Raw genomic sequence first — 119,779 nt, forward strand, 5'->3', positions numbered from 1 at the left:
TTCCCCACCACTGCACATTCCCCACCGCTGTGCATTCCTGCCCCTGTGCTATTCCCCACCGCTGCACTATTCCCCGCCCCTGTGCTATTCCCCAACACTGCACATTCCCCACCGCTGTGCTATTCCCCACCGCTGCACATTCCCCACCCCTGTGCTATTCCCCGCCCCTGTGCTATTCCCCGCCCCTGTGCCATTCTCCACCGCTGTGCATTTCCCGCCGCTATTCCCCACCGCTGCACTATTCCCCGCCCCTGTGCTATTCCCCACCGCTGCACATTCCCCACCACTTTGTATTCCCCGCCCCTGTGCATTCCCACAGCTGCGCATTCCCCACCCCTGTGCTATTCCCCACCACTGCATATTCTCCGCCCCTGTGCTATTCCCCACCACTTTGTATTCCCCGCTTCCTGTTCTATTCCCCATGCCCTGCGTCGACCCCTCAGTGAAACACTGCAAGCCCCCAGTGTAGCATAACAGACACTGTCAGATCAGCGCATCCCATCTAGAATAACTCCAAGGGTTAATTTCCTCAAAACATTTTATTTCAAATGACTGTATGTACATGGTGGCCGAGGAGAGACGTTCCTGCTACATATACATGTATATATATCCTCCAGTGTTAGAACTCATTCCCCTGCAGTCACACCCCACTGCAATAAATAGCACAGAATAAAAAGAGCGAACACTCTGGGTGTCTGAATAAATGGTCCACAGTATCAAATGTAAACAATGTACCAATGCCCATCTGGTGGCACCTCCTGTCTCATTATACACTGCAGGAGGGTCCACATAGGTGGCTGCTGCCCTCTGCAGGATTACAACAAAATCACAAGTGTTTATGGTCTATCTCAGTGGTTCCCAGGGCACCCTAGAATATCAGTATTTGTCCAAGGTCAAGAAGTTTTGTCTGGATAAATAATAAAATAAAGTAAATTGTGCTTAATTGTCACCCTGAGGTTCAGTTATGTGGTGGGAACATCGCTGTGGTTCTAACGGTCCCTACAATGTATGACTGGCAGCCACCATAATTTTGGTCGTGGATCCCCAACCGGAGGCACCCCTGCAAACATCCGGAGGCACCCCAGGGTGCCTAGGCACACAGGGGTAGATTTATTATAGAAACAGTTCCTGCTTTGCCTCATTAGCAAAGCAGCAGGGGAGACCGACAAGATGTATTAACATCTTGTCTGCCGAAGGCGGGGGAGCGCTAACTCCCCCCTCCGGCGATGTCCCCTCCTGGAGATAGCGCATCAGTTAATACTGATGCGCCGTCTCCTTCCCCCCCGGCCGGCTCACTGGGCATGTGCGGGATCTCACTACTCTCGCGAGATCCCCTGCGCAGCTCAGAGCCAGCAGCAGGGACAGCGCTGTCCCTGCTGTGGGCATAGGGCATCGCCGCCTGCAGCCGTCGAAGTCGACAGCTGCAGGGGGGCGGAACGGTCAGAGATGCTGACCATTCATAAATTAGGCAGGTGCGCAGTATGAAATATCGTAGCTGCGCTATGCCTCCTGCCCCACACCGCCGCACGCTAGACACCCGCTCAGCGGGTGTCATAGATCCCCTGCCATAATGCACAGGGATAGCGCATATTCCCCTGATCGCCCAGTAATAAATCTACCCCACAGTTTGAGAACCACTGGTCTATCTGTTACTGCTGCCCCCTGCAGGATGACAACAACATCACACGTGTTCATGGTCTATCTGTTACTGCTGCCCCCTGCAGGATGACAACAACATCACACGTGTTCATGGTCTATCTGTTACTGCTGCCCCCTGCAGGATGACAACAACATCACGTGTTCATGGTCCCACTACCATATGAGTGAAAGCTTACTGTAGGTAATCTGCGCATTGACTGGAAGAATTGCAAAGTCTGTATAATATTTGGTAAAAAGCTGAAGTTCTCCAGCAACATTTGTTCTAGAAAACAAGGAATGGACATTATTTCTGATTGATTCCCTGATAAAGTTCCCAACGTGGATCAACCACCACCCAACTGGTTCCTCGGCCCACGGCACCTAGACACGGACATAGGGAGATGCTGGTGTTCTCTGCCCCTAGGAAGGAGAACCGGGTGCAGGGACACAGATTAGATATACACATAGAACGCACAGTATCGGAGATCTGATGCCACGCCGGCTCTGCCATGGGTAGCGGCGATGAGCGCCCATCCTTAGCACGGTGGACCGGACGAGGGTGTACCGGTGTTGGGATCTGTCCTAGATCTGCTTGTCTTCCTGTGGGGAGCAGACTTGAAGCTCTTTATTCCCAAAGTCCCACCAGGCCGTCATGTGGAAGCCCATATTGGAGAAGACCACCAGGTACTCCAGCAACGCGAACATGGTGTAGACTGTGGAAGAGAAGCAGAAGATGGGCAATAGGTGGATGACATAAGCAGAGTGAGGTCATAGGGACTGTGCGGTGACTGGGAAGCACAGGACGCAGGGAGGGTGGAAAGGACAAGTGAAGAGAAGTCTACGGGGGTAACAGGTGCACAGGAAAAAGCTGTGGGCACAACCTAGAAAATGATCCTATGCACCTACAACCCACAAACTTCCCTTCAACCTGTAATCAATCATTGGGTCATTTATGTAGGATCCTACCTCCAGGTTCGCAGAACATATTATGGCGAATGTAGAACATCATGGAAACCGCGAAGGTGAGAAGGTAGAAGGCGAATAATCGCTTTTTCCAGTTATACGATCTCCGCTCCTAGATCACAACAGATGAGGAACGTCACAGCTGGCATTGCGGAATCATTTATAGTTTACCAATAACGCGCTCCAGTGGCTAACGGCAATAGATAATAGGGTCGATATATCGTTCTGATCGGCATCGGAATTATATATCGCGCTATGTATCATCTAATATATACCCAGGCTATTCCCCCACACCACTTAACGGCCCAGGTCTACACCCCCAGCACATATAAGAGGAAGCGTCATAACCCCGGATCCTCACCTCTGCACTGACGTACTTCTTACACTTACTCCATATTAGGATGGTCATCAACATGTACATGAGGGAAAAGAACATGAAGAGTGCGAACGCCAGCTGGTGGATCCCTGCAGAGACAGGAGAAGGTCGCATCAATCCTGTGATATAGTAACAGCAGCTACAGTATCGGTACTGCAAGACAGAGAGGAGTACCGGGACTGCAAGACAGAGAGGAGTACCGGGACTGTAAGACAGAGAGGAGTACCGGGACTGCAAGACAGAGAGGAGTACCGGGACTGCAAGACAGAGAGGAGTACCGGGACTGCAAGACAGAGAGGAGTACCGGGTCTACAACACAGAGAGGAGTACCGGGACTGCAAGACAGAGAGGAGTACCGGGACTGCAAGACAGAGAGGAGTACCGGGACTGCAAGACAGAGAGGAGTACCGGGACTGTAAGACAGAGAGGAGTACCGGGACTGTAAGACAGAGAGGAGTACCGGGACTGTAACACAGAGAGGAGTACCGGGACTGTAACACAGAGAGGAGTACCGGGACTGTAACACAGAGAAGAGTAACGGGACTGTAACACAGAGAAGAGTAACGGGACTGTAACACAGAGAAGAGTAACGGGACTATAACACAGAGAGGAACACCGGGACTATTACAGGATAGGAGTACCGGGACTACACCACAGAGAGGAGTAGCGGGACTACAACATAGAAGGATGAACCACCGAGAGGAATACCGGGTCTATAAGAGTGAGAGGAGTACCAGAACTAGAACCTGATAGGGGTACCACCGAGAGGAGTACCAGGACTATAACAAAGAGAGGAGTACTGTAGAACACCGAGAATAAAGGAGTAGAGAGGAGTACCTGGAATACAACACTGAGAATGGAGAAGTAGAGAGGAGTACAGGAATACAACATTGAGAATGGAGGAGTACCGGGAAAATAACACTGAGGGGGAAATGAACTAAGAATATGAATACGAAAATTTGTATTCTTAATACGAATGCATACGACTGGCATCGCCGTCGTATGGCATTTACGAATTCGGATTCCAGGGGAAAATTTACTAATCAGTCGTATTTGACTGATTGGTATTTTCCGATGGTGTATGGATTCGTATTTTTGCCAATACGAATTCGTATTTTTAAATGGAATGGAGGAGTACCGGGAATATAACACTGAAAATGGAGAAATGCCAGGAATATAACACTGAGAATGGAGAAGTAGAGAGGAGTACCGGAATATAACACTGAGAATGGAGAAATACCGGGAATATAACACTGAGAATGGAGGAGTACCGGGAATATAACACTGAGAATGGAGAAATACCGGGAATATAACACTGAGAATGGAGAAGAAGAGAGGAGTACTGAAATAGAACACTGAGCATGGAGGAGTACCGGGAATATAACACTGAGAATAGAGAAGTAGAGAGGAGTACCAGGGATATAACACTGAAAATGGAGAAATGCCAGGAATATAACACTGAGAATGGAGAAGTAGAGAGGAGTACCGGAATATAACACTGAGAATGTAGAAATACCGGGAATATAACACTGAGAATGGAGGAGTACCGGGAATATAACACTGAGAATGGAGAAATACCGGGAATATAACACTGAGAATAAAGAAGAAGAAGAGAGGAGTACTGAAATAGAACACTGAGCATGGAGGAGTACCGGGAATATAACACTGAGAATAGAGAAGTAGAGAGGAGTACCAGGGATATAACACTGAGAATGGAGAAGTAGAGAGGAGTACAGGGAATATAACACTGAGAATGGAGGTGTACCGGTAATATAACACTGAGAATGGAGAAGTAGAGAGGAGTACTGGAATATAACACTGAGAATGGAGGAGTACCGGGAATATAACACTGAGAATGGAGGAGTATCGGAATATAACACTGAGAATGGAGGTGTACCGGTAATATAACACTGAGAATGGAGAAGTAGAGAGGAGTACTGGAATATAACACTGAGAATGGAGGAGTACCGGGAATATAACACTGAGAATGGAGGAGTATCGGAATATAACACTGAGAATGGAGGAGTACCGGGAATATAACACTGAGAATGGAGAAGAAGAGAGGAGTAACGGAAATATAACACTGAGAATGGAGAAATACCGGGAATATAACACTGAGAATGGAGAAGTAGAGAGGAGTACCGGGAATATAACAATGAGAATGGAGGAGTACCGGGAATATAACACTGAGAATGGAGGAGTACCAGGAATATAACACTGAGAATGGAGGAGTACCGGGAATATAACACTGAAAATGGAGAATTAGAGAGGAGTACTGGAATATAACACTGAGAATGGAGGAGTACAGGGAATATAACACTGAGAATGGAAGTGTACCGGTAATATAACACTGAGAATGGAGAAGTAGAGAGGAGTACTGGAATATAACACTGAGAATGGAGGAGTAACGGGAATATAACACTGAGAATGGAGGAGTACCGGGAATATAACACTGAAAATGGAGAATTAGAGAGGAGTACTGGAATATAACACTGAGAATGGAGGAGTACAGGGAATATAACACTGAGAATGGAAGTGTACCGGTAATATAACACTGAGAATGGAGAAGTAGAGAGGAGTACTGGAATATAACACTGAGAATGGAGGAGTACTGAAATAGAACACTGAGCATGGAGGAGTACCGGGAATATAACACTGAGAATGGAGAAGTAGAGAGGAGTACCAGGGATATAACACTGAAAATGGAGAAATGCCAGGAATATAACACTGAGAATGGAGAAGTAGAGAGGAGTACTGGAATATAACAATGAGAATGGAGGAGTACCGGGAATATAACACTGAGAATGGAGGAGTAGAGAGGAGTACCAGGAATATAACACTGAGAATGGAGGTGTACCAGGAATATAACACTGAAAATGGAGAATTAGAGAGGAGTACTGGAATATAACACTGAGAATGGAAGTGTACCGGTAATATAACACTGAGAATGGAGAAGTAGAGAGGAGTACTGGAATATAACAATGAGAATGGAGGAGTACCGGGAATATAACACTGAGAATGGAGGAGTATCTCCATTCTCATGGTTACACTGAGAATGGAGGAGTACCGGGAATATAACACTGAGAATGGAGAAGTAGAGAGGAGTAACGGGAATATAACACTGAGAATGGAGGAGTAACGGGAATATAACACTGAGAATGGAGGAGTATCGGAATATAACACTGAGAATGGAGGAGCACCGGGAATATAACACTGAGAATGGAGAAGTAGAGAGGAGTACCGGGAATATAGCACGGAGAATGGAGGAGTACCGGGAATATAACACGGAGAATGGAGGAGTACCGGGAATATAACACGGAGAATGGAGGAGTACCGGGAATATAACACTGAGAATGGAGGAGTACCGGGAATATAACACTGAGAATGGAGGAGTACCGGGAATATAACACTGAGAATGGAGGAGTACCGGGAATATAACACTGAGAATGGAGGAGTACCGGGAATATAACACTGAGAATGGAGAAGTAGAGAGGAGTAAGTGGAATATAACACAGAGAATGTAGGAGTACTGGGAATATAACACTGAGAATGGAGAAGTAGAGAGGAGTAGTGGGAATATAACACTGAGAAAGGAGAACCGTAATATAACACTGAGAATGGAGGCGTACCGGGAATATAACACTGAGAATGGGGAAGTAGAGAGGAGTACTAGGAATATAACACTGAGAATGGAGGTGTACCAGGAATATAACACTGAAAATGGAGAATTAGAGAGGAGTACTGGAATATAACACTGAGAAAGGAGATGTAGAGAGGAGAACCGGAAACTATAACACTGAGAATGGAGAATGGAGGAGTAACGGATTATAACACTGAGAATGGAGGAGTACCGGGAATATAACACTGAGAATGGAGGAGTACCGGGAATATAACACTGAGAATGGCGGAGTAGAGAGGAGTACCGGTAATATAACACTGAGAATGGAGAATGGAGGAGTAACGGATTATAACACTGAGAATGGAGGCGTACCGGGAATATAACACTGAGAATGGGGAAGTAGAGAGGAGTACTAGGAATATAACACTGAGAAAGGAGATGTAGAGAGGAGAACCGTAATATAACACTGAGAATGGAGAATGGAGGAGTACCGGGAATATAACACTGAGAATGGAGGAGTGCCGGGAATATAACACTGAGAATGGGGAAGTAGAGAGGAGTACTAGGAATATAACACTGAGAAAGGAGATGTAGAGAGGAGTACCGGGAATATAACACCGAGAATGGAGGAGTACCGGGAATATAACACCGAGAATGGAGGAGGAGTATAGTATGAGTAAGGTGTAGCAGAGCGGGAAGCAGGGGATACAAACAGTGAAGGAGAAATGCACAGGACTCAGGACCTCTCTGGAATCAGTCATGGTTACAGATGATGTGACCTATTACTCAGAATGACAGAGATCTGGTCTTACCTTGGTTCTCATTGGAGGAGATGTAGGTCAGCAGAAGGAGGCTGACTATCTCCAGCACATTGAACATGAAGTTGCTGTGACATAGGGAGAAGGAGCTGCCGATTCCTTGGTAGAAGTTGAGGTAAGCCACTGCTACCAGCAGACGGGGGGCAGAGTGCAGGCCGATACATAACCGCCAGATGTATCTCTGTGGGGTCACGCCACCAATTGCAGCACTGATTGATGGCAGGTAATTAGGAACCTTTAAAAAGTAATTCACAGAGGTTAAACTTCTGCACCCACTCGATAGTCCACTGGTCAAGTGGTGTCATGTCATCTATTAATGCTGGTGCCACAGCAAGTAATCTGTCACCACTAATGACCAGTTCTGCTAGTGTAACAATAAATGGTATTAGCACGGCGCCCGTTATGCAGTTAGCGTAGCGGCACTGTAAGAATCAGCGTAGTGTTCGCGCGCCCAGTGCAAGCAGCGTAGTGTAGTGTTCACGCCTAGCCGGAACTACTTAGTTAGCGTAGTCAGTCAGGCGTCCCTGTCAGTATCAGCGTCGTGTTCGCGCCCGTTCGCGGCCAGCCGGAGCTTACGCAGTTAGCGTAGTCAGTCAGCGTTATGCAGTTAGCATAGTCAGTCAGCGCTTATTACATTGTGTGGGCACCATTGACCATTTAAACCTGGCTGACATGACAGGTGTCAATGTGTTCCTGAAACACCCCCACTATCCACGCCAGCGTTATGTGTCCTCCTGACCTTTTCATACCCCCACTATCCACGTTGGCGTGGAGTTGATTTTATAAAGTGTGGCGAGCATAGCGAGACAGCGAGCCCGAAGCGTGGTGAGAGCACGGATTACTTTACATGTGTTCCGTGTCCGATCAGGATGCTTGGGGCACCTGCGTCTCAGACAGCTGGAGCGCCTCTCCACCGGCGCCCGCTTGATCCCCTCTCTGCCGGCGTCCGCCAGAGCAGGGGATCTGGCGGTTACCGGCGATGTGTGAGAGGCGCTCACTAGGCTTGCCATGGACGACAGGGACAGAGCCATGGATGCCGGGGACAGAACCGGGCTGCCGCGGAGTCCCTACGCCAACTACCCTAGGCAGCCGTTGGCCTACGCTGACAACGTAGCGTAACCGGGCACCGCACTAATACACAAGTACCCAATAAACCTCTGGTCACCAGCCGCGAATGTGTCATCACCATGCTGGGCACCCTACAGTATGCCCGTATAGCACACTGGCACCATGCCAAGTGTATGATATCAGCGTTATGCTCTATCACCAGCTGTGTGTTCTGTGGCATTAACACTCTGCACTGCATCTCAGGTGCTCCCTCTCCCCCCACCGCACACATCTGCCACCCACCAGCAGACTACCCCGCACCATATACCCACTGCCTGCACTATACCCCTGGTACCAACACTTACCCCGCAGTGTGTGGCAGTCGTCTCACCAAAGTCAAACAGCAGGGACAGGAGAATGCAGGAGATGAATCCAAAGAGAGGAAGGCAGACAGTGGCGACAGCGAAGGTGGTGAATCGCAGGCTGAAGAGGGAACCACCCCCGCGCTCCGGGGGCATTACCAGCGGGAGCTGAGGCATCCTGGACCTACAACACAAACAGCCTAGTGTATGAGAATGATAGCAGAGAGTCAGGTGCAGGGGGGGCGCCTGGAGTCTCCTGCAGGCTACAATCACTTCTCATCCTCTGCAGACAGCAGATCTATAGTACTTCTCTATACACCTATATCCTCGGTTCCCACACTCACCCCATTCCCCGAAGCCTGCCTTCCCCTAAGAATGTTCAGTCTTCCCTGCAGTTGTGGTGCGTGGTTCCAAGCTTCCACACCGTGCGCCCTGAGGTGAAGGCACATAAATGACACAATTGTATTAATATATATATATATATATATATATATATACACCATTCCTACAGCCTGTATTAATTGTATCCTGATGAAGGGGTAAACCCCGAAAGCTTGATGCCTTAAATACAATTATTTTTTTCACTTTCTTCAAAATGCTTCTGGAGTGCCATTTATTGTGCTGGAATTGGTATATTGTCCCACAGAAAGAAGGCACTCAGGAGACTTTTAGATGAAGGTGAAAAAACGTGAAAAACTTCCACTCACATTTAATTCAAAGGTCAGTCAACGTTTCTCAGCACTGAGGAAGTGGATGCGGTCCACGAAACGTTGACTGACCTTTGAATTAAATGTAGATGTAGTGATGTGGGGTGGTAGAAGGGGCAGTTGGAGGGATGTAGTGATGTGGGGTGGTAGAAGGGGCAGTTGGAGAAGGGATGCAGTGATGTGGGGTGGTAGAAGGGGCAGTTGGAGGGATGTAGTGATGTGGGGTGGTAGAAGGGGCAGTTGGAGGAGGGATGCAGTGATGTGGGGTGGTAGAAGGGGCAGTTGGAGGGATGTAGTGATGTGGGGTGGTAGAAGGGGCAGTTGGAGGAGGGATGCAGTGATGTGGGGTGGTAGAAGGGGCAGTTGGAGAAGGGATGCAGTGATGTGGGGTGGTAGAAGGGGCAGTTGGAGGGATGTAGTGATGTGGGGTGGTAGAAGGGGCAGTTGGAGGAGGGATGCAGTGATGTGGGGTGGTAGAAGGGGCAGGTGGAGGAGGGATGCAGTGATGTGGGGTGGTAGAAGGGGCAGTTGGAGGAGGGATGCAGTGATGTGGGGTGGTAGAAGGGGCAGTTGGAGGAGGGATGCAGTGATGTGGGGTGGTAGAAGGGGCAGTTGGAGGGATGTAGTGATGTGGGGTGGTAGAAGGGGCAGTTGGAGGAGGGATGCAGTGATGTGGGGTGGTAGAAGGGGCAGTTGGAGGGATGTAGTGATGTGGGGTGGTAGAAGGGGCAGTTGGAGGAGGGATGCAGTGATGTGGGGTGGTAGAAGGGGCAGTTGGAGAAGGGATGCAGTGATGTGGGGTGGTAGAAGGGGCAGTTGGAGGGATGTAGTGATGTGGGGTGGTAGAAGGGGCAGTTGGAGGAGGGATGCAGTGATGTGGGGTGGTAGAAGGGGCAGGTGGAGGAGGGATGCAGTAATGTGGGGTGGTAGAAGGGGCAGTTGGAGGAGGGATGCAGTGATGTGGGGTGGTAGAAGGGGCAGTTGGAGGAGGGATGCAGTGATGTGGGGTGGTAGAAGGGGCAGTTGGAGGAGGGATGCAGTGATGTGGGGTGGTAGAAGGGGCAGTTGGAGGAGGGATGCAGTGATGTGGGGTGGTAGAAGGGGCAGTTGGAGGAGGGATGCAGTGATGTGGGGTGGTAGAAGGGGCAGTTGGAGAAGAGATGTAGTCACCTGTGACTGTTACCTGGAGACAGAAGTTTAGTAGGGTTCCTGGGTTACAGCAACAGGTGGCATCCAGGCCTGGGGGCCATATTGCTACACCCCCTGCCCCTCCGCCATCTGCATGACCCCGCAATACCTGCCCGTCACCATGTAAGGAGCTGAGTATTCCGGGAGATTACGGCTCGGGAATACGGGACGTAAATAGTCAGGCCTTAGCGGTCTGGTGATGGCATTTCCGGGTGTAACAATATGGCGGCGGTCACATGACTCAGCGTGTCCAATCACCAGTGTGCAGCAATGGTAAAAAGAGTTCTAACACTATAAGAGAATAGTCCCAGGCTCCAGGTCTCCATAAACATGGCCGCCGCCCTACCACAGAGCTGGATAGTGTGCCCTGTCCCCTTGTCACCTCACCACTGACAGTCTGACACCATCATTAGAGTCAGCACCCTGGAGTGGACTGTGTGTTATCTGCTCTGGGTTCTGCAGGAGGAGTGGGCTGTGTGTTACCTGCCCTGCAGGAGAGGTGGGCTGTGTGTGTTACCTGCCCTGCAGGAGGGGTGGGCTTTGTGTGTTACCTGCCCTGCAGGAGGGGTGGGCTGTGTGTGTGGTACCTGCCCTGCAGGAGGAGTGGGCTGTGTGTTACCTGCCCTGCAGGAGGGGTGGGCTGTGTGTGTTACCTTACCTGTCCTGCAGGAGGGGTGGGCTGTGTGTGTTACCTGCCCTGCAGGAGGGGTGGGCTGTGTGTTACCTGCCCTGCAGGAGAGGGGGGTTGTGTGTTACCTGCCCTGCAGGAGAGGGGGGCTGTGTGTTACCTGCCCTGCAGGAGGGGTGGGCTGTGTGTGTTACCTGCCCTGCAGGAGGGGTGGGCTGTGTGTGTTACCTGCCCTGCAGGAGGGGTGGGCTGTGTGTGTTACCTGCCCTGCAGGAGGGGTGGGCTGTGTGTGTGTGGTACCTGCCCTGCAGGAGGAGTGGGCTGTGTGTTACCTGCCCTGCAGGAGGGGTGGGCTGTGTGTGTTACCTGCCCTGCAGGAGAGGGGGGCTGTGTGTTACCTGCCCTGCAGGAGAGGGGGGCTGTGTGTTACCTGCCCTGCAGGAGGGGTGGGCTGTGTGTGTGTGTGGTACCTGCCCTGCAGGAGGGGTGGGCTGTGTGTTACCTGCCCTGCAGGAGGGGTGGGCTGTGTGTTACCTGCCCTGCAGGAGAGGGGGGTTGTGTGTTACCTGCCCTGCAGGAGGGGTGGGCTGTGTGTTACCTGCCCTGCAGGAGGGGTGGGCTGTGTGTTACCTGCCCTGCAGGAGGGGTGGGCTGTGTGTTACCTGCCCTGCAGGAGAGGGGGGCTGTGTGTTACCTGCTCTGCAGGAGAGGAGGGCTGTGTGTGTGGTACCTGCCCTGCAGGAGGGGTGGGCTGTGTGTGTTACCTGCCCTGCAGGAGGGGTGGGCTGTGTGTGTTACCTGCCCTGCAGGAGAGGGGGGCTGTGTGTTACCTGCCCTGCAGGAGGGGTGGGCTGTGTGTTACCTGCCCTGCAGGAGAGGGGGGCTGTGTGTTATCTGCCCTGCAGGAGAGGTGGGCTGTGTGTGTTACCTGCCCTGCAGGAGGGGTGGGCTGTGTGTGTTACCTGCCCTGCAGGAGAGGGGGGCTGTGTGTTACCTGCCCTGCAGGAGAGGGGGGCTGTGTGTGTGGTACCTGCCCTGCAGGAGAGGGGGGCTGTGTGTGTGGTACCTGCCCTGCAGGAGAGGGGGGCTGTGTGGTACCTGCCCTGCAGGAGGGGTGGGCTGTGTGTGTTACCTGCCCTGCAGGAGGGGTGGGCTGTGTGTTACCTGCCCTGCAGGAGAGGGGGGCTGTGTGTGTGGTACCTGCCCTGCAGGAGAGGGGGGCTGTGTGTGTGGTACCTGCCCTGCAGGAGGGGTGGGCTGTGTGTGTGGTACCTGCCCTGCAGGAGGGGTGGGCTGTGTGTGTGTTACGTGCTCTGCAGGAGAGGGGGGCTGTGTGTGTGGTACCTGCCCTGCAGGAGGGGTGGGCTGTGTGTCTTACCTGCCCTGCAGGAGGGGTAGGCTGTGTGTTACCTGCCCTGCAGGAGAGGGGGGCTGTGTGTACGGTACCTGCCCTGCAGGAGGGGTGGGCTGTGTGTGTGGTTCCTGCCCTGCAGGAGGGGTGGGCTGTGTGTGTGGTACCTGCCAAGCAGGAGAGGGGGGCTGTGTGTGTTACCTGCCCTGCAGGAGGGGTGGGCTGTGTGTCTTACCTGCCCTGCAGGAGGGGTGGGCTGTGTGTGTTACCTGCCCTGCAGGAGGGGTGGGCTGTGTGTTACCTGCCCTGCAGGAGAGGGGGTCTGTGTGGTACCTGCCCTGCAGGAGAGGGGGGCTGTGTGGTACCTGCCCTGCAGGAGAGGGGGCTGTGTGGTACCTGCCCTGCAGGAGAGGGGGGCTGTGTGTGTGGTACCTGCCCTGCAGGAGAGGGGGGCTGTGTGTGTGGTACCTGCCCTGCAGGAGAGGGGGGCTGTGTGTGTGGTACCTGCCCTGCAGGAGAGGGGGGCTGTGTGTGTGGTACCTGCCCTGCAGGAGAGGGGGGCTGTGTGTGTGGGACCTGCCCTGCAGGAGAGGGGGGCTGTGTGTGTGGGACAGCCCCCCTGCAGGAGAGGGGGGCTGTGTGTGTGGTACCTGCCCTGCAGGAGAGGGGGGCTGTGTGTGTGGTACCTGCCCTGCAGGAGAGGGGGGCTGTGTGTGTGGTACCTGCCCTGCAGGAGAGGGGGGCTGTGTTTGTGGTACCTGCCCTGCAGGAGGGGTGGGCTGTGTGTGTTATCTGCTGGGGGTACTGCAGGAGGAGTGCACCTTGTGTTATCTGCTGGGGGTACTGCAGGAGGAGTGAGCTGTGGATTACCTGCTGTGCAGTTCTGCAATAGGAGTAACAATTTTTTTTTTCCTGTGCATTTTGCAGCTAGATGGCGGCAGCTGCTTGGTCTGAGCGGGTCCTTAAGCTGGTGCTAGATCTCAACAATATATGTCGTGGAGGTGAGAGTTTGTATATGTTTCCGTTGCGCTTTACAATAGTAGACAGTGATAAAACAAACTGGGTAACAACAGACAGACTTGGAGGTAGGAGGGCCCTGCTGCAAGCTTACAATCTATAGGGATATAGGGGGGAAACATAAGGACAGGCACCAGTAATAGCATAGCAGTTACAAGTCCAGAAGGGAAGCTATATAATACATAAGTGCCTCGGAGGGTTATGCATGTAGAACTTAAATATGATAGGCTTGCCTGAAGAGGTGAGTTTTCAGGGAACACTTGAAAGTTTGGAGACTGGTGGAGAGTCTTAATGTGCGTGGAAGGGCATTCCATAGGATGGGAGCAGCCCGATAAAAGTCCTGTAATAGTGAATGGGAGCTAGTGATCCGTGCAGAAGAGAGACGCAGATCTTGTGTAGAGCGTAGTGGTCGAGATGGGAGATATTTTGTGATAAGTGCAGAGATATATGCTGGTGCAGTATGGTTAATAGCTTTATATGCAAGTAGAAGTGTTTTATATTGAATACGGTAATATACAGGCAACCAATGGAGGGACTGGCAGAGCGGATCAGCAGACGATGAGCGTCTTGCAAGGAAGATCAGCCTAGCAGCAGCATTTAAAATTGATTGCAGTGGTGAGAGTCTGTTCTTGGGAAGACCAGTTAGGAGACTATTGCAATAATCAATGCGGGATATAATGAGTGCATGGATAAGAGATTTAGTAGTGTCTTGTGTGAGATAGGGTCGTATATGTGATGTCCCTGATGCAGTACTGTGCACGGTCACCTTATACAGGATTCAGTATTGAATCCCGGAGGTCGGGATCCCGGCGTTCAGAATCCCGACGCCGGAACACCGACAGCCGAAATGCCGACAAGGGGGGGACGTGGATCGCCCCCCCCTTGCGGGCTCGCTGCGCTCGCCACGCAGCGGGCCCGGTGCCTCGCTACGCTCGGCACACTAATTTATTCTCCCTCCAAGGGTGTCGTGGACACCCACGGAGGGAGAATGTTTCGGCATTTCAGCGGTCGGGATTCCGGCGTCGGGATTCTGAACGCCGGGATCCCGACCGCCGGGATTGTAACTGCATCCCCTTATACACACTCAGTACATAGGGTATATACAGTATATGTGACTCATCGAAAAGCCTGGTGGAGTATCCATTCCCATGCCGGGGTCCGGAAAGGGCCTGCTGGTGGAGCAGAGAAACACTTGGTCGAACGCTGACTGGCTGGCTGCCTGGAGTCCGAGGCTGCACTGTGCCCCCGGGGAAACTCTGGGGTGCCGAACATGCACGGGTGATCCCCAAATCACCTTGCACTAGCACTGCGCACTTCCCTTTAGGCTAGCGCTTCACATCCTTACTTCGTCCTTTTGGGGTAGGACAATTTTTCACACCCCCACCCCGGCCCTCTGGCTGGGGTCTCTTTATTTATTTATTTTCCTTCTCACGTTTGTCACTTTTCACATTTTCTGTAGTGTGTCACTTTTTTACATAGGGTATATACAGTATATGTGATGTCCCTGATGCAGTACGGTGCACGGTCACCTTATACACACCCATTACATAGGGTATATACAGTATATGTGATGTCCCTGATGCAGTACTTTGCACAGTCACCCTATACACACCCAGTACATAGGGTATATACAGTATATGTGATCTCCCTGATGCAGTACTGCGCACGGTCACTCTATACACACCCGGTACATAGGGTATGTACAGTATATGTGATGTCCCTGATGCAATACTGTGCGCGGTCACTCTATACACACCCGGTATATAGGGTATGTACAGTATATGTGATGTCCCTGATGCAGTACTGTGCGCGGTCACCCTATACACACCCGGTACATAGGGTATGTACAGTATATGTGATGTCCCTGATGCAGTACTGTGCAGGGTCACCCTATACACACCCAGTACATAGGGTATATACAGTATATGTGATGTCCCTGATGCAGTACTGTGCGCAGTCACCCTATACACACCCAGTACATAGGGTATATACAGTATATGTGATGTCCCTAATGCAGTACTGTGCACGGGCGCCCTATACACACCCGGTATATACAGTATATGTGATGTCCCTGATGCAGTACAGTGCACGGTCACCCTATACACACCCGTTACATAGGGTATGTACAGTACATGTGATGTCCCTGATGCAGTACTGTGCAGGGTCACCTTATACACACCCAGTACATAGGGTATATACAGTATATGGGATGTCCCTGATGCAGTACGGTGCACGGTCACCTTATACACACCCATTCCATAGGGTATATACAGTATATGTGATGTCCCTGATGCAGTACTGTGCACGGTCACCTTATACGCACCCGGTACATAGGGTATATACAGTATATGTGGTGTCCCTGATGCAGTACGGTGCACGGTCACCCTATACACACCCATTACATAGGTTATATACAGTATATGTCAGTGGTTCCCAAACTTTTTTAAATCACGACACCCCAGAGTATCAGATTTTTTTTTTCATGGCACCCCGAGTCCAAAAGAAATGAAGAAAATAAATTAAGTAGATTGTGTTGATATGTGCCTCATAGGGTCAGTTATGTGGTGAGGATCAGGATTTGCTTCTTTTTGTCCACATTTTATAATTGGCAGCCACCAGCACTGATTTTGTCTATTACAGTGACCATAAATAATTTGAATTGGTCCTGGGCCACCAACCCGAGGCACCCCTGCAAGTGTCCCAGGGCACCCCAGGGTGCCACGGCACACAGTTTGGGAACCACTGGTATATGTACCCTATACACACCCAGTATATACAGTATATGTGATGTCCCTGATGCAGTACTGTGCACGGTCACCCTATACACACCCGGTACATAGGGTATGTACAGTATATGTGATGTCCCTGATGCAGTACTGTGCGCGGTCACCCTATACACACCCGGTACATAGGGTATGTACAGTATATGTGATGTCCCTGATGCAGTACTGTGCAGGGTCACCCTATAGACACCCAGTACATAGGGTATATACAGTATATGTGATGTCCCTGATGCAGTACTGTGTGCAGTCACCCTATACACACCCAGTACATAGGGTATATACAGTAAATGTGATGTAATCCAAAAACAAGAGAAGTCTCACGTGCGCTAAAGGTATAGTCCTGTATTATTGAGGATAATTCACAGGGTTGCAATCCGTCTCAAGTACCCCAAATATCCATGTACATGTGAAAAAAAGACAGGGAACGATGGCATCCGATGCGATGCGATGGCATACGTTTTTGATCTTAAATGAATCCAAATGCATTAAAATTAGTATGAAACATATTAATTGGCCCCCAACTGTCATTTTTCACTCTGTACCACCCCCAATATCAACGCCAACCCGAAGCGTGGCGAGCGGCGGCGGTACGCATCCTACGACCTTTTCATACCCCCACTATCCACATTGGCGTGGAGTTGAGAATAGAAAGTGTGGTGAGCGCAGCGAGGGGACGCGGATACCTGTGAAGCCCGCGAGGGGACGCGTATAGCTGTGAAGGTATCCGCGTCCCCTCGCGGGGCTCGCTGCGCTCGCCACGCTTCGGGCTCGGTGGCTCGCTGCGCTCGCCACACTTTCTATTCTCAGCTCCACGCCGACGTGGATAGTGGGGGTATGAAAAGGTCGTAGGACGCGTACCGCCGCCCATCGCGGGCTCGCTGCGCTCGCCACGCTTCGGGTTGACGTTGATAGTGGGGGTGGTACACTATGAAAAATGGCATTTGGGGGCATTTCACATGTTTACTACACATTTCAATGCATTTTGATGCATTTCAGTGCAAAATCGGGTGCGATCGCATCGCATGCGATTTGATCGGATGCGATGCGATTTTTTTATCATGCGATCAGCATACGATCAAGGTCGTGGGAGCCGTGATACTCCACAAGTACCCAAAAAACATACATATTCATATACAACACACCCCTAAGGTGGGGTTAACAATTAAAACTTTGGTTCGACGTAAGAAATGTAGGAATACATAGGATAAATGGCATCTCTTACATCATTATGGGAGTGAACCTCTATAGACTGGAAGTAGCTTCTATATTACGTTATCCATCACTGTTAACTCCCATAGAATGTATAGATCCTTCTAGAAACCTTGCCTTATAAGGGATGTATATTATTTCCCCCCCAATGTGTCTATTCTGCAGTCGTGGCATTTACTCCACATCTGTTTTGAATCTATATTAATTGGTGGTCTCAGGAAAAATAGAGACTTATACAGAACATACATTCATATTAACTGTTTCAACTCCTTGAAGATAGAACCATACATTTGTTCTAATTCTTATACTACATAATCCTTAATACTTTGTACTTAAAGGAATCTTCAAATTATATAGACAATATAGTATTTAGTAAGATTCACTCTAACATTACTCCCTCCTTTGTATAATAATTAAACATTACAATTGAATTAATATTGTTTACATACAGTAGTAAACTAAAAAAAAAAAAAAAATTATTATAAATTGTAGGAAACTCATAGTGGTCAGACATCTTACAATACAAACTGCCTAAACATGCAAAGGATTAGTCACATCAGATGGGTCTAGTGGGTTATATCCCTGAGACAGGGTAACTTGTTTTTCTATTGTCTCTTGAGCATTGTCAGTCTCATTAGTAATAAATGTACAGCACAATATTCCTGTCTGAGTATATAAGGTCATACAATAGCCTCCTGTCTGTGCCGTTAAGTGATCCAGAACTAATCTGTGTTGTAACTGTTCTTTTTTCACTTCTTGGATCTCTCTTCCTACATATCTGAAGGTGTTATCGTATATTTCAGTAATGTTATCTAATAACATTGCAAGTGATTCAACTCTATAATATGATTTTTAGCCAAATAGGTCCAAAAATCCCATTCTCTGATGCCAGGGTGTGTAGACTAGTTTATTTGCCTTTTTCCCTGCTTCTTTTATTTCCCTTCTGTCCCTGTGTATTGGATTATACTTTCTTACCTGGCCTTCTCTTCCTCTGCTAATTTCTTTAAGATCTCCATGCTCTATCACTTGCGCTGCAGGTACTATGCGTCCTAGGGTGCAATTCCCATAGTCGCCAAAAACAAGCCACTTGTAGGCATACTTCCCACACAAAAAATACAAATTATTTGGGAGAATTGGAGGTATGCTATCCCACATTTGTTTTAGGTTAACCAATCCTTTTCCTGCTACTGTACCATTAACTACGAACTGGTCAGGATTGCTTCCTGTCTCATTCATCCAACTAGGGAATCCTGGCCCTGGCCACACTCCAATATTTATCATTTCCCTTAGTGCAGGTTTATCATCATATGGTGTCAAAAACATTTGGTATGGAGGTACTCCTGATTCGAAGGTGTCAGGGGCACTACCAACTCTAAAAGGGGCCTTTGAGCAAGGATGAAATGTTCCTAAGTAGGTGTTTGAGGGGAAAACCTTTTGTTTTATTAAAGCCAAGTATGGTTTCACTTTGTTTTTTCTTAAATTCAATGCAAAAAGATACATTTGGGGTAATTAGGTGTGCTAGCAATTTAGGGGATTCCTTGCGTAAGTATTGGCTTACTGATGCTTTGAATGGTTCACTATCTGCACGGTTATCTTCAAATAGTGCCCATTCTTCAAATGTGATGGGGATAAATGTCCACTCTCCTCCTCCTCCTGAGGTAGGACCTTGAGAGCAGATCCAACAGTTTGTAGTGTTAAGGGCATTCACTACCAAATTATGTAATTGCAACAACATATTTCGGTTTTCTCCAGAAGGGGCCTTACACCATTCTATACATGTCTCCTCAGGTGACTGTTTACAATACTCACATATACACCTTAAAATATATGTGTCAAATTTCTACATTCATGGCTAGGGTTTGCTACTTCCCTTTTTCTCACATAGGGGTTTATTCTAGTTCATTCTTTCTGACAAAATCCTTCTTAGATGGACAAAACCATGTGCACTGCAGGGGGGGCAGATGTAACATGTGCAGAGAGAATTAGATTTGGGTGAGTTTTTTTGTTTCTGTGCAGGGAAAATACTGACTGCATGATTTTACACTGCAATATAGATCTCACTTTGAAGAAAAACCCCACCCAAATCTAATTCTCTCTGCACAAGTTACATCTGCCCCACCCGCAGTGCACATGGTTTTGTCCATCTAAGAAGGATTTTGTCAGAAAGAATGAACTAGAATAACCCTCTTAATGTGGTTTGGTATAGACTATAGAGGTAACTTGTACTGTGCTATTATTATTAACATAATCTTGTACATCTAGTACTGTACATAACCATATTATTGCCACTATTGTGGTTGCCAAACACAGAATACATCCCCATAGACTTTTATCGGATTTGGGCCCCAATAACATCTCAGCAAACTGCATCATCAAACTAACTCGTAATTGTTTACAATGGGATGAGTGTACCCAAGTATCCCTTCCTTCTAGCTTCACTGATGTTGGTGTAGTCAGTAGGACCTGAAATGGACCATCATATCTGGGCTCAAACGATTTTCGAACGTGTCTTTTGAGATACACCCAATCTCCTGGCTGGAGATGATGAGGATTGTTCTCTGCTGTGGAATCTGGAAGTGAAGCATAAGCTGCAACATGAAGTTCAGTTAGTCTTTTAGTTAGTTATTTTACATAACAGGTTAGATCTGCATGTTTATGCACAAGCTCTTGTGGGTAGTAACCTCCTATCCTAGGTATGCTACCAAACAAAATCTCATATGGAGAGTATCCTGACTTTTTATGAGGCATGGTCCTCATACTAAAGAGTGCTAAAGGTAAACATTCTACCCATGTTTTACCTGTGTCTTTCATTGCCTTCATAACCTTAGACTTCAAAGTATAGTTCGTTCTCTCCATGAGACTTGCTTCTGGCCTGTACGCAGTGTGAAAAGCCTGTTGTATGCCTAAATCCTGCATTATGTGTCTCATTACTTCACCTGTAAAGTGTGTACCCCTATCTGACTCAATGACATCTGGGACACCATATCTACAGACAATTTCTGAGAGGATTTTCTTAGCTGTGTTCCTTGCTGTAGCTGTGTTCCTTGCTGTGGCCTTTGCCACGGCATAAGCCTCCACCCATTTAGTCAGGATGTCGACTATTACGAGTGCATACTCATGCACTCCACACTTAGGCATCTGAATGTAGTCAATCTGCAGTCTCTGAAAAGGAGCTGTTGCTTTTGGTATTGCCCCTTGTGGAGTTTTTACTCTTGTCCCTGGATTGCTTGTTCCACAGATCCAGCATGCCTATGTGTGAAGTGCTGCTGCCGATTGGAATCCTGGAGCTATCCATCTCTCATTAGTAATAGCAGTCATTTGATCCTTTCCAAGGTGGGTCTGTCCATGAGTAATTTGGCACATAGCTGGGTAGAGTACTCTGGGTAGGCATAACAGTTCATCTCTTTTCCAGAGCTCCGTTTCTTCATCTTTTGCCGCTCCTTTCCTTTGCCATTCTGCTTTTTCCACTGGACCTGCTTGGTCTTGGAATTTCCTTAATTGTTGCATATCTGCCATGTGTTGTGGTTCTTCCGTTTCTGTCACAACCAAGTAGTGTCTTATTCCTACTGGCTGGGCTTTTGCTGCTCTCTTAGCTTCTGCATCTGCAAGATTGTTTCCTCTTGTTTCTTTTGTTTGATTCTTTGTGTGTGCTTGAATCTTGATGATGGCAACTTTGTGTGGCTTCATTAATGCTTGGAAAAGTTTTTTAATGAGGTCAGCATGCTGTATCTGTTTACCTGTAACTGTTTTAAAGTCTCTGCTTTTCCAGATCAACCCATAGTCCATTGTCACTCCCCAGCTGTATCTGGAATCTGTATAAATGTTCTCTTGTGGCTCTGCGTGCTCCAATGCTTTAGTAAGGGCCACAAGTTCAGCTGCTTGTGCTGATAAGTGTGCTGGTAAGGCTCCAGAAGTTACTACTTCAGTGTCGGTAGTGACTGCATATCCAGTGTAGGGTGTCCCATTTTCATAGTATCTGGACCCATCAACATATAGTTCGTAATGAGCATTGGGTATGGGCATATCTTGGACGTGTGGCAATGTCTGGGTTTCTTGTTTCATCAAAGCAAGGCAGTCATGAGAAAAATTTTGAGTACAAGTATTTTCATCTTTGTCCTCACCTTCACCTTCTGGATCTACTTCCATTCCCTGGACTGCTGTAGATGTTACTGTGCTGACAGAAGGTGCTTGTCCCCTAATTCTCCCTCCTTTTGAACATTTATGTTCATCCTCCTTCTGTTCTGGCAACAGGGCTGGGAGAAGCGTTGCGGGATTGAGAGTGATACACCTCTTGATTGTCACATTGGTTGCACTCAATAGGGACACTTCGTACTTGGTGAGTCTAGCTGCTGAAAGATGTTTGGTTCTTGCTTGTTGTAGGATTTCTGTTACAGCATGTGGTACTTGTATGGTTAATTCATGATTAAGAACAATGTCTATGCACTTGTCCTTAAATACAGCAGCCGCTGCTACAGCTTTAATACATGTAGGTGATCCTTGAATGATATTGTCAAGCCTGCTGGAATAGTAAGCAAGAGGTCTTTGTCTTGTTCCGTGGCTCTGTGTTAACACTCCCAAAGCATGTCCTTTTTCCTCATGGCAATACAAGGTAAAAGGTTTAGAATAGTCAGGCATCCGTTCACCTCCCTCCCCCGCCACCGCTGCTGTCTGCAGGGTATAGCAGACAGCAGCGCCAGCTGTCAGTGTCAGGCTGACAATCCGTCCAACCTGCGGACGCTGCGGTCCGCAGGTTGGACGTTCCCCATTCATGTAAATGGGAGCCGGGTCAACCGACCCGCCGTTCCCATTTACACCGCCCTCTACCCAGGTCCTAGCCGTGTTCTACCCAGGTCAGGACCTGGGTAGAAGTCCCGTGTAAAGGGACACGGTGTTAGGGAATTACACCGCCGAATATCCGGGTCTGACCCGCCGCTGACCCGGATTTTTCGGCGGTGTAAAAGGGGTATTAGCTTCTTCCTGTCTTCTGTCAGGTGTTTGATGCCTTGAAAGATATAATATCCAAGGAAGACAACTTTTTGTTTACAGAGCTATAGTTTGTCTTTTGGAGCCCTGCAGTCTTGTTCTCCCAGGAACTTGAGTAGGGACAATGGGACAGATGTATTAAGCCTTAACAAGATATAAATGCAAGGGTGATAAGGAGAGATAAATGTCCAGCCAATCAGCTCCTTTCTGACTTTTTTCAAACTCAGCCTGTAACATGGCAGTTAGGATGTGATAGGCTGGGCGTTTATCTCTCTTTATCAGCCTTGCATTTGTTAAGGCTTAATACATCTGCCCCACTGTTTCTTGCTGGCATTTGTCTTGAGTTGTTGTAGTTAACAAGAGGTCATCAACATACTGGATAAGCTGAGTTTCTTCTGAGTAAAAGGGTCTCCAAGCCTGGAGAACCAGTGACATGGCTTCAGAGTAGTCACTAGGGCTAGTGGCGCCCCCTTGAGGCAATCTTGTCCAGCAGTATTGTTTGCTATCATGTGTAAAAGCTAACAGTTCTTGAGAGTCTTTAGTGATGGGTATCGAGAAATATGCAGTCGCCAGATCGATCCCCGTGAACCATGCCCCTGATGGTGGGATCTGATTCAGCAAGGTGTGTGGATTAGGCACAATGGGACAATTATTAACAGTCTCTTGTTGACCTCTCTTAGATCATGAATCATTCTGTATTGGGTCTCTTCAGAACCGGTGATATTTTTCTTTTTCACTGGAAATAAAGGAGTCGCCCATGGGGATCTACATTGTACAATGATGCCGGACTGTAGATAAGCTTGTAGTTGTTTGGCGATGGCGGCTCTTTGATCAGGATTCAGTGGATATTGCTTTACGGATACTGGTACTGTTCCTGGCTTTAATCGCAGTTGGACAGGTTGTACGTTCTGCTTGCCAGTGTCCATCTTTCCCTTAGACCACAGCTTGTCCGGTACTTGGGATGTGATCCAGTCTGGGAGGATAATTTCAGCAGAATCTGTAATAGATGACTGGGAGAGAAACACATACACAGCTGCCTCTATTTGAGGTAGTAAGTCCTTGGATATATTCGATTTATATTTGATGCCTGTCTCTGTATATTCAATCTTGGCTTGCATTACGTGCAGAATGTCAGCTCCCAACAAATTTACTGGACATGTAGATGAGGTAAGAAATTCAATAGGTATAGGCGTGCATTCATCATTGATAAGTAAAGGGGTTGGCTCACTCTTCCTAAGTGTAAGTGGCTGTCCACCCAACCCTGTACCTTGTATAGTGTCTCTGGACAGTAGTTCACTTGGAACTTCTTCTTCTCTCAGTACAGTGAGACTAGCGCCTGTGTCAATTAGGCATTCAAGTTTGTGTCCTGTGGGAAGAGTAAGAGAGACAGTACCTTTGGGAGAGTTTATATTTTCTTCAAGGTGGAATGCTGCTACGCCTTTTGGGTTCTGAAATTGTCATGCCTGTTTTGTGTAAGGTAAGCCATCTGTCTTGTTCTTACCTTGTAGCCATCTTTGATACTTGTGACAATTTTGTTTAATATGCCCCATGGATCAGCACCAGTAGCATCTCCCTGTCATGTCATTTCCCTCAGAATCACGTTGTACCTGTCTTACCATTGGTGGTTTGGTACCTGTCATCTTTGGACCTTTTTGTAGGGTCTTTTTTTTGTTCCAAGGTTGAACGACATTAACCTGAACAATTGGTGTCTTATTGCTCTTCTTCTCTTCTCCGTATCTTCCAGGCCTTCCAGAATCTGTAAGATTGCACTTATGTCCATAAAGTTAACTTCGGGTCTTATAATAAACAATTGTGCTCTCAATTCAGGACGAAGTCCATACAAAACTTAGATTTAAACAGTCTTTCATTAGCTGGATTTTCAAGTGGGTAACCTTCATTCTCTTGCTTAGTTACAACCTTGTCATGGTATTCCATTACTGTCATTTGTTTTTGTTGTAAATCTGGCTGTGCTGGTGCCTGAGCTGCCAATCTATGACTGTGAGTCACTCTGTCCCCCAACTGTACCCCACTTTCTGTTGTGTACTTATTTTGTGGTATATCCACTATGGCTGGTAACCTGGGGTGGAGGAGATCAACGGCAACATTTGGCAAGGTGTGTATTTTATTCCATTCCCCAGTTCATGCGGTTGCTCTCACAACCTGTTCTAAATCTACCCAACATGGTCTGTGTATGATAATAGCCTGTCTGATTTTTTTTTTATCATACTCTAATGAGTTCTTTCTTATATCGGGTAAATCATTTACAACTTTCATTTGGTCAAATGCAAACCATGGGACATAATTCTGTCTCTCAACTAATTGCTGTACCTGCTGGCCCGCATCATTTGCAATCATTTGCGGGTGGTAAGTTACTCTAACTGGGTACATGGAATTATCTGATTGTGATGCTGACACACTACTACGTGGAAGACTATATATTTTGACTGGGTACTGTCCAGGCCTGTCACTAGGAACTGGATTACCATACAATTCTGTTTGTTTGCGTGTCCTAGCCTCAGATAACCCTTCTCTGGGTGGTCTTTGATTGTAATCTTTTAACCTTATTACAGATCTTACTTCTGGGTCACATGGTAAAACCTCTGATCCCACCCAATTTCCACAGTTAGGACATTTTGTGTCTCCCTCTGATATACAAAGCACACATAATGGACACTTCCTCTGTGGACAATACTTTCCAATTTTAAGGGCCTGCAAATCTGAAGTTGGATACAATTCCTCAGTCCCTATGCCTGACCTGGCTATACCAGCTGTGTTTCTACCTGCTGTTGTAATTGTGGTTTTGGGTGTGGTGCCCCCTGCTGCGAACAAGTCTAGTTCTTCTATGTTCTGCCCCCCAACTGCCTGGGGTTGCTCAATTACCTGTGGTGGTTGTGTACAAATGGTGCATTATCTACCTGATTATCTGCATGTGGTGGTGCATTAGGTCTTGGTAAGTGATATGGTGGTGGACTTTCAAATGACAACTCCTTAACCTTTCTTTTCTAATCATCTAATTCCTGTGACACTGTAAGCCATATATTAACTGTATCTATATTACCCTTCTTCTGCAGCCAATGAGCGTTCGTCACTTAGAATCGCTTCCACGCGACAGGATCTAAAGTTCCATCCTTAGGAAAATTAGCCCTTCTTGAAATCGAACCGATCAATTTCTTACCTTCCCTTTCTGCCACAACCTCTAGGGGGGAGCGCTCCATTATCTTTCCACCGTTTACTCCCATTGGATTAATTACTTCCTGTGGGTGTGGCCTTTATCCACGTGCGTAAAGCAGTGTGTAACGTTGTGAAGAAAGGTAAAAAACTGTGCTTCTATTGGCTGAAGTTTAATATAGATGCAGCTTTCAGTTCCCGGTTTTCAATCTAAGCCAAAATATCATAACCACTTATCAGGACAATAATAATGATACCACTTTTATAACCTGGGCAGGCACCCTGTTCTGAGCACTTTAAATATGATCTAGAGCGTGTTGTGTCCTTAATGCAAAGTGCTGATGTCTTTTATTTCTATCTAAGCACTTTCTCCACTGCTTATAACAATTGCTGAAGTGTGGGTTTGTTTGGTCACTTAACAAAGTCTGCAAAATGTCATCTTCTGTGTTTGTCAACCCAGAGTAACTGTTTGGGCAAATTATTGGTAATATCCACTTCTCTATTGGTACTAATTCTAGGCAGCTTGGGTAATGTTCTCCAATTAACTGTTGTAGAACCTCTGTTGCAATATGACACCCTACTTTTAAAGTAAACTCTGTGCCATCTAGATCACTACTTCCACTTATTACTCTAAAATGTACTTGCTGTATTACTGCAAGCAATTGTGGCTCTATATATTCAAAGTTGGGGAAATTAAACTTTAGAATTATGCTGCATTTACATTCTAGATATGTTCTACGTGATACAGTAAGAGACATTGATACATAAACACAAGACACTTATCATAAGGGCTTTTTCAAGATGAAATTGACCTGGTAATCACCAAAGAGACAGTTCTAGCCTTTATAAGAGGCTAAAAAGGAGAAAAAATGACAATAACGTCTTTGGTGTTTCCAGTTCTGTCTTGATTTATATGCACCTTACGCTTATTGATGTTTAAATGACAAATGGACAATCAGGCAAAACATAAACACACTTAGTTTTATAAGCGCTGTGTCCTAATTGGTTCAAGATGACTCCCAGGGGCAATCATTGGCATAAGGCAAGGACCGGCCTGTAACAGCAAATACCAAGGAATGTCTTTGATTTCCTCCGAACCCTTATACACCTTATAACTTATATTGTGTTTACCACACACACAGACAAACAAACAAATACGCTTTAGATCTTTTCAATTGAGCGTTAACCAAAAGTAATACCCAATATGTGTGTGTGTGTGTGTGTGTGTGTGTGTATATATGATATATATATATATATATATATATATATATACAGAGAGAGAGAGAGAGAGAGAGAGAGAGAGATAGATAGATCATCTGTCAAGCCTTGTGAAGATGGCTGATCAATCATTCAACATGAAACATACAGATACTGACACACAGTAAACACAGTTACAATGACAATCCAAACACAGTACACAACAGTACAAAAAATATTACAGCTATACTTAAGGCTGTGTGATATCTAAGTACCTCTGGTTCTATAATAATGAAGTTTACAAGGAAGAACTGAAATGTATATTTATACTCTGCTTACTACATAGGTAACTAACAGATCTGAGCGAGTAAAATAGTCTTATAATTAAAAACAGATTGTACTCACTCAGATATGTAACGTAACTTCAGCAGAGAACAATACACAGCTCTATTCCTTCAAATCTCCATCCCAGATGAGAACCCAATTGATGGCTTGAGGTAACTGGAGCCCCCGGAGTTTTCAGTACTTGGACATCACACGACACAAATGTTACGCTGACCGTCAGGAGAAGTTCAAGATGTGTTTTTTAATTGCCTTACAGTCCTCATATTTATACCATAAGATACTGTTCCTTCACTCCCATAAAGGAGTGCTTAGTACAAAAAACATACATATACATATACAACACACCCCTAAGGTGGGGTTAACAATTAAAACTTTGGTTTGACGTAAGAAACATAGGAATACATAGGATAAATGGCATCTCTTACATCATTATGGGAGTGAACCTCTATAGACTGGAAGTAGCTTCTATATTACGTTATCCATCACTGTTAACTCCCATAGAATGTATAGATCCTTCTAGAAACCTTGCCTTATAAGGGATGTATATTATTTCCCCCCCAATGTGTCTATTCTGCAGTCGTGGCATTTACTCCACATCTGTTTTGAATCTATATTAATTGGTGGTCTCAGGAAAAATAGAGACTTATACAGAACATACATTCATATTAACTGTTTCAACTCCTTGAAGATAGAACCATACATTTGTTCTAATTCTTATACTACATAATCCTTAATACTTTGTACTTAAAGGAATCTTCAAATTATATAGACAATATGGTATTTAGTAAGATTCACTCTAACAGAATCAAGGAAAACAGTGTTGCCAAACAGCTTCCAAACGATCCCAGGGTGAGTTTAAGGGGTCACCTTACACGAGGTGACCCCTTAAACTCACCCTGGGATCGTTTGGAAGCTGTTTGGGAACACTGTTTTCCTTGATTCCCATCTCACTATAAAGGGGAAATAGATTGTTTTCTCCAAAGTTTCAATACAACCTTTTTCCCTGTCTTTTTTCACATGTACATGGATATTTGGAGTACTTGAGACGGATTGGAACCCTGTGAATTATCTTCAATAATACAGGACTATACCTTTAGCGCACGTGAGACTTCTCTTGTTTTTGGATTGCATTTTTGGTGGTCCGGTGACCTCCATTGAAGGATTGTATGCAGCTTTGAGGTTTTGCAGCGCCTGTGGTGGAAACCCCCTTTTTAAAAATAAAAGTATATGTGATGTCCCTGATGCAGTACTGTGCACGGTCGCCCTATACACAGCCGGTATATACAGTATATGTGATGTCCCTGATGCAGTACTGTGCACGGTCACCCTATACACAGGGTATATACAGTATATGTGATATATATGTCCTGTAGGCTGTCTGCCGTTCTGCGTACAGGGGCAGCGGGTCGGCTGGGTGCTGCAGCCGGTGGCACAGCTTCTCTCCCAGAACTCTGATGTGTTCACCCTACGTAGAGACCCCTCCGCCCAGCTGGAGCTTAATGACCGTCTGCAGTGCCCCCAGGACAGGACACGAGCTGTACAAGAGGTGATGGAGTCACTGAGAGCTCGGGAGGTCTTCCCCTGTCTCCGGGAATGGAGGGATGAGGTGAGGGCACAGCAGTCTGTGCAACGTGTACCGGTGTGTGTGTCCCTCATAGCAATCTGCGTATGTCCGGAACCAGAGCCCACATTCTGCACTGCGCTCCGACAACATCCGGCACCAAAGCCCACGTTCTGCTCTAGGCTTCCTGTAGAGGAAGTAACCGCCCCCTGAGGTGGTAAGAGAGGGGCTCTGGGTGATTGTAGAGGAAGTATCCGCCCCCTGAGGTGGTGAGAGCGGGGCTCTGGGTGACTGTAGGGAGGAAGTAACCGCCCCCTGAGGTGGTGAGAGAGGGGCTCTGGGTGACTGTAGGGAGGAAGTAACCGCCCCCTGAGGTGGTGAGAGAGGGGCTCTGGGTGACTGTAGGGAGGAAGTAACCGCCCCCTGAGGTGGTGAGATAGGGGCTCTGGGTGACTGTAGGGAGGAAGTAACCGCCCCCCTGAGGTGGTGAGAGAGGGGCTCTGGGTGACTGTAGGGAGGAAGTAACCGCCCCCTGAGGTGGTGAGAGAGGGGCTCTGGGTGACTGTAGGGAGGAAGTAACCGCCCCCTGAGGTGGTGAGAGAGGGGCTCTGGGTGACTGTAGGGAGGAAGTAACTGCCCCCTGAGCTGGTGAGAGAGGTGCTCTGGGTGACTGTAGGGAGGAAGTAACCGCCCCCTGAGGTGGTGAGAGAGGGGCTCCGGGTGACTGTAGAGGAAGTAACCGCCCCCTGAGCTGATGAGAGAGGGGTTCCGGGTGACTGTAGAGGAAGTACCCGCCCCCTGAGCTGGTGAGAGAGGGGCTCCGGGTGACTGTAGAGGATGTAACCGCACCCTGAGCTGGTGAGAGCCGGGCTCTGGGTGACTGTAGAGGAAGTATCCGCCCCCTGAACTGGTGAGAGCCGGGCTCTGGGTGACTGTAGAGGAAGTAACCGCCCCCTGAGGTGGGAGAGGGGCTCTGGGTGACTGTAGAGGAAGTAACCGCCCCCTGAGCTGGTGGGAGAGGGGCTCTGGGTGACTGTAGAGGAAGTAACCGCCCCCTGAGCTGGTGAGAGAGGGGCTCTGGGTGACTGTAGAGGAAGTATCCGCCCCCTGAGCTGGTGACAGAGGGGCTCTGGGTGACTGTAGAGGAAGTAACTGCCCCCTGAGCTGGTGAGGTGCTCTGGGTGACTGTAGAGGAAGTAACCGCCCCCTGACTGAGTGAGAGAGGGGCTCTGGGTGACTATAGAAGAGTCTCCTGTCTCGCGCTCAGGGGACATGTGACGCACAATTCATCACAAGTCCCAGTCATCTGCGTCTCACCCTGACTCTCTGTCTCTTCTGCAGCTCTATGATGTGAAGGCTCTCTTCTCGGACCGCCCTCTCCTCAGCATGGAGCGAGCTGCTGCGCGTGAGTACCCATTATTGCTCAGGTGTGATAAAGGGTTCCTATCCCCAAGAGCTTGCAATCTATTCTTTGTCACCAGTCCCTGTATGCTGCATGTTTCTTTGTCCCTCTGCCAGAGACTCTCCCTGTATCTATCGCTATACAGTAGCTGCATCTCTGAATATTCTCCCCGTTTCCAGCTCTCCTCGGGGTGTCCCGTTATGGGGTGCACGTGAATGGCTTCCTGCGTAGGGGAGCGGAAACGTTTATGTGGGTGGCCAGGCGGTCGCTGACGAAACCCACGTACCCTGGAAGGCTGGACCACCTGGTGAGTGGGGCATGGTGGGATATATATATCTGTATAAGGCCGTAGACTCAGTAAGAGAACATTATCCTCTGTGCTGTGTATAACAGGCCGCAGGAGGAATCTCTGCAGGGTCCGGAGTGTGGGAGACCCTCCTCAAGGAGTGTATGGAAGAGGCATGTATCCCAGAATCCATTGCAGCCACCGCCAAACCAGCTGGGACCGTCAGGTAACGCCCAGTTGATAACTAGTGTTTTGTTGGATCTCCCATAGACTATCAGTGCTCGTTACCTAGTGAGAAACTAGATAGGGCGGAGCTAGTGTCATAGTTCTATCCCCCCCACAGGTACCGTATATTCCCCATGTACTGTATATATACCCCCCATGTACCGTATACCCCCCCATGTACCGTATATATACCCCCCATGTACCGTATACCCCCCCCATGTACCGTATACCCCCATGTACCGTGTGTATGTGTGTGTATGTATGTATATATATATATATATATATATATATATATATATATCTGATCTATCACCCCCAGTGTGAGTGCGGTCTTTCCCTGGAGTATATATATATATATATATACCCTATGTACTGTATAGAACCCCCACACTGACCATACCATGATTTCACACCTCTCCGGTAGCTGAGCTCTACATCACAGCCATGGCCTCTATTATACACACACCACCTCTTGTATTCCTCATCCATCAACCTGGGACTATATAACACCTGTGTACTCCTCCATATTACATGTACGGTCAGTCAGGGCCTGAGTAAAGGTTCCAGGTGCCCTAGGCTAATACACATGTAGCGCCCCATGTAATGCTGCTAAACACATGTGTATGGGCGCTCAGTGACTCCCCAGCTATACTGCTCATGTGCATGTAATGCTGCTATACACACGTGTATGGGCGCTCAGGGACCCGCCAGTCATACTGCCCATGTGCATGTAATGCTGTTACACACACGTGTATGGGCGCTCAGGGACTGCCCATGTGCATGTAATGCTGCTAAACACATGTGTATGGGTGCTGAGGGACTCACCAGTCATACTGCCCATGTACATGTAATGCTGCTATACACACGTGTATGGGCGCTCAGTGACTCCCCAGTTATGCTGCCCATGTGCATATAATGCTGCTATACCTACATGTATGGGTGCTCAGGGACTCACCAGTCATACTGCCCATGTGCATATAATGCTGCTATACATACATGTATGGGTGCTCAGGGACTCACCAGTCATACGTTCCATGTGCATGTAATGCTGATATACACACGTGTATGGGCGCTCAGGGACTCACCAGTCATACTGCCTATGTACTTGTAATGCTGCTATACACAGGTGTATGGGCACTCAGGGACTCACCAGTCATACTGCCCATGTGCATGTAATGACAGTACTGGCATGTAGGATCTAATGCTTGTGGCATGTTAAGGAGACTTTGGCGTTAGGCTGCCCGGCTGGCGCTGTAGCACACTGTACATAATGTAATGGTCCCATCAGTAAGTTACACTGGCACAGCCATCTGGCTGTGCCAGTGGACTTTACCCCCCACAGTACATAGGGATGGGTGATAGCTAACAAGCCTGGGATAAATGAGGACTTAATTTTATTCCTTGGTTGTCACCTGCAAGGTTCCCACCCCCCTGTCCTGGTGTCCTGTGCTGCAGCCTAATCAGCATATTGGTTAATTGGTGATTATTGCTACATTGATTTATTGGTTGCTATGGCGCCATGTTACATATCCCTGTTCTCCCACCATTGTAGTTACGCCTACAAGCAGGACGATGGGCTGTACCCAGAGTGCCAGTTTGTGTATGACCTGGAGGTCCCGGAGTCCTTCCAACCAGTTATAGGAGACGGAGAGGTGCAGGAGTTTTATCTGTGGCCCCTGGACAAGGTAGGTAATTGCCCCAACTAGCAGTGACGTGCAGACCCCTCACCTGAAGTCTGACTATTTCCCCCATCTGCAGGTGAGAGCGGCCATCGCTACAGAAGAGTTCAAACCCAACTGCGCTCTGGTGGTGCTGGACTTCCTGCTGCGGAGGGGTCACATTCATCCGGACACAGGTGGGTTCAGTGTGGTCTATGTATATGGCAGGGTGACTGCATGGAGACGTGTGTGGTATAGGGAAGGATGGGTACAGGGGCACCTAGTGTTAGGGGGTACATAGATGTAATGGTCGGGGGAGCACAGTGATAGGAGACATGAGGTGGCTGTGTGTTAGGAGGGGGAGGTATGAGGTATAGGGAAGGATGGGTACTGGGGCACCTAGTGTTAGGGGGGTACATAGATGTAATGGTTGGTGGAGCACAGTGATAGGAGACATGAGGTGGCTGTGTGTTAGGAGGGGGAGGTATGAGGTATAGGGAAGGATGGGTACTGGGGCACCTAGCGTTAGGGGGTACATAGATGTAATGGTTGGGGAGCACAGTGATAGGAGACATGAGGTGGCTGTGTGTTAGGAGGGGGAGGTATGAGGTATAGGGAAGGATGGGTACTGGGGCACCTAGCGTTAGGGGGTACATAGATGTAATGGTTGGGGGAGCACAGTGATAGGAGACATGAGGTGGCTGTGTGTTAGGAGGGGGAGGTATGAGGTATAGGGAAGGATGGGTACTGGGGCACCTAGCGTTAGGGGGTACATAGATGTAATGGTTGGGGGAGCACAGTGATAGGAGACATGAGGTGGCTGTGTGTTAGGAGGTATGAGGTATAGGGAAGGATGGGTACTGGGGCACCTAGCGTTAGGGGGTACATAGATGTAATGGTTGGGGGAGCACAGTGATAGGAGACATGAGGTGGCTGTGTGTTAGGAGGGGGAGGTATGAGGTATAGGGAAGGATGGGTACTGGGGCACCTAGCGTTAGGGGGGTACATAGATGTAATGGTTGGGGGAGCACAGTGATAGGAGACATGAGGTGGCTCTGTGTTAGGAGGGGGGAGGTATGAGGTATAAGGAAGGATGGGTACTGGGGCACCTAGTGTTAGGGGGTACATAGATGTAATGGTTGGGGGAGTACAGTGATAGGAGACATGAGGTGGCTGTGTGTTAGGAGGGGGGAGGTATGAGGTATAAGGAATGATGGGTACTGGGGCACCTAGCGTTAGGGGGTACATAGATGTAATGGTTGGGGGAGCACAGTGATAGGAGACATGAGGTGGCTGTGTGTTAGGAGGGGGAGGTATGAGGCATAGGGAAGGATGGGTACTGGGGCACCTAGCGTTAGGGGGGTACATAGATGTAATGGTTGGGGGAGCACAGTGATAGGAGACGTGAGGTGGCTGTGTGTTAGGAGGGGGAGGTATGAGGTATAGGGAAGGATGGGTACTGGGGCACCTAGCGTTAGGGGGTACATAGATGTAATGGTTGGGGGAGCACAGTGATAGGAGACATGAGGTGGCTGTGTGTTAGGAGGGGGAGGTATGAGGTATAGGGTAGGATGGGTACTGGGGCACCTAGCGTTAGGGGGTACATAGATGTAATGGTTGGGGGAGCACAGTGATAGGAGACATGAGGTGGCTGTGTGTTAGGAGGGGGAGGTATGAGGCATAGGGAAGGATGGGTACAGGGGCACCTAGCGTTAGGGGGGTAGTTGTGTGGCATAGGGAAGGATGGGTACTGGGGCACCTAGCGTTAGGGGGGTAGTTGTGTGGTATAGGGAAGGATGGGTACTGGGGCACCTAGCGTTAGGGGGGTAGTTGTGTGGTATAGGGAAGGATGGGTACTGGGGCACCTAGCGTTAGGGGGGTAGTTGTGTGGTATAGGGAAGGATGGGTACTGGGGCACCTAGCGTTAGGGGGGTAGTTGTGTGGTATAGGGAAGGATGGTTACTGGGGCACCTAGCGTTAGGGGGGTAGTTGTGTGGTATAGGGAAGGATGGGTACTGGGGCACCTATGGCATCACAGTGTTTGTGTGTTACAGAGAAGTACTACACCAAGTTTGTGGAGAACCTTCATGGGCCGCTCTGACGCCGCTCACACACAACGCCTGCCAGCGACTGACCACCGCACACATTGTGGTTACCGGATAATATTACAATGATTGGAGGCTTCTCTGTTCCTGAGACAATGATTACAGAATGTGAGATTAGTCCGGGGCCTCATCTGTAGTGTACAGTCCTACATCTGTGACACAGGTTCCTTGGATTACACTGCCTGCTAATGGGTTACCGCTACTAAAGGACCAGGCAAGAAATAAGCACCTGTACCCTCCATGAATCAAGGTTATATATATATAGCCATGCTCCTCTATCTTCCCTATGGCGCAAAGATCTGCACACTAAGTGCACTGGTCCCAGGGCGGCATATTATGATGCAAAGTGGCGCATTGTGTTTTAGTGTGGCGTGTGGAGTTGCCGGTGAGATTAATGATTATCCACCAGATATCCGTTATTACTGCAGGTGATCATCTCCTACCTCAATGGCTATCTTGGCTTAGTAAGATTACAATGGTTACCATTCCGTTCCCACAAAAGACACAAGGTGTACACTTTTGACAAATACTATAATGTAGAACTCTGCTCTGTTATCAATTTCATGCTGGTTATGTGTTATATTGTAAGGCCCATTTCAATACACGCTGCAAAGAAAACTTTTTTGCAGTAGAGATGCTCACAAAGCATTTCACACAGTGAGTTCAATTCAGGTGCAGTCATCTTCGGCTTCCTTCCTGAACTCTTTCCATACTGCCACTGCCACTGGCTTTGATTTCTATTGTTACTGTACACTATTTTCCTAAGCTGCGATGGACACCAAACTGCCTAATCTAGTGATGGCTAACCTCGACACTCCAGCTGTTGTTAAACGACACATCGCAGCATGCCCTACCTCAGCTTTAGCATGGCCAAATAATTAAACTGTAGCAGGGCATGCTAGGCTGTGTAGCTCAATTACAGCTGGATTGTCAAGGTTAACCATCACTGGCCTAATCAGAAACTGGTAAAGAAACTTCTATTTTGTGGAAGAGTCCATACAACAGCACACAACCCTGTGACAGCTTTAATCTTAATTTGTTTTAAAAACTGAAGCAAATGGACCCCAGATAGTTGTGTTGGCAGCACAGGAGTAAACCGACACAGTACAATCCCTTATCGAGCACACACAACAACCCTTAGAAGGACACAGTACAATGTCCCACTTTAGTTACAATGCTGCTATGCATGCTGTATTATACACAGTATAGGCAGCAGCAGAAACCAAGGACACAGTACAGTATATTCATAGCGGGATTCGCTGCGGCAATAAAGGGAATAGGCTAATAGAGTGGGAGGTGCTGAGCTGTTTGCAGTGAGCTCAGCCTCATTGGGACAGAATAGGAGTGAGCGATGCTGAGATGGGGAGGTGCTAAACTGAGCTCACTATGTCAAATACTTTGCAGACACCTCTTATGCAAAAATGTTTCCATTTCCACCTTCCTATCAGACAAATATCTTCCTACATTGAGGTGCATTATAAGGTCAATAGCGGTTTAGTAGTCAGATATAGAACCATGTTTTGTCAAACGAAAAGTGACAGGTACCATGCCCCCAACCATGCTGCTTTTATACCCCTGGTACTTCCCCTTGTACACCCCTTTTGATAGTGTTTGATTTTATTTTGAGGTATGTCGCGCACAACGCTTTGGCCCTTATTTTGGTTCACTCGCAAAGGCAAATTCTTTCTCAAATGGACAAAACCATGTGCACTGCAGTTGGGGCAGATGTAACATGTGCAGAGAGAGTTAGATTTGGGTGGGGTTTTACTTCAAAGTGAGATCTATATTGCAGTGTAAAATTAACAGTATTTTCCCTGCACAGAAACAAAAAAGTACCCCCAAATCTAATTCTCTCTGCACATGTAACATCTGCCCCACATGCAGTGCACATGGTTTTGTCCATTTGAGAAGGAATTTGCCTTTGCGAGTGAACCAGAATAAGGGCCATTGTGTGGCTGAAACACCTAAACTACTGTGTGTGAGTAAATTGGATTATACAGACAAAGCTCAATCTATACCCAAATAACGGGGTGTGAAGAGGAAATTGGATTATACAGACAAATCCGAGTCTAAAAGAAGGAGATTGACACGTTACAAGATGTTCCAGTTGTCTGTAACAGCCGCAACAAATTCAAGAGGTCGCCAGATCAAGACGATGGACAAGCACCCTGCCTTAGTGTTAAAGCTGGCACAGAGCGCAAAATGTAAGAGGGGCAATAGACTTTTTAAAAAGTACAAGATTAGACATGCAAAAAAAATAGGGTTAGGATAACAGCGATCCCATTACAATTCCAGAAACTCAAACTCAGGCTGACCCATTTATAATTTCAGATGCTCAGGTTGATCCCATTATAATTCCAGATACTCAATATGACCCCATTATAATTTCAGATGCTCAGGTTGATCCCATTATAAATCCAGATGATGATTCTGATTAATTTCAAGATGCATAGGTGTTATATATGATGGACATAGAACCGGGAGACGGCCACAAGGATGATTATATCACCGTCCAACTAAAGAAAGGGGTTAGTGCGTCTCTGGCTGTGCATCGTTCTGCTGCGATGGGTGATATTATAATCGGTCCATCAAGTGCTGGTGTTAGACAACAACACTGGTCATCGAGTCAGAGCACGATGGATAAGTTTGTCTCCAGACCATCAGGTGTAGGTTCATCAGGTACAGATGTTGGTCAACAAAACACTATAGGCATACCCACGAGGACAGAGCGCATGAGTAAAGCCGCTCATAAAGCATTGTCAGGTGCAGTTTGTAGAGAGGCCACTTACACGAACCATATGTCTACAGGCTGTTAATGCAATATGCAGAAATAATGCACAGCGGATACTGCGACCAATAGCATGGATGAGTCTACTTAGGGAGACAAGTGATGTCCTAGAGGCCAACCTATTAGGTTAGAAAAAAAAACAAGAAATGACTAGTTCTGACAGGGCACGTTTTGAAATGCTGCGCCGTAAAAATACAAACAGGAATTTTAAAGTAAAACCGGCTATAAGGATGTTAATAAATTTAGGAAAACCGGAAAAACAGACTGACAGGACGGCATGCGTAAGTTTAGTGACCACAATAACCACACATTAACAGGACGCATAGACGACCCTCATAGACTGACAGTGTTGAACTCATAGCATCACCCATACCGGTTGGTCCAGAAATGACTGGTAATAATGAGGTGGCACAGGCTGTTTTTTTTTTTAGGATCCATCTACAGATTTCTGGGCATCTGAAATCCATCATTATTTCCGTTTTGTCAATTTGAATAGGATTATTTGTAGATGATATAAGGGCAATACATGACACAATACAGGTCATGCTCAACAGCTACATGGTTAACGTCGACCCTAATGATCGTGTGCAGTTAAGGTTGGAGTTAAGGTATGTGCCCATACACTGCTGATCGCAGGCTATCGGACACCTGATACCCTGCGAGCCACCCGGGATCTTCCCGGGCAACAGGGACGCATGCGATCCGTCATAATGTGTTGTGATGGAACGCATGCGTGTCCCTGCTCCCCGCCCATCTCGCCGACACGAGGGAGGTCCAAAGTCAGGTGGTTGGGCGGCCAGCAGGTCCGACCACCCGACACAGGTCCGATGCACACAGGGCCGCGCATCGGACCTGAGGGGACAAAAAACTGACCCGATTTAGGCCGATTTGATGGCCCAATTCGTCGGAATTGGCCCAAATAAGGTCAGTGTATGGGGGCCTTTACACAACGCTATCTATTCACACCATAAGCCGCACACTGGATTAGATGCCACCAGTTTTTTAAATAAGATGATGAACATGTTGCAAAGTAATGTTTTATTGATACAGAGTTAAAATTTGTGACCTGTTTTTTTAAGAATCGGTTAGTGGGTGCCCTGACAAGCAGGCACCTACAGTGTATAACTCACAGCCTTATTATTGGGAAATGCAGATGTTTGATATACTATTTCAATAACAGTGGTGACAGTCTGTGTCTGGTGGCTTGTCTCTGCAAAGTTCTGGACAAAGATAACGTCACAGACCACATGATAGACGAGAGCTTCATAAAGCTCTGAATTTGCCCCTTGATAAAATGATCAGCTTTAGCGATGTTGTTTGTTTTGTAAACCATTTAAAAGCAACAATTAAAATACTGTATTACAGCAAAGAGAATTGGCGTTACTTTTGTAGGAAGTGTCAATACAAAGACAACAGCGTGATGATCACTACTACAGGATTATAGACATTAAAATGTTTGTGGGCATTAGTTACTTCTTCACAATTTGCAACACAGCATATCACCATATAAATAAGCACAATTGTATTTTCTTTTGTTAAGGCGCCCATACACGTTACAATAATCGCATGTGTTTTGGACTGCATCGCATGTGATTTGCTTGCGATGAGATCCTCAGATAATTCAAAAAGTTTGTGCAGCACATACTTTTTGAACTGTGCAATGTGCATCGCACCAGCAAAACGCACTGTGTATGGGCACCTTAAGGCCTGTCTCAGGCAGGATTGTGTTGATACAGGCCAGGCAGTGCTAAGGGGTGTGTAGGATGCTGTTGGAACAATACAGATGATGCTGTGCTCCAGGGTGTCCTACATATATATTACACTGAACTTTCCATCTACCTCAGGGGAAGATAAGCCTCCACATTCTTTCCATGTTCTCACTTCTTCCCTCACAAGCCAAATGGTGTGCACAGGTGAGACAAAAGGGCAGACCTCTATCGGACCTCATCCTTTCCTTTCTTTCCAACAACACAATGGACTTCATATAAGTGGTGCAGGAATAATAAGACCGGACAACCGCTGCTGGGATCTGGAAAACAGATGGAGTGAGGGCACAGAGCAGGAAGAGGATGGTGAAGGGAAATGAGTCTCTCTGCTGTGCTGGGGGCCAATGCCTACAGTAATAAATAGTTTAGGTCAATTTAGTTAATTTATGACAATAGCACAAGTGGAAAACCCATGTAACAATTGCTTGTCTACGAGGGTGGTCACAAAAACAAAAAGTCTGAAAAAAGCATATGTCATATGAGGTGGCAACTGAAACGCTTGTCTCTGATCGTTGTAGGTCAATAATATAATAACAAATGACAACTGATTAATAACCAACTATAGGCCTAATTAAGCATGGATTGCTAATTGGAGAAAAACCGCCAGAAGGAAAGAATAAACGGCCATTGCACGTCTGCATTTTCTTCCAACACACCCAGATAAGGTCATGTTTTTGCCCAGAAATGCCGGCTTCCTGTCAGTCAAACAGCAACTGCTTTCAGAGTTCAAATGGGGAAATAAGTTTGAAAATACAAGTGATGACGCTGAAATGGTGAAATGAGTTGGTAAATACCAGCCATGAAGCTGAAATGGTGAAACGAGTGTGTAATACAAGTGATGAAGCTGAAATGGTGAAATGAGTTGTGTGATACAAGTGATGATGGTGAAACGAGTGTGTAATATAGGCCATGAAGGTGAAACAAGTGGGTAATACAAGCTATGAAGCTGAAATGGTGAAACGAGTGGGTAAAAAAGTGATGAAGCTGAAATGGTGAAATGAGTTGTGTGATACAAGTGATGATGGTGAAACGAGCTGTGATATTCAAGTGCTCAAAACTAAATGGTGACATGAGGATACAGATGATGATGACGGTGCATTAAATATAATGTTCTATGAGTGGATAATGAAGACTGTTGAATTCATATTTTTATTAAATGATGGTTTAGAGCTATTTAGTTCTTGCCTGTATTTGCTACTTCTGAGAGTACAGAGATCCAGACAAATCCTATATTACTGTAACACACTTTGTACTTTCTGGTTGCTATATAGTATATTTTACCGTGAGTACTTTCACCAATGTAAAAGCAATAAGGACCCATTGTCCCCCAGTCTCATGCTTTAGGACATAAAATCTGTATATTTAGAAGTATAACAGAACATAATTAAGCAGTGCTGGTGTCCGTGGTAGTAGTTTGTGATGTGTCACACTTGACACTGTGCATTTTATGTTGGCTCTGTGCACTGAAGGGCGCAATTTGATTTTCACAAACAGTTGCAAGCATCAAGGCCAGCATTTATCCTTTATTGAACAGAAATAGAAAACAGCTAAAACAGCTAAAATACTGTAACCAATCTGCAATGGCTCAGTAACACTGGAGTTTTCAGCTGGGGAACCACAGGGCCCAGGAGTGACAGACGTATTTATACATTTACATAGGACATTAAAGTGAGATATTAGATGGGTCAGAGTCTGAATTTACCCTGGTTGGGGCAAGACTAACACTCCTTTCTGCTGTCTTCTATTCTGGTCAAGGCAAGTAACGAAATGTGTCCTACTACCTACAGGCGTATACTATTTACAGTACAAAATGTTCTGCTGTTTAGTAGGGATCATGGGGGAAGACAAAGTCACTGAAGTACACTTACGGCAAGCGCCCATTTATGTGTGGGTCGGATAGGACCCCAGCACCAAAAAAAAATCTGTTTGGGTTTGTTTCAACTCCCTCATCTCCTCACCACCCCCCCCCCCCATACCCCCCACCCGTCCTTCCCCCTGTACAGGAACGTCCTGCTCTTTGGTATCTGCAATTGTTACACCCTATGGAGAAGGAGGCACTCATCCCACATCGCTGGTCGCATGGATACTTTGTCCTGGATTCTGAGATATAAGAGCGCTGTCCAGTGCATTCTAGGTGCCGCATGAGAGTTCCAATGCCAGATGGATGCTACTTCTGTAGATGCCAGTACCTACCATATGTTGCACCAGAACAGGGGATGACTCCTTCCTGTATAAGGCAAGTTGCTTTATCTCTGAACACTCTCTCAGAACAGTGGCTGGGGGTGCTTATCGCTCTTGCGCCTGGTGCGCAGTTGCTCATTCAATCGGTTTCGGATTTCGCTATGATCCGATTTCCTCAGCGTAAAGTGACGCTCCACAATTTCCATCACCCGCCTCTTGACATTCAACGGTATGCCCTTCCTGCCTCGCAGGCCATCCAGGTTCACCCGATTCACCCACCCTTTATAGATATCAAATGGGACGAGTGCCCGAAATATGAGGGCGGCAAACCTGCCTGGTTTCCCTGCGCTCCGGGCCAGGAGACCCCATTCTCTATCTGCACTCATCGGCTGCATGGCAATGTTGGCCAGCCGCTCCCCCATGCTACACGGAGCGTACTGTGGGAGTCCATAGAATGGGGCCTCTAAAGAGGTGCCCAGGTCGGACTCATTCTCTCGTTTGATGGTGGTTGTGGGTAACATGTCGTCTTCATCATGAGGACTCTCGTACATCCAGGAGACATTATCTCGGCTCTGCTCAGAGAGTGATTCTGCCAGGGCGTAGCCATACCCACACTGCAGACTGCTCTCCGGAGAGGCCCGGCCAGACTCTGTAGACTGTCTGTCGTCTGAAGCCTGGCTCCACACGGGGCAGGAATTCTGCACCACCACAGCGGGAGAATGGGATGGAGATCTGCAGGCATCGGACAATGGATTGGTGGCACAGAGCGAGGCTACCATCTCCTTCAGCTCCTTCATCTCATTAGCCAACTGGTCCATGGCTACCCTCATCCAATCTCGCTCATGCTGAGCCTGCGCAGTGCTTCTGCGGAACCTCTTCAGCTCTCTTAACATCTCCTGGTGCACACGGCTGGGCCTCTTGTTCTGTCACCAAAAGGGAAAGAGAACAAATCTGAGGTCTGCAAACAGCATATACAACACCCCTATATGCAGATAGAAGCACAACCGCAGTGGGATAATGTCAAGCGCCTCCTAAACTAATAATATTTAATTTTTGCCTCTTGTATCTAATAAACTCCCTCCAAACTAGAGGGAACATGAACAACGAGTCCTCACCGCACCCCAGCCTGAGAGTAGGGGACGCATACTGATCTATAAAACAGGGGAGCCCCCTTCTAACACAGCAGGTCCTCCAAGGGTCCGAGTCTTTTCAGGTGCGGATGTAGAGCAGCAGTCGGCCCCAGTCAGGGTATCTGGATCGCTGCATACATAGTTGTGTCCTTTTCTGTTGTTGCCGCGCACCATCTGTTGAGATTCGTATGTACACTGGCATCCATGATCCATGGGCTACCTGTTGGAGACAATGAGCGCTGCAGGCCGCAGTATAATGTTACCAACCGCAACAGCAGAGGAGGACACATCTGTGCTACTGTCAGGGGAAAAGACGAACCATTTATTTATTATAAATCCTTAAATCCTATCTAACTGAAGGCCCCCATAGACTATGTGATGTATCCAAGGGGAGAAGTCACATTCGATCCCCTACGAGATGCCCTTCCAGGCCACCAGGATTGCACGCAATACATCAAAGGCGGTCCTTCTGCAAGTTATGTATACCATGCAATCCCATTTCCCGCCACCAGGATGGGTTCAGGCTTGGAGGTCGGACACGCAGCATGGGTAGGATCGGATGATATACAGGACACATGCTATTCAGGCCAATTTTACCCAATTTCTCGACCAGATTCGCCTGAAATCATGACCTCAACTTATGTCTTTCATCCTTGTGTTACAGGCAGAATGCATCTGGGCCAGTATACAGTATGACATGTAACAACATCCCCACATCCCCACTTCACAGCTGGTTCTTTCTATCACGCTGACTGTGCGTATGGTCTGATGGGCGATTACACTGTGCCAAGGGCGTCACCCTCATACCTTACCCCACGGGTGTCAATGTGTATTATGGTGCAGTAACTGGCAGCAGCTGATGGGTGCCTACCTCTGTCTGTGTGGCCTGCTCTCTCCTGGCCGCACTCTCTGGAATGGGCTTCTCCTCCTCCTCCTCTAACTCAATTTTCACAGAGTCTACAGACCCCGTAGCATCACATTCCTGCAGCTGCAGAGACCCTTCTTCTGGGGATTGCACTTTGCCCTCGCCACCCCAATGGAAGTGCAGCTGGAAGGTAACACTCTGTTAGACACACCCTGCAATATAACACACCTGTACATAGTAATACCCCCTGCAATATGATACACCTGTACATAGTAACACCCCCTGCAATGTCACACCTGTACATAGTAGCACCACCTGCAATATGACATACCTGTAAATAGTAGCACCACCTGCTATATAACACACCTGTACATAGTAACACCCCCTGCAATATGTCATACCTGTACATAGTAACACCACCTGCAATATGACACACCTGTACATAGTAACACCACCTGAAACATGACACACCTGTACATAGTAACATCACCTGCTATGTCACACCTGTACATAGTAACAACACCTGCAATATGTCATACCTGTACATAGTAACAACACCTGCAATATGTCATACCTGTACATAGTAACACCACCTGCAATATGTCACACCTGTACATAGTAACACCACCTGAAACATGACACACCTGTACATAGTAACATCACCTGCTATGTCACACCTGTACATAGTAACACCACCTGAAACATGACACACCTGTACATAGTAACACCACCTGCAACGTCACACCTGTACATAGTAACACCACCTGCAATATGTCACACCTGTACATAGTAACACCACCTGCAACGTCACACCTGTACATAGTAACACCACCTGCAATATGTCACACCTGTACATAGTAATATCACCTGCAATATGTCACACCTGTACATAGTAACATCACCTGCAATATGTCACACCTGTACATAGTAACACCACCTACAATATGTCACACCTGTACATAGTAACACCACCTGCAATGTCACACCTGTACATAGTAACACCACCTGCAATATGACACACCTGTACATAGTAACACCACCTGCAATATGTCACACCTGTACATAGTAACTCCCCCTGCAATATGTCACACCTGTACATAGTAACACCACCTGCAATATGTCACACCTGTACATAGTAACACCACCTGCAATGTCACACCTGTACATAGTAACACCCCCTGAAATGTCACACCTGTACATAGTAACACCACCTGCAATATGACACACCTGTACATAGTAACACCACCTGCAATATGACACACCTGTACATAGTAACACCCCCTGCAATATGTCACACCTGTACATAGTAGCACCCCCTGCAATATGTCACACCTGTACATAGTAACACCACCTGCAATATGACACACCTGTACATAGTAACACCACCTGCAATATGACACACCTGTACATAGTAACATCACCTGCAATGTCACACCTGTACATAGTAACACCACCTGCAATATGTCACACCTGTACATAGTAACACCACCTGCAATATGTCACACCTGTACATAGTAACATCACCTGCAATATGTCACACCTGTACATAGTAACACCACCTGCAATATGTCACACCTGTACATAGTAACACCACCTGCAATGTCACACCTGTACATAGTAACACCACCTGCAATATGTCACACCTGTACATAGTAACACCACCTGCAATATGTCACACCTGTACATAGTAACACCACCTGCAATGTCACACCTGTACATAGTAACACCCCCTGCAATATGTCACACCTGTACATAGTAATACCCCCTGCAATATGTCACACCTGTACATAGTAACACCCTGCAATATGAAGAACTGGTATAGAGCGTAGAACAATCCGTACTTCTCTTGTGGCTTCGGAGTGCTGGGGATTTGGTTGCTTCTCCATAGGATACTCCATTTTTGGGCTCAGGTCCATGAAGCTGTCACTCTGCTTCCATCTGGGGTAGCTGAGTTCCCACCCGGCCTGCAGGCTGTCCCCGGAGTGTTTCTGTAGATGTCTCTGTAGGGACTTCTTGCGTATGAACCTGTCCCAGCAGTAGGGACATTCATACGGTCGTTCCCCAGTGTGGCGTCTCATGTGCGCCACCAGGTCGGTCTTGCGGCTGAAGCGTTTGGCGCAGCAGGTACAGTGGAAGGGTTTGTGACCGGCATGACTCCACAGATGGGTGGTGAGGGTGGAACTCTGCCGGAAACTTCTACCGCATTGGTTACACTTGTAAGGCTTGTCCTCCGTGTGGGTTCTCCTGTGGGCACTGAGGTGCTGCTTCTTCACAAAGGTCTTGGCACACACACTGCACTGGTAGGGGCGATCCTGGCAGTTACCCATCTGATGGGTTAAGAAGTCAATAAGGCGGCTCCAGCTCTCTCCGCACTGAGTGCAAGTATGCAGCCTTTCCTTGCCTACCGATAGGTCCTCTGGGAAAGAACGTTCCTCCTTACAAGGTTTCTTCAGATTTACAGCACGGAGGTACTGGTTGGCCGCCTGTATCGCGCATATATCTCTACCTGCAATAGGGGACTGGTCAGGACTGATATTGTGCCCTGAGTCGTGGTTAAACAGGATGGGGGTAGTCTTCTCTGTGTTGTGGCTGGGGGTAGTCTTATCCGTGTTGTGGCTGGGCAGGATGGGGGTAGTCTTATCTGTGCTGTGGCTGGGAAGAATAGGGATAGTCTTCTCCAGGCTGTGGCTGGCCAGGATGGGGGTAGTCTTCTCCATGCTGTGGCTGGGCAGGATGGGGGTAGTCTTCTCCAGGCTGTGGCTAGGCAGGATGGGGGTAGTCTTCTCCAGGCTGTGGCTGGGCAGGATGGGGGTAGTCTTCTCCAGGCTGTGGCTGGTCAGGATGGGGGTAGTCTTCTCCAGGCTGTGGCTGGGCAGGATGGGGGTAGTCTTCTCCGTGCTGTGGCTGGGCAGGATGGGGGTAGTCTTCTCCATGTTGTGGCTGGGCAGGATGGGGGTATTCTTCTCCAGGCTGCGGCTGGGCAGGATGGGGGTATTCTTCTCCGTGCTGTAGCTGGCCATGTTGGGAGCATCTGTTTCCAGTGCGGTTCCCTCATCTGTACAGAGTATGGGGTTCCGCTTTACCAGCCGTAACGATCTTCTACTGACTACGCGTCCCACTGGGCGGCTTCTGTGTTCCCCACGTTTGCTCTGCCTTTCTCTAACCTGACGATCTATATGGACCTCATGGGTCCAAGCTGTCGCTGTTCCGCTTCTCCTCCTCACTATGGGCTGAACACTTCCATCTTCCACCCGGTCACCTGTAAAAGACAAGACCGTTATGTAGTAACAGAGACAGGAAATGTGGAAGCCTCAGTATGCGGACGATCAGATCTATAGACTGACCTGCGGGTTCCTGAGGGATGCACGGATCTTCCCCTCTCTCTATCTTCACCAATATCTCAGGGGTAGATTCGCTGAGTCCTTTAGGGAGAAAACAAGGTTATCTTCTGCTATAAGTACCTGATTCTCCAGTACTACATCACTGCCCCCCACCCCCACCCCGTATTACATTACTGTGCCCCTAGCATTACATCACAGCCCCCTAGCGTTACATCACTGCACCTTCAGCGCTACATCACTGTGTCCCTAGAATTACATCACTGTCATCTAGCATTACACTACTGACCCCCCCCCCCCACACACACACACACACACACACACACAGTATGACATCACTGTGGCCCTAGCATTAAATCACTGCCCCCTAGCATTATATCACTGCATGTCCAGCGTTACATCACTGCGCACCCAGTATTACATCGCTGCACCCCAGCTTACATCACTGCCCATCCAGCATTACATCATTGTCTCTCCAGTATTACATTACTGTCCCCCTACTATTACATCACTTCCCCCCAGTATTACAGCATATCACTGCCACCCAGTATTACATAAATATCCTCCAATATTACATCACTGCCCCCACCCCAGTATTACATTACTGTGCCCCTAGCGTTACATCACTGCACCTCCAGCGCTACATCACTGTGTCCCTAAAATTACATCACTGACCCCCCCCCCCTCCCCCCCCAGTACTGTATTACATCACTGTGGCCCTAGCATTACATCACTGCCCCCTAGCATTATATCACTGCGCACCCAGTATTACATTGCTGCACCCCAGCTTACATCACTGCCCATCCAGCATTACATCATTGTCTCTCCAGTATTACATTACTGTCCCCCTACTATTAAATCACTTCCCCCCAGTATTACAGCATATCACTGCCACCCAGTATTACATAAAAAGGGATTTTTGTAAGAACTTACCGTTCGAATCCCTTTCTCTGATATGGTCCTGGTGACACAGCTCAACATTGGGATGTAGGAGGGTCCGTAGGAGCCAGGCACCTATCCTAAAGCTTTAGAGGGTAGGCTCCTCCCTTCTGCATCCCAGACTCTTCAGTTCAATCTTTCAAAGCCACTGGAATACATTAACTCAGTACAAACGCCTGCACATATTATATGCACATTTTCAAAAATAACTTTTAACCATATATAACATGAAACATCATGAACCTGGCATACTTACTGAGCGTAAGGGAGGGATCGCTGTGTCACCAGGACCATATCAGAGAAAGGGATTCGAACGGTAAGTTCTTACAAAAATCCCTTTTTCTCTTTCAATGGTCCTGGTGAACATTGGTATGTTCCAGAGCCGGTCCTTTGGGTGGGTACGCTCAGGTCTGCAGATCTCATTACTGCTCGCCCGAATGATGCGTCCTCCGACGCGAACTCATGGAACCTATAGAATTTGGCAAAGGTATGAACAGATGACCAAGTGGCAGCCCGGCAAACCTGCTCAGCTGTTGCCCCATGTCGAACCGCCCAAGAGGTGGCAACTGACCTGGTGGTATGCGCATTAATCCTGGCCGGCACAGGCCTACCAACCAATGTTCCCTCTAATTTTACGAAGGCTGTGTGCGGCAAAAGATTTTGGCTGTGCAACTTTGGAAGGAAATTTTTATTTTTGTGCGTCACTTCTATATATAACTGGAAAACAACGTGATATTAAACATTCAAAACATTTAAACATTCAAAACACAGCACACAATGTAGTTATTGAGTGAAACATACATTAATTTAGTCCACAACTGCAAAAAGGGGACCACTGCTGCTTTGTGCGCTCTGTTGTAATGTCTGTGCGCATGCTTGGCGAGTTGTGTGCGCGCGCACACGCGCACAGCTTAGAGGGAACACTGCTACCAACTTTAGTATATGCAAACGCAATTACAGAGCAATGGTCTGCTTAGAAGCAGGCCAACCAATTTTGTGTACATCATACAAAAGTAACAAAGTATCAGTCTTCCTGACACTCTTAACTCTGTCCACATAAACGCGCAGGGTGCGCACAACATCCAAATTCCTCAATTTGTCCCTTTTCCTTGAACCCTCTGAGGGTTGAAACACAGGCAGAACTATTCCTGATTTAGATGAAAAGCAGAGACCACTTTTGGTAAAAATTGGGGTACTGTCCAAAGGACAGCCCTATCATCATGAAATATAAGGAAGGGAGACTTGCATGACAATGCTCCCAACTCCGATACTCTTTTTGCTGACGCCACCGCCAACAAAAATACCAGTTTCCATGTAAGGAATTTAAGGTCAGCCGACCTTAACGCCTCAAAAGGTGCCTTTTGAAGACACTCCAGAACCAGAGATAAATCCCATGGCGCTACTGGTTGCTTGTAGGGAGGTTTCAATCGGGACACCCCCTGTAGGAAGGTCTGTACTTCCGGTAACAATGCAATCCTTCTTTGGAAATAAATTGACAAGGCCGAGATCTGCACTTTGAGTGACTGAAGGCTTAACCCAGAGGAAAAGCCACCCTGCAAAATCTCCAGCAATTTAGCCAATCTAAATCGCGATGTGTGTGACTTCTGTCTTTCATACCATCGAATATAGGTCTTCCAGACCCTATAATAATTAGCAGAAGACACTGACTTTCTGGCTTTAATCATAGTGTTAACCACAGCCTCTGAGAACCCTTTATTCTTCAAGATGGCGGTTTCAACAGCCAGGCCATCAAATTTAATCGAGCTGAATCCAGATGGTTGAACGGTCCTTGGTTTAGAAGGTCTGACCTCAGAGGTAGACGCCACGAGTCCGCAGACAATCTCTGAAGCCTCGAGTACCAGGACCTCCTTGGCCAATCTGGGGCCACTAAAATCACCGGGATTGTCTGGGCCTGTATCTTTTTCAAAACTCTTGCCAGCATTGGAACTGGCGGAAAAACATAAAGTAGATTCCCCTCCCAGGGGATGGTCATAGCATCCACTGCTTCTGCCAGTGGGTCCCTCGTCCTGGCATAGAACCTGGGTACCTGATGGTTGAACCTGGATGCCATCAGGTCCACATCCGGAGTTCCCCACCTCAGCGTAATCTGGTGAAATACTTGTGGGTTCAGGCTCCATTCTCCTTCCATCAGCTCCTCCCTGCTCAGGAAGTCGGCCTCTATATTCTCCACTCCTGGTATGAATATCGCTGATAACGCTGGAACATTCTGTTCCGCCCACAAGAAGATCCGGGACACCTCCCACATAGCCAGTTTGCTGCGTGTGCCTCCCTGGTGATTCAGATACGCCACAGCTGTGGCGTTGTCGGTCTGAATCCTTAAAGGGAGCCCCTGTAATCTTTCTCCCGCCAGAGAAATCACCTTCCACACAGCCCTCAGTTCCAAGATGTTGATCGGTAAGGCAGACTCCTCTGAAGTCCACAAGCCTTGCAGACGCAGGTCCAAGACTACTGCCCCCTAGCCCCTGAGACTGGCGTCGGTAGTGACTACCAGCCAGCTCCAGGACTGCAGGGACCGACCCCACTGAAGGGAATCCACCTCCGTCCACCATTTCAGGGAGGATCGAGTTTCTGAAGACAACACTATTTGTTCTGACTTCATGGTCTGAGTATTCCCTGACCAGGTTGTCCACTGGAACACTCGAGAGTGGAACCTGGCGAACTGTAACGTCTCGAAAGACGCCACCATCTTCCCCAGCAGTTTGAGACACCTCCATACTGATGTGCTCTGAGACCCGAGGATCTCCTGGACCAAGGCAGCCAGATCCCTGGCCTTTGCCTCTGGTAGAAATACCCGATGTAGATAGGTATCCAGAACAACTCCCAGGAATTGGAGTCTCTGTGACGGCACCAACTGAGACTTTTGTAAATTTAAAAGCCAACCGTGAGCCTGTAAAAACCCGATGGCTTCTGCCAAGTGACTCTTCAACTTGTCTGCTGACTCCGCTTTGAACAGCAGGTCGCCCAAATATGGAATCACCGTGATTCCCCTCAGCCGAAGCACAGCTGCCATTACTGACATTATCTTGGTGAATACCCTTGGCGCTGTGGCCAGACCGAAGGGCAACGCCTGGAATTGCAAGTGCAGGTCTCCTATCGCAAACCTCAATAGAGCCTGATGTTCTGGGTGGATAGGAACATGAAGGTATGCGTCCTGGACATTCATGGACGCCAAAAATTCTCCCTGGTCCAGGCTTAGCAGCACAGGCCGTAGAGACTCCATTTTGAAATGGTCTACCCACAAATGGATATTTAATGACTTTAAGTTTAGGATCGGTTTAGAAGACCAGTCTGGTTTGGGCACCAAAAACAGAGTGGAATAAAAGCCTTTTTTCCACTCCGCTCTGGGGACCGGGACTACCACACCCTTCTCTAAAAGAGAATGAGCCGCTCCCAAGAGAGCCGTACGGAGCCGAGCCTCCTTTGGTAGTGGTGTAGGAATGAATCTTCTCGGGGGAAGACCTTTGAAGGGAATTTTGTAACCCTGGGATATAATTTCTAACACCCAAGAATCCCGGTCTAACAGTGCCCATGCGTCTTTGAACAGTGTCAGACGTCCCCCCACCTTGACCACCGCCGGGCAAAACCCCTGGCAGTCATGCGGAGGGTTTGTCCTCTCCTTTGGTGTTTGGTTTCTTATGAAAGGAACCAAATTTAGACTTTTGGGGCCTTGCCCCTGGAGGACTGAAACTTTCCCCTAAAAGACTGTCCTCGAAAGGACGCACCTCCTCTAGGGGAGGGCCGAAGGACGGCCTGAAAGCAGAAAACCTTGATGTCTGCTTGGCTGCAGGGGCAGGCAGGAAAGTACTTTTGCCACATGTGGCCTGCTTAATAATATCTTCCAGTTCTGGACCAAATAACAGCTTTCCTTTAAAAGCTAATGCCTCTAAGGCCTTCTTAGACTCGTTATCTGCTTCCCAAGCCTTAAGCCAGAGCACTCTCCTGGCATTGACAGACACTGTGGAAACTCTGGCAGCCATTTTGAGAGCTTCTTCCTCAGCCTCTAGTACATACCCTGCCGCTGCTTTAAGCTTCTCCGGCAGCAATAACACACAAGGGTCAGCGTGTAAAATAGTGCACAAATCATTGGCCCACACAATCATGGCCTTAGAGACCCAGGCTGAAGCAATCAGAGGACGTAGGGTGTATCCCACCACTTCAAATATTGCCTTGAGGTTACCCTCCAGCTTCTTGTCTACGGGGTCCTTAAAAGCTGCTCCCCCTTGCACTGGTAGCACAGTGGCTTTTGACAAACGTGCCACAGAAGCATCTACCACTGGAACTTTCTCCCAGAGATCTGCATGAGCCTCAGGCATGGGGTATAAACTTAAGAATCTCTTTGGCATCTGCAGCCTTTTATCGGGCGTTTTCCAAGCCCCTTCCAATAAATCCTGTAAACCTTCATCTGCAGGGAAGGTAACAGCTTCCTTAAGCTGCCGTTTAAACACACCTTTTGCAGGAGTTTTATCTTCCACAGACAAATTCAAAGCCTGTTTTACAGCAGTAATCAAATCCTCCACCCCTGCGGCTGAGGAATCCTCAGAATCATCACCCTGCTCCAAGGGAATGTCTGCATATGCTCCATCCTCTTCATCAACCATTAAAGGCACTGAGTAAGACCTTTTATGGGTCCCCACAGCATCAATCTTGTCTAGCAATTCACTAAACCTGTTAATCCCCTTTGCAGTATCCTGCATAACCTGAAGAAAACCAGGATCTGCCTGGGTCAGAGGCAAGGAGCCAGAGGACTGCTGAGATGATGACATAGGTCTCTGAGAATCTACCAAGACATCACTCTGTCTGTCCAGCAATTGCACTAAAGCATTCACAGACCTGCCCAGGGCACTGGCCCACGCAGGTTCCAATTGCTCTACCCTCTGGGGTTCATTCCCCATGGGTCTCACAGCCGCGCAGGTGATACACAAGCCCCCCTTGGCCATCTGCTCAGGGACAAATTTCAGTGTACAGACACTGCACGCGCTCAATGTATTAAGGGCTCCCTCCCCCAAAACCACAGCCTGTTGCTCAGACATGATGTAAAGTAACAGTCACAGTGCATTCAATGTACAATTGCGTTTATACAGAGTCAATGCACCCAGCCACTTATCTGTCTGTTGGTTTCAGATGTGGGGAAACGATGCCCAGGAAATCCAAACACTCTGCCAGGATCTGTCAGCAAGCTCAGCTCCGCTGCAAGCGTTCCGAATGGCGCCAAAACAGCGTGAGGGAAGAGACCAAGTCCCTGCTGCTGCGGGGTCCGTGACTTTTGGCGCCAACCACCCCCAGACAGCTGCTCCCATTGCAGGATCTCCTAGTTCCAGTATCTCCCCCTCAGCTGGGGACCACTTGGAACATGCCTGTAACACACTGCTGTCCTCTCATATAGGAGCTCAGTGTGTAAGCTCCGCAGAAAATGGCCGCCGCCATCACGGAGCGCCTGTCCCCCATGATCCCCACCTAGCGTGAAGCCGGTTTCAGAGCGCTCCAGAGCCCAGGCAGCTTCTTAAAAGAAGCTGTAAGCGCTGCACAGGGAGGCCAGACAGCGTCACCCCTGTGCACAGTGAGCTGACAGGACGCACTTCTGTCAGCTCCTGCTGCGCTAGCAGTGTGAGGATTCACTAATTAGAATCCTCACACTGTGCCTACCTAGCTAGGGTGAAAGTTAATAAAACAATAAAAACCCTAACTAACTCTAATCCTTCGGCTGCTCCCGCAGCCCTTTAGAATAGCACCCAATCCAGTAGGCACCTAACACGAACTGAAGAGTCTGGGATGCAGAAGGGAGGAGCCTACCCTCTAAAGCTTTAGGATAGGTGCCTGGCTCCTACGGACCCTCCTACATCCCAATGTTGAGCTGTTTCACCAGGACCATCGAAAGAGAAATATCCTCCAATATTACATCACGCCCCCCACCCCAGTATTACATTACTGTGCCCCTAGCATTACATCACAGCCCCCTAGCGTTACATCACTGCACCTCCAGCGCTACATCACTGTGTCCCTAAAATTACATCACTGACCCCCCACCCCAGTACTGTATTACATCACTGCCCCCTAGCATTATATCACTGCATGTCCAGCGTTACATCACTGCGCCCCCAGCGTAACCTACTGCACCCCCAGTATTACATCACTGCCCCCTAGCATTACGTCACTGAGGCCCTAGCATTACATCGCTGCACCCCAGCTTACATCGCTGCCCATCCAGCATTACATCATTGTCTCTCCACTATTACATCACTTCCCCCCAGTATTACAGCAATCTCCTCCAATATTACATCACTGCCCCCCTAGTATTACATCACTGCCCCCTACTATGATATCACTGTCCCCCCTAATATTGCATTATTTTCCTATTAGTATTACATAAATATCCTCCAATATTACATCACTGTCCCCCCCTAATATTACATCGCTGTCCCCCCCTAGTATTACATCACTGCACCCCCTAGTATTACATCACTGCACCCCCTAGTATTACAACACTGTCCCCCCCTAGTATGATATCACTATCCCCCCCTAGTATGATATCACTATCCCCCCCTAGTATGATATCACTGTCCCCCCCTAGTATGATATCACTGTCCCCCCCTAGTATTACATCACTGCACCCCCTAGTATTACATCACTGCACCCCCTAGTATTACATCACTGCCCCCTAGTATGATATCACTGCCCCCTAATATGATATCACTGCCCCCCCTAATATGATATCACTGTCCCCCCTAGTATGATATCACTGTCCCCCCCCTAGTATTACAGCATATCACTGCCCCCCAGTATTACATCAATCTCCTCCAATATTATATCACTCCCCCTTAGTATTACATCACTGCCCCCTAGCATTACATCACTGCCCATCCAGCATTACATCATTGTCTCTCCAGTTTTACATTACTGTCCCCCTACTATTACATCACTTCCCCCCAGTATTACATAAATATCCTCCAATATTACATCACTGCCCATCCAGCATTACATCATTGTCTCTCCAGTTTTACATTACTGTCCCCCTACTATTACATCACTTCCCCCCAGTATTACATAAATATCCTCCAATATTACATCACTGCCCCCTAGTATTACATCACTGCACCCCCTAGTATTACATCACTGCACCCCCTAGTATGATATCACTGGCCCCCTAGAATTGCATTATTTTCCTGTCAGTATTACATCAATGTCCCACTGTATTACTTTAATGATCAACCTCCTGAGTAACCTAAAATTGTGCAGCAAATATAATATTTCAGTGGAGCCAAGCCAATCAGAAGAGTGCTACTACGTGTTGCTCCCTGATTGGCTGGTGGGCCCCCAAGTGACCACTATAACAAGTATGCTCGTCAATTAGGGGAAGATAACATGTATATGTTTCTCTGGTGTTATCCCCGGAGAGGACCGATCTACACTGCAGGTGACCTATGGATTCTACTGGAGAAGAGGACAGAAGAGATACAGGGGATGTAGGTAAGTGTGTGTGTGTGTGTGTGTGTGTGTGTGTGTGTGTGTGAGTGAGAGTGTGTGTGTGCAAGAAAGTCTATTACAGCTATATTTGCACAGTATTTGTATTGTGGTTACTGGTGGGACTACATGCACCAGTGGGACCTTTATTGCCCTGGTTCTCCCAATACCAGCATGAAGGGGCCTCTATGTGTGGGATGCGGTCATCTATTAGAATGAACTTAGGTCTACAGTCATTAGGTCGACCCCACTAGGTCGACTGGCAGGAAGGTCGACCTGACTTAAGGTCGACATGGGCCAAGGTCGACATGACTTAAGGTCGAATTTGCATAAAGGTCGACATGAGGAAGGTCGACTGGTCATAAGGTCGACATGGGGTTTTCACTGTTTTTTGAGCCGACATGTGCCGACAGGCGGTATTTCATGCCCTACCATCCACTAGGGCGTGGTGGGAGAATAAAATAGTGTGCCAAGCGCAGCGAGGCACCGTGCCCGAAGCATCGCGAGCGAAGCGAGCGATCCGAGGGTCCGATTCTCATTGCCAACTGTGTCCATGTCGACTGTGTCGACATTCGGATAAAAAACACAATGAAAAACCCATGTCGACCTTATGACCAGTCGACCTTCCTCATGTCGACCTTTATGCAAATTCGACCTTAAGTCATGTCGACCTTGGCCCATGTCGACCTTAAGTCAGGTCGACCTTCCTGCCAGTCGACCTAATGACTGTAGACCTAAATGCAGTCTGACGAATGATCCCATTCCCTATGTGTGTAGTGTCCTGTGAGTGCAGCCTGCGGGGAGTGTAAGTGCAGGAATGAGGCTCTATGTGTGTAGTGTCCTGTGAGTGCAGCCTGCGGGGAGTGTAAGTGCAGGAATGAGGCTCTATGTGTGTAGTGTCCTGTGAGTGCAGCCTGCGGGGAGTGTAAGTGCAGGAATGAGGCTCTATGTGTGTAGTGTCCTGTGAGTGCAGCCTGTGGGGAGTGTAAGTGCAGGAATGAGGCTCTATGTATGTAGTGTCCTGTGAGTGCAGCCTGTGGGGAGTGTAAGTGCAGGAATGAGGCTCTATGTGTGTAGTGTCCTGTGAGTGCAGCCTGCGGGGAGTGTAAGTGCAGGAATGAGGCTCTATGTGTGTAGTGTCCTGTGAGTGCAGCCTGCGGTGAGTGTAAGTGCAGGAATGAGGCTCTATGTGTGTAGTGTCTTGTGAGTGCAGCCTGCGGGGAGTGTAAGTGCAGGAATGAGGCTCTATGTGTGTAGTGTCCTGTGAGTGCAGCCTGTGGGGAGTGTAAGTGCAGGAATGAGGCTCTATGTGTGTAGTGTCCTGTGAGTGCAGCCTGTGGGGAGTGTAAGTGCAGGAATGAGGCTCTATGTGTGTAGTGTCCTGTGAGTGCAGCCTGCGGGGAGTGTAAGTGCAGGAATGAGGCTCTATGTGTGTAGTGTCCTGTGAGTGCAGCCTGCGGGGAGTGTAAGTGCAGGAATTATTTATTTATTATTTATTAACAGTTTCTTATATAGCGCACACAGATTCCGCAGCGCTTTACAGAGCATAGTTATAATCAAAAACACATACCGAATTACAGTACAAGACAGTTTAGGACAAGTACATGGTTAATATGGATAGTTGCACCAGGGGACAGGACACTGAAGCAATTATCAGGGTGGCAGAGGTTTATATATTCTAAGAAAGGCACATGAGGAGAGAGGGCCCTGCCCGTGAGAGCTTACATTCTAAAGGGGAGGGTTAGACAGACGGGTGACACAGAAGGGGGAGAGGTGAGTATAAACAGTAGGTTAGGATGAGAGATGGTCGGGTTTTATGCAGGAGGGTGGGAAGAGGTCAGCTTAGTCCTTGATATTTTAAGTCTAAAAAAGCGCTGGGTCATCCAAGAGTAGACAGCAGAGAGACAGTTGGAGATATGAGTGAGGATAGAGGGAGAGAGATCAGGAGAGGAGCGGTAGATTACAGTGTTGAAAAAAGAGATGGATAGATTGCGCTCACCAATGATGCAGTAGGTATGTGTGAGTGCATAGAGGTTTAAAGATAGGAGTGAATGAGTAAGTAAATACAGATGAAAAAGACGGTCAAGTAAAATTCAAAGGGAATTTATTGAAGGTATTTTTATGTTTAAAGAAATGTACGGAGTCCTGATAAATGCAGGAATAGGCCAGCGGGGTATCACTCCACAAGGCCTTATCTGAAGTATAAGTCTGACCTATGTAGGTCCCTTTAGTCCATAGGTCCCTTAGTAGGAACCTATGTACCTTAGAGGGTGACCGCAGCGGTCTGTCAGGGCAAGGGGATGAGGGAATGCACTTGGCAAATGTTCAGTGTTCAAAGCCCCGTGGAGCTCAATATAAATAGATAGCAAAAAGTCTCGTGTAGAAAATGCTATGACAATAGTCCAATGGGGTGTAATGCCGGCGTGGAGGGCAGTGAGCGGCGTCCCGCTGTGCGCTCTTACCGGATCGTCGCTGGAGGGTTCTGCCGCCTTGCTGAGGTTGGTGGTCTGTTGGGCTCGGGTGAGTGCACAGCCGTGCAGAAACACCCGGCTCCACGGTCACTGTCTCCCGTGACTTCCGGGTTCCGCTATCGCGAGATCGCGGTTCCCTTGGCAACGCTTGACAGCGTACTGTGGGCTCGTACTCCCGGCTGGGAGGAGGCTGTTGCAGGGGGCGGATGATGGTAGAAGCTGGATTGTAGAATGGGAATGAATGAGATGAGATGTCCCAACGCGTTTCAGCCACTAGGGCCTTTGTCAAGGATAAGTGGTGTAGTTTAGAGGGAGTATATATAGGGGTGTGGGCTGGACATTAATGGATAGTAATCAAAAGTAATTGAAGGCTTTCATTCTAGTTTCTAGCCGGTGGGAAAAGAACATGAATGGGTTAATAGAAAAAATTCTTAGAGCTGTTTGCGTTGTGTGCATGATAGACACAGACCTCGAGATGCAATTGATGTGCATGCAATAATTGTGGGGATCGATGTTTAAAACCAATAATCGGTTCTAATTGTTTTTTATTTTTAATAGTGTAGCGATGGTGTGTTGAAATTTATGTGTGTTGCTGTCTAATCAGTGCACTGCTCAGCAATCACTTGTGCACAGTTAACACTGCGCAGATGTTTTAAGGTAATAGATGTACCTGTGGATTCAATCAAAAGATTGATTGGTTGGCATTGATGATGAATATTAATGAGGATCCATCGGTATTCTAATATGCTTTATATTGTAAGGATTTGAAGGAAAGAGAGGGGAGAAGGCTGCTAGCAAATGAGAGGAAATACAAGGTCAGGAGTGAGGAAAAGTAAATAGAGAGGAGAGAGATAAAGTAGGAGAGAGGTAGAGTAATGAGGATGGGAATGAACGATATGTGAATTGATGTTTATGGTATGTGGTATGTTGGCAATCAATGTGAGCTGATGAGGCTAAGTGTTTTTATTGATGTCAGGGACTGTAATCACTTAGTGATTGTACCACTATTAAAATCAATATTTAAACCGTTAGGTGTTAGTGTTTTCAAGTGGAAAATCCAATATAGTTCTTTTCTATTTAGGGTGTCTAAATGGTTCCCGCCTCTCCAGTTTCTTTCGGGTAATTCTATTGCCATGAAAAATAGTCCCTTAGGGTCAGATCCATGGCACTCCTTGTAGTGAAGTGAAACACTGTGAGCCTCATAACCTATCCGTATATTCCGGATATGTTCATAGATGCGGGTTTTCAGGGGGCGAGTGGTCCTACCCACGTATTCCTTACCACAGGGGCACCTTAGTATGTAAATTAACCCCTGGTTGTTGCATGTGATAGTCTGATGCATCTTGAAGGATTGTCCCGTGGTAGTGGAAGTCCATGTTTGTATTGATTTTGTGGTATTGGATGATAGGTTCTTGCAGCCGGCGCATCGGCCACAATGGTAAAAGCCTGTTTTCTTTGTGAGTGTGGTTTGGGTCATGGTGACTGGTTTAATGTGGTTCTGAACTAGTTTTTTGCGGATGTCTGGTGCTTTCCTGTATATAATGGTAGGTTTATCTTGCAATATGGATCCTAAGTCATTGTCCTCTTTCAGTATGTGCCAGTGTTTTGTTATGATTTGTTTGATCTTGTGTGCTGATTGACTGTATTGTGTGATGAAAGTGATGTCTGTTGTGTTCTGTTCTTTATCATTGAGTTTTGGTTGTAAAGTATCTGTTCTGTCAAGTTGGATGGTGTTTTGATATGCCTGTTCTACTAATTCTTTATCATAATTTTTTTCCAGGAATTGTTGTTTGAGGTCCAGTCCTTGTTGCATGTAATCATCAAGTTTTGTGCAATTGCGCCTGATGCGTCTGAACTGCCCTTTTGGGATATTCTCTATCCACGGCCTATGGTGTCCACTGTTATATAGAATGTAACTATTGACGTCGACATTTTTCTTGTATGTTTTTGTGTGTAATTGTCCATTGTCAATAAATACCTCTAAATCCAAAAATTTTACTTTTTTTTTGGCTGATGTTGGTTGTAAATGTCAGATTTCTGTCGTTATTGTTAAGGTATGTGGTGAAGACATTAAGTGATGCCTGTGTGCCCTTCCATATGAAAATGATATCATCTATGTAACGCCGCCATAGGATCAAGTGGGCGCTCCAATCATGCAAACCCCAGATGTAATCTGTGAGGGTACGAGTTCCTCAATCACTCAGACACCGAGCAGATGAAACCAGAAGAATGGTTTATTTTCCACAGCACGCACAAATAGACAATAAACAGTGGCAAAGGTAAATTGCAGAGTAGAAAGATATTCAGGTAGCAGGCCCAAACAGACAGTCCTTGTATAGTCACAGTCCCAGATCAGTTCCACAGGGCAAACTATCACTTGTCCACACAGCTGTGATAGCAGAAAACTGTATAAGTCCACAAAACACTGGCAACTCCACAGAAGCGAGGATGAGGCGTTCCACAAGACACAGGTAGAGCATACCTCTGAACCTTAAGACTGCGACTAACCTCCTTCCTCCTCTCTTCTCCTTCAGCTCCCCCTGGTCTGACCAAAAAACACTTTTTAAAACATTTCAAATTCCCACGGTGATCGCATCATCTGTGGGGTTGCCCAAGTTCCTGATTGGTGGATTCAAGCATAAGGTATATCCCACCTTCAATCCACAGTTGTCCAACTGCTGCTCCCAACCCCTGCTGTGTCTGGTTCCACAAAGTCTGCTAGAGCCCAGAGGTTTACAAAGAATTGTAAACCCCCCTGTGGAGATGGTTCCTCTGCTATCTCTTTCCTGTAAATAGCAGCAAAATAGCAGGGTAATTGGATCACCCCCTGTGGAGATTGCCTTTTGGGAGGACAGTTTATGATAACCCTTTTCCTGTCAGGGCACGGGCAAATGGTATCAATGGTATAATGCTTACATGAATAAAGTCCTGGGAAATACAGACATACATAGGGAACAATAGGGCTAAAATGTACATTAATTACTGTGGAGTAGAGGATGTCACAATTCACTTATCGCCAATGCAATTCCTTCACATTTCCTCCCCCACATTTTAGTCCATGTTCCTGGTGTCCTGGGTAATGGCAAGGGCTGGTCTCCTAGTGTTAGGTGGCACTGGGTCTGGTTCCTGCTGACGGGATAGGCCATCCGCGTTTCCATGATCTTTACCCTTTTTGTGAGAAATAGAGAAGTTGTACAGTTGTAGGGCTAAGCTCCACCTCAGTAACCGTCCATTGTCTCCAGCTGTACGTTGTAGAAAACTAAGGGGGTTATGATCTGTTACCACTGAAAACTCACGCCCATACACATAGGGCTGCAACTTCTTTAGTGCCCAGACGATGGCTAGGCACTCCTTTTCAATGGTGGCGTAGGCTATCTCGCGGGCAACTAGTTTTCGGGAAATAAAGGCAACTGGGTGCTCACACCCATCCTCCCCTATTTGACTTAGCACAGCTCCTATTCCACAAGCTGAAGCATCTGTTTGCACAATGAACCGCCGGCGGAAGTCAGGGGCGGCTAACACTGGGGACCGGGACAAGATGTCCTTAAGCTGGGAGAAAGCCTGCTCGCAGTCAGGGGTCCAGTCAATGTTTCGGGTGTACTTTTTGGTCGTTAGGTCAGTCAGTGGTTTGGCAATGGTGCTGTACTGAGGAACAAATTTACGATAGTACCCCGCTGTGCCCAGGAAGGCACGTACCTGTTTTTGGTTAGTGGGGTGAGGCCACTTCAGAATGGCCTCAATTTTTGCTGGTTCTGGACGAATACGGCCTCCCCCAACCCTGTGGCCAAGGTACAGCACCTCTGCCATCCCCATCTGACACTTATCCGGTCTGATTGTCAACCCTGCCTGGCTAATCTCTGCTAAAACCTGGGCTACATGCTGCAGATGATCCTCCCAGGTCTCACTAAAAATTGCTATATCATCCAGGTAGGCCTGGGCAAACTCCTGACACCCTGTCAGTATGCGATCTACTGTACGCTGGAAGGTGGCAGGGGCATTCTTCATCCCGAAGGGCATGTCAGTAAATTCAAAAAGCCCAAATGGGGTATTGAACGCTGACCTCTCCTGTGCCTCTCTGGTAAGGGGTATCTGCCAGTACCCCTTGCTAAGGTCCAGGGTGGACACATAGCGAGCCATCCCCAACCTGTCTAACAGCTCATCTACCCGGGGCATGGGGTATGCGTCTGTCACTGTCACCTCATTCAGCTTCCTATAGTCCACGCAGAAGCGTGTACTCCCATCCTTCTTGGGCACTAAGACCACGCTGGAGGCCCAGGGACTATTTGATGGCACAATTACCCCAAGCGCCAGCATTTCGTCTACCTCTTTTTTCATCATATTGAGCACCTCGGGATTCAGCCGATATGCTGGTTGCCTAATGGGCCAAATTGCTCCGGTGTCGACATGATGGGCTGCTACATGAGTGCGTCCTGGCCTGCTAGTGAACTGAGGCCCCACTAGCTCCAAAACCTCCCTCATTTGTCGGGTCTGGGTTTCAGTTAACTGTGTGCCTATGGGCACGGCCTCCACCCCCACATCCTTCTTGGTTGCTGCCAGAATGTCAGGGATGGGGTCAGTCTCTGGGTCATCCATTGGTGGGCAGCAGATTGCCACAGCCCCTATTTCCCTGGTGACATATTTTTTTAATCTATTTATGTGGTAGGTGCCCACCCGCTTCCCGGTTTGATCTAGGGCAATGATATAATCTACCTGCCCCTGTCGGTCCACTACAGTATATGGCCCTGCCCAGGTCGCCTGTAACTTGTGCTTTCGTACAGGTACCAGTAACATCACTTTCTGACCCACTTCCAACTCCCGTTCACGTGCATGCTGGTTGTAATACTTGCACTGCCTTCCCTGTGCCTCCAGCATATGGTCATGCGCAAGCTGCATTAGCCTTTGCAGTCTCTCCCTCATTTGGGCCACATATTCTAAGACCGGAACCTCCGGTTCCTGGAATGATCCTTCCCAGCTTTCCCTGACTAAGTCGAGAGGACCCCGGACCCTTCTGGCATATAGTAACTCAAAAGGGGAGAACCCGGTAGAATCTTGCCTTACTTCGCGGTATGCGAATAGAAGCTGTTGCAAGGATTTCTCCCAGTCTCCCCCCTCTGATTCAGCATATGCCCGTAGCAACTGCTTAAGGGTCGCATTAAATCGCTCACACAATCCGTTTGTTTGGGGGTGATAGGCAGTAGTGCGAAAGGGATGGACCCCAAATTTGGCCCATATGGTCTGCAGTAAGTCCCCTTGAAATTGCGCACCTTGGTCGGTGACCACTTCTTCGGGAAATCCCACACGACTAAAGATATCCATGAGAGCCTGGGCAATATGCTCAGCATCTATGGATGCCAGCGCCACCGCCTCTGGGTACCTAGTCGCATAGTCAACCACAGTCAGTATGTATTTCTTTCCTGTTCTGCTCGGTTTCTTAAAAGGCCCAACAATGTCCATGGCCACTCTCTTGAATGGCTCACTGATCACAGGCATGGGTTGTAGGGGGACACGACGTGGGGGTCCCCCGAGGCGTTGACAGACCCCACATGACTCTCTATACTGTCTTACCTCCTGGTTTATTCCTGGCCAGAAGAAGTGCCGCAGCAGTCGGGCCCGGGTTTTACGAATCCCTAAATGGCCTGCTGAGGGGATGTCATGGGCAAGTGCTAGCAATCGCGCACGGTACTGCTGGGGAACAATTAACTGTTTCCTAGGGACTTCGGGCTCTAATGGGTCTGCTTTTGCTGGCACCCTGTACAGTCTCCCCTCCTCCCACTGAATGCGATCCTCCTGAGTTCCCCAATCACTCCGTCCTGCTGCCCTGCGGAGGCTAGCTAGGGACGGATCTGTTTGTTGGGCTTCCCTAAATTCCACTCTATCTACCTCCCCCAGATTCACGTCACAGTCAAGCAAGTCTGGTACCATGTTACTCACCGGCGGTGGCTCAGGGGCTGTAGCAGTAATTCCTGGTGCTGGCGGGAGAGGGCCCTCAGGTGCTATGTCTCCAGCCTGTGACTGGCTCCGGGTGATAGCTCCCACGAAACAACTGGCCAATCCACCACCCAAATCATTTCCTAGAATAACATGGGTGGGGAGCCCTTCCAGAAGTCCCACGTTCACTTCCCCAGAGTCCTGACCCCAATCCAAGTGTACCCGGGCCATGGGGATGACAGTGATCTGCCCCCCTGCCATGGAGATCTTAATTTTCCGTTGCTTCAGTAGTTGGCAGGGGGGGATTAATTCTGGGCGGATAAGGGTGATGGAGGCACCCGAATCTCTTAACCCCTGCAGTTCCTTCCCATTAACTTTTACAGGCTGTAGATGTGGCTTCATGTTATCCGGGGTGGCTTTTCCAATAGCTGCTACCACCTCCACCTGGTATACTACTTCCTCCGCCTCTGGCGCATCAGGACAGTACTCCCCTCCCCCTCCCCCAAATGATGGTTCCTGGCACACAGCTACTCGAGGCAAGGCATGTCGGGCACCTGGAAATGGTCCTCTTCCCCGGGGGCAATCTCGGCGGACATGACCCACCTTGTCACAGTTGTAGCAGCGACGGGCTCCTGGTAGCTCGGGTCCCCAAGGCCGGGGGTTGGGGGGCTGTGGAGCTGGGCGTTGGGGGGCCGCCGGTAGATCCCGATCTGGCTGGGCCCGTCGGAGATTAGTCTTTTCCTCGATGTTGGCCCCTCTCCACCGAGGCCTGTTAGCTGTGAACTCGTCCGCTAGTTGTGCCGCTTTCTCGGGGGTGGTAGGGGTCCGATCTGCTACCCATTCTCTGATCTCAAGAGGCATCTTGTTCAGCAGCTGCTCCAAGATAAAAGCATTTTTAATATCTTTTACAGTAAGGGCCTGCTTCACGGACAGCCACTTATCACAGTTCCTCCGCAACAGGTTATTAAACTCTGTAAATGAAGAATCGCCTTTTCGGTTTATGGTGCGAAACTTCACACGGTATGATTCAGCAGTCACCGCATATCTAGCAAGCAGGACACTTCGTACCTCCTCATATACCAGCACCTGCTCTGGGCTCAGGGCATGGAATGCTTCCAGAGCCCTTCCTCTCAGACTGGGGAACAGAAATCGAGGCCACTCTGCTGCCTCAATTCCATGCAAAGTCATAACAGATTCAAACATCTGCAAATGGGTATCAATATCCGAACCGGCATCATCAAAAGGTGGGATGTCATTATATCTCAGCCTGGCCACCTGGCTTACTGATGCTGCCGTAGTGGGTATAGAGGACTGCAACCCCAATGCAGCTCCCAAAACTGAGGCTCCTTGTCCCAGAGCTGCCAGCAAGTCCTGCAACTGATCTGCATTTCCAACAGGCAGCGCAGCCCCTGAAGCATTTGTCCTGTTGGCCCCCTGCACCTCGTTCCGCTCTAGGACGGGGTCCTCATCGTCCTCCTGTCCAGGGTGTTCTTGGTCCCATTGTGCCAGCTTTGCCATTAATGCTGCTCTGGTGTCCAATGCCTCAAACTCAATCTGCCTCGTACGGCACAGATCCTGCAGTTGATCCTTTTTGCTGTATCGGTAGCATAGTGGTGCTGGATCCATTCCCTGAGGTGTTTATGACTCGTTGCTCGAAGGTTGGTGTCTGAGTGGTCCCGCTGCTGCCGCCAAATGTGAGGGTACGAGTTCCTCAATCACTCAGACACCGAGCAGATGAAACCAGAAGAATGGTTTATTTTCCACAGCACGCACAAATAGACAATAAACAGTGGCAAAGGTAAATTGCAGAGTAGAAAGATATTCAGGTAGCAGGCCCAAACAGACAGTCCTTGTATAGTCACAGTCCCAGATCAGTTCCACAGGGCAAACTATCACTTGTCCACACAGCTGTGATAGCAGAAAACTGTATAAGTCCACAAAACACTGGCAACTCCACAGAAGCGAGGGTGAGGCGTTCCACAAGACACAGGTAGAGCATACCTCTGAACCTTAAGACTGCGACTAACCTCCTTCCTCCTCTCTTCTCCTTCAGCTCCCCCTGGTCTGACCAAAAAACACTTTTTAAAACATTTCAAATTCCCACGGTGATCGCATCATCTGTGGGGTTGCCCAAGTTCCTGATTGGTGGATTCAAGCATAAGGTATATCCCACCTTCAATCCACAGTTGTCCAACTGCTGCTCCCAACCCCTGCTGTGTCTGGTTCCACAAAGTCTGCTAGAGCCCAGAGGTTTACAAAGAATTGTAAACCCCCCTGTGGAGATGGTTCCTCTGCTATCTCTTTCCTGTAAATAGCAGCAAAATAGCAGGGTAATTGGATCACCCCCTGTGGAGATTGCCTTTTGGGAGGACAGTTTATGATAACCCTTTTCCTGTCAGGGCACGGGCAAATGGTATCAATGGTATAATGCTTACATGAATAAAGTCCTGGGAAATACAGACATACATAGGGAACAATAGGGCTAAAATGTACATTAATTACTGTGGAGTAGAGGATGTCACAATTCACTTATCGCCAATGCAATTCCTTCACATAATCCTCCTCCCATTTGCCCATGAAGAGGTTTGCATAACTGGGCGCCAACCGAGATCCCATGGCGGTCCCTGTAGTTTGTAAGAAAAATGTATTGTTGAACCAGACGTAGTTGTGATGGAGAATGTAGTTGAGTGCGTCAAGTATGAATTTGGTTTGTTCAGGTAGTAGGTCAGGTTGTTGGTCCAGAAAGTGTTTGGTGCTGTCTAATCCCTGGTCATGTCTAATTATGGTGTATAAGGAGGTAACGTCGCTTGTTGGTAGCCAGAGATCGGGTGCCCATTCTATGTTGTGTAGTGTATTGAGTATGTCTGTAGTGTCCCTTATGTATGATGGAAGTGTCTGTACGATGTCTTGAAGAAAGGAGTCTGCATATTGTGATAAATTGGAACTGAGTGATTTTATACCAGAGATAATGGGGCGTCCTGGTGGGTTGTGTATGTCCTTGTGTATTTTTGGTAAATAGTAGAAAACTGGAATAATGGGGTGTTCTTGTCTTAGAAATGTGTGTTCATGTTTGTTGAGTAGTCCTATGTCTCTGCCTGCGGTGAGTAATGTATCGAGTTCCTTTTTATAGTCCTGTGTTGGGTTACCCGGTAGAATCCTGTATGTGGTTTGGTCATGTAGTAGTCGTGATGCCTCTGTGATGTAGTCGTCTTTGTTAAGGATAACAATCCCACCCCCCTTATCTGCGGGTTTGATGATGATTTGTTTGTTGTGTTCCAATTCCCGTAATGCCTCTCTTTCTTTTTTGGTCATGTTGTTATTTCTGTTGAGATGATGGTTGTTTTTGGTGTTGTCTTGGAGACGTTCAATGTCCCTTGTTACTAATGTCTCAAACGTTTTTATGTGATGTGATTTTAGGTGGGTGGGATTGAAAGTTGAGGGTGGTCTTAATGATGTGTGTTTGTATTTATCTGTGGTGTCCTGATGATTTCTGATGATGGGATTTGAGTTGAAGTATTTTTTAAGGCATAATTTTCTGGTAAATGAGTGAAGGTCACAGTATGTGTTAAATTTATCAGGTTTTGTTGTGGGAGCAAATTTGAGTCCTTTGATGAGGACTTTTTTTCTGGGGTGTTGTGAGGTGTGTGTCGCTTAAATTAAAGATTTGACTGGTGTCTAGTTCTTTGTCGGTTGTGGAGTGATACCCCGCTGGCCTATTCCTGCATTTATCAGGACTCCGTACATTTCTTTAAACATAAAAATACCTTCAATAAATTCCCTTTGAATTTTACTTGACCGTCTTTTTCATCTGTATTTACTTACTCATTCACTCCTATCTTTAAACCTCTATGCACTCACACATACCTACTGCATCATTGGTGAGCGCAATCAATCCATCTCTTTTTTCAATTACTGTACTTAACAGGGTGACTAGGACCCACCCGATAGACTGCAGCTCCCTTCACATTCCAGCTCTACCTCTGGGTAGACATACACATAGGACCCACGAAAACCATAATTTTAGCGCTTACTACTTACAATTTATAGTAACAGATTCTTGTCCTAATCAAGTACCGAGCAGCTCGTTTACACACGAACAATCATACAACCTTTATGGGTATCACTGATGTGCGACTCACTAGGGCCAATAGGGCAACACAAGAAATCCTTAATATAGATAATAACACCCCCTTAATACCACCACTCGAATTCTACAATAACTTTAGACACCTTGAGAAACTAATACAGAAAGAAACACGCATATGGTGGGATAGACAAATCCTTGAATGGTACCATAAAAACAACCTCATACCCAAGGGGTTAAAAGTCTAAAAGAAACCCACACACCATATAGATGACACAATTTTTAAGACAAAATGGGACTCCATTCTACACAAATGTTCCATTGATCTGATACACTTAGTGATTGAACAACACAATACCGACCTGACAAACATAGCCACACAAATAGATAATACTAACACACTCATTGAACCCTTCACCAAAGAAGAAGGCTTCCAAGCAATTGAGGACATTACTAAATCTAGACTCATTCAGAAAGAAGACAATATAATCAAATCAAAGGTAAACAAAATACAGAGGGACATCAAACTCAAATTGAATCTTACCCAACACCATAACAATAACAAAAATAACAACAAAAAAAGCAAACAGACAAGACCCATTGCAAGCACAAACAAACATAACAGAAAGACTTTGATACAAAAAATACCAGACCCACGAACAGGACAAACAAATCGGACCCATATCCCCAACAAACCAACATACAAAACAATAGGCTTGACGTATCAGCAATACATGACCAAACTCCACCGGACTCAATTGATAAAAGACACTCAAGTAACTACACAACACAATACGGCCAATGCATTAAATCTGAACGACAGCGAATTATCGTCATCCTCAGAAGACACATACTCTGACACCTCTTTCTCAGTTCACGAGATTGAGGAAGACACAGAATACGACACTCTTGCTAGACTGTCCTTTGACCAAGGCTGGGTCACCACCCTTAGAGACTACAACTCCACTGACAACAATAAGGAACAAGACTCAACACAACCCATACACCCCCAAAACAGTGGCACCACTACAGACTCATGGGGCGAGAATTTTTTAGATTCGGAGACAGGCCGCAAAGCCTGTCTCCAACCATCACAACCACTGACAACCAAGAAAAGACCCATAGAACAAGACGAGGATGTAGAGGGGGCAAACACCCCAAAAAAACAGAAACAATCACCACAACCGACAAAGAACTAGACACCAGTCAAATCTTTAATTTAAGCGACACACACCTCACAACACCCCAGAAAAAAGTCCTCATCAAAGGACTCAAATTTGCTCCCACAACAAAACCTGATAAATTTAACACATACTGTGACCTTCACTCATTTACCAGAAAATTATGCCTTAAAAAATACTTCAACTCAAATCCCATCATCAGAAATCATCAGGACACCACAGATAAATACAAACACACATCATTAAGACCACCCTCAACTTCCAATCCCACCCACCTAAAATCACATCACATAAAAACGTTTGAGACATTAGTAACAAGGGACATTGAACGTCTCCAAGACAACACCAAAAACAACCATCATCTCAACAGAAATAACAACATGACCAAAAAAGAAAGAGAGGCATGACGGGAATTGGAACACAACAAACAAATCATCATCAAACCCGCAGATAAGGGGGGTGGGATTGTTATCCTTAACAAAGACGACTAAATCACAGAGGCATCACGACTACTACATGACCAAACCACATACAGGATTCTACCGGGTAACCCAACACAGGACTATAAAAAGGAACTCGATACATTACTCACCGCAGGCAGAGACATAGGACTACTCAACAAACATGAACACACATTTCTAAGACAAGAACACCCCATTATTCCAGTTTTCTACTATTTACCAAAAATACACAAGGACATACACAACCCACCAGGACGCCCCATTATCTCTGGTATAAAATCACTCAGTTCCAATTTATCACAATACGCAGACTCCTTTCTTCAAGACATCGCACAGACACTTCCATCATACATAAGGGACACTACAGACATACTCAATACACTACACAACATAGAATGGGCACCCGATCTCTGGCTACCAACAAGCGACGTTACCTCCTTATACACCGTAATTAGACATGACCAGGGATTAGACAGCACCAAACACTTTCTGGACCAACAACCTGACCTACTACCTGAACAAACCAAATTCATACTTGACGCACTCAACTACATTCTCCATCACAACTACGTCTGGTTCAACAATACATTTTTCTTACAAACTACAGGGACCGCCATGGGATCTCGGGTGGCGCCCAGTTATGCAAATCTCTTCATGGGCAAATGGGAGGAGGATTACATCTGGGGTTTGCATGACTGGAGCGCCCACTTGATCCTATGGCGGCGTTACATAGATGATATCATTTTCATATGGAAGGGCACACAGGCATCACTTAATGACTTCACCACATACCTTAACAATAACGACAGAAATCTGACATTTACAACCAACATCAGCCAAAAAAAAAGTAGAATTCTTGGATTTAGAGGTATTTATTGACAATGGACAATTACACACAAAAACATACAAGAAAAATGTCGACGTCAATAGTTACATTCTATATAACAGTGGACACCATAGGCCGTGGATAGAGAATATCCCAAAAGGGCAGTTCAGACGCATCAGGCGCAATTGCACAAAACTTGATGATTACATGCAACAAGGACTGGACCTCAAACAACAATTCCTGGAAAAAAATTATGATAAAGAATTAGTAGAACAGGCATATCAAAACACCATCCAACTTGACAGAACAGATACTTTACAACCAAAACTCAATGATAAAGAACAGAACACAACAGACATCACTTTCATCACACAATACAGTCAATCAGCACACAAGATCAAACAAATCATAACAAAACACTGGCACATACTGAAAGAGGACAATGACTTAGGATCCATATTGCAAGATAAACCTACCATTATATACAGGAAAGCACCAGACATCCGCAAAAAACTAGTTCAGAACCACATTAAACCAGTCACCATGACCCAAACCACACTCACAAAGAAAACAGGCTTTTACCATTGTGGCCGATGCGCCGGCTGCAAGAACCTATCATCCAACACCACAAAATCAATACAAACATGGACTTCCACTACCACGGGACAATCCTTCAAGATGCATCAGACTATCACATGCAACAACCAGGGGTTAATTTACATACTAAGGTGCCCCTGTGGTAAGGAATACGTGGGTAGGACCACTCGCCCCCTCAAAACCCGCATCTATGAACATATCCGGAATATACGGATAGGTTATGAGGCTCACAGTGTTTCACTTCACTACAAGGAGTGCCATGGATCTGACCCTAAGGGACTATTTTTAATGGCAATAGAATTACCCGAAAGAAACTGGAGAGGCGGGAACCATTTAGACACCCTAAATAGAAAAGAACTATATTGGATTTTCCACTTGAAAACACTAACACCTAATGGTTTAAATATTGATTTTAATAGTGGTACAATCACTAAGTGATTACAGTCCCTGACATCAATAAAATCACTTAGCCTCATCAGCTCACATTGATTGCCAACATACCACATACCATAAACATCAATTCACATATCGTTCATTCCCATCCTCATTACTCTACCTCTCTCCTACTTTATCTCTCTCCTCTCTATTTACTTTTCCTCACTCCTGACCTTGTATTTCCTCTCATTTGCTAGGAGCCTTCTCCCCTCTCTTTCCTTCAAATCTTTACACTATAAAGCATATTAGAATACGGATGGATCCTCATTAACATTCATCATCAATGCCAACCAATCAATCTTTTGATTGAATCCACAGGTACATCTATTACCTTAAAACATCTGCGCAGTGTTAACTGTGCACAAGTGATTGCTGAGCAGTGCACTGATTAGACAGCAACACACATAAATTTCAACACACCATCGCTACACTATTAAAAATAAAAAACAATTAGAACCAATTATTGGTTTTAAACATCGATCCCCACAATTATTGCATGCACATCAATTGCATCTCGAGGTCTGTGTCTATCATGCACACAACGCAAACAGCTCTAAGAATTTTTTCCATTAACCCATTCATGTTCTTTTCCCACCGGCTAGAACCTAGAATGAAAGCCTTCAATTACTTTTGATTACCATCCATTAATGTCCAGCCCACACCCCTATATATACTCCCTCTAAACTACACCACTTATCCTTGACAAAGGCCCTAGTGGCTGAAACGCATTGGGACATCTCATCTCATTCATTCCCATTCTACAATCCAGCTTCTACCATCATCCGCCCCCTGCAACAGCCTCCTCCCAGCCGGGAGTACGAGCCCACAGTACGCTGTCAAGCGTTGCCAAGGGAACCGCGATCTCGCGATAGCGGAACCCGGAAGTCACGGGAGACAGTGACCGTGGAGCCGGGTGTTTCTGCACGGCTGTGCACTCACCCGAGCCCAACAGACCACCAACCTCAGCAAGGCGGCAGAACCCTCCAGCGACGATCCGGTAAGAGCGCACAGCGGGACGCCGCTCACTGCCCTCCACGCCGGCATTACACCCCATTGGACTATTGTCATAGCATTTTCTACACAAGACTTTTTGCTATCTATTTATATTGAGCTCCACGGGGCTTTGAACACTGAACATTTGCCAAGTGCATTCCCTCATCCCCTTGCCCTGACAGACCGCTGCGGTCACCCACTAAGGTACATAGGTTCCTACTAAGGGACCTATGGACTAAAGGGACCTACATAGGTCAGACTTATACTTCAGATAAGGCCTTGTGGAGTGATACCCCGCTGGCCTATTCCTGCATTTATCAGGACTCCGTACATTTCTTTAAACATAAAAATACCTTCAATAAATTCCCTTTGAATTTTACTTGACCGTCTTTTTCATCTGTATTTACTTACTCATTCACTCCTATCTTTAAACCTCTATGCACTCACACATACCTACTGCATCATTGGTGAGCGCAATCTATCCATCTCTGTTTTCAATTACTGTACTTAACAGGGTGACTAGGACCCACCCGATAGACTGCAGCTCCCTTCACATTCCAGCTCTACCTCTGGGTAGACATACACATAGGACCCACGAAAACCATAACTTGAGCGCTTACTACTTACAATTTATAGTAACAGATTACAGTGTTATCAGCATAGATGTGAGTGAGGATAGAGGGAGAAAGATCAGGAGAGGAGCGGTAGATTACAGTGTTATCAGCATAGAGGTGAGTGAGGACAGAGGGAGAGAGATCAGGAGAGGTAGATTACAGTGTTATCAGCATAGATGTGAGTGAGGATAGAGGGAGAGAGATCAGGAGAGGAGAGGTAGATTACAGTATTATCAGCGTAGAGGTGAGTGAGGATAGAGGGAGAGAGATCAGGAGAGGAGAGGTAGATTACAGTGTTATCAGCATAGAGGTGAGTGAGGATAGAGGGAGAGAGATCAGGAGAGGAGCGGTAGGTTACAGTATTATCAGCATAGAGGTGAGTGAGGATAGAGGGAGAGAGATCAGGAGAGGAGAGGTAGATTACAGTGTTATCAGCATAGAGGTGAGTGAGGATAGAGGGAGAGAGATCAGGAGAGGAGTGGTAGATTACAGTATTATCAGCATAGATGTGAGTGAGGACAGGGAGAGAGATCAGGAGAGGAGAGGTAGATTACAGTATTATCAGCATAGAGGTGAGTGAGGATAGAGGGAGAGAGATCAGGAGAGGAGCGGTAGATTACAGTATTATCAGCATAGAGGTGAGTGAGGATAGAGGGAGAGAGATCAGGAGAGGAGAGGTAGATTACAGTGTTATCAGCATAGAGGTGAGTGAGGATAGAGGGAGAGAGATCAGGAGAGGAGAGGTAGATTACAGTGTTATCAGCATAGAGGTGAGTGAGGATAGAGGGAGAGAGATCAGGAGAGGAGAGGTAGATTACAGTGTTATCAGCATAGAGGTGAGTGAGGATAGAGGGAGAGAGATCAGGAGAGGAGAGGTAGATTACAGTGTTATCAGCATAGAGGTGAGTGAGGATAGAGGGAGAGAGATCAGGAGAGGAGAGGTAGATTACAGTGTTATCAGCATAGAGGTGAGTGAGGATAGAGGGAGAGCGATCAGGAGAGGAGAGGTAGATTACAGTGTTATCAGCATAGAGGTGAGTGAGGATAGAGGGAGAGAGATCAGGAGAGGTAGATTACAGTGTTATCAGCATAGAGGTGAGTGAGGATAGAGGGAGAGAGATCAGGAGAGGAGAGGTAGATTACAGTATTATCAGCATAGAGGTGAGTGAGGATAGAGGGAGAGAGATCAGGAGAGGAGCGGTAGATTCCAGTGTTATCAGCATAGAGGTGAGTGAGGATAGAGGGAGAGAGATCAGGAGAGGAGCGGTAGATTACAGTGTTATCGGCATAGAGGTGAGTGAGGATAGAGGGAGAGAGATCTGTAGAGGAGAGGTAGATTCCAGTGTTATCAGCATAGAGGTGAGTGAGGATAGAGGGAGAGAGATCAGGAGAGGAGAGGTAGATTACAGTATGATCAGCATAGAGGTGAGTGAGGATAGAGGGAGAGAGGAGAGGAGAGGTAGATTACAGTGTTATCAGCGTAGAGGTGAGTGAGGATAGAGGGAGAGAGATCAGGAGAGGAGAGGTAGATTACAGTGTTATCAGCATAGAGGTGAGTGAGGATAGAGGGAGAGAGATCAGGAGAGGAGAGGTAGATTACAGTGTTATCAGCATAGAGGTGAGTGAGGATAGAGGGAGAGCGATCAGGAGAGGAGAGGTAGATTACAGTGTTATCAGCATAGAGGTGAGTGAGGATAGAGGGAGAGAGATCAGGAGAGGTAGATTACAGTGTTATCAGCATAGAGGTGAGTGAGGATAGAGGGAGAGAGATCAGGAGAGGTAGATTACAGTGTTATCAGCATAGAGGTGAGTGAGGATAGAGGGAGAGAGATCAGGAGAGGTAGATTACAGTGTTATCAGCATAGAGGTGAGTGAGGATAGAGGGAGAGAGATCAGGAGAGGGGCGGTAGATTACAGTGTTATCAGCATAGAGGTGAGTGAGGATAGAGGGAGAGAGATCAGGAGAGGGGAGGTAGATTACAGTATTATCAGCATAGAGGTGAGTGAGGATAGAGGGAGAGAGATCAGGAGAGGAGAGGTAGATTACAGTGTTATCAGCATAGAGGTGAGTGAGGATAGAGGGAGAGAGATCAGGAGAGGAGAGGTAGATTACAGTGTTATCAGCATAGATGTGAGTGAGGATAGAGGGAGAGAGATCAGTAGAGGAGAGGTAGATTACAGTGTTATCAGCATAGAGGTGAGTGAGGATAGAGGGAGAGAGATCAGGAGAGGAGAGGTAGATTACAGTGTTATCAGCATAGAGGTGAGTGAGGATAGAGGGAGAGACATCAGGTGAGGAGAGGTAGATTACAGTGTTATCAGCATAGAGGTGAGTGAGGATAGAGGGAGAGAGATCAGGAGAGGAGAGGTAGATTACAGTGTTATCAGCATAGATGTGAGTGAGGATAGAGGGAGAGAGATCAGGAGAGGAGAGGTAGATTACAGTGTTATCAGCATAGAGGTGAGTGAGGATAGAGGGAGAGAGATCAGGAGAGGAGCGGTAGATATCAGTGTTATCAGCATAGAGGTGAGTGAGGATAGACGGAGAGAGATCAGGAGAGGAGAGGTAGATTACAGTGTTATCAGCATAGAGGTGAGTGAGGATAGACGGAGAGAGATCAGGAGAGGAGAGGTAGGTTACAGTGTTATCAGCATAGAGGTGAGTGAGGATAGAGGGAGAGAGATCAGGAGAGGAGAGGTAGATTACAGTGTTATCAGCATAGAGGTGAGTGAGGATAGAGGGAGAGAGATCAGGAGAGGAGCGGTAGATTACAGTATTATCAGCATAGAGGTGAGTGAGGATAGAGGGAGAGAGATCAGGAGAGGAGCGGTAGATTCCAGTGTTATCAGCATAGAGGTGAGTGAGGATAGAGGGAGAGAGATCAGGAGAGGAGCGGTAGATTCCAGTGTTATCGGCATAGAGGTGAGTGAGGATAGAGGGAGAGAGATCTGTAGAGGAGAGGTAGATTCCAGTGTTATCAGCATAGAGGTGAGTGAGGATAGAGGGAGAGAGATCAGGAGAGGAGAGGTAGATTACAGTATGATCAGCATAGAGGTGAGTGAGGATAGAGGGAGAGAGGAGAGGAGAGGTAGATTACAGTGTTATCAGCGTAGAGGTGAGTGAGGATAGAGGGAGAGAGATCAGGAGAGGAGCGGTAGATTACAGTGTTATCAGCATAGAGGTGAGTGAGGACAGAGGGAGAGAGATCAGGAGAGGAGCGGTAGATTACAGTGTTATCGGCATAGAGGTGAGTGAGGATAGAGGGAGAGAGATCTGTAGAGGAGAGGTAGATTCCAGTGTTATCAGCATAGAGGTGAGTGAGGATAGAGGGAGAGAGATCAGGAGAGGAGAGGTAGATTACAGTGTTATCAGCATAGAGGTGAGTGAGGATAGAGGGAGAGAGATCAGGAGAGGAGAGGTAGATTACAGTGTTATCAGCATAGAGGTGAGTGAGGATAGAGGGAGAGAGATCAGGAGAGGAGCGGTAGATTACAGTGTTATCGGCATAGAGGTGAGTGAGGATAGAGGGAGAGAGATCTGTAGAGGAGAGGTAGATTCCAGTGTTATCAGCATAGAGGTGAGTGAGGATAGAGGGAGAGAGATCAGGAGAGGAGAGGTAGATTACAGTGTTATCAGCATAGAGGTGAGTGAGGATAGAGGGAGAGAGATCAGGAGAGGAGAGGTAGATTACAGTGTTATCAGCATAGAGGTGAGTGAGGATAGAGGGAGAGAGATCAGGAGAGGAGCGGTAGATTACAGTGTTATCAGCATAGAGGTGAGTGAGGATAGAGGGAGAGAGATCAGGAGAGGAGAGGTAGATTACAGTGTTATCAGCATAGAGGTGAGTGAGGATAGAGGGAGAGAGATCAGGAGAGGAGAGGTAGATTACAGTATTATCAGCATAGATGTGAGTGAGGATAGAGGGAGAGAGATCAGGAGAGGAGAGGTAGATTACAGTATGATCAGCATAGAGGTGAGTGAGGATAGAGGGAGAGAGGAGAGGAGAGGTAGATTACAGTGTTATCGGCATAGAGGTGAGTGAGGATAGAGGGAGAGAGATCTGTAGAGGAGAGGTAGATTCCAGTGTTATCAGCATAGAGGTGAGTGAGGATAGAGGGAGAGAGATCAGGAGAGGAGAGGTAGATTACAGTGTTATCAGCATAGATGTGAGTGAGGATAGAGGGAGAGAGATCAGGAGAGGTAGATTACAGTGTTATCAGCATAGAGGTGAGTGAGGACAGAGGGAGCGAGATCAGGAGAGGAGCGGTAGATTACAGTGTTATCGGCATAGAGGTGAGTGAGGATAGAGGGAGAGAGATCTGTAGAGGAGAGGTAGATTCCAGTGTTATCAGCATAGAGGTGAGTGAGGATAGAGGGAGAGAGATCAGGAGAGGAGAGGTAGATTACAGTATGATCAGCATAGAGGTGAGTGAAGATAGAGGGAGAGAGGAGAGGAGAGGTAGATTAGTGTTATCAGCGTAGAGGTGAGTGAGGATAGAGGAAGAGAGATCAGGAGAGGAGCGGTAGATTACAGTGTTATCAGCATAGAGGTGAGTGAGGATAGAGGGAGAGAGATCAGGAGAGGAGAGGTAGATTACAGTATGATCAGCATAGAGGTGAGTGAGGATAGAGGGAGAGAGATCAGGAGAGGAGCGGTAGATTACAGTGTTATCAGCATAGATGTGAGTGAGGATAGAGGGAGAGAGATCAGGAGAGGAGAGGTAGATTACAGTGTTATCAGCATAGAGGTGAGTGAGGACAGAGGGAGAGAGATCAGGAGAGGAGCGGTAGATTACAGTGTTATCGGCATAGAGGTGAGTGAGGATAGAGGGAGAGAGGAGAGGAGAGGTAGATTACAGTGTTATCAGCATAGAGGTGAGTGAGGATAGAGGGAGAGAGATCAGGAGAGGAGAGGTAGATTACAGTGTTATCAGCATAGAGGTGAGTGAGGATAGAGGGAGAGAGATCAGGAGAGGAGGTAGATTACAGTGTTATCAGCATAGAGGTGAGTGAGGATAGAGGGAGAGAGATCAGAAGAGGAGAGGTAGATTACAGTGTTATCAGCATAGAGGTGAGTGAGGATAGAGGGAGAGAGATCAGGAGAGGAGCGGTAGATTACAGTATTATCAGCATAGAGGTGAGTGAGGATAGAGGGAGAGAGATCAGGAAAGGATCGGTAGATTACAGTGTTATCAGCATAGAGGTGAGTGAGGATAGAGGGAGAGAGATCAGGAGAGGAGCGGTAGATTACAGTATTATCAGCATAGATGTGAGTGAGGATAGAGGGAGAGAGATCAGGAGAGGAGAGGTAGATTACAGTGTTATCAGCATAGAGGTGAGTGAGGATAGAGGGAGAGAGATCAGGAGAGGAGCGGTAGGTTACAGTATTATCAGCATAGAGGTGAGTGAGGATAGAGGGAGAGAGATCAGGAGAGGAGAGGTAGATTACAGTATTATCAGCATAGAGGTGAGTGAGGATAGAGGGAGAGAGATCAGGAGAGGAGAGGTAGATTACAGTGTTATCAGCATAGATGTGAGTGAGGATAGAGGGAGAGAGATCAGGAGAGGAGAGGTAGATTACAGTGTTATCAGCATAGAGGTGAGTGAGGATAGAGGGAGAGAGATCAGGAGAGGAGAGGTAGGTTACAGTATTATAAGCATAGAGGTGAGTGAGGACAGAGGGAGAGAGGTGAGGAGAGGAGCGGTAGATTACAGTGTTATCAGTATAGAGGTGAGTGAGGATAGAGGGAGAGAGATCAGGAGAGGAGAGGTAGATTACAGTGTTAAAAGGATAGATGTGAGTGAGGATAGAGGGAGAGAGATCAGGAGAGGAGAGGTAGATTACAGTAGTATCAGCATAGAGGTGAGTGAGGATAGAGGGAGAGAGATCAGGAGAGGAGAGGTAGATTACAGTGTTATCAGCATAGATGTGAGTGAGGATAGAGGGAGAGAGATCAGGAGAGGAGAGGTAGATTACAGTGTTATCAGCATAGAGGTGAGTGAGGATAGAGGGAGAGAGATCAGGAGAGGAGAGGTAGGTTACAGTATTATCAGCATAGAGGTGAGTGAGGACAGAGGGAGAGAGGTGAGGAGAGGAGCGGTAGATTACAGTGTTATCAGCATAGAGGTGAGTGAGGACAGAGGGAGAGAGGTGAGGAGAGGAGCGGTAGATTACAGTGTTATCAGTATAGAGGTGAGTGAGGATAGAGGGAGAGAGATCAGGAGAGGAGAGGTAGATTACAGTGTTATCAGCATAGAGGTGAGTGAGGATAGAGGGAGAGAGATCAGGAGAGGAGAGGTAGGTTACAGTATTATCAGCATAGAGGTGAGTGAGGACAGAGGGAGAGAGGTGAGGAGAGGAGCGGTAGATTACAGTGTTATCAGTATAGAGGTGAGTGAGGATAGAGGGAGAGAGATCAGGAGAGGAGAGGTAGATTACAGTGTTATCAGCATAGAGGTGAGTGAGGATAGAGGGAGAGAGATCAGGAGAGGAGCGGTAGATTACAGTGTTATCAGCATAGAGGTGAGTGAGGACAGAGGGAGAGAGATCAGGAGAGGTAGATTACAGTGTTATCAGCATAGAGGTGAGTGAGGATAGAGGGAGAGAGATCAGGAGAGGTAGATTACAGTGTTATCAGCATAGAGGTGAGTGAGGACAGAGGGAGAGAGATCAGGAGAGGTAGATTACAGTGTTATCAGCATAGAGGTGAGTGAGGATAGAGGGAGAGAGATCAGGAGAGGAGCGGTAGATTACAGTATTATCAGCATAGAGGTGAGTGAGGACAGAGGGAGAGAGATCAGGAGAGGTAGATTACAGTGTTATCAGCATAGAGGTGAGTGAGGATAGAGGGAGAGAGATCAGGAGAGGAGAGGTAGATTACAGTGTTATCAGCATAGATGTGAGTGAGGACAGAGGGAGAGAGATCAGGAGAGAGATCAGGAGAGGTAGATTACAGTGATATCGGCATATATGTGAGTGAGGATAGAGGGAGAGAGATCAGGAGAGGAGAGGTAGATTACAGTGTTATCAGCATAGAGGTGAGTGAGGATAGAGGGAGAGAGATCAGGAGAGGAGAGGTAGATTACAGTGTTATCAGCATAGAGGTGAGTGAGGATAGAGGGAGAGAGATCAGGAGAGGAGAGGTAGATTACAGTGTTATCAGCATAGAGGTGAGTGAGGATAGAGGGAGAGAGATCAGGAGAGGAGAGGTAGATTACAGTGTTATCAGCATAGATGTGAGTGAGGACAGAGGGAGAGAGATCAGGAGAGGTAGATTACAGTGTTATCGGCATAGATGTGAGTGAGGATAGAGGGAGAGAGATCAGGAGAGGAGAGGTAGATTACAGTGTTATCAGCATAGAGGTGAGTGAGGATAGAGGGAGAGAGATCAGGAGAGGAGAGGTAGATTACAGTGTTATCAGCATAGAGGTGAGTGAGGATAGAGGGAGAGAGATCAGGAGAGGAGAGGTAGATTACAGTGTTATCAGCATAGAGGTGAGTGAGGACAGAGGGAGAGAGATCAGGAGAGAGATCAGGAGAGGTAGATTACAGTGTTATCAGTATAGAGGTGATAGTGGAAGTTAAGTGAGCACATAAGCTCACCCAGAGAGGACATGTAGAGCTAGAGAAGAAGAGGGCCAAGAATAAAATGTCGGGGGACACCTACTATCAATGGAAGAGCAGGAGAGGTGAGGTCATTAGAGGTACAGCTGTGCATTTTCAAAACTGACAGTGCAAGTACAAGCTTTAACAGTGATAGTAAAAGTTGTTTGCAGATGTAAAATGATGATATTATGGTTGAATAGCCAGATTAAGCAGCCAGGAGTAGTATGTTGTGTGAATGAATTTAACTCACTCAAAGCAGACTTTGGTTTTCTCAGTTGTTTGTCCTTCAGTTTCACTTCGGTGTAACGCTGGTAAAACGCTGTAGTTATGAATCAGTTTTCCCACTTTAATAACGGCCCACTTCAATCTAGGCCCATATTTAAACTCTGGCCACAGCCGTATGCAATGACTACTGAAGTACTCTAACAATGCATGAGTTCCCAATTCCCAATAATTGGAATCCACTCACTCAGTCCCCACCCCCTACAACACATAAAAGTGGCTTAAAAAAACAAAACTAGCATTCCAGGATACTATATATCATCTAGAATAAAAATAAAATCCCCCCTACACACAGGCTAGGTACTGTTGTAAAGTACACAGAGGAGATGTTCAGTGTGTTACCTAGTAGAACAAATCAATCCCACACAATAGATGTAATGCTCTGCAGTACAGAGGAGATGTTCAGTGTGTTACCTAGTAGTACAAATCAATCCCACACAATAGATGTAATGCTCTGCAGTACAGAGGAGTTGTTCAGTGTGTTACCTAGATATACAAATCAATCCCACACAATAGATGTAATGCTTTGCAGTACAGAGGAGATGTTCAGTGTGTTACCTAGATATACAAATCAATCCCACACAATAGATGTAATGCTCTGCAGTACAGAGGAGATGTTCAGTGTGTTACCTAGATATACAAATCAATCCCACACAATAGATGTAATGCTCTGCAGTACAGAGGAGATGTTCAGTGTGTTACCTAGATATACAAATCAATCCCACACAATAGATGTAATGCTCTGCAGTACAGAGATGTTCAGTGTTTTACCTGTTGTGTAGTGTCCTGTGAGTGCAGCCTGCGGGGAGTGTAAGTGCAGGAATGAGGCTCTATGTGTGTAGTGTCCTGTGAGTGCAGCCTGCGGGGAGTGTAAGTGCAGGAATGCGGCTCTATGTGTGTAGTGTCCTGTGAGTGCAGCCTGTGGGGAGTGTAAGTGCAGGAATGCGGCTCTATGTGTGTAGTGTCCTGTGAGTGCAGCCTGTGGGGAGTGTAAGTGCAGGAATGAGGCTCTATGTGTGTAGTGTACTGTGAGTGCAGCCTGTGGGGAGTGTAAGTGCAGGAATGAGGCTCTATGTGTGTAGTATCCTGTGGGTGCAGCCTGCGGGGAGTGTAAGTGCAGGAATGAGGCTCTATGTATGTAGTGTCCTGTGAGTGCAGCCTGCGGGGAGTGTAAGTGCAGGAATGAGGCTCTATGTGTGTAGTGTACTGTGAGTGCAGCCTGCGGGGAGTGTAAGTGCAGGAATGAGGCTCTATGTGTGTAGTATACTGTGAGTGCAGCCTGCGGGGAGTGTAAGTGCAGGAATGAGGCTCTATGTGTGTAGTGTCCTGTGAGTGCAGCCTGCGGGGAGTGTAAGTGCAGGAATGAGGCTCTATGTGTGTAGTGTCCTGTGAGTGCAGCCTGCGGGGAGTGTAAGTGCAGGAATGAGGCTCTATGTGTGTAGTGTCCTGTGAGTGCAGCCTGCGGGGAGTGTAAGTGCAGGAATGAGGCTCTATGTGTGTAGTGTCCTGTGAGTGCAGCCTGCGGGGAGTGTAAGTGCAGGAATGTGGCTATGTGTGTAGTGTCCTGTGAGTGCAGCCTGCGGGGAGTGTAAGTGCAGGAATGAAGCTCTATGTGTGTAGTATACTGTGAGTGCAGCCTGCGGGGAGTGTAAGTGCAGGAATGAGGCTCTATGTGTGTAGTGTCCTGTGAGTGCAGCCTGCGGGGAGTGTAAGTGCAGGAATGTGGCTATGTGTGTAGTGTCCTGTGAGTGCAGCCTGCGGGGAGTGTAAGTGCAGGAATGAAGCTCTATGTGTGTAGTATACTGTGAGTGCAGCCTGCGGGGAGTGTAAGTGCAGGAATGAGGCTCTATGTGTGTAGTGTCCTGTGAGTGCAGCCTGCGGGGAGTGTAAGTGCAGGAATGAAGCTCTATGTGTGTAGTATCCTGTGAGTGCAGCCTGCGGGGAGTGTAAGTGCAGGAATGAGGCTCTATGTGTGTAGTGTCCTGTGAGTGCAGCCTGCGGGGAGTGTAAGTGCAGGAATGAGGCTCTATGTGTGTAGTGTCCTGTGAGTGCTGCCTGCGGTGAGTGTAAGTGCAGGAATGAGGCTCTATGTGTGTAGTGTCCTGTGAGTGCAGCCTGCGGGGAGTGTAAGTGCAGGAATGCGGCTCTATGTGTGTAGTGTCCTGTGAGTGCAGCCTGTGGGGAGTGTAAGTGCAGGAATGAGGCTCTATGTGTGTAGTGTACTGTGAGTGCAGCCTGTGGGGAGTGTAAGTGCAGGAATGAGGCTCTATGTGTGTAGTATCCTGTGGGTGCAGCCTGCGGGGAGTGTAAGTGCAGGAATGAGGCTTTATGTGTGTAGTGTCCTGTGAGTGCAGCCTGCGGGGAGTGTAAGTGCAGGAATGCGGCTCTATGTGTGTAGTGTCCTGTGAGTGCAGCCTGCGGGGAGTGTAAGTGCAGGAATGAGGCTCTATTCGTGTAGTGTCCTGTGAGTGCAGCCTGCGGGGAGTGTAAGTGCAGGAATGAGGCTCTATGTGTGTAGTGTCCTGTGAGTGCAGCCTGCGGGGAGTGTAAGTGCAGGAATGAGGCTCTATGTGTGTAGTGTCCTGTGAGTGCAGCCTGCGGTGAGTGTAAGTGCAGGAATGCGGCTCTATGTGTGTAGTGTCCTGTGAGTGCAGCCTGCGGGGAGTGTAAGTGCAGGAATGAGGCTCTATGTGTGTAGTGTCCTGTGAGTGCAGCCTGTGGGGAGTGTAAGTGCAGGAATGCGGCTCTATGTGTGTAGTGTCCTGTGAGTGCAGCCTGCGGTGAGTGTAAGTGCAGGAATGCGGCTCTATGTGTGTAGTGTCCTGTGAGTGCAGCCTGCGGGGAGTGTAAGTGCAGGAATGCGGCTCTATGTGTGTAGTGTCCTGTGAGTGCAGCCTGCGGTGAGTGTAAGTGCAGGAATGAGGCTCTATGTGTGTAGTGTCCTGTAAATGCAGCCTGCGGGGAGTGTAAGTGCAGGAATGAGGCTCTATGTGTGTAGTGTCCTGTGAGTGCTGCCTGCGGGGAGTGTAAGTGCAGGAATGCGGCTCTATGTGTGTAGTGTCCTGTGAGTGCAGCCTGCGGGGAGTGTGAGTGCAGGAATGAGGCTCTATGTGTGTAGTGTCCTGTGAGTGCAGCCTGCGGTGAGTGTAAGTGCAGGAATGCGGCTCTATGTGTGTAGTGTCCTGTGAGTGCAGCCTGCGGTGAGTGTAAGTGCAGGAATGCGGCTCTATGTGTGTAGTGTCCTGTGAGTGCAGCCTGCGGGGAGTGTGAGTGCAGGAATGAGGCTCTATGTGTGTAGTGTCCTGTGAGTGCAGCCTGCGGTGAGTGTAAGTGCAGGAATGCGGCTCTATGTGTGTAGTGTCCTGTGAGTGCAGCCTGCGGTGAGTGTAAGTGCAGGAATGCGGCTCTATGTGTGTACTGTCCTGTGAGTGCAGCCTGCGGGGAGTGTAAGTGCAGGAATGAGGCTTTATGTGTGTAGTGTCCTGTGAGTGCAGCCTGCGGTGAGTGTAAGTGCAGGAATGCGGCTCTATGTGTGTAGTGTCCTGTGAGTGCAGCCTGCGGTGAGTGTAAGTGCAGGAATGCGGCTCTATGTGTGTAGTGTCCTGTGAGTGCAGCCTGCGGGGAGTGTAAGTGCAGGAATGAAGCCATATCACCCATGTATCACAGGAGGGGTACACAGAGGTGCTGGGGGGCATCAGGGTTCTCACCGAGAGAAGTCAGGTTCTGGTAATTATCCGTCATCACCTCCCGGTACAGAGCCCTCTGCTGTGTGTACAGCCCCTTCCACTCCTCCTGGGAGAAAGACACTGCAATGTCCGCAAAGGTGACCTGGGCCTGAAAGAGACACAGCGAGGCTGAGGCACAGTAACATGAGGCACAGCAACGTGAGGCACAAATGTGAGTATAAAAAAACAACACAAAAAGCAGCGCTAGCAATGAAGGATGAGTGAATCAGATTTCAAAAATTATTAAACAATTTATTAAAAAACAATAATTAAAATTAGAATACCATGTGTAGCAGCATTTTCATTATACAGATATCTTGCATTAGTGCCAATTGAATGAATGCACATGAACTCTGAGTTAAAAGTGATAAAGGTGACCAGATCTCACGTGTATTTTGAATAACCCCATCCGGGGTGGAGGATAGAAGAACCCGCACTGTCCACTCTGTATGGTAGTCCCAAATATTTATGATGGAGTCCGGTGTGTAACGGCGATTTGTATTCCTGTGGGCTCACCGAGGGAGTGGCTGAGTTTGTATAAGCCTACCTTCAACCTCGTGGCCGAGTGTCCAGGTGGATGTTTGAATTGAGCCGTGGACTTCCAAAGTGGTTAGGGATAGATGGTGGTCAGGGAATTGAGCAGGTGAACCTCCAAGGTGTTTGTCCAGGATCTGGTAGCACTGTCCAATGAGTTCATGTGCATTCATTCAATTGGCACTAATGCAAGATATCTGTATAATGAAAATGCTGCTACACATGATATTCTAATTTTAATTATTGTTTTTTAATAAATTGTTTAATAATTTTTTAAATCTGATTCACTCATCCTTCATTGCTAGCGCTGCTTTTTGTGTTGTTTTTTGTCTTCTTTTGTATGGGGACTGACCCTCCCCATTCAAGCAGCTGCTCCTAAATTGAGATAACAATTCTGCCAAGCGCTCCCAAGAGTACACACAGTAGTGTCTACTCATTTCTTTTGGTACACAAATGTGAGTATTACCAGCCAGTCACTTATAGTCTATGATCATAATATTACACCCGGATAGGTCATATCCTCATGGTGATAACAGAACCTCCATAACAGCCCCTCACAGTCATTACCACACCAAGTGTCTCACCCACATGCAAACATCCCGGGAATTATATCCCATAAACAATTCTACACTGTCGTCATTCAACACGGGCGCTCAACACCCCACTTCTTCATCATATCTAACCATTTGTCATCCTAACCCTCTGTTTATGCTCACGTCTATCCCTGCTGTGTCACTCCTGTCTGTCTGCCCTTCCAAAGGGGCAGACAAACGAGCAGGGCCCTCTAAGAACCCTCCTGCTCCATGGAAGGTTTCTGTCCAGCTAATGAGCAGGGCCCTCTCTCCGGGTGCCGAACGGGATCCTGACAGGTCGGGATCCCGACTGTCTAAACACTGACAGCCGGGTGCCCGATGGCCGTCGGCTATTTTCCCTCCTGGGGGTCCACGGCCCCCATAGAGGGAGAATAGAATAGGTGGCACCGCAGCGTGGCGAGCCCGCAAGGGACTTTGTTGCGCTCGCCATGCTGTCTGGGTCCGGCCAGTCAGGATGCCGACGTCAGGAAAATGACTGTCAGACGGCTATACCACACCCCTCTCTCCTCATGGGTTTTCTGCCACTGTTATAATTGTGTCAGTGTCTGCTGCAACTGTCTTTTATTTACCATGTACTTGTCCGTATTTGCATTTGTGCTGTAAATCACTATTTTCTTGTTTTGTTCTTTTGCTCATCTATGTATTGTCAGACGCTGCGGAACCCTTGTGGCGCCATAGAAATAACCCATAATAATAAATACACCGTAATATTCACCTCATCTATGTATTGTCAGGCGCTGCAGAACCCTTGTGGCACCATATAAATAACCCATAATAATATATACACATACATATACACCGTAGTATTCCCTCATCTATGTACTGTCAGACGCTGCAGAACCCTTGTGGCCCCATATCAATAACCCATAATAATATACACACATACATATACACCGTAGTACCACCTCATCTATGTACTGTCAGGCGCTGCAGAACCCTTATGGTGCCATATAAATAACCCATAATAATATATACACATACATATACACCGTAGTATTCCCCTCATCTATGTATTGTCAGGTGCTGCAGAACCCTTGTGGCACCATATAAATAACCCATAATAATATATACATATACACCGTAGTATTCCCCTCATCTATGTATTGTCAGGCGCTGCAGAACCCTTGTGGTGCCATATAAATAACCCATAATAATATATACACACACATATACACCGTAGTATTCCCCTCATCTATGTATTGTCAGGTGCTGCAGAACCCTTGTGGCACCATATAAATAACCCATAATAATATACACACATACATATACACCGTAGTATTCCCCTCATCTATGTATTGTCAGGCGCTGCAGAACCCTTGTGGTGCCATATATATAACCCATAATAATATATATACACACATACATATACACCGTAGTATTCCCCTCATCTATGTACTGTCAGGTGCTGCAGAACCCTTGTGGCGCCATATAAATAACCCATAATAATATACACACATACATATACACCGTAGTATTCCCCTCATCTATGTATTGTCAGGTGCTGCAGAACCCTTGTGGCACCATATAAATATCCCATAATAATATATACACATACATATACACCGTAGTATTCCCTCATCTATGTATTGTCAGGTGCTGCAGAACCCTTGTGGCACCATATAAATATCCCATAATAATATACACACATACATATACACCGTAGTATTCCCCTCATCTATGTATTGTCAGACGCTGCAGAACCCTTGTGGCGCCATATAAATAACCCATAATAATATATACACATACATATACACCGTAGTATTCCCCTCATCTATGTACTGTCAGGCGCTGCAGAACCCTTGTGGCGCCATATAAATAACCCATAATAATATATACACATACATATACACCGTAGTATTCCCCTCATCTATGTACTGGCAGGCGCTGCAGAACCCTTGTGGCCCCATATAAATAACCCATAATAATATACACATACATATACACCGTAGTATCACCTCATCTATGTACTGTCAGGTGCTGCAGAACCCTTGTGGTGCCATATAAATAACCCATAATAATATATACACACATACATATACACCGTAGTATTCCCTCATCTATGTATTGTCAGGTGCTGCAGAACCCTTGTGGCCCCATATAAATAACCCATAATAATATACACATACATATACACCGTAGTATCACCTCATCTATGTACTGTCAGGTGCTGCAGAACCCTTGTGGTGCCATATAAATAACCCATAATAATATATACACACATACATATACACCGTAGTATTCCCTCATCTATGTATTGTCAGGTGCTGCAGAACCCTTGTGGCACCATATAAATAACCCATAATAATATATACACACATACATATACACCGTAGTATTCCCCTCATCTATGTATTGTCAGGCGCTGCAGAACCCTTGTGACGAAATATAAATAACCCATAATAATATATACACACATACATATACACCGTAGTATTCCCTCATCTATGTACTGTCAGGCGCTGCAGAACCCTTGTGGTCCCATATAAATAACCCATAATAATATATACACATACATATACACCGTAGTATTCCCCTCATCTATGTACTGTCAGGTGCTGCAGAACCCTTGTGGCCCCATATCAATAACCCATAATAATATACACACATACATATACACCGTAGTATCACCTCATCTATGTACTGTCAGGCGCTGCAGAACCCTTGTGGCACCATATAAACATCCCATAATAATATATACACATACATATACACCATAGTATTCCCCTCATCTATGTATTGTCAGGCGCTGCGGAACCCTTGTGGTCCCATATAAATAACCCATAATAATATATACACATACATATACACCGTAGTATCCCCTCATCTATGTATTGTCAGGTGCTGCAGAACCCTTGTGGCCCCATATAAATAACCCATAATAATATATACACATACATATACACCATAGTATTCCCCTCATCTATGTATTGTCAGGCGCTGCGGAACCCTTGTGGTCCCATATAAATAACCCATAATAATATATACACATACATATACACCGTAGTATTCCCCTCATCTATGTACTGTCAGGTGCTGCAGAACCCTTGTGGCGCCATATAAATAACACATAATAATATACACACATACATATACACCGTAGTATTCCCCTCATCTATGCACTGTCAGGTGCTGCAGAACCCTTGTGGTCCCATATAAATAACCCATAATAATATATACACATACATATACACCGTAGTATCCCCTCATCTATGTACTGTCAGGTGCTGCAGAACCCTTGTGGCCCCATATCAATAACCCATAATAATATACACACATACATATACACCGTAGTATTCCCCTCATCTATGTATTGTCAGGCGCTGCAGAACCCTTGTGGCGCCATATAAATAACCCATAATAATATACACACATACATATACACCGTAGCATTCCCCTCATCTATGTACTGTCAGGTGCTGCAGAACCCTTGTGGCCCCATATCAATAACCCATAATAATATACACACATACATATACACCGTAGTATAACCTCATCTATGTACTGTCAGGTGCTGCAGAACCCTTGTGGCCACATATAAATAACACATAATAATATACACACATACATATACACCGTAGTATTCCCCTCATCTATGTACTGTCAGGCGCTGCAGAACCCTTGTGGTGCCATATAAATAACCCATAATAATATACACACATATACACTGTAGTATTCCCCTCATCTATGTACTGTCAGGCGCTGCAGAACCCTTGTGGCCCCATATCAATAACCCATAATAATATATACACCGTAGTATTCCCCTCATCTATGTACTGTCAGGCGCTGCAGAACCCTTGTGGCCCCATATAAATAACCCATAATAATATATACACACATACATATACACCGTAGTATTCCCCTCATCTATGTACTGTCAGGCGCTGCAGAACCCTTGTGGCCCCATATAAATAACCCCTAATAATATATACACATACATATACACCGTAGTATTCCCCTCATCTATGTACTGTCAGGTGCTGCAGAACCCTTGTGGTCCCATATAAATAACCCATAATAATATAAACACATACATATACACCGTAGTATTCCCCTCATCTATGTACTGTCAGGCGCTGCAGAACCCTTGTGGCACCATATAAACATCCCATAATAATATATACACATACATATACACCATAGTATTCCCCTCATCTATGTACTGTCAGGTGCTGCAGAACCCTTGTGGCGCCATATAAATAACCCATAATAATATATACACATACATATACACCGTAGTATAACCTCATCTATGTATTGTCAGGCGCTGCAGAACCCTTGTGGCCCCATATAAATAACCCATAATAATATAAACACATACATATACATCGTAGTATTCCCCTCATCTATGTACTGTCAGGTGCTGCAGAACCCTTGTGGCCCCATATCAATAACCCATAATAATATAAACACATACATATACACCGTAGTATTCCCCTCATCTATGTACTGTCAGGCGCTGCAGAACCCTTGTGGCACCATATAAACATCCCATAATAATATATACACATACATATACACCATAGTATTCCCCTCATCTATGTACTGTCAGGTGCTGCAGAACCCTTGTGGCGCCATATAAATAACCCATAATAATATATACACATACATATACACCGTAGTATAACCTCATCTATGTACTGTCAGGCGCTGCAGAACCCTTGTGGCCCCATATAAATAACCCATAATAATATAAACACATACATATACACCGTAGTATTCCCCTCATCTATGTACTGTCAGGCGCTGCAGAACCCTTGTGGCCCCATATAAATAACCCATAATAATATAAACACATACATATACACCGTAGTATTCCCCTCATCTATGTACTGTCAGGCGCTGCAGAACCCTTGTGGCACCATATAAATAACCCATAATAATATATACACATACATATACACCGTAGTATTCACCTCATCTATGTATTGTCAGGTGCTGCAGAACCCTTGTGGCGCCATATAAATAACCCATAATAATATATACACACATACATATACACCGTAGTATTCCCCTCATCTATGTATTGTCAGGCACTGCAGAACCCCTGTGGCGCCATATATATAACCCATAATAATATATACACATACATATACACCGTAGTATTCCCCTCATCTATGTATTGTCAGGCGCTGCAGAACCCTTGTGGTACCATATAAATAACCCATAATAATATATACACACATACATATACACCGTAGTATTCCCCTCATCTATGTACTGTCAGGTGCTGCAGAACCCTTGTGGCCACATATAAATAACACATAATAATATACACACATACATATACACCGTAGTATTCCCCTCATCTATGCACTGTCAGGTGCTGCAGAACCCTTGTGGTCCCATATAAATAACCCATAATAATATATACACATACATATACACCGTAGTATCCCCTCATCTATGTACTGTCAGGTGCTGCAGAACCCTTGTGGCCCCATATCAATAACCCATAATAATATACACACATACATATACACCGTAGTATTCCCCTCATCTATGTATTGTCAGGCGCTGCAGAACCCTTGTGGCGCCATATAAATAACCCATAATAATATACACACATACATATACACCGTAGCATTCCCCTCATCTATGTACTGTCAGGTGCTGCAGAACCCTTGTGGCCCCATATCAATAACCCATAATAATATACACACATACATATACACCGTAGTATTCCCCTCATCTATGTACTGTCAGGCGCTGCAGAACCCTTGTGGTGCCATATAAATAACCCATAATAATATACACACATATACACTGTAGTATTCCCCTCATCTATGTACTGTCAGGCGCTGCAGAACCCTTGTGGCCCCATATCAATAACCCATAATAATATATACACCGTAGTATTCCCCTCATCTATGTACTGTCAGGCGCTGCAGAACCCTTGTGGCCCCATATAAATAACCCATAATAATATATACACACATACATATACACCGTAGTATTCCCCTCATCTATGTACTGTCAGGCGCTGCAGAACCCTTGTGGCCCCATATCAATAACCCATAATAATATACACACATACATATACACCGTAGTATTCCCCTCATCTATGTACTGTCAGGCGCTGCAGAACCCTTGTGGCCCCATATAAATAACCCATAATAATATAAACACATACATATACACCGTAGTATTCCCCTCATCTATGTATTGTCAGGTGCTGCAGAACCCTTGTGGCCCCATATAAATAACCCCTAATAATATATACACATACATATACACCGTAGTATTCCCCTCATCTATGTATTGTCAGGTGCTGCAGAACCCTTGTGGTCCCATATAAATAACCCATAATAATATAAACACATACATATACACCGTAGTATTCCCCTCATCTATGTACTGTCAGGCGCTGCAGAACCCTTGTGGCACCATATAAACATCCCATAATAATATATACACATACATATACACCGTAGTATCCCCTCATCTATGTACTGTCAGGTGCTGCAGAACCCTTGTGGCGCCATATAAATAACCCATAATAATATATACACATACATATACACCGTAGTATAACCTCATCTATGTATTGTCAGGCGCTGCAGAACCCTTGTGGCCCCATATAAATAACCCATAATAATATAAACACATACATATACATCGTAGTATTCCCCTCATCTATGTACTGTCAGGTGCTGCAGAACCCTTGTGGCGCCATATAAATAACCCATAATAATATATACACATACATATACACCGTAGTATAACCTCATCTATGTATTGTCAGGCGCTGCAGAACCCTTGTGGCCCCATATAAATAACCCATAATAATATAAACACATACATATACATCGTAGTATTCCCCTCATCTATGTACTGTCAGGTGCTGCAGAACCCTTGTGGCCCCATATCAATAACCCATAATAATATAAACACATACATATACACCGTAGTATTCCCCTCATCTATGTACTGTCAGGCGCTGCAGAACCCTTGTGGCACCATATAAACATCCCATAATAATATATACACATACATATACACCATAGTATTCCCCTCATCTATGTACTGTCAGGTGCTGCAGAACCCTTGTGGCGCCATATAAATAACCCATAATAATATATACACATACATATACACCGTAGTATAACCTCATCTATGTACTGTCAGGCGCTGCAGAACCCTTGTGGCCCCATATAAATAACCCATAATAATATAAACACATACATATACACCGTAGTATTCCCCTCATCTATGTACTGTCAGGCGCTGCAGAACCCTTGTGGCCCCATATAAATATCCCATAATAATATACACATACATATACACCGTAGTATTCCCCTCATCTATGTATTGTCAGGCACTGCAGAACCCCTGTGGCGCCATATATATAACCCATAATAATATACACACATACATATACACCGTAGTATCCCCTCATCTATGTATTGTCAGGCGCTGCAGAACCCTTGTGGTACCATATAAATAACCCATAATAATATATACATATACACCGTAGTATTCCCCTCATCTATGTATTGTCAGGTGCTGCAGAACCCTTGTGGCACCATATAAATAACCCATAATAATATATACATATACACCGTAGTATTCCCCTCATCTATGTATTGTCAGGCACTGCAGAACCCCTGTGGCGCCATATATATAACCCATAATAATATACACACATACATATACACCGTAGTATAACCTCATCTATGTATTGTCAGGCGCTGCAGAACCCTTGTGGCCTCATATAAATAACCCATAATAATATATACACACATACATATACACCGTAGTATTCCCCTCATCTATGTATTGTCAGGCGCTGCAGAACCCTTGTGGCCTCATATAAATAACCCATAATAATATATACACATACATATACACCGTAGTATTCACCTCATCTATGTACTGTCAGGTGCTGCAGAACCCTTGTGGCCCCATATAAATAACCCATAATAATATATACACATACATATACACCGTAGTATTCCCTCATCTATGTACTGTCAGGTGCTGCAGAACCCTTGTGGCACCATATAAATAACCCATAATAATATATACACATACATATACACCTCATCTATGTATTGTCAGGCGCTGGGGAACCCTTGTGGCACCATATAAATAACCCATAATAATATATACACATACATATACACCGTAGTATTCCCCTCATCTATGTATTGTCAGGTGCTGCAGAACCCTTGTGGCCCCATATAAATAACCCATAATAATATATACACATACATATACACCGTAGTATTCCCCTCATCTATGTACTGTCAGGTGCTGCAGAACCCTTGTGGTTCCATATAAATAACCCATAATAATATAAACACATACATATACACCGTAGTATTCCCCTCATCTATGTACTGTCAGGTGCTGCAGAACCCTTGTGGCCCTATATAATTAACCCATAATAATATATACACACATACATATACACCGTAGTATTCCCCTCATCTATGTATTGTCAGGTGCTGCAGAACCCTTGTGGCACCATATAAATATCCCATAATAATATATACACACATACATATACACCGTAGTATTCCCCTCATCTATGTACTGTCAGGTGCTGCAGAACCCTTGTGGCCCCATATAAATAACCCATAATAATATACACATACATATACACCGTAGTATTCACCTCATCTATGTATTGTCAGGTGCTGCAGAACCCTTGTGGCACCATATAATTAACCCATAATAATATATACACACATACATATACACCGTAGTATTCACCTCATCTATGTACTGTCAGGTGCTGCAGAACCCTTGTGGTTCCATATAAATAACCCATAATAATATAAACACATACATATACACCGTAGTATTCCCCTCATCTATGTACTGTCAGGTGCTGCAGAACCCTTGTGGCCCTATATAATTAACCCATAATAATATATACACACATACATATACACCGTAGTATTCCCCTCATCTGTGTATTGTCAGGTGCTGCAGAACCCTTGTGGCACCATATAAATAACCCATAATAATATATACACACATACATATACACCGTAGTATTCCCCTCATCTATGTATTGTCAGGCGCTGCAGAACCCTTGTGACGAAATATAAATAACCCATAATAATATATACACACATACATATACACCGTAGTATTCCCTCATCTATGTACTGTCAGGCGCTGCAGAACCCTTGTGGTCCCATATAAATAACCCATAATAATATATACACATACATATACACCGTAGTATTCCCCTCATCTATGTACTGTCAGGCGCTGCAGAACCCTTGTGGCCCCATATCAATAACCCATAATAATATACACACATACATATACACCGTAGTATCACCTCATCTATGTACTGTCAGGCGCTGCAGAACCCTTGTGGCACCATATAAACATCCCATAATAATATATACACATACATATACACCATAGTATTCCCCTCATCTATGTATTGTCAGGCGCTGCGGAACCCTTGTGGTCCCATATAAATAACCCATAATAATATATACACATACATATACACCGTAGTATCCCCTCATCTATGTATTGTCAGGTGCTGCAGAACCCTTGTGGCCCCATATAAATAACCCATAATAATATATACACATACATATACACCATAGTATTCCCCTCATCTATGTACTGTCAGACGCTGCAGAACCCTTGTGGCACCATATAAACATCCCATAATAATATATACACATACATATACACCATAGTATTCCCCTCATCTATGTATTGTCAGGCGCTGCGGAACCCTTGTGGTCCCATATAAATAACCCATAATAATATATACACATACATATACACCGTAGTATCCCCTCATCTATGTATTGTCAGGTGCTGCAGAACCCTTGTGGCCCCATATAAATAACCCATAATAATATATACACATACATATACACCGTAGTATTCCCCTCATCTATGTATTGTCAGGCGCTGCGGAACCCTTGTGGTCCCATATAAATAACCCATAATAATATATACACATACATATACACCGTAGTATTCCCCTCATCTATGTACTGTCAGGTGCTGCAGAACCCTTGTGGCGCCATATAAATAACACATAATAATATACACACATACATATACACCGTAGTATTCCCCTCATCTATGCACTGTCAGGTGCTGCAGAACCCTTGTGGTCCCATATAAATAACCCATAATAATATATACACATACATATACACCGTAGTATCCCCTCATCTATGTACTGTCAGGTGCTGCAGAACCCTTGTGGCCCCATATCAATAACCCATAATAATATACACACATACATATACACCGTAGTATTCCCCTCATCTATGTATTGTCAGGCGCTGCAGAACCCTTGTGGCGCCATATAAATAACCCATAATAATATACACACATACATATACACCGTAGCATTCCCCTCATCTATGTACTGTCAGGTGCTGCAGAACCCTTGTGGCCCCATATCAATAACCCATAATAATATACACACATACATATACACCGTAGTATTCCCCTCATCTATGTACTGTCAGGCGCTGCAGAACCCTTGTGGTGCCATATAAATAACCCATAATAATATACACACATATACACTGTAGTATTCCCCTCATCTATGTACTGTCAGGCGCTGCAGAACCCTTGTGGCCCCATATCAATAACCCATAATAATATATACACCGTAGTATTCCCCTCATCTATGTACTGTCAGGCGCTGCAGAACCCTTGTGGCCCCATATAAATAACCCATAATAATATATACACACATACATATACACCGTAGTATTCCCCTCATCTATGTACTGTCAGGCGCTGCAGAACCCTTGTGGCCCCATATCAATAACCCATAATAATATACACACATACATATACACCGTAGTATTCCCCTCATCTATGTACTGTCAGGCGCTGCAGAACCCTTGTGGCCCCATATAAATAACCCATAATAATATAAACACATACATATACACCGTAGTATTCCCCTCATCTATGTATTGTCAGGTGCTGCAGAACCCTTGTGGCCCCATATAAATAACCCCTAATAATATATACACATACATATACACCGTAGTATTCCCCTCATCTATGTACTGTCAGGTGCTGCAGAACCCTTGTGGTCCCATATAAATAACCCATAATAATATAAACACATACATATACACCGTAGTATTCCCCTCATCTATGTACTGTCAGGCGCTGCAGAACCCTTGTGGCACCATATAAACATCCCATAATAATATATACACATACATATACACCATAGTATTCCCCTCATCTATGTACTGTCAGGTGCTGCAGAACCCTTGTGGCGCCATATAAATAACCCATAATAATATATACACATACATATACACCGTAGTATAACCTCATCTATGTATTGTCAGGCGCTGCAGAACCCTTGTGGCCCCATATAAATAACCCATAATAATATAAACACATACATATACATCGTAGTATTCCCCTCATCTATGTACTGTCAGGTGCTGCAGAACCCTTGTGGCCCCATATCAATAACCCATAATAATATAAACACATACATATACACCGTAGTATTCCCCTCATCTATGTACTGTCAGGCGCTGCAGAACCCTTGTGGCACCATATAAACATCCCATAATAATATATACACATACATATACACCATAGTATTCCCCTCATCTATGTACTGTCAGGTGCTGCAGAACCCTTGTGGCGCCATATAAATAACCCATAATAATATATACACATACATATACACCGTAGTATAACCTCATCTATGTACTGTCAGGCGCTGCAGAACCCTTGTGGCCCCATATAAATAACCCATAATAATATAAACACATACATATACACCGTAGTATTCCCCTCATCTATGTACTGTCAGGCGCTGCAGAACCCTTGTGGCCCCATATAAATAACCCATAATAATATAAACACATACATATACACCGTAGTATTCCCCTCATCTATGTACTGTCAGGCGCTGCAGAACCCTTGTGGCACCATATAAATAACCCATAATAATATATACACATACATATACACCGTAGTATTCACCTCATCTATGTATTGTCAGGTGCTGCAGAACCCTTGTGGCGCCATATAAATAACCCATAATAATATATACACACATACTGTACATATACACCGTAGTATTCCCCTCATCTATGTATTGTCAGGCACTGCAGAACCCCTGTGGCGCCATATATATAACCCATAATAATATACACACATACATATACACCGTAGTATCCCCTCATCTATGTATTGTCAGGCGCTGCAGAACCCTTGTGGTACCATATAAATAACCCATAATAATATATACACACATACATATACACCGTAGTATTCCCCTCATCTATGTACTGTCAGGTGCTGCAGAACCCTTGTGGCCACATATAAATAACACATAATAATATACACACATACATATACACCGTAGTATTCCCCTCATCTATGCACTGTCAGGTGCTGCAGAACCCTTGTGGTCCCATATAAATAACCCATAATAATATATACACATACATATACACCGTAGTATCCCCTCATCTATGTACTGTCAGGTGCTGCAGAACCCTTGTGGCCCCATATCAATAACCCATAATAATATACACACATACATATACACCGTAGTATTCCCCTCATCTATGTATTGTCAGGCGCTGCAGAACCCTTGTGGCGCCATATAAATAACCCATAATAATATACACACATACATATACACCGTAGCATTCCCCTCATCTATGTACTGTCAGGTGCTGCAGAACCCTTGTGGCCCCATATCAATAACCCATAATAATATACACACATACATATACACCGTAGTATTCCCCTCATCTATGTACTGTCAGGCGCTGCAGAACCCTTGTGGTGCCATATAAATAACCCATAATAATATACACACATATACACTGTAGTATTCCCCTCATCTATGTACTGTCAGGCGCTGCAGAACCCTTGTGGCCCCATATCAATAACCCATAATAATATATACACCGTAGTATTCCCCTCATCTATGTACTGTCAGGCGCTGCAGAACCCTTGTGGCCCCATATAAATAACCCATAATAATATATACACACATACATATACACCGTAGTATTCCCCTCATCTATGTACTGTCAGGCGCTGCAGAACCCTTGTGGCCCCATATCAATAACCCATAATAATATACACACATACATATACACCGTAGTATTCCCCTCATCTATGTACTGTCAGGCGCTGCAGAACCCTTGTGGCCCCATATAAATAACCCATAATAATATAAACACATACATATACACCGTAGTATTCCCCTCATCTATGTATTGTCAGGTGCTGCAGAACCCTTGTGGCCCCATATAAATAACCCCTAATAATATATACACATACATATACACCGTAGTATTCCCCTCATCTATGTATTGTCAGGTGCTGCAGAACCCTTGTGGTCCCATATAAATAACCCATAATAATATAAACACATACATATACACCGTAGTATTCCCCTCATCTATGTACTGTCAGGCGCTGCAGAACCCTTGTGGCACCATATAAACATCCCATAATAATATATACACATACATATACACCGTAGTATCCCCTCATCTATGTACTGTCAGGTGCTGCAGAACCCTTGTGGCGCCATATAAATAACCCATAATAATATATACACATACATATACACCGTAGTATAACCTCATCTATGTATTGTCAGGCGCTGCAGAACCCTTGTGGCCCCATATAAATAACCCATAATAATATAAACACATACATATACATCGTAGTATTCCCCTCATCTATGTACTGTCAGGTGCTGCAGAACCCTTGTGGCGCCATATAAATAACCCATAATAATATATACACATACATATACACCGTAGTATAACCTCATCTATGTATTGTCAGGCGCTGCAGAACCCTTGTGGCCCCATATAAATAACCCATAATAATATAAACACATACATATACATCGTAGTATTCCCCTCATCTATGTACTGTCAGGTGCTGCAGAACCCTTGTGGCCCCATATCAATAACCCATAATAATATAAACACATACATATACACCGTAGTATTCCCCTCATCTATGTACTGTCAGGCGCTGCAGAACCCTTGTGGCACCATATAAACATCCCATAATAATATATACACATACATATACACCATAGTATTCCCCTCATCTATGTACTGTCAGGTGCTGCAGAACCCTTGTGGCGCCATATAAATAACCCATAATAATATATACACATACATATACACCGTAGTATAACCTCATCTATGTACTGTCAGGCGCTGCAGAACCCTTGTGGCCCCATATAAATAACCCATAATAATATAAACACATACATATACACCGTAGTATTCCCCTCATCTATGTACTGTCAGGCGCTGCAGAACCCTTGTGGCCCCATATAAATATCCCATAATAATATACACATACATATACACCGTAGTATTCCCCTCATCTATGTATTGTCAGGCACTGCAGAACCCCTGTGGCGCCATATATATAACCCATAATAATATACACACATACATATACACCGTAGTATTCACCTCATCTATGTATTGTCAGGCGCTGCAGAACCCTTGTGGTACCATATAAATAACCCATAATAATATATACATATACACCGTAGTATTCCCCTCATCTATGTATTGTCAGGTGCTGCAGAACCCTTGTGGCACCATATAAATAACCCATAATAATATATACATATACACCGTAGTATTCCCCTCATCTATGTATTGTCAGGCACTGCAGAACCCCTGTGGCGCCATATATATAACCCATAATAATATACACACATACATATACACCGTAGTATAACCTCATCTATGTATTGTCAGGCGCTGCAGAACCCTTGTGGCCTCATATAAATAACCCATAATAATATATACACACATACATATACACCGTAGTATTCCCCTCATCTATGTATTGTCAGGCGCTGCAGAACCCTTGTGGCCTCATATAAATAACCCATAATAATATATACACATACATATACACCGTAGTATTCACCTCATCTATGTACTGTCAGGTGCTGCAGAACCCTTGTGGTTCCATATAAATAACCCATAATAATATAAACACATACATATACACCGTAGTATTCCCCTCATCTATGTACTGTCAGGTGCTGCAGAACCCTTGTGGCCCTATATAATTAACCCATAATAATATATACACACATACATATACACCGTAGTATTCCCCTCATCTATGTATTGTCAGGTGCTGCAGAACCCTTGTGGCACCATATAAATATCCCATAATAATATATACACACATACATATACACCGTAGTATTCCCCTCATCTATGTACTGTCAGGTGCTGCAGAACCCTTGTGGCCCTATATAATTAACCCATAATAATATATACACACATACATAAACACCGTAGTATTCCCCTCATCTATGTACTGTTAGGTGCTGCAGAACCCTTGTGGCGCCATATAAATACACAATAATAATCTACACACAGCGACTGACATGTGGCGTCAGGGGGTGATCAGTGTGTACATCCTCGCTGTAAAGCGCCCAGCACTAGGGGGTCTCAGTACTAGATATGGGAGTCTTTGTTACTGGGGGGGGGGGGTCTCAGTACTAGATACGGGGGTCTCTGTACCAGATACGGGGGTCTCTGTTACTGGGGGGGGGGGGGGGGGGTTTCTGTTCTAGATATGGGGTCTCTGTTACTGGGGGGGGGGGGGTCTTTGTACTAGATATAGGGGTCTCTGTTACTGGGGGGTCTCTGTACTAGATTTGGGGGGCTCTGTAACTGGGGGGGGGGGGTCCCTGTACTAGATACGGGGGTCTCTGTACCAGAAACGGGGGTCTCTGTTACTGGGGGGGGGTTTCTGTACTAGATATGGGGTCTCTGTTACTGGGGGGGGTGGGGTCTTTGTACTAGATATAGGGATCTCTGAGTGAGATAGGGGTCTCTGTTACTGGGGGGTCTCTGTACTAGATTTGGGGGGCTCTGTAACTGGGGGGGGGGTCCCTGTACTAGATATGTACTAGATATAGGGGTCTCTGTTACTGGGGGGTCTCTGTACTAGATTTGGGGTCTCTGTTACTGGGGGGGGGGTCTCTGTACTAGATATGGGGGGCTCTGTTGCTGGGGGGGCTCTGTACTAGATATGGGGGTCTCTGTAACTGGGGGGTCTCTGTAGTAGATATGGGGGTCTCTGTACTAGATATGGGGGGGCTCTGTTGATGGGGGGTCTTTAGTAGATACGGGGGGCTCGGGTGCTGAGGGGTCTCTAGTAGATATGGGGGTCTCTGTAGTAGATATGGGGGGCTCTGTTGCTGGGGGGTCTCTAGTAGATATGGGGGTCTCTGTAGTAGATATGGGGGGCTCGCATGCTGGGGGGTCTCTGTGGTAGATATGGGGGGGTGGGCTCTGTTTCTGGGGGGGGGGGGGGGGGTCAGTGTGTGTACAGTGGGAGTTGGAGGCTATCTCTGCGCTGGGGGGGGGGCGGGTGTGCTGGGCGCCATGCTCCGCCCACCCCCGGGCGTCCCTCCCGCACAGCTCCCAGTGATGCATTGCGGCCGGAAGCGCCCGGGACCCGACCATTCCCCTGACAGCGGGGGGAGGGCGGACACATGTATGTAGCGATCACTGAGCATGTGTCATACATACAGCGTGTCACATACATGTCACCTACCTCACGCCTCATCCCGGCCGCTGTATGTACAGAGCCCCGATCCGCTGCCGCCAGGGGGCGTGCCCCTCCCTGCGTGACGTCACCAGCCCACTACCCCCCTGCTGCCACTAGCCCACTACATGGGGTCCTTACTGCTCTCTACTGCGTGTACATGGGGCTCCTCTCCTCTGATGCCACTACTACATGGGGCACCCACTCTGATGCCAGTACATGATGGGACCACAACTCCTCTGCTGCCACTACATGGGGTCCTTACTGCTCTCTGCTAACCTAACATGGGGCCCCTAACTCCTCTAATGCCACTACATAGGTCTACTCTCCTCTGATGCCACTACATGGGGTCCTTACTGCTCTCTGCTTCCCTAACACGGGGCACCCCACTCCTCTGCTGCCCTAACACGCCCCCCCCCCCCCCCGCACTTCTGATGCCAGTACATGGGGTCCTTACTGCCCTCTGCTGCATTAACATGGGGCCCCCCACTCTTCTGATGCCACTACATGGGGTCCTTATTGCTCTCTGCTGCCCTAACATGGGGCCCCCCACTCCTCTGCTGCCCTAACATGGGGCCCTCCCACTCCTCTGCTGCCCTAACATGGGGCCCTCCCACTCCTCTGATGCCACTACATGGGGCCCCCGCTCCTCTGATGCCACTACATTGGGCCCCCACTCCTCTGATGCCACTACATGGGGCCCCCGCTCCTCTGCTGCCACTACATGGCCCCCCTCTCCTCTGCTGCCACTACATGGACCCCCGCTCCTCTGCTGCCAGTACATGGGGCCCCTGCTCCTCTGCTGCCACTACATGGACCCCCGCTCCTCTGCTGCCACTACATGGCCCCCCTCTCCTCTGCTGCCACTACATGGACCCCTGCTCCTCTGCTGCCACTACATGGGGCCCGCGCTCCTCTGCTGCCACTACATGGGCCTCCCACTCTTCTGATTCCACTACATAGGGCCCTCTCCTCTGTGCTGTTAGTACATGGGCCTTCCCACTCCTCTGTGCTGCAACATGAGGCGCTACATGGTAGGAGCCTGGTGGTGGCAGCAACATACCCGCCCACTGCAGAGTGGGTGGATTCAGTAACAGGTGGAATCCTCTATTCGGTCTTATGAGACTACACGCTTTTGTCCATGCCCCTCCTCTACGACCTTCCTTTTTTTGCTGTTGTAAATGCCTCTCCTTTATGACCTTCCGTCTGTACTGTTGTCAGTGCCCCTCCTCTATGACCTTCCATCTGTACTGTTGTCAGTGCCCCTCCTCTATGACCTTCCATCTGTACTGTTGTCAGTGCTTCTCCTCTATAACCTTCCATCTGTACTGTTGTCAGTGCCCCTCCTCTATAACCTTCCATCTGTACTGTTGTCAGTGCTTCTCCTCTATAACCTTCCATCTGTACTGTTGTCAGTGCTTCTCCTCTATAACCTTCCATCTGTACTGTGGTCAGTGCCCCTCCTCTATAACCTTCCATCTTTGCTGTTGTCAGTGCCCTTTCTCTATGACCTTCCATTGTTGCTGTTGTCAGAGACACCTCATCTATGACCTTCCATCTGTACTGTGGTCAGTGCCCCTCCTCTATGACCTTCCGTCTGTATGTTGTCAGTGCCCCTCCACTATAAGCTTCCATCTGTACTGTTGTCAGTGCTTCTCCTCTATAACCTTCCGTCTGCACTATTGTCAGTGCCCCTCCTCTATAAACTTCCGTCTATACTGTTGTCAGTGCTCCTCCTCTTTAACCTACTGTCTGTACTGTTGTCAGTGCCCCTCTATAACCTACCGTCTGTACTGTTGTCAGTGCCCCTCTATAACCTACCGTCTGTACTGTTGTCAGTGCCCCTCTATAACCTACCGTCTGTACTGTTGTCAGTGCCCTTTCTCTATAACCTTCCATTGTTGCTGTTGTCAGAGACACCTCATCTATGACCTTCCATCTGTACTGTAGTCAGTGCCTCTCCTCTATGACCTTCCATCTGTACTGTTGTCAGTGCCCCTCCTCTATGACCTTCCATTTGTACTGTAGTCAGTGCCCCTCCTCTATGACCTTCCGTATTTGCTGTGGTCAGTGCCTCTCCTCTATGACCTTCCGTATTTGCTGTTGTCAGTGCCCCTCCTCTATGACCTTCCATCTTTGCTGTTGTCAGTGCCCCTCCTCTATGACCTTCCATCTGTACTGTTGTCAGTGCTCCTCCTCTATGACCTTCCATCTGTATGTTGTCAGTGCCCCTCCTCCATGACCTTCCATCTGTACTGTTGTCAGTGCCCCTCCTCTATGACCTTCCATCTGTACTGTTGTCAGTGCTCCTCCTCTATGACCTTCCGTCTGTATGTTGTCAGTGCCCCTCCTCTATGACCTTCCGTATTTGCTGTGGTCAGTGCCTCTCCTCTATGACCTTCCGTATTTGCTGTTGTCAGTGCCCCTCCTCTATGACCTTCCATCTTTGCTGTTGTCAGTGCCCCTCCTCTATGACCTTCCATCTGTACTGTTGTCAGTGCCCCTCCTCTATGACCATCCATCTGTACTGTAGTCAGTGCCCCTCCTCTATGACCATCCATCTGTACTGTTGTCAGTGCCCCTCCTCTATGACCTTCTGTCTGTACTGTTGTCAGTGCCCCTCCTCTATGACCTTCCATCTTTGCTGTTTTCAGTGCCCCTCTATGACCTTCCATCTGTACTGTTGTCAGTGCTCCTTCTCTATGACCTTCCGTCTGTATGTTGTCAGTGCCCCTCCTCTATGACCTTCCGTCTTTACTGTTGTCAGTGCCCCTCCTCTATGACCTTCCATCTGTACTGTTGTCAGTGCCCCTCCTCTATGACCTTCCATCTGTACTGTTGTCAGTGCTCCTCCTCTATGACCTTCCGTCTGTATGTTGTCAGTGCCCCGCCTCTATGACCTTCTGTTTGTATGTTGTCAGTGCCCCTCCTCTATGACCTTTCGTTTGTATGTTGTCAGTGCCCCTCCTCTATAACCTTCCATCTGTACTGTTGTCAGAGCCCCTCCTCTATAACCTTCCATCTTTGCTGTTGTCAGTGCCCCTCCTCTATGACCTTCCGTCTATACTGTTGTCAGTGCCCCTCCTCTTTAACCTACTTTCTGTACTGTTGTCAGTGCCCCTCTATAACCTACCATCTGTACTGTTGTCAGTGCCCCTCCTCTATGACCTTCCATCTTTGCTGTTGTCAGTGCCCTTTCTCTATGACCTTCCGTTGTTGCTGTTGTCAGTGCCCCTCCTCTATGACCTTCCATCTGTACTGTAGTCAGTGCCTCTCCTCTATGACCTTCCATCTGTACTGTTGTCAGTGCCCCTCCTCTATGACCTTCCATCTGTACTGTAGTCAGTGCCCCTCCTCTATGACCTTCCGTATTTGCTTTTGTCAGTGCCTCTCCTCTATGACCTTCCGTCTTTGCTGTTGTCAGTGCCCCTCCTCTATGACCTTCCATCTGTACTGTTGTCAGTGCTCCTCCTCTATGACCTTCCGTCTGTATGTTGTCAGTGCCCCTCCTCTATGACCTTCTGTCTGTACTGTTGTCAGTGCCCCTCCTCTATGACCTTCCATCTTTGCTGTTGTCAGTGCCCCTCCTCTATGACCTTCCATCTGTACTGTTGTCAGTGCTCCTCCTCTATGACCTTCCGTCTGTATGTTGTCAGTGCCCCTCCTCTATGACCTTCCGTCTTTACTGTTGTCAGTGCCCCTCCTCTATGACCTTCCATCTGTACTGTTGTCAGTGCCCCTCCTCTATGACCATCCATCTGTACTGTAGTCAGTGCCCCTCCTCTATGACCATCCATCTGTACTGTTGTCAGTGCCCCTCCTCTATGACCTTCTGTCTGTACTGTTGTCAGTGCCCCTCCTCTATGACCTTCCATCTTTGCTGTTGTCAGTGCCCCTCTATGACCTTCCATCTGTACTGTTGTCAGTGCTCCTCCTCTATGACCTTCCGTCTGTATGTTGTCAGTGCCCCTCCTCTATGACCTTCCGTCTTTACTGTTGTCAGTGCCCCTCCTCTATGACCTTCCATCTGTACTGTTGTCAGTGCCCCTCCTCTATGACCTTCCATCTGTACTGTTGTCAGTGCCCCTCCTCTATGACCTTCCATCTGTACTGTTGTCAGTGCTCCTCCTCTATGACCTTCCGTCTGTATGTTGTCAGTGCCCCTCCTCTATGACCTTCCGTCTTTACTGTTGTCAGTGCCCCTCCTCTATGACATTCCATCTGTACTGTTGTCAGTTGAAGTATCTCAAGCTTCACATTCTCACAGTCTTGCATGTATCATTCATAAACTGAAAAGATGTAACCCCTGTCCTGCGCACAAAGCTCTGCCTCCAGCTCATCTTGTGGATGTTGTCCTGAGAACTACACTACTAGGCCTCACAGCTTCCAATTGAGCAATTCTTCTGCCCAGTCAGTGCTTGCAAAATTCTGTCCGCAACAGAAGAAAATATGGGGAGAAGTCTCAGCAGGTTGTGGCAGGTCGTTGTCCGGATTTTGGTTCAATGGACAAACTGCCAGGTGTAATATGCTGCAGGTTTCAAAGGTACACCCTCCTAAATATGACAAAACTATAACGGTGCCTCTGGCCAGGAGGCGGCTGGAAGACCCTACATCTCTGGTAGCATACATCATCATAGGCTGGAAGATCCTACATCTCTGGTAGCATACATCGTCATAGGCTGGAAGATCCTACATCTCTGGTAGCATACATCGTCATAGGCTGGAAGACCCTACATCTCTGGTAGCATACAGCATCATAGGCTGGAAGACCCTACATCTCTGGTAGCATACATCATCATAGGCTGGAAGACCCTACATCTCTGGTAGCATACAGCATCATAGGCTGGAAGACCCTACATCTCTGGTAGCATACATCGTCATAGGCTGGAAGATCCTACATCTCTGGTAGCATACAGCGTCATAGGCTGGAAGACCCTACATCTCTGGTAGCATACATTGTCATAGGCTGGAAGACCCTACATCTCTGGTAGCATACAGCGTCATAGGCTGGAAGATCCTACATCTCTGGTAGCATACATCATCATAGGCTGGAAGATCCTACATCTCTGGTAGCATACATCATCATAGGCTGGAAGATCCTACATCTCTGGTAGCATACAGCGTCATAGGCTGGAAGATCCTACATCTCTGGTAGCATACAGCGTCATAGGCTGGAAGACCCTACATCTCTGGTAGCATACAGCGTCATAGGCTGGAAGATCCTATCTCTGGTAGCATACATCGTCATAGGCTGGAAGATCCCACATCTCTGGTAGCATACATCGTCATAGGCTGGAAGATCCTACATCTCTGGTAGCATACAGCGTCATAGGCTGGAAGACCCTACATCTCTGGTAGCATACATCGTCATAGGCTGGAAGACCCTACATCTCTGGTAGCATACAGCGTCATAGGCTGGAAGATCTTATATCTCTGGTAGCATACATCGTCATAGGCTGGAAGACCCTACATCTCTGGTAGCATACATCGTCATAGGCTGGAAGATCCTACATCTCTGGTAGCATACATCGTCATAGGCTGGAAGACCCTACATCTCTGGTAGCATACATCGTCATAGGCTGGAAGACCCTACATCTCTGGTAGCATACAGCGTCATAGGCTGGAAGACCCTACATCTCTGGTAGCATACATCGTCATAGGCTGGAAGAGCCTACATCTCTGGTAGCGTACAGCATCATAGGCTGGAAGATCCTACATCTCTGGTAGCGTACAGCATCATAGACTGGAAGATCCTACATCTCTGGTAGCTTACATCGTCATAGACTGGAAGATCCTACATCTCTGGTAGCATACATCGTCATAGGCTGGAAGACCCTACATCTCTGGTAGCATACAGCGTCATAGGCTGGAAGATCCTACATCTCTGGTAGCATACATCGTCATAGGCTGGAAGACCCTACATCTCTGGTAGCATACAGCGTCATAGGCTGGAAGACCCTACATCTCTGGTAGCATACATCGTCATAGGCTGGAAGATCCTACATCTCTGGTAGCGTACAGCATCATAGGCTGGAAGACCCTTCATCTCTGGTTGCATACATCGTCATAGGCTGGAAGATCCTACATCTCTGGTAGCATACAGCGTCATAGGCTGGAAGATCCTACATCTCTGGTAGCATACAGCATCATAGGCTGGAAGACCCTACATCTCTGGTAGCATACAGCGTCATAGGCTGGAAGATCCTACATCTCTGGTAGCATACATCGTCATAGGCTGGAAGATCCTACATCTCTGGTAGCATACAGCGTCATAGGCTGGAAGATCCTACATCTTTGGTAGCATACAGCATCATGGCAGACATATGTGGATAATTAGGTTTGAGACTGATTGCATATGTGGGGCTTGTAGTAAACGCGTGGTGGCTTGTAGGAAACTTGTTTGAGTTGTGCTTAGAGCTTCTTTGCAGCCTAGCAAACAGGCGGCCGGACCAGATCCTCCCACCCACCCCCCGCCATGCCAACCCCCGCATTTACATGAGTGAAAATTCATTCAATGCTTTTTTCTGCCGTTCGCAAATAAAAGTCAGTCTAGACTAATTTCCGATGGAGATGGCCGAATTTGGGCCGGGCGCTGCCGTTAGCCGCCTGCGTTCCCAGGGAAATGCCCTGCATTTTTATGGGGATGCTCATAAACCGCTGGGCATTCCCCTGCCAATGTGATACTCACCGAGGTGTTTGCACAGACCCGCACAAACGGAAACCGGTCCGAATTCGACCCCGACTGATCAAACCAGAATCAGGCCCAAACCAGATTAAATCTATATACCCGCACAAGGTATACAAAAGAGGGGATGGATGCCCCAATAAGTGATCACATACCACCGAAAATCCAACTCCAGCTGCACGGTCATCCCCTGACAGAGATGTGGCCACGTTACTGTACATTATATAGGTAAGCTGAAATATTGATAAGTTGGCGAACTTATGTATTTTCTCGTTCATCCACTAGGTGTCACTGGAGTTACACTGGGGAATAGAAGGCGACCACAGGGAGCATGGGCACTTTAAATAAAAGATTAGAGTGGCTAACTCCTCCCCTTCTACTTCCCCTCCAGGTCAGTCTTCGTTTGTGCCCGAAAGGGAGCGGACACACACTAGTGTGCTCTCAGAGCACATAAGAGATTTTTAATAATGTTTTTTTGCGCAGAGGACAGGCAGATAGTTATACACTATCTGCCTGCTACGTGGGAGCCTGCCGGAGGAAGCCGGCCGCTGCCATGGTAATGCGCCCACCAAAGCACGCCGCGGTCCTCCCCCAGCCTCACCGCCGACGGCAGGCGAGTTGTGAGTATTCCCTGACACCGCTGTTAGCGGTGGTGGTCAGGGTCTGATAAGAAAAAGGCGGCAGCAGAGGGTTTTGAAACTGGCGCTGGAGAAGCGAGAGCTGCCGGGCGGGGGGCGGAGCTACCGCGTGGTACTCCTAGCAGCCCCGGCTATCCCCAGCGCTCTCTAAGACACGCGCAGCAGCTATTACTGCTGGAGGCTCTCTGTACCGCTGCAGCCCCACCAAAGGCTACAAGTACATCGCTGATCCTGGTGACCGTCCTGCTATAAGCTCTCCCGGTACTGTGCGTTACAGTGGGGGGTTGAGAGCTTAGAGAGAGATAGTTGGGCTGTGTTTAAAACTAGGGCTATAGCGCTTCCTGATTACAGACCATAGCGCTGTTTAAACCCTGTGGCAGCTCCGTTCCATCACTGTCTCTCCTATTCAGTCCTTCTACCTGGACTAATCTATACCTACTCTCCCTTGGGTGTGGGGTAGTGTGTGGATTTCTGTGTCTTATAACAATGGCAGGGGGAAGCTCCAAGAGAATTACCTGTAAAACTTGTAATGCTAAGTTTACCCCTTCAGCCCCTGGGGATCTTTACTGTGAAAAATGCACTGTAAATCCCTCTGTGTCACAAACCCCTGTGGACCCACCTTTCTGGGCCTCACAGCTAACTGAGGTCATGTCTCGTTTGTCCTCTGAGTTATCACAGTCTCAGAGAGATAGAGAGAGACTTCTAGAAGCCAGCAGAGTGACTTAGCCTCTGCAGTTCAGGGCCTCACTAAGTTCTTGCTCCAGGGCAGGCTGAGCCTCGCCCTTCCTCCTCAAGACAGCCCCCACCTTTGCAGAGGAGGAGGGCCTCTCCATTACATCACTCCCCTGACTCTGACGATATGCCAGACCTGGAGGAGGGAGAATTTGTGCCCCCTGGGGACGACATGCAGGATGTACAAGATGTGTTAGCATATTACACACAGGACCCTGCTCAACCTTCTCAGGGGATTGAGGACCTTATACAAATGGTCAAGGTTGCTTGTAATGTGACAAAGGGGGTTGACACCCCTTCCCGTCCGTCCCTTTTCGGAAAGAAGCAAAAACTGTCTTCTAATTTCCCAGTAGCTGAGGAATTGGATGAGCATGTTACCGAGGCCTGGAAAAATCCAGACAAGCGGTTTCAAGCCCCAAAGAGGTTCTTTCAGAACTATCCACTGCTGCCGGAAGGTCGTAAGAAAGTGGAAATTCCACCGGGGTAGATTCATCTGTTTCACGACAGTCTAAAAAGACTGTCCTTCCAGTCCCTGGGGCTACCACCCTCAAGGACGTCTCTGACCGTAGGTTGGAGATGACCTTGAAAAGCATCTTTTCAGCAGCTGGCGTGTTACAGCGTCCGGCGCAGATTGGATGTTGGGTGAACAAAGCCATAGGTGTATGGGCGTCACAAGTCTCGGCTGAGGTGAGTGACGGATCAGACCCAGCTACCATTATGCAGTTGTCTGAACCGATCCAGGATGCTTCAGCTTTTCTTATAGAGGCATCCTCAGATGTATGTGTAGTGGCGGCTAGAATTTCTGCACTATCCATTTCAGCCCGTAGAGGCCTCAGGCTGCGCCAGTGGCAGGCTGATGCGGAATCAAAGAGGGCGGTGGAATCCATGGCCTTTAACGGCGAGCTCCTGTTCGGCCCAGAACTGGATAGATGGATATCCCAGGCCACAGGCGGGAAGTCACATTTCCTTCCGTCGGCAGCTCCACCCCCGTCTCGCAGAACCGCCCACATGCCTTCCTTTCGTGCCTTTCGTCCCTCCAGTAGGTTCAGGAGGTAGATCCAGGGGAGGTGCCCCTTCCCAGAGGGGGAACAGAGGTCGTGGAAGAGGCACTTCCACAACCACACTGGACCCCAAGGCTACCAAGCCTACTGCATGACGGTCCACCGTCCCACTTGGGGGATCCCAGGGTGGGAGCTCGTCTACGGAACTTCGTCTCCGTTTGGCTCCAGTCCTGTCAGGACGCCTGGGTAAGAGAGCTTGTGACCCTAGGGTACAAGATTCGCTTCAGCATGTCTCCCCCAAACAGGTTTTTCAAGACCGGACTTCTACTTCCTCCAGAGAAAGGACAACAGCTATTGGCTGCCATCGCCAAGCTTCAGGACATGGGAGTAGTGGTTCCGGTACCTGTAGAACAGCGTACCCGGGGCTACTACTCCAGTCTGTTCCTCGTACCAAAGCCGGATGGCTCGGTACGTCCTATTCTTAATCTAAAGGATCTGAACCCGTACTTACACGTGACCAGATTCAAGATGGAGTCTCTGCAGTCCGTAATCCAGGGTTTGGAAGAAGGAGAGTTCTTGGTATCCATCGATATCAAGGACGCCTACTTGCACATTCCCATTTGGCCCCCGCACCAAGCATACCTTCGGTTCGCTGTGCAGGAACGGCACTGGCAATTTCAGGCCCTTCTGTTTGGCCTCTCGTCCGCACCTCAGATTTTCACCAAGGTGATGGCGGTCATGATGGAGATTCTCCGCATGCAGGGAGTTACTATCATCCCCTACTTGGACGACCTTCTGCTGAAGATTTGTTTCCGGGACACCCTGCTAGAGCACATTCTTCTCACACAGAAGATCCTCACTTCCCACGGGTGGATTCTCAACTTCGCCAAGTCGCAGCTACACCCCACTCAGCGTCTCTTGTTTCTTGGGATGATCCTGGACACCAGTCAGATGCGTGTGTTTTCGCCAGCGGACAAGATCCAGTCCTTACAGTCCTTACAGGCTTGTCCTATGCCGCAGACAGGTGTCAGTGCACCTGTGCACCAGACTGCTGGGGAGGATGGTATCCACCTTCGAGGCGATACAATACGCCCGGTTTTACTCTCGCCCCTTCCAGCTGTCGCTCCTCCATCAATGGTCAGGCTCTCACCTGCATCTGCAGCAGAGGGTGACCCTGTCCCCTCGGGCTCGCCTGTCCCTGCTCTGGTGGCTGAACACCGCCAACGTACAACAGGGAAGGAGGATTGGACCCTCATCACCACGGACGCCAGCCTCCGCGGTTGGGGTGCTGTCACCATGGACCGTCAGTACCAGGGGTTATGGACACGACAGGAGAGTCTCCTTTCCATCAATGTTCTGGAGCTGCGAGCTGTCTATTACGCTCTTCTAGAGGCCAGACCTCTTCTCCAGGGCAAGGCCGTTTGTGTCCAGTCCGACAACTCCACGACGGTGGCGTATATCAACAAGCAGGGAGGCACCTGCAGTTGTGCAGCCATGAAGGAGGTCAGCAGGATCCTGATTTGGGTGCAGGCCCATGCCCTGGCCCTGTCAGCCGTGTTCATTCCCGGAGTGGAGAACTGGGAGGCCGACTTTCTCAGCCGGCGGGACGTACATCAGGGATAGTGGTGCTTGCACCCTCAAGTCTTTCAGAAGCTGGTCCATCGCTGGGGCTGTCCCCAAGTGGACCTGATGGCGTCCTGCCACAACTTTCAACTCCCCCCGTTCTTCGCGAGAACGCTAGATCCTCAAACAGAAGGGGTAGACGTGCTGGTGGCTCCTTGGCCCTTCCAGTATGTGTACCTCTTTCCGCCATTTCCATTGATACCCCGAGTACTTCAACGGATCCGGAGAGAGGGGGTCACGGCTCTGTTGGTACACCAGTCTGACAGTTCTACTGATAGACGAACCATGGCCCCTGCCTCTTCAGGACGACCTTCTCAGCCAGGGACCCTTCTACCCAGATTTAGGTCGTCTTCATTTGACGGCGTGGCTGCTGAAAGGTCCATCCTGAGGAGGGCCGGTATACCCCGTGCGGTTATACCCACCATGCTACGTGCCAGGAAAGAAGTCACCTCAGCACACTACCACCAGATATGGCGTTCATACGTGGTTTGGTGCGAGAGGCGTGGAGTTTCCACATGCCTGTTTAAAAAGGCAAGACTCCTCCTTTTTCTGCAGGAAGGTTTGACTGCGGGGCTGAGGCTGAATACCTTAAAGGTTCAAGTCTCAGCTCTCTCCATCTTTTTTCAGAAGAAGTTAGCTTTTCTTCCAGAAGTGCAAACCTTTTTCCAGGGGTTGCTTCGTTTGCAGCCACCCATTCGCCCTCCAACGGCTCACTGGGACCTGGACTTGGTGCTTGAGTACCTTCAGTCCTCTGTATTTGAGCCCTTGGAGGAGGTGGACCTTTGCTACCTCACGTGGAAGGTCGTACTATTGCTGGCTCTGGCATCTGCCAGACGTGTATCGGAACTGGGGGCTCTTTCTTGTAGCTCCCCTTTTCTTCAATTTCATTCTGACAGAGCGGAGCTCCTTATCAGTCTGGCCTTCCTTCCTAAGGTAGTATCGGCCTTTCACCTGAACCAGCCCATTGTGGTTCCGGCTTTTCCAGAGGACACACCAGAAGCGATATCCTTGGATGTGGTTAGGGCTCTGAGGATTTATGTAGCCCGCACAGCCTCTATCAGGAAGTCTGATTCGCTTTTTGTTACCTACGACCCTGTGCGTCGTGGATGGCCAGCTTCAAAACAAACGCTGTCCAGGTGAATTCGGTTGACTATCCGTCAGGCCTATGTCACCTCTTCGCAGACTCCTGTTTGCATAACAGCGCATTCAACCAGGTCGGTGGGGTCCTCTTGGGCGGCTGCCCGAGGGGTTTCTCTCCAGCAGCTCTGCCGTGCGGCTACCTGGTCTGGCTGTAGAACCTTTTTTAAGTTCTACAGGTTTGATACCTTTGCGGCTCCTGCTTCAGTGTTTGGCCGCAGGGTATTAAGGGGTTCTCAGCGCTCACTCATCTGGGATTGAGGGCTCTGGGACGTCCCCAGTGTAACTCCAGTGACACCTAGTGGATGAAGGAGAAAGAGAGATTTTGTACTTACCGTAAATCCTTTTCTCCAAGTCCACAGGTGTCACTGGACGCCCACCACAGCGCTCTTTTAAGTTACCTTTGGGCTTATATCCTACAAGGACCATTACCTTGGAGTTTTCCTGCTAGGGTTACGTTGGTTATGTTAGTATGTAACATTGTCTGTTGACTACGTATGTTTGACCTTTCAGTGTTTTCTCACTGTTTTTCTTCTTTACTTCTTGTATTGAATGATGTATGTGGTATTAACCTCCTCTTCGGAAGTGTCTTTTATCTTCCTGCTCCCTTCCGGGCACAATCTTCCTGACTGACCTGGAGGGGAAGTAGAAGGGGAGGAGTTAGTCACTCTAATCTTTTATTTAAAGTGCCCATGCTCCCTGTGGTCGCCTTCTATTCCCCAGTGTAACTCCAGTGACACCTGTGGACTCGGAGAAAAGGATTTACGGTAAGTACAAAATCCCTCTATCTGTTAATTCTCTTTCTTCAAGGACGTCAGGGGCCACAGGCTAACGCTGGGTAGTGGAGTAGGAGAGAGCATTCCAGCACCCAAAAGATTAAACTTCTTCCTGCCTCCCAGGCAGTCAGGCTCCTCCCCTCCTCTACCCCGCCTCCAGGGCAGGCAATTCAGCCAAGGCAGGAGACCAGAGAGAAGGAAGAGAAGCACCGCACAAAACACATTCTGAACACAGTCTAGTTCGCACAACAGAGGAACTAGGCAACTAGAACAGTAAGGCCGGTTTCACACACTCCGGCTCCTGCCGGATGGTGAAATCCCACACGGCCAGGGAGCCTTGCCGCACACATTAGTTGTGAATGGACACTATTGTGTCCATTCACACGGGATGGCCACAGGCTGTGGCCATCCACTCCATGATAAACTACTGTGTGCGGCACGGCTCCCTGGCCGTGCGGGATTTCACCGTCCGGCAGGAGCCGGAGTGTGTGAAACCGGCCTAACAAAACCAAAGCAGGTGCGGCAGGGAGGGATCCCTGTGGCCCTTGACGTCCTCGAAGAAAGATTTATCAGGTAAGACATAAATCTTGTATTCTTTGGGACACATCAGAGGCCAACACATGAGAGGCCACAGGGCTAACGCTGGGACGTCCTAAAGCAGCCACCTAAGGGTGGAGACGTGCCTGTATTGCAGCAAGTACACTCTGGAAAAAAGCTGAGTCCTAGGAGGAAAACATATTGAATGCATAAAAGCACAATAAGGTATTGGCAAACAACAAAGTCCCCGCCTTGATAATTTGCTCAGCTGCTGCACCGCCCCTAACAGCCCAAGATACCTCCACAGACCTAGCTGAATGAGCTGAATATGGGTGCTCAGGGACTCCCCCAGTCATACTGCCCATGTGCATGTAATGCTGCTATACACACGTGTATGGGCGCTCAGGGACTCACCAGTCATACTGCCCATGTGCCTGTACTGCTGCTATACACACACGTGTATGGGCGCTCAGGGACTCGCCAGTCACACTGCACAAGTGCATGTAATGCTGCTATACACACGTGTATGGGCGCTCAGGGACTCACCAGTCATACTGCCCATGTGCATGTAATGCTGCTATACACACGTGTATGGGCGCTCAGGGACTCGCCAGTCATACTGCCCATGTCCATGTAATGCTGCTAAACACACGTGTATAGACGCTCAGGGACTCGCCAGTCATACTGCCCATGTGCATGTAATGCTGCTATGCACACGTGTATGGGCGCTCAGGGACACGCCAGTCACACTGCCCATGTGCATGTAATGCTGCTATACACACGTGTATGGGCGCTCAGGGACCCGCCAGTCATACTGCCCATGTGCATGTAATTCTGCTATACACACGTGTATGGGCGCTCAGAGACTCGCCGGTCATACTGCCCATGTGCCTGTACTGCTGCTATACACACACGTGTATGGGCGCTCAGGGACTCACCAGTCATACTGCTCATGTGCATGTAATGCTGTTATACACACGTGTATGGGCGCTCAGGGACTCACCAGTCATACTGCCCATGTCCATGTAATGCTGCTAAACACACGTGTATAGACGCTCAGGGACTCGCCAGTCATACTGCCCATGTACATATAATGCTGTTATAAACACGTGTATGGGCGCTCAGGGACTCACCAGTCATTCTGCCCATGTGCATGTAATGCTGCTATACACACGTGTAGGGGCGCTCAGGGACTCCCCACTCATACTGCCCATGTGCATGTTATGCTGCTATACACACGTGTATGGGCGCTCAGGGACTCACCAGTCATACTGCCCATGTGCATGTAATGCTGCTATACACACGTGTATGGGCGCTCAGGGACTCACCAGTCATACTGCCCATGTGCATGTAATGCTGCAATACACATGTGTATAGGCGCTCAGGGACTCGCCAGTCATACTGCCCATGTGCATGTAATGCTGTTATACACACGTGTATGGGCGCTCAGGGACTCACCAGTCATACTGCCCATGTGCATGTAATGCTGCTATACACACGTGTATGGGCGCTCAGGGACTCACCAGTCATACTGCCCATGTGCATGTATTGCTGTTATACACACATGTATGGGCGCTCAGGGACTCGCCAGTCATACTGCACATGTGCATGTAATGCTGCTATACACACGTGTATGTGCGCTCAGTGACTCACCAGTCATACTGCCCATGTACATGTAATGCTGCTATACACACGTGTACGGGCGCTCAGGGACTCGCCAGTCATACTGCCCATGTACATGTAATGCTGTTATACACACGTGTATGGGCGCTCAGGGACTCACCAGTCATACTGCCCATGTGGATGTAATGCTGCTATACACACGTGTATGGGCGCTCAGGGACTCACCAGTCATACTGCCCATGTGCATGTAATGCTGCTATACACATGTGTATGGGCGCTCAGGGACTCGCCAGTCACACTGCCCATGTGCATGTAATGCTGTTATACACACGTGTATGGGCGCCCCGGGACTCACCAGTCATCCTGCCCATGTGCATGTAACGCTGTTATACACACGTGTATGGGCGCTCAGGGACTCGCCAGTCATACTGCCCATGTGCATGTAACGCTGCTAGACATACGTGTATGGGCGCTCAGGTACTCACCAGTCATACTGCCCATGTATTGCGGCTATACACACGTGTATGGGCGCTCAGGGACTCACCAGTCATACTGCCCATGTGCATGTAATGCTGTTATACACACGTGTATGGGCACTCAGGGACTCACCAGTCATTCTGCCCATGTGCATGTAATGCTGTTATACACACGTGTATGGGCACTCAGGGACTCCCCCAGTCATACTGCCCATGTGGATGTAATGCTGCTATACACACGTGTATGGGCGCTCAGGGACTCACCGGTCATACTGCCCATGTGCCTGTAATGCTGATATACACACGTGTATGGGCGCTCAGGGACTCACCAGTCATACTGCCCATGTGCCTGTAATGCTGATATACACACGTGTATGGGCGCTCAGGGACTCACCAGTCATACTGCCCATGTGCATGTAATGCTGTTATACACACGTGTATGGGCGCTCAGGGACTCACCAGTCATACTGCCCATGTGCATGTAATGCTGTTATACACACGTGTATGGGCGCTCAGGGACTCGCCAGTCGTACTGCCCATGTGCATGTAATGCTGCTATACTCACGTGTATGGGCGCTCAGGGACTCGCCAGTCATACTGCCCATGTGCATGTAATGCTGTTATACACACACGTGTATGGGCGCTCAGGGACTCACCAGTCATATTGCCCATGTGTATGTAATGCTGCTATACACACGTGTATGGGCGCTCAGGGACTCACCAGTCATACTGCCCATGTGCATGTAATGCTGCTATACACACGTGTATGGGCGCTCAGGGACTCACCAGTCATACTGCCCATGTGCATGTAATGCTGCTATACACACGTGTATGGGCGCTCAGGGACTCACCAGTCATATTGCCCATGTGCATGTAATGCTGTTATACACACGTGTATGGGTGCTCAGGGACTCGCCAGTCGTACTGCCCATGTGCATGTAATGCTGCTATACACACGTGTATGGGCGCTCAGGGACTCGCCAGTCATACTGCCCATGTGCATGTAATGCTGCTATACACACGTGTATGGGCGCTCAGGGACTCGCCAGTCATACTGCCCATGTGCATGTACTGCTGCTATACACACGTGTATGGGCGCTCAGGGACTCGCCAGTCATACTGCCCATGTGCATGTAATGCTGCTATACACACGTGTATGGGCGCTCAGGGACTCGCCAGTCATACTGCCCATGTGCATGTACTGCTGCTATACACGTGTATAGGCGCTCAGGGACTCGCCAGTCATACTGCCCATGTGCATGTACTGCTGCTATACACACGTGTATGGGCGCTCAGTGACTCACCAGACATACTGCCCATGTGCATGTAATGCTGCTGTACACACGTGTATGGGCGCTCAGGGACTCGCCAGTCATACTGCCCATGTGCATGTAATGCTGTTATACACACGTGTATGGACGCTCAGGGACTAGCCAGTCATACTGCCCATGTGCATGTACTGCTGCTATACACACGTGTATGGGCGCTCAGTGACTCACCAGACATACTGCCCATGTGCATGTAATGCTGCTGTACACACGTGTATGGGCGCTCAGGGACCCGCCAGTCATACTGCCCATGTGCATGTAATGCTGTTATACACACGTGTATGGACGCTCAGGGACTAGCCAGTCATACTGCCCATGTGCATGTAATGCTGCTATAGACACGTGTATGGGCACTCAGGGACTCACCAGTCATACTGCCCATGTGCATGTAATGCTGCTATACACACGTGTATGGGCGCTCAGGGACTCGCCAGTCATACTGCCCATGTGCATGTAATGCTGCTATACACACACGTGTATGGGCGCTCAGGGACTCGCCAGTCATACTGCCCATGTGCATGTACTGCTGCTATACACACGTGTATGGGCGCTCAGGAACTCGCCAGTCATACTGCCCATGTGCATGTACTGCTGCTATACACACGTGTATGGGCGCTCAGGGACTCGCCAGTCATACTGCCCATGTGCATGTAATGCTGCTATACACACGTGTATGGGCGCTCAGGGACTCGCCAGTCATACTGCCCATGTGCATGTAATGCTGCTATACACACGTGTATGGGCGCTCAGGGACTCGCCAGTCATACTGCCCATGTGCATGTACTGCTGCTATACACACGTGTATGGGCGCTCAGGGACTCGCCAGTCATACTGCCCATGTGCATGTACTGCTGCTATACACACGTGTATGGGCGCTCAGGGACTCACCAGTCATACTGCCCATGTGCATGTAATGCTGCTATACACACGTGTATGGGCGCTCAGGGACTCGCCAGTCATACTGCCCATGTGCATGTAATGCTGCTATACACACGTGTATGGGCGCTCAGGGACTCGCCAGTCATACTGCCCATGTGCATGTACTGCTGCTATACACACGTGTATGGGCGCTCAGGGACTCGCCAGTCATACTGCCCATGTGCATGTACTGCTGCTATACACACGTGTATGGGCGCTCAGGGACTCGCCAGTCATACTGCCCATGTGCATGTAATGCTGCTATACACACGTGTATGGGCGCTCAGGGACTCGC

The 119,779-nt window shown here is 47.3% G+C and overlaps 3 protein-coding genes across 10 annotated transcripts; 1 reads left to right on the plus strand and 2 right to left on the minus strand.

Moving 5' to 3' along the window:
• Positions 1-520: 520 nt before the first annotated feature.
• Positions 521-10,949, minus strand: PGAP2 (post-GPI attachment to proteins 2). Of its 5 annotated transcripts, none has more exons than XM_083170595.1 (7): positions 10,714-10,948; positions 9,168-9,255; positions 8,827-9,007; positions 7,409-7,649; positions 2,963-3,066; positions 2,605-2,713; positions 521-2,351 (listed from the first exon to the last, which is right to left on the minus strand). In XM_083170595.1, exons 2-7 carry the CDS (start codon positions 9,170-9,172, stop codon positions 2,221-2,223), a joined length of 771 nt encoding a protein of 256 aa, XP_083026721.1. In that variant the 5' UTR covers positions 9,173-9,255; positions 10,714-10,948; the 3' UTR covers positions 521-2,220. The 5 variants fall into 5 exon arrangements, with proteins under 5 accessions (XP_083026721.1, XP_083026723.1, XP_083026724.1 ...); XM_083170597.1 differs by having other exon boundaries at positions 10,701-10,948; XM_083170598.1 differs by having other exon boundaries at positions 10,839-10,860.
• A 99-nt stretch (positions 10,950-11,048) lies between these two features.
• LOC146058327 (uncharacterized) lies at positions 11,049-36,308 on the plus strand. Its single transcript, XM_083170594.1, has 9 exons — positions 11,049-11,217; positions 13,625-13,698; positions 28,773-29,005; positions 30,302-30,365; positions 30,542-30,669; positions 30,756-30,874; positions 32,426-32,558; positions 32,632-32,728; positions 34,586-36,308. The coding sequence occupies exons 2-9, from the start codon at positions 13,629-13,631 to the stop codon at positions 34,630-34,632; spliced, it is 891 nt and encodes a 296-aa protein (XP_083026720.1). The 5' UTR covers positions 11,049-11,217; positions 13,625-13,628; the 3' UTR covers positions 34,633-36,308.
• Positions 36,309-40,700: 4,392 nt separating this feature from the next.
• LOC146058331 (uncharacterized) lies at positions 40,701-102,306 on the minus strand. 4 transcript variants are annotated; one of them, XM_083170603.1, is made up of 6 exons: positions 102,020-102,298; positions 84,309-84,435; positions 46,711-46,788; positions 45,208-46,625; positions 43,373-43,549; positions 40,701-42,294 (listed from the first exon to the last, which is right to left on the minus strand). In XM_083170603.1, exons 1-6 carry the CDS (start codon positions 102,029-102,031, stop codon positions 41,455-41,457), a joined length of 2,652 nt encoding a protein of 883 aa, XP_083026729.1. In that variant the 5' UTR covers positions 102,032-102,298; the 3' UTR covers positions 40,701-41,454. The 4 variants fall into 4 exon arrangements, with proteins under 4 accessions (XP_083026729.1, XP_083026730.1, XP_083026732.1 ...); XM_083170604.1 differs by lacking the exon at positions 102,020-102,298 and adding an exon at positions 100,832-100,921; XM_083170606.1 differs by lacking the exon at positions 102,020-102,298 and adding an exon at positions 86,023-86,415.
• Between the last annotated feature and the right edge of the window lie 17,473 nt (positions 102,307-119,779).

This window comes from Crinia signifera, chromosome 2, assembly GCF_055691185.1.
Source record: "Crinia signifera chromosome 2, ASM5569118v1, whole genome shotgun sequence".
Lineage (NCBI taxonomy): Eukaryota > Metazoa > Chordata > Amphibia > Anura > Myobatrachidae > Crinia > Crinia signifera.

What these genes read in the sequence shown, in the direction of transcription:
- PGAP2 (XM_083170595.1), bottom strand. An exon ending in AGAAGTACGTCAGTGCAGAG is followed by an intron (nt 2,714 to 2,962) that starts GTGAGGATCCGG and finishes GTTGTGATCTAG; the next exon opens with GAGCGGAGATCGTATAACTG. An exon ending in TATGTTCTGCGAACCTGGAG is followed by an intron (nt 2,352 to 2,604) that starts GTAGGATCCTAC and finishes TCTCTTCCACAG; the next exon opens with TCTACACCATGTTCGCGTTG.
- LOC146058331 (XM_083170603.1), bottom strand. An exon ending in CATCCCTCAGGAACCCGCAG is followed by an intron (nt 46,626 to 46,710) that starts GTCAGTCTATAG and finishes TGTCTTTTACAG; the next exon opens with GTGACCGGGTGGAAGATGGA. An exon ending in AGCAGGCCACACAGACAGAG is followed by an intron (nt 42,295 to 43,372) that starts GTAGGCACCCAT and finishes TTTTGGTGACAG; the next exon opens with AACAAGAGGCCCAGCCGTGT.
- LOC146058327 (XM_083170594.1), top strand. Translation starts at nt 13,629, where the DNA reads ATGGCGGCAGCTGCTTGGTCTGAGCGGGTCCTTAAGCTGGTGCTAGAT. An exon ending in CATGGAGCGAGCTGCTGCGC is followed by an intron (nt 30,366 to 30,541) that starts GTGAGTACCCAT and finishes CCCCGTTTCCAG; the next exon opens with CTCTCCTCGGGGTGTCCCGT. An exon ending in AAACCAGCTGGGACCGTCAG is followed by an intron (nt 30,875 to 32,425) that starts GTAACGCCCAGT and finishes CCACCATTGTAG; the next exon opens with TTACGCCTACAAGCAGGACG.